General features: G+C 39.3%; 1 protein-coding gene across 8 annotated transcripts; it reads left to right on the top strand.

The window, feature by feature from the left end:
* The first annotated feature begins 52,811 nt into the window (after positions 1-52,811).
* LOC125325032 (activating transcription factor 7 interacting protein) lies at positions 52,812-141,380 on the top strand. 8 transcript variants are annotated; one of them, XM_048301707.1, is made up of 15 exons: positions 52,825-53,040; positions 95,774-96,825; positions 99,759-99,845; positions 101,878-102,023; positions 103,163-103,300; positions 104,423-104,488; positions 105,018-105,091; positions 105,613-105,701; positions 107,008-107,646; positions 109,126-109,193; positions 125,279-125,357; positions 130,979-131,155; positions 132,043-132,228; positions 134,522-134,631; positions 136,029-141,380. In XM_048301707.1, exons 2-15 carry the CDS (start codon positions 95,781-95,783, stop codon positions 136,443-136,445), a joined length of 3,321 nt encoding a protein of 1,106 aa, XP_048157664.1. In that variant the 5' UTR covers positions 52,825-53,040; positions 95,774-95,780; the 3' UTR covers positions 136,446-141,380. The 8 variants fall into 8 exon arrangements, with proteins under 8 accessions (XP_048157662.1, XP_048157657.1, XP_048157664.1 ...); XM_048301706.1 differs by having other exon boundaries at positions 130,976-131,155; XM_048301702.1 differs by lacking the exons at positions 52,825-53,040; positions 125,279-125,357; positions 130,979-131,155; ... (1 more) ...; positions 134,522-134,631; positions 136,029-141,380 and adding exons at positions 53,637-53,758; positions 54,529-54,633; positions 110,647-125,256.
* Positions 141,381-144,179: the final 2,799 nt, after the last annotated feature.

Below are 144,179 nucleotides of genomic sequence, written 5' to 3'. Positions count from 1 at the left end.
ATGAATCATTTGTTACATTTTCTTTCCTCTGTCCAGCTGCAGAAGGGAGGGAATGAGTGGCTTTCATGGGTGCCTGGCATTCAGCCAGCATCAACCCATGACAACGTGCCACTCCCTGCCACCTCAGCCAGGACCAGCACCGGCCATGCTCAGCTCAGCCACCAGCCATCCCACTATCCTTCCAGGCCCAAGCCCAACAGTCTCTCCCCTGCACGAATATCTGCCCCGCCTCCAGAACTGGTGAGTATTATCCTGGCAGCCCAAGACAGAAATTCTCCATGGGAAAATCACATGGAAGAAGGAGGGACATTCTCTTGGAGATTCAATTTTTTCTGGAGCTGGCAGTTGTCTTCTTTCCGGATGAAGTAGAAAGTCAAGGTTCTTCCTGCTAATAGTCATTAAATAACTTTCCTCTTTTTTTCCTAGTACCATTTCAGTATTTTGATCAAGTTCCAGCTTGGTTTAATTACATACTTTCTATCTGAATTCCTGCCCAAGCTTCATTTAGAGAAATTATTCATTTCCTATCTTCAACATTATTATTATTATTGTGCTTATTTGCACGATGTGCTTAGCATTCATACACATCTTCAGTGCTCTGATGGGCTCATCAGAGTGGTGCCGGTGGGATGGAACAGAAGAACACTCCTCATCCGCCACCCTGTAAAATCAGCCCTCCTCCCCATCACATACAGGCAATTTTGCATTCCTGAACATTAGGGAATGCTCACAGTCACATCTGAGGTATCACGAAAATATTACCAGTTCCTCCTGAGAACATGCCTGAATGCTGAACATTATTTAGAAACAAAATCCTTATCTGACTGCAAATAACAAGTCAAAGGGGAAAATGTTCATTTCAGACTATTAATTCTTCCAGGACACACATTCCCAACAGTGAAGACAAGGAAAAGTTGGGTAGGAATGGCAAAAACACATACCCTAGGAACATTTTTCCTCTTTCCTTGCAAGGATAAAAGATTTGAATAGTCTTCATCTCACCTGACAAACTTATGCAAACCTCATGCAGCACATGGTTTTCTATCACATAGTAATGGATGTGAACAGAGAACTTCAGTTTCTGAAACTTTATCATGTTGAAAGCCATGTTTTTCTTGCCACAGTAATTTATTTTCTACCCAGCTGTTTTCAACAGCCTTTAGATTTCACTCCTCAATATCTCTCCTATAGCTTCCCAAGTTTTACAACACAGGGTCAGAGATAAGCACTTTTTCCCTCTTTCCATCTCAGCCTGGGACCTGGTTTGAGAACTCCTGGAGACTGGCAGAGAGACCAACACAAAAGCCATTTTGCTGGTACATTGACAGAAGGGCAGGGACAGGACAGCCAGAATGGAGGAGTGTATAACCCCAAATATCCTCAGGAACAGCTGTGATCATTCCCCACACATGAGGTCAGGCAAGTATTAGTTAAAATTATAATGTATATAAAATGGATGATCCTTAGATCTGCATTATATACTTTTGTTGAGCAATAATATCCCCAGGACAAGAGCAAGCCTTGCATAAATGTCAGAAATGGAGCAAACACCCAGTCAGCCTATCTTAATAAATCAACTGCACTCCAGCTCCTGGCATTTGTTTGCTTTCTGATGTGGATTAGGATCTGATTCCAAACACAGGGCATTAAAATCAAAGCAATAGCAGCAGCCGGACAGGGATGAGACAGCTCCATGTGGATTTAATCACGGATAGATGCAGAGCAGTGATGGAGCAGAAGATGACATATCACTATCCAGTTGACAAAGCACTTCCTAATGCTGAAATAAAACCCAAAACTGTTTCAGTGGCTCAGCCTCAGTCTGGAGGGCAAACAAATTTCAGTGAGAGGACACCTGATCTTCTTGTCATGCACACTCCTTCCCGCACTACACTTTACTGCCATCTCTCTTGAGCAAGCAGAAAGCCCCTCAGAGGCAGGAAGTTTCAGTATCTGTAATATCATGCCATGTTACCAGCACCTTTCAAACCTTGCCTTGGGTTAGACACACGTTTATTCTAGAGAACTGGAAGTGATTTAAGACATTAGCATTCCTCAGATGCATGCCACCCTCAGTCTCCTCACTCCTATCAATAGGATCCTCACTCCCACTGCCAGGAGGACAAAAGGTGCAAGCATTCCTCACCTACTGTTCTTCAAAGCCCATTATCTGAGCTTAACGTGCTGGAGATGATGATCTGACAATGTACTGCAGTATCCTTCCAACTGCACCAGCTCATCTGGGGAGACTGAAATCTCCAGCACTGATGGAAACTGAGCAGTTAGGGGTGAGAACTTCTTAAATTACCTTACATAGACACAAAAAAGAAAGCCCGTGGACATCCTCAGACATCTCACACATTCTCTAAATCCACTTCTACTCAATACATCTCACCCTGGCATTCAAATTCAGGTTACTCACAGCACACAGGTGTGAATCTCCCCACTTACACCATTCTGAGTAGTGACACTCAGCACAACTCTTGTGGTAGTTGATGAGTATTAGCAAGTATTGCCAAGGCTGTAATCAACTAACTACCCTAGAATCTGAGATATAATACAACATGGCATACTTGCAAGCAGACAACAAATGTTCCAACACTGCACAGCAAATAAAAAGAATCAAAAATGTATTACTTTCAGTTGTTATTGGTAGTGGTTTAATCTTGTAATTTTAAAGGCAACCACATTTTGGAGGGGAGGCTTGGCACATGATTTCTGTATATTTAGGTTGGCAGCATTGTTTCCAATAAGCAAACATTCTGCCATACTAAATACGTACATGTTCAGGGACCAACTTATTATAGGTATGATTATGCAACATATTTCTGGTATCACAAGCTCATACTGGTCCATAATACACCATGTAGACAGACACAGTGATTCCCTGAGGAAAGAGGTCTTTGCTTCACTCTCTTTGCTTGCTACTGCAGGGCCTAGCCCAGCTGAGCACAGGCTGAGAACTAACTCGTTGGTAGCTTGTTCTGAACACACTTGGTATTAAAGGGTCAATCTTCCCTCAAGCCATTTGCTACTAGGGCCATCCCCTTCCTTTGTGTGAGGAAATCTTACTTAATGCTTGGAACACAAAGTTCTCTTCTTCATCAAGCAACTTCCATTGTAGAAGTTACCTTGATGATATCAGTTACATTTACAAAGAGAAAATTCAGCCTGAGGGCAGATAATTCAGCTTGAAGACATCACAACCATAACCTCAGAAAGAGAAAAAACTCCTATTTTATGGGAATCTGAACCTCAGTTTCTGGAGGGCTCCAAAAGTGATGGAAGAATTTATCCTAATTTCTGGGGTAAGGGCCCAGATCAAAAATCAGCAAAAGGCACATTCTGAACACTGGAGAGGAAATCACACTGTGTTCTTCAGATAGGACCAGATATTCTCCCAAGTGGAGGCACTAAGAAAAAAGAATGGAAGGATACTGAGATGTTTAAAAAGAAAAATGGGATTTGTGTGATACATGTGACTGCTAAAATGGCAGGGGAAAGAGAATGCAGATGAAGGGACAAGGTTTGGTGGTCAGCAAAGAAGGTGAGCTGGCCGATCTAGAACAGGGAAGGCAATTACAAGACACAGAGCTGAAATAAAGTTGCTTTGTACAAAGAGAATAGCTGATGGGAAGAGGAGACAGCTAAAGTGCTGCTACAAAGAGGTCACCATCAGTTCACATAGCTTGTTACAAACACATCATGCCTTCCTCAGAATAAAAACAGCTCAGAGATTGGAAGTCTAGAGTGCAACCAGGTAAGAAAGGCAAAACAGGTTTGGTTGCTAAATTCTGCAGCAGAGATACCGACAAAGATCAGCTGAGGAGCTGGATGGGAGCTTTCATAAATACCATACTAAACTAAAAGAAAATAAGGGAGAGCACCTAGGAGCTGCTGTTTGAAAGCAGCAGCAAGAAGAAAAGGAACAAAAAGCTACCAGGATTCCCTCTAGATCTCCCTAGAAAGCTTATCATTTTATTAAACCACAAGATTTCATGAAACCACCAGAGCCTTGACTCTACTTGCTGTATCTCACACACACACAAAGCCTTTTTTTACTCTCCTTGCTCTCTTTCAAACAAACCAGTCAAAGAAAAAGTGTTTCATTTCTAAAGAGTCCTCAATCAATGCCACCATTACCCTGTTCCCAGAGCATGGTGATGCAGAAGCCACACGGCCACTGGGACCCACTGAGTAAGGAGTTCTACCACACACAACACGGGCAGCAGCATAGAGCCAGGCATCTCTACAGGATCACAGAAGGACGCAGGATGCTCCTCTGCAGCAGACCTCAGGACAGCAGCATGCCCAGGGCTACAGCATGTGCATTCAGAGAATCAGGAGAGACATGGGTAACAACTTCAGCCTGCACAAATGCAAATGGTAGTGTTTTAAACATATAATATTGGCTTCTCGCAAAGTATTAAGGTAGATATTATATAATGTTAGAAATGCTTTTTGCTGTGTGGATGTAGTTTTCTCTCTTTTTAGCAAGAATGTTAGCAAGTGTGAGCAAGTAAGATAACCTCCAAGCGAACACAGGAGGAGGCCCAAGGAGCTGCTACACAACACTTTGTCCAGAGAACAAAAGGGCCCAAAGGCTGCTCCGCCCGGAGAACGGGCGGCCAGGAGAGTCCGAGAGCCCTTATCACCGCTCTGCCCGGGGGCAAAGAGGCCCAAAGCTGCAATCAGCCCTGACTGTCTGGAGAATTAAGAGATCCACCCTACCATCGACTCTCACCTAGCGAGCCCAACCCCAAGAATCAAAAGAAATAAAACCGCAAGGCAGAAGACTACGCATGCTCTAAAAAGGCAGAACCAAGGAGTGGCCATGCAGAACAGTTCCGGGAAAAGTTTGAATATTAATAGAGAACAGACAGTAAAAATGGTACAAAAAAGACTTACCTCGAGCATCAGGTGTGTTCTTGGCAGAGCGCCAAGGCATCCGGTCATTACCCCTTTGCTTTATTTTATGTGTCTCTTATTGTCTTTATATTAAACCCTTTAAATTCTCACAGGAGAGTGAACCTCGTTTTTCACAGTAGGCATGGCATCAGCACTATTACCCTAACACCCATCCCAGTCTCTGAAAATTCCACCTCTTCTCCAAATGGAAGTGGCCCAATTCTCATTTCCCCAGCAAGCTTCAGCTTCCAAAAAGCTTTGGTTTTTAGGTGTCTTTATAAACACACACCATCCCTCCTCCACTGCTTCTCCCAAGCCAAAAATAATGCATGTAGCAGCAGGGTTTCATTTGGGAAAGAAGAGAAAAGCAATTTCAAACCAAACTTGTCTTTAAAACACTTCTCAGCTCTGACCGTCATGCCTCTGGCAACCAGGACAGTTGTCCAGGGCTTGTTATTAGGCGGTAAATTACCTAGCCAAGAGCACCACAACCAGAAGGAGCCAAAGAAAAACACTAATAAAAAAACAAATGTGAAAATAAACCCAGTCATCTTCCTCCACCACTAAAATGCCCGAGTAGCAAAGTTACAGAATAACATTACAGTGAGGTTTCCTAAGGGGCTTGATAGGAAATTGTATTACAAATCCAAATATTTCTGAACCATCAGTTCTCTTCCAGTTCAGACCAGTATTCTATAACACATAACTTCTAAGCACTATTGGAAATCTCAGACCAGTTCTCAAAAAAAAAAAAAAAAAAAGTGTTCTCATTGGAAATGTACTACCTTATATTGTAAAAATGAGAGGAAAACCAGAAGAAATACAAATTGAAACCTGCATTTGCTTACCACTTATTTTGGTATTTTAAAAGGATTTATACAAGCATTTGTGGAAACAGCTAGACAGGCATAATTTTCTTTACCTACCAAATGCATTTGCCAAGACAGGGACTATAATCACACCAGCTGTCCAGGAGGGAGTATATTTAGAAATAAGTTCATTTTCATCTGGCAGCAGAGCTTGGATCTGTTGGGAAATGTTATCTTCCATTCATATTAATATCTAACCATATTAATTTTTATGACAGATCAAAACATAACTAAGCTATTTTTTAAAACTCAGAAATAATTTCAGAATAATTCTGTAGAAACCTTCTATCTCAACAATTTCAAAATTATACCTTCAGATTTCAGTGGGTTTCATATATACTAGTTTAAAGACAACCGTCATTTTAACCTGAAATCTTAAACTTGCATATTTTAAAACACTGATAAACTGGAGAGGGGAAAAAAAAAAAAAAACCACCAAAACCAGACTAACCTTTTTGTTAAGCTCTGGAAAAATACAAGATTATTGGAATCCACACTTTCCCGTTAATTTATTCAGGTATGGAAACTGGTATTTTTCAGGTCAAAGAAAAGTGAAAAAAAAAGAAGAAAAAAGAAACAAAACCACTAAAATCTCCACACAGAATTATCATTTGGAATCAGCATTTTGGATGGCTCACTGGAAACCAAGCTAAAAACACTAAAGCAACCATTGCTTAGTAAAAGAAAGTGGGGTTTCAACTTGTGTGAGCACAGAAAAAGACTTTGTAGTCTCTACTCCCACCATGGCTTCCAGTAATAAGAGACTAAGAGACCTTTTAGGAGTTCAGGAAGCATATAGTACTAATGGATAGACCTGTTGTTTTGATTTTTCTGTCGATTTTGATTTCTCTGTTTCTCAGTGTTCATTTTTAATGTGAATGACAGCAACTCAAAACAACTTCAAAGTTAGTGGAACCCAGTCAATGAAGTTTTTAAAAATATAAAAGACTGAAAGTAGCCTTGTTTGAGGTAAATGAAGCTATGTGCTTAAGGAGTTTATTTACATAAAAATTGAGAAGCTTTAGGGAAAAAAAATTATGATGATGTCATTTGTTAACGCCACGGTTTGGAGGGAGGGGTCTTGGATTTGCCTTTAAGAATCTGACCGTTTGTCCCATGAATTTTTAGGGTTGGCAATACCGAAGTAGGCCAAGAGATGGCAGCATTGGTAAAGCATCTCTCAGCTCAGCCTCTCCCTTCTCGGTGCTGAGCCAGACTCCTTCAATTCATTGTTTCATTGCTGCTAAATCCCCAATCTCAAAAATGTTCTGATTCAGCATTCCCTGAATCGCTGTCGATTTGCAGATCTTGTTTATGTGCGGTACAAATGTAGAGCGGTAAAAAAAAAGAAGTATTAGAAAAGAGAGAGTTACTACTCTTCCTACCAGAACACAGGCCAGCTTTCAAAGGCTCGAACTGCCAGTCACACTGCTGTTATATGTACAATAAAGACAGTAATTCCTTACGGTAGGCCCCCAATATTCCAATCAGAACTCTATCTAACTGTAGACTTGCTGCAAAAGCACAAATTAAAAGGAAGTCATTGCAAAAGAAATTTACAATGTAGATTAGGGGACACAAAATGAAAACTCACTAAATCACTGAAAATGAGAGCAGAAGGATTATAAAGATAATACAGAAAAAAATATTCTACATAGGATAGTCCACCCTCATATAAATTTTGTAAAATAACCCTGCACTTAACAAATTGCTGTGTTTGGAATTATAAATTAACTGGGGGAAAATTTTTTTAAATATCGCATGCAGTTATCCCTGCAAAGAGATCGCTGGGTTCCTGCACTGTTTCTTGAAATTCTGAAATCCTAACCACTCATGATGTGTGACTGTATTTCTCCATGTAAGACACAAACACTGTTACTAACAAAACAGCCAGTGCTGGGTTGATTTCTGACTGCTGTGACATCATTCTAATTCCAAGGCACTCTGCACATTTCATAATGGTATTCTCAACACTGAAAGTACTTCTAGCTGTAATTATAAAGAAATGTCCCAAGAGTGCATACTATACAGACTTGATTTTTCCTGATCAAAGTCATTAAAGCTGTTTTAACACAAAAACTTGATAACCCATAACCCACACCACACTGGATTAACTGCAGAACAACAAAGGCACCACTGACTGCCTCTTCTTCCATATTTCTGTTCTCCTGGAAGCACACCACAAATCTTTTAAATGATGAAAAGACTTTTGACAGTGTGGAGTGACCATATTGCCAAAATACCAAAGGGTGTTTTTTTTGAGAGAGAGTATTTTAATTGCCTGAACTATTTAGCGGAAAAGCCCAAATGTTTGTGAACATTGGTCAAGTGATTTTTTTTTTTTTTTTAAAGAGAGAACAGGTATCTCTCCACCTTTTTTGATAAAACAGTTTGAATAACCATCAGTTGCTCTAAAACTACCGAGATTTAATCACATAGCAATAAAAAGGTAATAACTTTAACACAAATATTCTCTTACACAGAAACTGTGGAAGTGCACTTTACCATAATGCTGGTGAAAACACCATTTGTTCCTTCTACAACATAGAAGTACATCTTGTGCACAGCATAACTGCTGAATAAAAAAAAAGTTTTAAAGATTAGCCACTTTACAAAGGCTCTTCACTGGTTTTATAAGACTGGTGTTTCCCAAAGAGAAATGAAAGAAAGCTAGTGTGGTGCATAAAGCTAAGTGGTCTTTCAAAAACTTAGTAAAATAAAATCTTAATTAAAAAGAAAAAGGTCTTCTCGTTACTCTCGGAAAGAGAATGACTTTTTATTTTACTTTTTACTAAAAAGATAAATATAATGCCCCCTAGGGTTAGTGTCCCACTGATATTTTAATAACACTTTAAAATAATTAGGTAATCCCACTTCAATGCTTTCACTATTTAAACATTAGAAAATGCCAGACCTTTGCTCACATGTTCATGTAACACTGTTCTTTAAAGTGACATTATTATTGCTATTCAAACTTAAAATATTTCTTAGCCACATACTCGTTAAAATATAATATGCTGTTTATGGTAATTTTTTTAAAAGCCCACTACATACTAGCTACTACGTAATTTCTTCAATTTAAATCACATTGTAACTTTTTATTTCTTAACTCTATTTTTAACTAAGATCATTTCTTTCTCTAGAAGTATACATTTTGCAGCTATGCAAGATAAGAATGTGTTTCACAGTAATTGAGATGTGTTTATGTGGTGAGATTTTTTTCTTAGTGAAGTGTCCTTTGGTCTCACAGAAAAGCAGTTACAGATATGCTGAAAGCTGGGAGTTGAACATAAATTAACATGAAGCAGTGCAAAATATAATCTAACAGGTAAATTATTCATAGAAACAATGTTTCTAGAGACTCATTGAAATCTTTAATTCAAGAATGAGTATTACTTCAGAATTTTAAACGGAAACTATTGAGCTTGATTTAAAAAAGCGTGGAGGGTAGTTCTACAGGCTGCTGAAACTGGAGATCAGAGATACTTTTCTTTGATCTCTATCCTTAAAACATATTATGATAAGCATAATTCTCAAGATGACAGATTTTATTTTCTTAATTTAGTCATTTCACCAGCATTTATGTGGGGAGCTTCACATCTTTCCTTTCATTGTTGTTCTACAGCTGTCTTTTAAGCAGAGAAATATAAAACACCATTACGCAATCTTGTCCAAAAGCTTATGCCTGCCTCAGAACATCCCAGTTCCACCAACACAGACACAAGAAAACATACCCCAAATTATCCAAATCTTGCATAGTATCCCTTCTTCATTTGTAATACAGGAAAGGAGGACATTATGAAGTGAATATAAATGCAGATGTAGATAGTCAAAATTCCCAGGAGCACACGGGCCCTCACCTTTTCACACAGATGAACAAGGTTTCAGCCTCCCAAGTCTCTGGCAATTATTTCTGCAATTATTCAAATAAGTAGTGTCTAAACTCAAGTATTTTCAAAAGGGCAGAATTAATCTCAGGTGATCTGAGCCAGCCAAAACTGCATTAATAAGAGAGGATAGAGCCTGAAAAACACACCTGTTGTGATGCTTCCAGAAAGGATGGTGAGGACATGGGCAACACTTGAAGTCTCAGCAATTTGTGCTATAAATAACAACCAGCTATCCCCCCAATCAAATTTACTTCCTTTGACCTGTTAGACTTGTTAGATACTACAGGTGCTGGCCATGAGAGAACTGTATTGTTAAATAAAGCTTTTTAAAACATAATATCTAGTCCAGTAGGTTGTTATGCTGCATCTCGCTGGGTTTTTTTCCTATTCCCACTTTTCTACTGCCTCTTAGTTGTTACTGCAATCAGTAGTTGTTAATCCAATCCTGGTCACAGGTCTTTCATGAAGAACTCACTACTTTTTCCATCTAAGTATTTTCATTTTCATAATGTCAAAACCAGGACACGAAAATTCTTGTATCACATCATTCCCCAGGAGAGCAACAGTGCTGTCTTCAAAATCATAGAATATTTTCAAACTCCCAACCTTTTCACTATAGTTTTTTATTTTTTTAACTTTAGGGAGGGACTGCACCCTTATAGCAAACCTTAAATTCACACATGAAAATACTGGCTTCCTACTGGCTGCTCCAGACAGAACCATGACTGTTCTGCTGTACTAAGGATTATGGAGCTTTGCATTCTATTTTTTTCAACTCCCACTTGCTTCTCTTTTCCATCTTGCTATCCTCCTGTTCTCTTCCACTTTAAATTACAGCTGAACCCAGGAGCTGGGAAACATTCCCAGGTCCCCTCAGTCAAGAAGAGCTAAAAAGATGTTGTGAGGGCAAGGAGCTATTCCAAGTATCCCATAGTAATCCCTAACCTCAACTTCTGCTCTCCTTTTTCTGAAGAAAGATCACAAGAATAAAACTCATTAAGAACATATAAGTGAATAAAAGCACTACCATAGAGTAGCCTAACAAGTAGCCCGCAGTGTGTGGGTCTCCCACTCATCTTCACAGAAGGTGGCATAAGGAGTCCCCACAAGCAGAGTCTTCTGCTTACAGAGAAGAAAAGCAGTTACCTGAATTCAAATGGCAAAAATTATTACATGATTCGTCCAATAAAATTACAGAGACTCACCACAGAGTCAGTGTGTCACCTTCATTGGTCACAAGTAACAAAGAAAATTATCAAGATTTCCTGTTTTGGTAGTTGAGGTCCAACACAGGCAAGAGGAACACCAAAACCATGTAACAGATGATGAGTGCTTCCCACATTAAGCAACATAAATCAGTCTGGTGGGCAAAGGGCAACCTTGCACATAAGAACATCAATAATGTGCGCTTAAGGTGCTCCCTTGATTCTCACACTGAAGATGTGAACAACTTGATGTTGCAAGCCTGGGTGCAGACTCTGTGGTATGTCTTCCCACCTCCCCCTGCACACCAAGACGCTTGGAAAGAAGCAGAGAGCACAGTCTGTCTTCTTGTGGTTACCAGAGCAGTAAATCAGGGGAGGGTCAGTAAAACACATAGCAGTTGAGACAGATGCTCCATCATCTAACAGACAAGCCTTACTGATACACAGGATACAACTATACAAAGCAATATCCATTAACATTGTTATCCATTATCCAGTAATGTTATCCATTATCCATTGTTAACAAGACCTCACTAATCCTAGCTATCAGATATCCCAGCAGCCTTGAGCAGCCAGAGATAGTAGAATGCAGAGATCCACGCAAATGCAGCTCCTTTATATTCAGTGTTCACAAGTCCTTTCTTTTTGTAATTCTTATATTTTTTCTTAGTTCTTTCCCCTCCTTCAGTACTTGTTTTTCCTGCCTCTTTTCTAAATCCTTACAAAGATACTCTCTTCAGCTTCTTTATCTCCTTCCATTCTGCTTACAGGTTTTGAAATCACACAAGAGCAGCTTTTCTCTCTGGTTTACTTTGCTGGGCCAATTCTGGGTTACTTAAGCCAACTGTCACCCATGCCAACTACAGGCTGCACTGGCTACATTAGGACTGGATGTGTAACAATTCTCTCTCTTGATTAACCTAGTATCAGACTTTGGGATAACACTATCTCCCTACATGTCATTCTAGAATGTCAATCTTTTCCCTGTAACCATGTCTGAAATTAACATGAAAGAAATGCCATGGAGCATGAAAAGTCAACACATAGCATGAATTCGTCTGACTAATGCAAAGCTCTTAAGCTAATTGCCTGTAAAACAAATGAAACATAAACTCTGATTTGAATAACTCAACATAAGCTCACAGGAACTTCACTGTGAATGTATAACAACATGCAAGCAAAAAAGTTATTTTATTTCCATCAAGCTGAAGAAAAGGGAGTGATAGGCAATATGTCAATTTAAGGATGGGAAAGCACAATTACTTTTCAAGAGCTTATTTTGTTTTTAATAGAAAATTCCTATTCGCTCCAGATTTAGAAATTGTTCTGCTCTTTTTCTGAGAGTCAAGCTATGCTGTAGGAAAGTATAGGATCAACATTACTACTCCTATGTAAGCAGCTGTACAGGAGCATGCCAGGAAGCTTTCTTGTACTGCCAGCAACCAGCAAGTGTATTCAGCTCTCAGCAAGCATCCTTTGTCAGATCCTGCAGGTTTCCTCACTTGCCAAGAGAAAATTTCAAACTCATTTTCTCCAATTCCCTACCTCCTGTTCATTCACCTTTTCATCTCTCCTGCATCTCAACTTCCATCCCCTTTCAATTCTCAGCTCTCTTGAAGATTATTTTGCACCACCTGATCAACGTGTTCTGCTTCCAAGCTTCCTGAATATAACTGAACACTTCCCCAAGAAAGCTTATCAGAAAAAACTCAGTAAATTAGACTTTCTCTTTTTCCAATACTCATTCCTACATTTTTAATCCACATTTCTGTGATGAAGTTAGATTCATGAATAAAATTTTATGTTTCTTTCACTTGAAATACAGTGCTGGAAAATGGTTTAGCAGCACTACATCCGCTTCTATGTATGTTTTTCAGCCAACATTTCACTGACCACCTTGAGGATTTTTCAAGACATTTCAGAATGACAGTATCACTAATCTAAAAAGAGATGATGCAGAATGATCCCATGCCAACTTCTCACTATCCTCTAAACCCAGGTTTCCAGGAGTATTATCAGACTTTCACATAGGGATTCAAACACCTGTCCTACTTTAAATCCTGTGCTAATTTCTGTAATCATGGCAGATGCTATGGAATTATCAAACCAAGACAAAATAAAGCATAGGGATAAAGAACAAAGGCAAATTCACACATCAGTATGAAACAAAATTTTTACATACATTTCCACATGTGAATTTTGAAGTTGCAGTCTTTCCTATTTGAGTACTGGTTTCAAATCTATTATTTTTAACATACTAGTACATTTCATAGTTTCTTACTCATTTAACTATACATCTATTATGCACACATTAACTAAAACTTTGGCAAATACACAGAACCAAAGTGGCAGAGGTGGCCTTGGTAGCAAGAATGTCCTGCAGTTTTGTATGAAACCACTCTGACCTAAAGCTGTGGCCAACTCTCTAAGTCACCTGCCAAAGATTAAGGTCCTATGGATCTCTAATACAGTCCAAGACACTTCTGAATCCTGCAGGCACAGCCTACCTGGATCTCCATTAGATCGTGTCCTCGTTCCAGCCAGGACAGGGTTTTTATTTTTACAATAACCAGGAGGGAGCGTGGCTAGGACACGGAGCTTATTCTGTATCACCTCATGTCACTGCCAGGGGTGAGGGAAGGGACTCCCTTGGGGAGAAGGGTTTCCTTCCAGTTGAGAAAATGTGGCGGGGGTAGCCATCCAGTGTTGTCTACTGTTAGAGGGTTTCTGTGTGGATTGTTTCTCTTCTTGTATCCTCTGTCATTAGCATCGATGCTGTTAACTGTTCGTTTTCTTATGTCATTGCTGTTTCCAGTAAACTGTTCTTATTTCAACCCATAATCTTTGCCTTTTGTGCCTCCAATTCTCCTCTCCATTGCGCCACAGGAAGGAGGGGGTGGGGAAAAGTGGGGGAGCAAGAGAGTGGTGCGTGGGTTTGGAAAGTCTTGATGGGGGCACTGAATTGGGGTTTCCATTCCTAAATCACAACAGATCCTTAGAGGCTTGCCAAGATTATATACCCAACATTTGTATCAATTTATTTGTTTATCCAAACTGAGATTGTGTGGTTCTCAGGCAAGTTTTCTTTTACTAAAAAACAAAAGGTATGTGAGTGCAAAAAGCAGATTAATTAGTTCAACTGAAAATCAAGTTTTCAATCAAGTTATCAGTACTTTGTAAAATTAGCAAAGAGTGACTTTTCTAATTCCTGTTGAGCTTCAACTGACCATTAAGCAAACACCAAAGAATAATCCTGTTCATCTCCCCACCTGCCTCTAGACACTATTTCCTGTTGCTGCCCTTGGGCTGGCATTACTGTTTGCACTCCTCACAGTGACGAAAACTAGGCTAGTAAAAGAAAAATTAGCTTTCTACCAGACTGATACCCTCAAGCAAGACATCACATAGCCACAGGCATACGAGTGGCACACGGGAAGCGGTGGGAAGTGGCAGAAGACAGCAGGAGAAGGAAAGCCAGCCTGCTGCTTTCAACAGCAACCCGTACTTCTGCCAGATTAAAATAGCAGCGCAATGACAGTCTAAACCATTTTGAACAAAGGAGGGAGGCTTCTTTCAGGAACATTTCTTTCCTTTTAGATTTCCATAGTAGAATATTTGTTGCTAAAGGGAAAGTATTCAGTTATGAAAAAGTATGGAAAAAAACCCCACATGTTAAAAAAATTCCATAGTTATGTCAGGGTAGGAAATCTGAGCGAGCTTAACAAGCTGAAAATGTTGAAGAGTTATCACAAGACAATCCAGGACAATTAAAAAACTATTTTATATCGAGCTTTTCTAAAGGATTCTTTCTGATTTACCAGTACATTGTATTTTCTGGGAATATATATTCTCCATTCAGAAAACACACGGGCATACTCTTCATTAGAAATACAGTTGCTGAATGCTTGCTTTGTTTTTTAAACAGAAATGCTGGGACAGAATTGTTTGAGATTTTATTGCATTTCTTCTTCATCCTATATTCTCTGAAGTGAATATGAATCTGATCTTTCATGTTAATTCGATTTTCCCTTTGCCTTCTAAATAAAAAAAAGTTCCAATTGGCTACTTTCTTGTAACTCAAAAGACTGACATTCCTTATTGTCCTAGTTTTACTTGCAGGTGTTGGGAAGGGGGCAGAGCCTAGCACTGTGTGGGCGTGGCTAGCTTGCTATTCTATATCCCAGAGTCATCACTGGGGGGCGTGGGTTTGGGGGAAAGAAACAGATGAACCTACACCACAAGTGCACCATTGTGTTCCATTCTTTCTTCAGGGAAGCTGGCAGCAAGCAGCACTGTGGACTCTGTCCCTCTTTCCATGCTGTCCATCCCTTCCCATCCCTCAGGAGAAATTCAGCTCCAACTGGTGAACACAGCCAAGCCTAGCCAAATACTACTGAATGCAGCCAAGCCCACCGTGCAGTGCAGTTCAGGAGCAGTCGGTCCGGGCAGGGCACTGTGGTTCAGGAGCAGCGTGGTCTAGCAGCATGGTCCAGCTTGGGCGATTTTTCCACAGTTGTTTTTTGTTCTCTTGAGCTCAGGGGAGGCAAACACCAGGCTGCAGGAACGGCTGCCATTTTCCCCTTTGTCTCAGAAGACTACATGGTGCTGTTGATGGTGCTGTCCACCATCTTGTCTTTGTCTCAGGAGGCCATGTGGAACTGAGCCATGGTGATGAGCACCTTTGTATGTGTAAATCACCCTCTCTTTTGTATACTTGTGTTAATTGTTGCTGTTACTGTTCATATTTTCATCCCACTGCTGTTTCTTTTCAGTAGATTGTTATCTCAATCCATGGGGTTGCATTCGTCCCTTTCTCACCAGAGAGGGGAAGGGAGAAGGGGAGTGGCTTATTTGAACTTTAATTCCCAGCTGGTTTTAAACCCCCACACTTACTCATTTTTATAGTTCTGTCCTTTACTTTCCTGAATGCATCAGTACTATTGCTAGCATGAAAAACAAAAACAAACAAACGAAACTAACAACAAAAACAAAACCTCAACAACAACCAAAATAAAAAATCTAAAATCATGCTTGCAGCTGTAGTCCTCCAGCTCAGGGTGGTCCCAGAGCCCATCTTCAGTGTAGAAGCTGAGGCAAAGAAATCATTAAACATCTCTGCCTAGTTTATGTCCCTGTTTGGGAAGTGACTGTCCTCATCAAGTAACTGACAAATGTTACTTCTGGTCTGCCTTTTGTGATTGTTTTTTTAAAAGCCCTTTTTATTGCCCCCCCCACAGTACTAGCCAGCTTCAACTCCAATTCAGCAAACAGCACCTCTGTAGTCCTCCCATGTTGCCTGATCTTGCTTCCAATGGCCATACATTTCCTTTTTTTGCCTTAGTGTCAGAAGAATATTGCTGCTCAGTAACACGCACTGTCAGAACTAGAGCAGGAAAATTACGTATTATCTGGGTACTCCTCAGACTGTTCCCAGGCTCTTCATCATACACAACAATAAATGAATTCTTTTTTTTTAATATACATTTCTTTCATATGACTGATTAAAGCAAAAGGGAAATATTGGCAGTCTGCAGAGTATTATGTCAATATTAAGCCTTTAAAAGCCAGAAAAAAAATCAATTAACTATACCCAAACTGTCAAATTCCCTTAAACTGACTGACTCCAGCTCTTTTCCCTGTCACCACCTCTTCAGAAATGCATCCACCTCTCAGCTCCACTACTCTTGGCATCATTCCAGCATCCTGAGCTTGACTGAAAATAAGCACTCCCCCTTTCCTCTGGCTCATTTTCATAGATATGGTGGTATTTATGTTTTCATTCCAAGACTGCAGAGATGAACTTTTAAATATGTAAATATCTAAGTATCTGTTTAGCCATTCAATATACTGGAACAAGTATGTACACATAAAATCTTTTGCTAAGCCACATACTCACTTTGAGTTCTTTGTGTATGGACAAAATCCAAATGACAAAATCCAAAAGACTTCCCTACCCAAAACCCCAGTAAAAAAATAACTGCCATTGGCCAGGAGAGGGAGACAGATGAGAACAGCCAAAATCAGGACTGTCGGTGCTGACCCAAAATGAGACATATTGCATTAGACAAAATTTTTTCAAGTCCTGTTTCAAAAAAGGCCGGCAGTACATGCCTGATACAAAATAGTCCATATTCTGTTGTAATGCAAAAGGGTTTCCTAATTCCTTAAATTCCTGAAGGTTTCTACTTTATTTGCTAGTCTTATTCTTGCAGTTACAGATAAAAACTCAAACCCCTTCCCTAGAGTCTTTCAGAGACACTCTGACCTGTCTTTTGTAAGGAAACTAGGGAGAAAGTGCAAGGTAACGGGGCAGAGAGGTAGAGGAGTGACTTTCCCTTTGTTGGAGTGGCCTTCCAGAGCGACAGCCAGGTCTGCCAACATTTGAAAATTATAAATAAGGTGTGAAAATGAGGGGATACTTTCAACTGTAAAAAAAAAAAGTGAAAATACAAGTATTTTCTTTTGGCATGAAGGCTGAAGGCAATGGATGAGGTGGGGAAAGGGGAAGCAGTACTTTCTACAAAGGGGCTAGTCCCTTTTAGCAGAGACAATTGTTTGCACACATCCTCCTGTGAGATAAGCCTTTTTTTCCCCTTTTTCTCTTAAATCATCTGTTTTACAGCTAGGCAGGAACCACGTGTTTTGAAAAGCAGCATTCTTCTACTCCTGGAGCAGGAAGTCCTTGAAATATGCAGCATAACTGCAAACCACCACAGTGTAATGAATTCCATTAATTCCACTTTTTTCAAATTTTTTCAAAATTACCATTAACTTGGTAATGTGTGTGTGTGCATGCACACAAATGCATGTACATGTGCAAGTTTGCACACATATAAACTTCTCATTGCTGTGAGTGGTGGCATTTCCTTCAGCAGGCAGTGAGGATAGTGTGTTGAACAGCCTTCTGTAAAACACCACAGCTGGTGAAGGGAATTCTCATGCTATGGCCAGAAAACTGGAATAGTACAGGTCAATGTGCTTGATGATTGGGCTGTCGCTCAGCAGTAGTCCTGACAAACTGGAAAAATAAGTCAACAGAAACTTCATAAAGTTCACCAAAAAACAGCTAAGTCCTCTACCTGGCACAGTAATGCAGAAACAGTTTGAACTGGTCCTGTGAAGAGGGACCACAAACAAACAAAGCCCTGGATTTTTACATACTCACCCTATGCATGATAGTCTGGGGTCTTCCAAATGAGACCTTGGCTCCTCATGTGTCTCTGAGTGTCTGGTCACCTGGCTGGGCCATAGGTTCCCTGTATCCTGTGTTGTGCAAACAGTTGGCACCAGTTCCCAGCCTCTTGCCTGGTGCTCCAGCTATTTCCACCCAGAGCTCAACCAGCAGCTGCACTGCAACTACACACTAAGCTACTGAATGTATTGCTCAACACTGTCCACTGTCCTGCTGTGGATGGGGAGTATGGGAGCAGTTGGATCGGAGTATGACAGGAAAAACTCTACTTCCTAGTCAAGAAATCTCTACATTTTGCAAACACCTGTCACAACATACCAAGAAGATGACTTTTGCCTGGGTTTTGTGCCATCCTTAAAACATATATTTACATCCAGACATGGTTGTGAAAGGCCTGTGGGAGAAATCTTTACATTTAGTCTTTATGCCTCTAAGGATGATGAATGTTCAACTTCCAGAGATTCAGCTGCAGGAACACATGGTTGCCTTTCCTCGTTAAGGAGGAATTGTTCAGGAACAGCCTGACAGTGAAACAAATTAACCTTGCTTGCCATTGCTTGCTGCCACAAACAGGGTTGTTTACTCCTTTGCTACACCCCACTTGTGTAGCAGGCTTACTCTACAGTTGGCTGCAGCATTTTGCTGGACTCTGGTGAGCCAGCTAAACTCACAGATCTGGCAGAGTATTTCCCCTGAAGGATGGAAATAGCATCTAGAATGTCATTGAACTAAACTGGCTTATGAGATGTCTGACAAATGCCAGAGCTAGCACAGGTGAAAGTGGGGAATATCTTCAGCAGCAGCTGCTTGCTACATCTATTCAACTGAAGATGAAACCAAAGCCAGGGAAGTGAGTGCCTTCATATATATCTACTCTTCCCTCTGAGGTGCATAGGCTTGCTGCCTCAGTGCCTTCAGAAGCATGGAAGTCTGAAAACAAAGTTTGCACTGAAACTGCCAAAAGTGCGGCAGAGCTGCCTAAAATTCAGGTACATATACCAATCCAGCACAGCATAAAATCATGCCTGACAAAACCACTCAGCCACAGAAAAGTTGTGCTAGCCACTGCCTCCAAACAGCTGAGACATGACACAGCACCTCCAGGGTGAGGCGTGCTGTCTCCCTTCTGCTCCAGATGCTGCTGGAGGAAATGCAAGTCACACCTCCAGACAAGCTTCTCCAAAATGGAGTAGGCTGGTTTCCTTTAATCTGTAAAAATGGAGGAAGTGTTGGTGGGGGGAGGAGGAAAAGGAGAAGCAGTGTTTTCTGATGGGCTGACATAGACAGAGTGTGCTTATCTTTCTGGTATCTGCATGAAGCAGAAGGGAGAGGGTAACACCCAGGTTTCTCTCCTTTACTTACAGGGGTGATGAAGGAAAATGGAAAGGCGCAGGGAGGCCTTTCTTTGCCATGGTGGCAGCTGGCAATGGAGCCACACTGCTTTTAGGGCTGTGACAAAAGGGAACAGAGCAGCTAGAGTCCTGTGCCAGGGAAGCAAAAAGCCGCATCCATGCACAGGACATGGAGGAAGGAAAGCTGCAGACAACTGTGGGGAACAAGGGACAGGGAGCACCCCAGGTGCAGCCATGTCCCTGCAGCCAGGCAGCTTTCACCAAAAACGGCAAAGCTTGTTCTGCTTATTTCTTCACTAAGTGGAAAAACCCCAAATGTTCAAAACAGACAGGACTTCCCTGACTGTAGAGGAAAAGGAAATGGAGTTAGGAAGCCAGGGCAGAAAGAGAACATACACGAATTCAGGAGCAGCAGCAGCCCCAAAGACACAGAGCAGTGGCGGGGGGCCGTGCCGGGCTGTGGGGAAGCCACAAGGGAGCACAAGTTTGCGGTGCCTCTGAGAGGGAGGCCAAGGAGGGGGGGGGAGAGACGGAGGAGGAGGCGGGAGAATGCTGGGGAAGACGGAAGCAGATCCGGCTTGCGCCGGTTTGAGCCGGTTGGGGCCGGTTGGGGCGCTGCAAGGACACAACAGCTGCTGAGGCCGCCCTTGCAGCCGGGCGGGCGCTACTCTCCGGGACGGATCGCCAGAGCCCTCGGAGCGGGGCACCGCCCCACCGCCGGCAGCCGCGGAATGGCCCGGCCAGGTCACGCCGCAGCCGGGAGCTGGAGCCGCCTCCAGGCGCAATCCGCTCCTGGCTTCTCGCCGCTCCCCGCGCGGCTCCAGACTGGCGGCGGGCAGGAGGCCCCGGTGTCGGGTTTCAGCCGGAGGAGCCGGTTGTGCGACCGGGGGAGGGGAGCGGTGGGGGAAGGGCGCCCCAGGGCCGGGCCTGAGGGGCCGCTGTCGCGGGCAGCCCGTAGGGCAGTGACCGCCCCTGACACGGCCCAGCCGTCCCTGGGGAGGTGCTCCCAGCCGCCGGTGCGGGTCCCACTGCGTACATCTCGCTCCTGCCCGGCGGGAGCAAGGGCAGTCCTGACCCGGGGTGTGCCCAGCGTGCTGCAGGGAAGACAAGGCTGTGGGGCAGCGCCGCTGAGACATCGTGGGGTGGGGTGGGGAGCCTTTGGATCGCTGGTCATGCATGGAGAAAAGAGCTTGGGTTTTCTCGGTCACCCTTAGGCGCCGCGTTTTGGTCTGAAATCCCCGTTTTCTAGGTTCCTTTTCCACTGTGTTTGCAAATACATTAAGTATTACATTTGATCTGCTGCTATACTTTTCAAAGTACAAAATGGCATCTGAACCCTTTTGTAGGGGAAGCAACAATGCCCTCTGAAATACATTTGCTGGTTTTCCTCCCGTGGCTGATACAATCTCATTAATAAAGTGTCTTGTCAGTGGAGCATTGAGCCACAGACTCCTGACTTTTGTTTGGGTAACAATTTCATGCTTTAATACTTAAGCTAGTAGAAGGTGCTTTTTTATTCTTTCTCAGCCTAAGTTACTGTTAATTGCATTGTATTTTCTAAATCCATCTCAATGGTGATCTACAGCATTGTAAGTTTATCAGCTTCTAACAAATAGTACACTTTTCACCTGTACCTATTACTTGAATGGCAACAAACTCTATTACTGGTCTTTATATTCTTTTGGTTTTTCTGTCACGCTGGGCTGGTAAGAGCCATACACACTGGCCCGTGGTGTATCAGCTTAATAGCTAACTCAAATCATTTAATCATCATACCGAGGAGCAAAAAACAGCCTTGTCCCCTTTTTGTATTTGCTCAGATCTCTTCATGTGTCTTTAATCTCCCCATGAACGTTTGATCTGCCTCTAGTTTCAGTCTTTCATCTCTGCCTCTCCTACTGGGTTATACTGTTCTCCAGATAATCTGATAAATGGGTGCTGCTCCCTATCCACCTGTCCATCATTAACAGTGGTTTTACTAATTGTTTGTGTTGGGGTGTTTTTTGTTCCTTGGTGTGTAACCATATGTCAGTTTTTCATTGCTGGCAGAGCTGTGGCAGAGGTTGGAATGGGGATGCAAACAACATGCTCTTTTGCTTAGTTATTTGACTCATCTAGAGTTTCTGTAAATCAATTTAGAGACGTCATTGATAAAAATTGTGACCACACAGCAGTATTGTCACAGATCTTGCCAGAAGTGGAGCTGCTCTGATAACTCTAAAGCAGTCACAGGACGTAATCTAGCTCAGGCAGAATCTAAGGGTGTAGGAAGCAATAGGAGGTGTAGTTTGTTCTTCAAAAGTGCAGAGGAATCAGCATATGTTGATTTGTACAAATTCAAATTTTACAGGCATTAACTGTGGACAAAGTCACTGGGGCAGAGGTGTTTGTGTTTCAGCTCAATGGGATTAGTAAAACAGATTTGCCAGTTATTTATATCCTTTTTTCTCTCCAAGAAGATACACAAGTAAATATAGTTTAGTAGCAGGTACTTTTGATCTTTATGATAGAAAAATGAACGAAACAAGAGAGGTTGTTACTATGTATATTGGTTACCACAGTGCACTCAATTGTGGTGGTTTGGGTAAGTTAGCTGTGCTGTCCTATTCTGAAACTCCATACTGTCAAAGGATAGGTGCCCTCATGTGCTGTGGAATTATTTTGAAATGCATAGGACAGTTTATTCTCCAAGCTCTGCTTCCACTTTGGAGTATTTTTTCTCTTTTAAAATGTGTACCTGTGGCCCATCAGAGGAAGAAAGAGACTAAATCCAACATTTCTGTTCTTTAGTTTCATGGATATTGTGTCTTGAAGCATTTCTGCACTTCAGAAAGTTAGACTTGATTATCTGTGACTCCAGTGCAGAACTGTAAACTCCTGTTGCAGACAGATTTTTTTACCGACGCTGATTTGAGGAGTGTGACTCAATGAGTAAGCTGTTTCCTGCCTGTGTCTCTTAAATATTGGTATGTGTTGTTTCAATCAGACTTGTTGTGTTAATTTTGTCATGTTTGAAGTATATTGAATTTTTATAAGAAAAAAATGTGTCTGAATTACAAAAGACCATTTTTGTCTCCTCTTTTATCCCACACATCTCCCCCAGAATGTTTATTATAGCATTGTGGTGTAACCATAAGAGTGAGTGTCAAATAAATGAGTCAACTATGAAGTAGATTCTTCATTATTTGCATATTTTAGATGTTGTGGTTAATGCATTGCATGGTGAGTTTATGTTTTGGAACTTCAAAGGAACAACATTGTGTCACCTTTGTCACAGATCTTTTTATAGGGTAGGCCTGAAAAAATTTTGTTCACTCAAGATGAAAATGAGTCAAGGACAGTTGCTGAAGGTCACTGCAAGTCATGTCATGCACTGGACATCCATCATCTGACACCTAACTGCTAGGCTATGCTACTCTTCTCAGATTACTGGGGTTTACATTTTTAAATAAATTGAATTGGCAGTCATTTTTCACCCATCTGCAAAGACAAGAATTGAAGATTCCTATCTGTAGGCACAATTAAGAATACCACAAGTGTCTAAAGCCATATAGGATGTTCAGGGAAATATTTTGCTTTCATTGCTTTTTATCCACTTTTGCCTAGGCAGCAACAAACTTTGAACATGGGTCCTGCAAGATAAGCGAAAGAGAAATACAGTCTTTTTAGTGTAAATTCTACATATTCAAGCATACTGTAAAGCATTGCTTAGTAAAATTGAATACTTATAAATGGAATTTATTTAGTTCTCAATTTGCATGATGTTTTTAATGGAGTATAAAACCACAGAACTAACAAAATATTCTTCCAGAAGATCTTAGAGCATCTTCTTTTTCGTCACTGTCTTGTTTTTGAACATAACATCTTGATCAAGCTTCAGTTTGTGTAATTACATTTGGTCAGCTCAAGATTTAAGCCACTGTGGTGTACAGCATGTGTTTGCAGAGTTACAGAGGTACTTTGTTCTCCCCCAAATCTGGCTGATTTTTAACTATGGGGACAGACCTCCTAGGGATAACCAGAAGTGGAGGATCTGGAGCCCAAGTCTTACGAGAAGCGGCTAAGGGAGATGGGATGTTTAGTCTATAGAACAGAAGGCTCAGGAGAGACCTTTTCACTCTACAACTACCTGAAAGGAGGCTGTAGCAAGTGGGGGTCAGTCTTTTCCCAAGTAGCAAGTAACAGGACAAGAGGAAATGCCCTTAAGTTGCACCAAGGGAGATTTAGACGGGATAATTAGGAAAAATTTGTTCATGAAAAGGATTTTCAAGCTTCGGAACAGGCTGCCCAGGAAAGTGGTGGAGTCACCATTCCTGGAGGTGTTTAAGAGACATGTACACGTAACACTTAGGCACATGATTGGACTTGGCAGTGGTGGACTTGGCAGTGCTGGGTTAATGGCTGGACTTGAAGATCACAGAGGTTTTTTCCAGTACGTCTTTCCCACACTTCTAATACATATTATTTTCTTTCACAAGATCTTGGCCATGTGCAATGTACAGAATTAATTGAAATTATACAATATAGGAAACAGCCACAAAAGCCTTGTGGTTTTTGATGGAGATTGCAGTTGTGTGGTAAGCCACCATTGTTAGTCTAGGCATTGCTCATGTTTTTTAATGGCTTACACCTCTGCGAAGTCTGTAGAGTTGTTGGGCCTTGGCTAATAGCTTCTGTTGGTTTTAATTGTAAAAAAGCCTGAATCATTCTGTTAGTGTTTGGTCAGTTTTTAATTTACTGCTAACACAAAGAAATGCGGGCTCTTTGATAGTTCTTATCTTTACAACACTAGAACAGTATGTTGTTTCCCCTTCTTTGGGGACATACTGATCCTGTCACTACTTTTTTGACATTTTCTTTGCTTTCTCTGTCTTCTTAAGAATTCAATGAGGTTTCTTCATTTTTGTTACGCATAACGAAATAAATTAAATTCTTTGTTGCTGTAGCATTTAGGAAATGCTTTGCACCTTGTTACTGTTGAGGATTAAAACACAGACAATAGGATATACTTCTAAAATGAGTAATTGTTTATCTGTGTTATTATGTTTGCTTCATTTTCTATAGCAGTTTATAGATAAAAACCTGTGTTAAAACTTCACATGTAGTTCTTTGATTATAATCTAGTTTTCTTTCACAGCTAGTATAAAAACTTTTTCATTTGCTTAGGGAATTCTAATTACCTCCCACTGGAAAAGGGAATGTTATGTCCTTTGGGATAATTGAGACCAGAAGTAGTCTGGTTGCAGGGCAAGTTTACTGTGGCTCCAAAATTCTCCAAATCTTTGAGAGCAAGAGAAATTGTTCTCCACTTTGGGTTCTTGATCACAGCAATGAGAACCTTGGCAAGTAATGTATTTAGGGAATAAAATGCTTTATTCTCTTGTGCTGGTAAGTCAAATGGAAAAACAACAAAACAACAATGAAAGCCAACACCAAAACAAACAAAATCCAGGTGAGTTAATCTTGCTGGAGCATTTAAAAATACTTTCCAGCTGAAATTAATAATGGAAATTCTCAAGACCTAATGTGGACAGCTAAAACACAAAAACACTTTTAAAAGCCCTATATATAAAAATTTGTTGTAATTAAAACTATTCTGAATACTCAGTAATGATGTATTAGCAAGTGTCTGTTAGAAGAAAAGTAATCACAGTTAATGAATAATGGGGATTCACAATAAATTTTAAAGGTAAGGATTTAGATTTTTTTTCTCCAGAGGTCACATGCTCTAAAACTTCTGTTAGTGTTTTCTGGCTTGTGGTTATTTGCAACAGAATGGTTACTGGAAAGGCTTGGGGGATCATTAGTCTTTTCTTTAATTGTCTGACCTACAGTTGGGATTGTCTGGCAGTCTCTCTTAAGTTACCTGAGAGGGGGAAGCCTGATCTGCTGCATACCACCTGGTTCATTCACATGATGGCCACATCCAGACCTGACTACCTTTGAAAAGTTGCTTGAAGAAGATCAGAGAGGAATTAATAACACCTCTTTCTCTTGTAGATGTCTTGATTAAGAATCTACATTAGCGAGGTATTACGTATTTTCCTAATTTTAAATGGCAGCATGGTCATGAATGCATTTTTTTTTTACAGTCTGAAGTATTTTGATTACTCAGAACTTGACAAAAAGAGGAAAGGAGGAAGAGAAGAACGCAAAACTACATCTGTCTCCTTTCTTGCAACTTGAAACATAAAATTAGAAGAGTTGAGGACAGGTCCTGTGAGACAGCACCAGAAGATAAGCAATTATGGTGAAGAGAATGGGAAGAGAGAACAGGTTGGAAAAATTACACAAGGCATAGGAGGAAAACCAAAAGGATTGTAGATTGAAAAAAGACAGTAAGTGATGGAGGTTGGCCGAGTGTTGTGGTTTAGGACTTGTACTCCCCAATTCAGCATCCCCACCGAGACTCTCCAAACCACACTTCCACTCCTCTCTCTCCCCCATTTCCCCCTCCCCCTCCCCACTGTGATAAGATAGAGAGGAGAATTGAAGGCACAAAAGGCATAGATCACAGGTTGAGATAAGAGCAATTTACTGGAAACAGCAATGAGATAAAGAAAACGAACAGGAACAGCAACAATACTAATGACAGAGGGTATAAGAAAATAAATTATTCTCACAGAAAATTAATGATAGTAGACAACACTGGACGGTTCCCTCTGCCCTGTTTTCTAAACCAGAAGGAAAACCCTATCCCTGGAAGATAGTCCCTTTCCTCTGCCCTAGCAATGATATGAGGTGGTATAGAATAACGTCTGGGTCCTAGTACTGCCCCCTCCAGAATACTTTAAAAAATTAATCCTGAGACAGAGGAAAGGAATAAACCAGGAAGAAGGTTAAATGAAGAATAAAACAAACAAACAGACAAAAAGCAGGAATTAACGAACAAGTAGATTTGCAGCATTACTTCCAGAAATCCTGCGGAGGTTAGAATATCTCCACAGACCTCAGTATGGGGTCTGCTTCTTTTCTCACAGATTTATCTTCTAAATGTTAAAAAATTCTGATTGGCATAGTCTAGCTTAGAGTTCATAGCACAAAACATGATGTATCTTGGTACAGCAGTACAGACTATGGTTTATAAACATCCAAGTTTACAGGTCTTTAAGGTGTGAAATGACCAAGTAATTGTGATTCATCTGGTCTTTAGTTATTGGGCTTTGCCTCAGAGCCAGGATAAGGTTAGTAATGTAATATTCCTGGAGATACCTTTTTAATGGCATTCATTGATTGGACAATAGCATTCATGTGAGTTACAGTTTTTATGATTGCATTTTTCTGATTTCCATAGTTTACTCATGGGTGGTGGTGGTGGGTGTTTAATGAACGTGCTTTGTAATACTTCTCTTCCTGAACTAGACTAAGGATCTTTCAGCATTAATTTTTCACTATGCTGGAAGAGTATCTCACTTTAATTAAACAACGACTAGCTTGTTTCAGCCAAGATTAGAAAAGTTTGTACTCTTTTATAATGCCAAAGAATGGTTTCTGTCACCAAATATGTGCATGTATTGGCAAATATCAGACCTGTATGGGAGAAATATATTTTGCCAGTGGTTTTCTAAGAAAGTGTCTTCTGTTATTAGATTCCTGCTGATTTCAGGCAATACCACTGTGTACAGTTTTTCTGAAGACATGGAATTGATCAAAGAGCCTCCAGCTTCCATTGTTGTTTTTAACCTCCTAGAAGTAATTCACAGTTCTCCAAGTTTGAGCAATAACTTGGGTAATTATATAAGATACTGTACCAGTTCTGGGTCACACATTGCCCCATACTTGTATTGTGTATCCCTTGGCTATAAGTAAGGAATGTATGTACTGAATGTCATGGATTTCACATGGATATTTTTAAACAGTGCCTCTTATCACAGCAATTCATTTGTTAAAACAAGTTATTTCTTGTTTTGCTGTCGTGGTTTGTGAGTTCTTTTTCTTTAATGCTGAGGTTAGACAAAGTGTTCAGTGTTTGATAGCATAGGGAATAACTTTCCAAATGCCAACAGAGGTATATAAAAAACTTTCCCAGAGTGAGAGAAAAATGCTGAAAACTGATGAGACACTGCAGCAGATTTTGAAATATGACTAATTTATGTCTTGCTAATGGGTGTATGTCATAGTTCCAAATTTTTCTTTATGTAATTTGAGCAGGACACATATTTTCAAGCGAACTGTACTTCCTTATCTAAAATGAAAAGGCAGAAGTACTTTGAAGTCTTACTGTGAAATGCTTAATGCAATTGGGACTATGAAACCAGGAAAAAATATCAAAAAGTGTTTATTTTCATTTACGCTTACATTAGGATTGCTTAAAAAAGGAGGAAGGAGGGAGAATTTTACTCATTGATCATTCAAATAACTCACAAGTGAACAATAGTGCTCTAGACCAAAAGCCTGTGTCTGGAATGGAAATCCTCTCCCACACCCTTCCAGACTGACCTTCCCTCCCCCCATCTACCATAGCTCGTATTTCAGAGCTGAGATGGTCGCCAGCAGACTGTGAGCTGCCAGGAGGAATTCATTATTTGCTCAAAAGAAAAACTGAGGCGCAACCGTTAACTGCCCACTCCTGCCCCACTCGCCACAGGAAAAGGCAGATTTCTATGTAAAAGGTGAACTTGCTGTTCCTCATTGGTACAGCAAATCTCATAAAAACCATCATGTGTGCCCACCTACACGAGGGCTTTATCATGATGAAGAGGCTGCATCTCCTCCCAAAAAGCTGAGTAGGTCACGGCAGCTAACTTGTCCATGTGTTCTCATGTAATCAAGTCCTAAAGCCAAATCCAGATTGTTGTTGTCATGTGATTTAGGCAATCTGCTTACATCTGGTAGAAAGAGAACACACGAATCAATAAAAGCGAGGTTTATAATAGGGCACCAAGATTACGCTGTTGTCCTTGGGCACAGGACATTTAACAGCAGGTCTTGCCTCTACTAAGAAATGTTTAGTAGTTACATTTTGTATCAGCAGACACTGCAAGTGGATATGTTATCAGCAGTTGACGGCCTTTTGCCCCTGCTTTGAAAAAAAATCGGCTGCAGTGCCTCTTGCATTATAGCTGCATCTCTTCTTTGAATTTTTGGCCCCGTGGCTCCATTAGTCATGGAGACTGGGATGGCTGAATTTTCCTCAGCTTTGTCAGTCAAACTCCAAGAAATCGAGAAGAACAGTTCCAAAATCTGAAATTAAAAATTCAATATTAGAAAAGTATTATAAAAGCCAAGGATGTTTTTGCTTTTCTTCTTCTGCGTCTTTTCTTTGGCAATGAATATTCACTCACTACTAATCATCAACCATAACTGCAGCATTTGTGTTAATGTGTGCACACTGTGCTTGGAATATATTTTGATTCCCAGGTAAGTTTTACGTTTAACTGCAAGAGGACCTTTCCATGGAATTAGGTGTGATGAGGCAAAGGAAATTACCTGGAAAAATGGCTGGACAGAGAGCAACATGATGGCAATATAATAAACTCAATATTAAACATCTATAAACAGATGAACAAACTAAGCCCAGTGGTATTGGCTACTATGGGAATTTTTATTCAAATAAGCATTCAGATATTTTTTTTCCTTGAAATACTCATTTTTGTCCAATAAACATTCGTTATATCGTGTCATCATGGCAAGTGTGGAATGAAGAGAGTTTTCCCTACCGAAGCTCAGCATTTTAGGGTGACACAGCAAAAAAAAACCAAAAAGGGTCAAGGGCTCTCTGTATAAATGAAAAACTGCAAAATAAGCTGGGGTGTAAATTTAAGAGCACAACAGCTATTCTCACCCCTTCTTAACTAACATGGAGAGCACTCATATTCTGTTTTTGATTATCAATGTTACATTAGCAGGTAAACAAACTCTCGCAATGTTTGTTTTAACCATACTTTGAGGTTAGGTTGAGTTGGGAGAGGCGATGAATTTAAAAGTACAATGGCTGCTCTTAAATAACTGTGCATGGATATTCCTTATTTAGAATAAAAATATCTACACATTGATCTAATCAGCAATAGCTTCATGTGTAAGCAAGTTTTAATAAAGTATTTACTTAGAGTCTAAGTGACGGAATTTGTCAGTCAAAGAGCAGATATTTATTCATTCCACTTAGAAAATACAAATCTGAATCGAAGCAATGCTTTTGGATAAGAAACTGAACCAGACCATGCCTGACCTCAGTTAGTGCATTACGCATGCAAGGTGTCAGAGATGAGGTCTGCAAGCCATCTTTCTTTTTCCCCCTGCCTCTGGGCCCATCTTAAAGCCAGACCCATCCATCTTGTGACCAAAAGAGGTCTGAGGATGCAGATAACCATGAAGAGATCTCCTAGGCACTACATAGCTAGAGATCCTTGAGCAGACATGTTGTTGAGCCCTGGGTCTAGAAGTATTGAGTCACAAATGTTTTTGACGTGATATATTTGAGAATATTCAGCATCAGTGCCATCTCCCAGCCTCAGCAGATCAAAACAGTTTCAGAGAGAACACAGGTCTAGACTTATGTGCACAGGTTTCCCATTGCCTTTATCTTTTTGGCTCTTTATTGTTAGAAGGAAGGATTCTCCCCAGCCCGTGGAGACAGACAATCCCATGCACAGATTGTTGTATAGGAAGGCATACAGAGGAGCCTTGTAATGCTTTTTTTTTTTTTTTTTTTCCCCAAGTAGGGAAGAAGATATTGACAGTTCACAGTTTCCAGGAGGTGATGGCTACTGTGCTGGAAATGCTGACAACTCCAAGAGTGTTGTGTAAGAGCCAGCTAAACCTGTTACACAAGTATATCAGCTCCAAGGCACTACCACACTCCAGAACTGTTCTGGAGGCCTCCTGTTTTTGCACTGCAGGAAGGCCTAGGTACAGTGCTGCTTGTGCCATGTCCTTCCAAAAGTGGATGAAAGAAGTAGTCAAATTTTTTTCCTGATTTCAGGCTTCAATGCCAAGGAATCTGGGGAAAGATTTTTGAGCAATAGAAATTCCTCTAACCACTGCCTGTGGCTTAAGCTCTTGCCATCTCATTTTAAATGAAACTATGTTACTATTGCAACTATCAGTGAAAGAATGGGTTGAATGCATACAGCAGCAGCCAGTGCAGCTGAACATGGACCTTGTGCTTACAAGCTTTTGAAAGAGGCCACACCCTCATCAAACCAGTCCTGTCTAGATTCCTTCTGCTGCCCTCCCCCACAAGAGGTGACTGGCACTGGAGCGTGAACCTTTGTACACCATCTTCTCCAGCCAGGATGACTAATACTATCTGCATGGCAGTGCCATGGAAACAGTTGTTAAGAAAACAGTAGAGTTGTTGGTGACCAGGCCCATGAGCAAGGATGGTGTCATGGGGAAGAGCTTTTCAGGACCTCAAAACCTCAGCTGACACACCTTCTCCCAGTGCTCCTACAAAGAGACAGCCCTTCAGCAGGTGACCCAAAACAGTTCTTCCAAATACTGTTTTCTCAGCATCAGATCCCGATCCTCAATGTGTTTATTCCTCCTCATACTTCTCCCTCACTAATGCAATTTATCCCTCCTCAGTGAATCAGATCAATGGTGTGTGAAGCTGCACTGTTAATTAGGTCACTGAAGAGGGGGATGAAAAAAAAAAACCAACCCAAAGTATATTCCCCTCTGTAAAATTACATTTCAAATGGACAATTTCTGTTATCTGGTGTAAAGTACATCTCCTTAAAGGGTTTATCAGCACAGGAAAAGGGGTGGCAGGCAACTAGGGGTAGGAGCAAGCAGCTGACCTTTGCATCCCTGTTAAGCTGACATCAGCCCCAAAGCCAGCCTGTGGTGCAATGGTGCAGCTAGTGCTGGCCTCCTCCTCCAGTTGAGTGTTATTAATAGTAGAATCAGGTACTTTTTCCTGCAGATGTTTTTGAAAGAGAGCCTTGGGTAGAACACTGACAGTGACAGTTTTTGTCTAATCTCAGAAGAGGTGAAGTGTGGGTAGGAGTATATGAACTTTCACACCTTCTCTACTTCTTCCTTCCCCTTGTGGTTCTTCTCTGAGAGGTCCAGAAGACCCCTATTAAAGCAAAAAGAAGTTTAGTTGCCATGGTTTTGCTGTAATAAGCCTTCCAGCAGAGGTTGCCAATACAAGAACTGTGTTGTAGAAGAAATACATGAAGTAGAGGGGATATGAACACGACTTCCTCAGAAAATGACTGTTGGCTCATTTTTTACAGGCTGCTGAGAACAACCAAGCAAATGAATCACTTTGTGATTTGTCATTTTTCAGTCACTCCTAGCCTGAGAACAGCTGGAAAAACCTGGGTGACAGATTCTGGTTTATTAATCTTTTTAGTTCAGTTTATTAACACCTGTGGAACCACCCTGCCTTCTCACAGTAAGAGCACAAGAAAGTCCCTTCACTGCTCCTTTTACCTCTTCCTGTTCATCTGCCATGTTCTATTTGTTTTTCTTAGCCAGCTGAGTCTGATTTTTTCTCTGCTGTTCTTCACCTTCTTTCTTCCCTTTCCCCATATCTTAATTATCATATAATTCCCTCTGGGGTTTTTTCTCTTGCTGTCAAAAATTATTATAAAAAATAAAACAAAAAAAATTTAAATTTTGACATCATTGGAAAAAAGTAGGTAATTTCATTTGCCAACCCATGGTCCCTAGAGAGAAAACTATCTTGCCTGTAAGACGGAAAAATGCTTTGACAGAAACAAAGCAGAAAGCATTAGGGAAAGTTGGGTTCTGGCGAGATGTTTCTTTGGGCATTCTACAGCAAGGAAAGCATTACTTTGGTAGAGTAGAATGGTTTAATCTAGTATTCTCTTTCCTACAGCAGTTGGTGTTAGTTGCTTCAGAGGAAGGTACAACTTGTGGACTAACTTGACTAACTAACCCAGAAAAAGTCTCTTTAATACTTCTCATTGTCCCAACAGAGCTTGTCTTCACCTGACTTTGCTTTTTTGGCCATTTAACTTGAGGGACCTGATATTTGTAAAGGTTAATTTGCACACTCATCACACAACTGATCCAGATTCTAAAAGTTTATTTTTTAAGATAATACTGTCTTCACTGATAAGATGGCATTGTGCATTCCTAAAATTTCTCTTTGGAATGCTAGAGAAGACAAACACCTGGACAATGACTACTTCACTGCAGTTAGACAAGGTCAGCATTATGCTCTAATACAGTCTAATGCAGTCTTTCCACTCATCAGGCTACATACAGTGTAAAAAAACCCACAAGGCTCTGACTTTCATTGGATTTCCTAGGATGGTTACTAAAACGGAAAAACCCTGTAATTTTGTCTGTAAAAAAAAGACAGGCTGCTACTTGCATTTCTCCAGAATCTGTTAGTTGTTTTTTCCCTTCCTTTCCCCCCCTATTTAACTATCATTCTTGTGTGATGACTCATGGCAGGAAACAGGGCTGCCTTGTGTCCTTGTGCAAGCCCCAGAAGGCATTGTAGGTCAACAGACCATGTACAGAATGTCCTGCAAACTTGAATGCAATGCATTCCACATTGTGAGTGCTCACATTTAGAATTCAAGAGTGCTAAAAGTACTTGTGGAACACTATGTCCTGGGGGAAAAAAAAAAGAGAAATCCAGCAGCAAGAAATTACATCTGCTAGGAAAAATCTGGAGCCATCCTTTTTGAGAAACTACTTTGTTACAGATTACTCTTTGCTAAGTTGTCTAGAGGGGCAGAAACTAGAGAACATCATGAAGTCTAGGTAATGTGCAAATTCTGATTAAAACGAAATAAATTAAAAAATTGTGTGGTGAACCAAATAGTTTTTTCCACTGTCCAGCTTTTTCTGTTGCTTCTATGCCTTTGATTCATGGAGTTACAACATGTATGTGTTGAGAAGTTCTGTCCAAACACTAGTCACACTTTCCAACAGTATCAGCCATGATTCATATGGAAAAGAGCATGAAGCCTAGCCATGAAGATAAAAAAAGTTGTATGATTTGTTCAGATCTGTAGAGCCCAAATAATATAATTTGGTTTGCCATTTCATTTCCAGAAAGTCCCAACATCCACCTCATGCTACAAGTCATGCCTGGGGAACTTAAATAGACTTCTGAGGACTTCGTAGATAGCTGACATGGGGCTGATGTAAAGCTGGTTACTACTTTAAAACAGAACAAAAAAACTGACATTGATGCAGCCAGTCTCAAAGTTACTTTTTCCAAGTACCACTCCAGTGTATGATTCTACTGTATCAGTTTTTGACAGTTAAATTATCCTAGTTTTCAGATTGTCTTTCCATCAATACACATACTGATTAGAAGCTGTGATTCTGACTGTGCATAAAATGGTAAGTTCACAGGTTCATAATGCATAAATTTCCCTGCCAGTAGCCTCTCTCAGTTGAGCTGGGAATAAATATAACACCAGTTAAATTATGGTGATCTTACACTTTATCCTCTCAGCTCCTTAAGATCTCCTGGGGTCATTTCAGAAGTATTCTACCTTTTTTATTATTTATTCAGGCCTGAAGTGCCAGCAAATTTATCTACCCTGGAACTGTGAATACTGGTTGTCAGAAGTAATTTCTAATCAGGGGGAAATACGTTTTAAAACGATCCTTAGACTGCAAGGAACCCAAATCTTATCTGCCTTTCCTGGTGCAAACAAAACTACCAAAATACTGCTGGATAAATTTCAGACCTTGAATCTTTCTCCAGTGTTACAAGATGGAAGTAAAGTTGGAAGCACAGGGAAGAGATGAAGTCTGACTTAGTTTCACTCTTTTATATGTCAATCACAGAGAAAGAAGGGCTCAAAAAAAAATTATGCAGATTCTTGTTTGACATACACAGTATATTTCCCTTGCAGGAGCATTGAAAATGTGTCTTTGTAAGAAAATGCCATTTATCAAAAGCACACAATGTCCCTGGGAAACATAAGCCATATACAAAGGTCAGGAGACCTCTTGTAATGTGGCAGATTTTACCTCTCTCATTTGAGGGGTTAGGACTCTTTGCTTCAGACTGGAGAGAAGTCACACAGAGAGGGATTTGAAGAGGGTCAAATGAGCTATGAAGAGGCTGAGATGAGCTCTGTTCTGCAAAGAAGGGGTTTCAGCTGGGGTCCTAGGAGAAAACTATCCATCTCAGCTCTTCCAGCTTCACCTAGTTAGGCTTCTTCTTCTTCAACAGTTATGTCAAGGAGAGGCATCAGATCAGTGAATTCCTTTCAGCCATGTCTTTCTCTTACCCAGCCTCATCCGCTGAGGGTTGTGCTTGTGCTCAGTGGGGAACAGATTTCATTGCACTGTGTCTTGGAAATGGCTTCCATCTGGTTTTTATACTCTGAATTCTGGATCCTATGTAATTACTTTAGCCCAGATTTTAAAATAGATCCATACAGCTTTTCAAGAGACTTCAACTGCTAAGCACCGTTTCTCCTATGCTGTTAGTGAGCCACTGAATTTCCATTAGCAGGGTATCTCAACCAAAGACATCTTGAAATTGTAGTGTGATGTTTACTTGTCATGCTCTGGTGCTGTGTGAACATTTTTCAGATTTAGCACTGCTAGCTGAGAACCTGAGCATGTCAGGAAATTTTGTAGACTTTGGTTTTGACAATTTCTTCATCATCCTGATAGATAATCGCCATTGGTTCATCTCCTGATTGTCTTCAATTAATAGTTCAGGAATAAATATGTACCTCAGATGCATTAACACAAATTGGTCCCCTTCAGGTTTCTGCTGACAGTACAGGAAAAAAAACTTGGGGGAAACAAAAGGCAGGAGGTTTGAACCCTGATGTTCAAGAATGGTTAAATTTTATCTTCTTTAAAATTCTCCATAGTCAAAGGAGACTTATCATAACACCATTTCCGTCAGAAAAAACGGAAAGAATAAAACAAATTCTTTGACCTGTAAGTCTGCCAGCAAGTATTTCAGATCCTGGGTTGTTGGGGTTTTTTACTTTGATATTTAAGATCACAAAACAGTCTGACACAGCAGGAGCTGGGAGCTTTAAGAACCCTGAGGTTGAACCAGTAAGGAAACCAGGTCTGACTGTGTGAGAGTGAGGTGTGTAGGGCATTCTGCTCACTGGAGTTGCTCACTGCAAAGGGGCCTCGGTCCCATTAGTTAAAGTCTCTCTGGTGGTGAGAGTGTAACTGCCAGAGTGCTCCTGAATGGTCAGACAGGAAAGTTTCCTTAACTGGAGGGCTGTGAAATACCTACCTTCTTCACTTGTCAGGTTTCTGGCCATTTTGCTGAGATGCAGATATGAGCTTAGCAAGTTTATCTTTCATCCCTCTCTCTTCCTTGGAGCTTTATCAGCTACTCAGCAGGTGACAGCCTCTATCTATAGAGGTATGCAGGTGGAAATAAAAAAAAAACTGAACAAATCTTTATTGCCCAAATAGTAGGCCAAGCACCAGCAAAGATGATGTTTTCTTTTCTTTATCACTTTTTGATGATTTTTTACTCCCAGTTTGAAGTGCACTTGAAAAGAACATATTTTTTTTACTTGCAGTTCACTTCTACACAACTATCGAGCTTATACAGAGTTGATATTCACTTGGAGAGCATCTGAGGAATCTGCAGCTGTGATTGTAATTGCACACTCAGACCTTGTGGTAAATGATCAGAATTGTGCAGTGTTGCTCTAAGTTGGTGAGGAATTGATGAGGCTGGCTGAAAAAAACATGAGCTGGACCCCTTGCTTATCTCGCAGCTGGCTTGAGTGAGGCCTAATGATTGAAGGATCCTTCATAAAAAGAACAGGGATCTGTCAGGGGGATCATGATGGGGCTATATTGAAGCACAAAAGGAGAGAAAAGTGTGGCCACTCTAAGGAGGTCTGTACCCTTTTCTGCATAGCCTCGTAAGCAAGTTGTAACTGCAAACACTTGTAATGCATGGTGCACTGGTGTTTAGACAGGAGGTTGACATCAGGTCAATATGATTTGAGAACAGGAGAAAGCTGTACACAAGTAAATGCCGAAGTTTATCCAGGTGCGGAGGAATACCAGATGGAGAGTGATAGGCAGCAGAACGGCTTATCTGGAACATACATGGATTCAGTGTGACCCTGTGTCGCGCAGGACTCTCACGTGTATAGCACCGAAACAGGTGAGATGACTCAGAGCCAGCTTCTTGGATATATTTGTCAGTGTTGCTGTGGGAAGCCAGAAACCAGCAGGAAGGTTACAAAGGTCTCTTCTTTGTTGGTCTTCGGATGTAATGAGGTCATTCCTTCTCCTCTTGATGTAATCTGGCAGTGGGTATAAAGCCATTTCCTGAAACTATGTGAGTCCTACTGACTCATTAGTTTTCCTTTGGTTTTCTTTAAAAAGAATAAGTGGGTTCTAAGGCAAAAGATGAAACACTTCTAAGGCAATGGTACGTTCAATTTGGCTCATTGGTCTGTTTTTAAATGTCTTCCAAGCCTTTCCTTTGTTAGTCATGTTAGTTTAAGAGGTGTACACTGATGTTAGAACCTGGGCATTATAATTACCACTGCCTTCCAGAACCAGGTTTGGGTTTTTGTTTTGGTTTTGTTTCTTTGTTTTTTTCCTCTCATATACATTCATTGATTTCTGTGTAATTGTTTTTCCCGGTGTCATGGTTTAACCACATTATTGTTATCATACTTAATTCAAAACACAGCACTTACTGACTACTAAGAAGAAAATTGACAGCTGAAAATTAACCCAGCTGAAACCAAGACACATGAAGGAAAACACCACATAATTCTAGAAAAGCACCTCTTTGGAAGGAGATAGGCAAATTACATTTGTAATATGGAAAGGAAGCTGGTGGTTTGCCCCTCAAAAAATATTTCTAGAAAAAGTGACTTGGATTCAGGTACACATACAAATAGCATCACTATATTTCTAAGTTCTCAAACAGATCTTGCCCTCCTATGGACTTACACTTTTTCTTGTCTACAATATGGCAGTCTCAGAATTAAAAATATCTTGTCATCTGTTTGTTTAAGATCAGAAGGCAAATGTTATATCTGCTGATCAACTGGTAGGATACCCCAGTATTAACATGGTGTTGCAGGAATGGCACTCCCCAATTCAGTGCTCCCACTGAAACTCCAAACCACACATTGCTAGTTCACTCCCCCCCTTTCCTCTCTGCCTCTGTGCTGCAGTGGATTGGAGAGAAGAATTGGAGGCACAATAGGCAAAGATCACAGGCTGAAATAAGAAAATAAACAGCAACAACAATAATATTAATAACAAAAGTGTATAAAAGAGAGTGCAGAGCTTGACCTGACCACAGCCACACCATGCCACTCCCTCAGCTCAGAACCAGCGTTACCCCACCGCTCTGGCCATCATGCTTGCTTGACTAGCAGGAACCCCTTCTCCCCTGGAAGCAAGAGAGTTTCTTCCCCCTCCCTGCCCCCAGCAACCCAGGAATGACTGAGGTGGTACAGAATAGCTGCCCGGTCCTGGCCGTGCCCCTTCCCCAGCTACTGCAAAAATTAACCCCGTCCTGGCTGGAACCAGGAGACAGGGTGCAATTGGTCTTTGCATTCCACATTGTCTCTTATCTGCCTCTTGATGTTGGATATTTATAAGAGTGAGCTGTTCATTTTTAAGGATCTTATGTTGGGTTTCAAGTTAATCAGTTCTCACCTGCTAGCATGCCTATACAGGAAACTGCCAAGGAAAACACATTTGCTTCAGTTAAAAGACTGGATTTTTTTTCTCCATGCTTTTAATTTTAAAAACTTTGATTAAAAGAGACCCTGAAGTTTTTTTTAAAAGGGAAAAATTACATGAATGTCCAGTACCATTCCACTTCATACATGCTTCCTTTACAGAATGAGAGTTTTTCTACATTAGAAGTTAAGTACTGTGATAATTGGTCTGTGGTGGAAATGATATGTTACATATTTGTGTAACATTCCTCAGCTGTCTGTGATGTTCATACCAATAGCATGACATATTTAAGCATGCCATGATAAAACAGAACCACCCATGCAATAATTATTACCTCTGTGAGACACCTGCTGAAGGTCCAATTAGGAACATACAAGTCTGTTCATGGATGAGTATATATATGGTGATGTAATGATCACAAATATTGCTAAGCCTTTGTTGGTTTGGATACTTCAAAGATACACGTTTTTATAGGTATATTAACCCAATTTTATTGCATGCAGGTAAGGTGAGCACAGTAGTACATAGGCTTAGAAGTTAATTGACTGACTAGGCTTGGTAGTTTACAAAGTAAGTCTCTTCAGAAGTCACTCATGAGAGACTTATTGTAAGTATTTAATACTACCTTGTAATACTACTGTGCAGGCATGCAGTTGTGAAAGGGATTTGAATATATGACCTTCCACTTACAGATGCAATAATGTAATGCAGGAGAGTATGCAGTGTACAAGACTGCATTAGCTTTCTTGCCTCTCAGGAGAGGAAGTCAGAGGAATGTGTTGTTAAAACTGAACTGTTGTAAACAGTGGGATTTCACAACAGAGGTGACATTGCAAAGGCATCCTGAATTGGTAAATGCGTATCTTGACTTACTTAACCACACATTTCTACTTTAATTACAAAATACGCAGAAGTAGAATTGTGGGGACATTGGCAAATAGGTCCTTCTTATCTGCATTCTATTCTCAGCTGTAGTTTAGCCTTGCTGTAGGAGAAAAATCATTATTTCACACCTCATCATTCAGTGATGAAGTTTCCATGCAGTCATTTTCTTAGCCACCACCACTTGGTGTTTATATGAGCTAAGGGGAAGGCTAAGCACTTTTCTGTACGGACTCCACCAGAGTTCGGGTTTGAGAGACACGGAAGTAATTTCAGTGGATGCCGCGATGATGTCATTGCACTTTATTCTTAACTCTCCTGAGCCTTTCTGATGGACTGCTTCCCTTACAGCTCTCGCTTCCTTCTTTCATTGACATTGCACTTCGTATCTCCAGTGGTCCTTCACAAACTCTCATTCTCTTTGTTTTTCCTGCAACCAAGCCCTTCCTTTTTTTCCCTGACATATAAAGCAGACAGACATTATATATAAAGGCACACCCTGAAACTGAAAAACCAAGACAGAAATAATGGAACCAAAAACATCACAGCTACTGTTTTGCTCTACTTTTGTCCTTTTTGTCCTTCACATCTATCTTACTCTTTAAATAAAGCATTCCTTACACTCCACAATGAGTGTTAGTGCACTGTAAAACCTTAAATATTTTCAACAATTCCAACAATAGAACATTTAACTGCAACCATTGCATAAAAGAGCTTGAAAATTATTTAACTTTATGAAAGTTTCTTCTTTGTCTCCCACACAAACACCTTTTCTGTACTTTTTTTTTAACGATTAAAAAGAAGAATCTGGGGGCAACTGAAAAATTCATGTACATGAAATCTGTCTGGCAGAAAAACATCATCAAAAATTAGCCGTTTTCTTCAATTGCAGAGTTGAGAATTAGTAAATCCCACCTGTATTTTTTCTGAAGGGACTTACAGTAAATCCAACATTTGTTGTAATACATCTTTGTAAGATACTGTAATAGGATGTTTTCCCCTTTGTATCTTACTTTTAATCTATATAATTCTAGTATTTATTATTTCCATCTCTCACTTGACTGTAGATGCATGCAAGTCACATTCCATCTTGAAACTGAAACAGAATAAAAAGATCTCTAATGTGGTGTTTGGCCACAAAACCTTGCATTTCCAAAACATACAATGAAATTATGAGTTAATATAAACAAGGATGACCGTTGCTTTTCACATGAATGAAAGGCAGTTACTTTCGTTATATGTCCCTAAGCAATGACCTATTTATTTTGCAGCCAAACAGTAAAACCAGCTTTTAATTCGTAAAGTAGAGCAACCCAGCCTAGGATGCTCAGAAACTAGAGCATCACTGCTAATTGTCTTAGTGCACAGTATGGCAGCTTTAGTTGAAACCCCCAGTAGCTGCCTGTTTTCCTCAAGCACTGGCATCTCAGCTTCTGAAGGCCAGCTGCAATAAACCCTCCAGTTCAAAGGAGAAGATCTACATTTTGTCCCATGCCAAGTTCCCCTCAGTAGGGAAGGGACAAGTTACATCCCAGGCTGCAGCCAGGGAATCTGCTTTTGGGAAGAACAGCACATTGAGAGACGTGTGTCATGGACATGGCCTGTCATTACTCCTAATGGAGTAATGGCTCTGTCCACTCCTGATTCACCACATGGCAGACAGGCATGAGTGATCTTGGGTGCCAGAGTGAGGGGAGGCAGCAGCACTGCATCAGCAGTATGTGAGCTGTGGGTGATGTAAAATGACAGAAGATTTTGAGTAAGCCTGAAGCTTCTTGAGTCAGGGATCCATAGCCTGTTTATTCCTAAAATGTTCTGTTGTTAGTGCAAATGTCAGATAACAGTGTAAAGATCTACAGTCCAGCTTTCTCACTACCCTGTTTATGGGTTTCAGGGTCTCACTATCCTGAAGTTTATGGCATCATTTACAAAATCAGAATTGTATATTAACAAATCAATATATCAATACACATGGTAAAGTGTGGAGCAGAGGAAACTCTCACCTTCATATGTAACTGTTTAGCACTGCTAAATAGCAAACAAGGGCACATGCAATAGTTGGATATATGAAATAAAATATGGTGCTTTAAATAGAACAGTTGACTATAAAAATGTTACTGTTCCATGTTTAATATTAAACATGTTTTCAATTTCAGCTCAAGGTGAGTGTAAAGTAAGGTCTCTTTACGGATGGAATTATTCTTTTCCATATATCTTATAAAGAATAGTATACATTTTTTCTAATGCAGAAGGCCATAATTTGACCAATGGGTGCTGGTGATAGTGATACAGAAGGAGACAGAAAGGCAGGGAAATTTATCACATCACCTAAAAACCAGGAATAAAATTCTGCACTTAAAAAATGCTATAAAATGTGCTCATGAATCGTAAAAAGAACTCGTAGTCACAGTGATTTGTACTTACAGTAGAATTCTGATGGCTGAAGAACTTGGGGTAGTTAGTGCTTTTTTGCAGCACAGGAACTGGGGAGTGAGGGAGCATTACATCTGGGCCTTCACAAATTTACTTTTAGACTATGGCAATGAATCTGCCTAGGTACTTGCTTCTAGCCTGGCTACCCATCAGTTGCTCCTTAATATACCCACTTCACAGATAGTAGGAAAGTTGATACAAAAATGGCAATTCTAAAATGCTAAACAGAAGTCCTGTAGAATAGGTCTAGTACCAGAAATTCAGCTTGTCATGTAGGGATTTTAACAAAACAATGAAAAAATTCCCGTTACACAGTTTGATAGTAAGGGAAAAACCTCAAAACTGGTTTCTCTTGTGGATGCAAGAGACACAAGTTTAATGCCTGGAGTAGAACAAAACTCAAGAAGATCCAAAGTGTATATGTTTTTGTTTATCTTTGAGAATATAATCATAGAATCACAGAATGGTTTTTGTTGGGAGGGACTTTTAAAGGCCATCTAGTTCAACCTGTTGCAATAACCAAGGACACTTTCAAATTAATCAGGCTGCTCAGGGCCCCATCCAACCTGACCTTGAATGCTTCCAAGGATGGGAACCTACCACCTCTCTGGGCAACCTGTTCTACCCTCACTGTAAAATACTGATTCCTTATATCTAATGTAAATCAACCTTCCTTCAGTTTGAAACCATTACGCCTTGTTCTATCACAACAGGCTCTGCTAAAAGTCTTTTCCCATCTTTCCTATAAGGCCCCCTTTAGGTACTGGAAGGCTGCAGTATGGTCTTCCTGTAGCCTTTTCTTGATGAACAACCCCAATTCTCTCAGCCTACTTACCTATAACTATAGCAAAACCGATGTTTTGTCTGTGACTCAACAGACAAGCAGCCACAATGCTGCAGAAATATAGTTGCTTTGCAGAGTTTTACTGTGATTAGCAATCAGCAGTGTTGTGGTAGTGATTAGAGGTATGACAACCTTGCATAAAACTGTGACTGGGGTGCCCCAGTTTGGCTGGGGACACATCACATGCATGCATAAATATTTACCCTTGTATTCTGTATTTTTTGTCTTAGCCACTCTACCCATTTGGCATGAGCCAGGCATGAATTTTCAGAACATCTAGGACAGAAAACCAAAGAAAGTTACCTATCGTTATGCAGACATCTTGCTTTCTCCATTAGCTTCCTCTGGACCTCTCTCACTTTGTGACCTCTTTTGTTGGGATGCAAAGCCTAGATCTCAGCAAGTCTCTGTAAACACATTCTGGTTGAGAGAACTGTACTTTACCTATTGGCCATTACTAATGCTACTGATAAAAGGAAAGTACAACCCTGGTGACCTGATTTTAGAGAGCAATTCCACTGCCTGAGAGTGATACGCTTAATCGGCTGCTTCTGATCTCTGTCTCCACCAGGAGAACCAGAATTGGGGCAGGGATGGTCTGTAATGCCCTTTCACATCACAGCAGTCTCTCAGCTTCCCCTGTCTGTGCGTTGGAGAGGAGGGCACAGAGCAGACTGGCAGGGCGAGCTGTGCCTGCCGGGAGCCATCCCCAGGGACGCCCGGAGCCAGATCCCGCGGCACCAGGGCACATCCAGCACCTTCCTACAGACACTGGCTGTGCCTCTTCCGCCTCAGCAGATCCTTGATCCTGCTGTTTGCCCTGTTTGCGGCCTCTTTTCTAGGCAGGTTCCCGCCGCCCCTCCACGCTCCCTGCCATGTTCCGAACTCTCCGGAGGCACCTCATGTCCCGAGCCCCAGTTGCCACGCAACGCCGAATCCCTCACGCCTTGCTGCGGAATGGGTCCCGCTGTAAGGCTGCCGTGGCCGTGGGGCGCTGGGGCTCCGTCCATAGGCCGGATCACCAAGCCCAGGCCGCATTCCCTGCATTGCCCTACACGGTTATGGGACCACTGGCCACTCCATGGCTCTGAAAAACACGATGAAAACATCTTGTTCATAATTTTGTTCACTCAAAGCAGAACCTGGGCATTCAGGTGGGCTGCGCAACCCAGTATCATGCACCTCACTGTGGTCACGGTTCAGCCAACAGGCAGACATATTCTGTTTTACTTCCATGAACGCCATATGTTGGTGGAATTAGTTTTCTCTAAAGGTACTTAGGAGAGTTGAAGGGTGTTTGTGCATGTGCTTGCACATGCCTGGGCACAGCCAGAAAGGAGCCATCATGAAGGGATCATCTTGAGTGGAAAATAAGTCCCTAAAAGCATTTGGTTTCCTTTTCCAGGAAAACTACTCTTACCACTCTACCAGTGAACTAGCAAGTAAGTAATAAGTAAAACAATGGTGCTAATCCTTGGCAAGAAGCAGAATGGTATAAGGGAAACCCAAAACCTTCTTGCAAATGGACATTACTTTTGAGTAATTTGAAGAAGCCACTTTAAAATTAGAGGGAGCAAGTCCACTAAAAAAAAAAAAAGGAAAAAAACCCTGCAAAGCACAAGAAAATTATTCATCCAAGCAAAATCTGAAACAGGACAAACCTATGACCCCTTTGCAACATGTAGGTGGCTTTCCTGCATAAGTAGCTTCACCTCCTTTTCAGTATTATTGTAGGGTAATTCCAGTTCTCACAGTCTTGATAGATATATATAAAACAATTTTGGTTTTCTGCCGTTGCTCCAATGCTGTAGCTTACAGGTTTGCCAATTGGTAGCTATGTAGTTCCTCACTGGTTTTGCTGTTGGGTCACCAAAACTGTGAATGAACCTGCGCTTTTCTCAGCCGAGAAGCCCTGAACAGTTTCACGTTTCTGGCAGAAGTGGAAAGCTACGGACACACTGGGAAAGGGTAAGGCAAAAAAGATACCAGACTCTGGAGTTGCTGGAACAGGTGAGACAGAAACATGCCTTGTGGACATGTCTCAGAAGTAAATGGGCTGGACATTAGCATGAGACTAGTACAAAATGCAGAACTACACAGAAGACTGGAGAGAAATGCACCTAAAAACCTCTGTAATCTGAAAGGAGATGACTATTTACGTGAGGGTTTCATGTCTTTTGTTAAGAGCTTTGTCCCCTGACAATGACTCGTGACCAGGTTTCAATACAATCTCATATTGTTGTAGGTCAAGATTTGGGGACAGGAGTGGAAGAGTGACTGTGAAGAGGAGGATGTAAAGAAAGAAAAGATAATTGAATAATTTTCATTCGTTAAGCAGGTTTTAATAGATAAATTCTTTCAAAATGTATCCAGTATTCGAGTGGTATTTCTGACAATTATTTTTGTAGTTGTCCAGGTCTGTTGCTAATCAAACACTGGGTGGATGGTATGTTAAGTGTTGTGAAATACTTACTTCTCTGTCATCTATCACACAGAAAGTTTTATTTTGGTATCTGACAGTGTTACTATCAGATACATTAAAAATTATGCATTCCTCTAATTTCAGGCAGCTCAGCACTAGCATCATAAGGGTGAGCTATTAAACTCTGGTTAGGGTGTGAAGTTCTAGACATCTCTGTATGTTTTTTCTTTAGAAACAAGAGACTGGGATAAACTGAGGTCACACAATGAGTGTTTATTGGTTAAAAAAGTCTGCATTTTTTAATAGTTTTCATTAAGTGGTATTAATATAATACAATTTAAAGTAAAACATTGTTTTCTTTCAAAATAAATTCTAAAGAGTAGCATTGGAATCTGAAAAATGGGTGAAAATACAAAATAAAGAGTGAATTTGCTCAAAGATGTTATAAGCATTTAGAACATGCTGTTGGATCACAGAATCCTAGAAGCGTTAAGGCTGGAAAAGACCTCTAAGATCAAGTCCAACCATCAACCCAGGACCACCACCATGTTCACCACTAAACCACTAAACGATGTCCTCAAGTGAATGACAGCATAACATCTTCCATATATCTATGGGGGTTTTGCATGAGCTATTTATCTTCCTCTGGCTCCAACAGGGATATTTTTTTCCCACAGAAAAGACTCCTTTATAAATATGGCCCTACCCTATCATAATGAAAAAATCATAATGAGTATGATGAGATAATGTTTTGTTTTGAATTTTTCTAAGTTGTTCGCCCCCTTTTGAGACAAATGAGCTACATTTGAAAAGATGGTTTTGTTAATAATTAATAGTTTGACTTATATAATGAGCTATGTCAAGAAGGCATTAAAATTCCAATTTGAAAGGCTATAGTGGAATAACAGAAAAAAAGCAAGAACCTGTACCAGCTTGTGTTAAAAGGAACTAACGTTTCAGCATTTTTATCAAAAGGCAAAGAATAAAGGGAAATATATATTACACAATAATAACCTTGGGCTCTTCTTAGTTTGAGATAGGGGAGGCAGAAAGATGGTGGTTTAATTTTTGTACTTCTCATTCCCCTAATCTATTCTAATGGGCAGTAAATTAATGTTCCTCAAGTCAGGTCTGTTTTCCCAGTAGTAGTAACTGGTAAGTGATTTTGCTGTCTATCTTGACTATCCTAAGCTTGTCCACCCTATTTTTTCCAACTGGTCCTGTTGAAGAGGGGGAGTGAGAGATCAGCTGGGTGGGGAATTTGACTGTTAAACAAGGCTAAGCCACCACAGTCTGTTTTGTTGTCCAACAGGTAGCTGAAGGAATTAGAGATAGTGACAGTAATTGGAAGAGGCAATGCAGAAAATTTGAACTGGACATTGCCAGGGAGTGGAGTAATTTGGGGGAGCTTCGATACTCGTGAAGGGAATTTTTACTGTGGTGAAGGGAAAAGTGGTGGAGATTTATTGTGTGTGTTTAGTGTTCACCTTTGCCAATGTCATGATGGTGTTACTTTGATATGGGGAATTTTTTTTCATGTTGTAAGTGAAGTTTGTGGAGAATGTGGGACTAATGTATATTTTAATGACAAAAGTGTCTGTGATTTCAGGTCCCTTTATCATAGGGAATGTCTCTGTGAGAGGGCTCTGCTCCAGTGGTAGAGGGATACGATTGTTTCTATATGTACATGTTAGCCTCTTAGCCAAATTCTAAGTAGGTTTTCTCATCAGTGGGTCCTTCCTTCCTTCCCTTCCCTTCCCTTCCCTTCCCTTCCCTTCCCTTCCCTTCCCTTCCCTTCCCTTCCCTTCCCTTCCCTGCCCTGCCCTGCCCTGCCCTGCCCTTCCCTTCCCTGCCTTCCCACCTGCCGTCCCTCCTTCCCTCTTTTCTCACTTCCCCAAGTACACCAACGTTCTGGACAAATCATCTAAAATTATTCTACTAAGTCATGGGAATTAAACATATGATAAGTAAGAGGGTGGTAACTGCCAATGGGCAGTGCTGACTTCTCCATTTGTTATGACTTTAATCAGTATCAGTGAGTATCATGTGTTTTGGTTAGTTACATGCCTCAGTATTGGAAGAACGGTTGGATATTTTCTAAGCTATATTTATACAAGAAATATTCATCTTTGTTTACCACATAATAAAACCCTACACAAGGAAGTATGAAAAAATACTTAGAATCTGGCCAAAAAATACCAGATGACAACTTCAATTAAGAAGAAGCTTTAAAGGAAGACAATGACTTTTAGCAAAAATAATTGCCAACTTGCTGGGTTGTTTGTTTTTTTTTTTTGAAATAGGATTGCTTTTTTAGGTTTGTACAAATACAGTAAGGTTTAAGTTACCCTTCATTTCTATTTTAAGACATCATGGAGAAAATACAACCCAAGCAGGAAATACAGAAGTAACAAAACTGATAATTGTAAGTAAATACATCCAAACAAGCTCTTTTTTACATTCCACCTGTCTTCTGTCAGCTGATTTTTTATTTACAAAGTCTCCAGCAAGTCTGTAGAAAGTTGATCATACTGGGATTGAAGAAAAAAGAAAAGAGACCTTTTAAAATACAATCAAGATAATGAGATACTGTAAGTCCCAGTTCTTATGTAATTAACATCATCTTGAAAAGTCCACTGTGCTAAGCCCAAGTATTTTACCTTTTTAAGTTGTTACTAAATCATTTTGCATCTGATTCTTCACTGGAAATTTCCTCCAGATACACATTATTTATTGAAACTTTTGGTACATCTATTACCACTTCAATTAATTAACCCATGAGTCTTCCACTTTCTAGAAAGATCTAAAGCAGGTGTGACATTGAAAAAAGCCTAAGGCTAGAGCTGAGAATAAGAAAACTGAGAGAAGAATGATTTGACCTGAGGGTAAGCCTTTTTACCAGTATACAACATTTTCTTTCAAAGAAAATATTTCCATTGCTCAACATTCAAGGTCAGTATTTTTCATTTATTTTTCATTTATTTAGAGTAAGTTAGGATAGACAAAAGTCAGCGCACACATTTCAGATGATTTGCAGATGACATGATCAGTTTATTTACTGAAAACATCCGATATGCATTACATTCCAGACATGTTCAGACAGATTCCTTCCAACAGGTCAAAACATATTTCCAAGCAGGAATCATATAAAATATTCTTTTCATTTCTTTAGCAGATTCTAAAAATACTTAAAATATATTGGATAAAACTTTATGAGACACATGTTCAAAAAACTGTGTCATCTGAAGATAAAGCATCCTGCATCTAAGAAGTATTATGGGAGTTAAAACTGAGTACTAATTCCTCAAACTGTGCTGCAATAACAATGCTACTTTACCTCACTACTTTGTATTACTTTGCATTTTTAGAAGGAGAAAGACATCTTCCAAACCAGGCTACTTCTAGAGCAATTTTCCTGAAGTAATGGAAAGAGAACTGTGTTCAGGAACTAAGTTTCAGTCAACACACTTGATGGCAACCAGCTTATTTCATGGCCACCACATGAATGATTATAGTGATTATATCCTGTATATTAGGTACTGTTTTTACAACTAGGTTTCACAATTTTCTCATATCAAATGAGACAACAGGAGACAAGCTATTTTTTCCAAAAAATGTTCCTGATTGGTGCTCAGAATTGACTTTATTTTTAGATCCTTTTGGAAAGTATCTTCATTTAATAGATTCCAGTTGTCAATCAGGTCACATGTTGTTAAAATTACTTTTTCTTTCAAAGTCTGATAGACTCTTTACTAGATGTTAAGCATAAGAATTGACAGATACTTGCCTGTATCTCAAAATACTGATAGTTTGGTAGAACAAATTTAACAAGCTGTAAAAACATGTTTCTGGCACTAACTGAACTCTGCACTTACCAGTGAACTATACAAATATTGCTGCTACAAAGTAAGATTTTCTGATCAAAACCAGAAATTAAGTTAGATCTAATTTGTTATGGCAGAGGTGAAAAGTAGCGAAGTAAGAGAGGACAACTCAGTGGGGAAAATGGTAGGTATTTAAACTAAATATGTTTGCTCAGCAAATAAATTAGTTAGTTACTACACCGAAGTCACAACCAAGTAAATTTGATCACAAAATAGCTGAGCAGGAGAATATTTACTTCATAATTAGCAAAACTTATTTTTTAAAACTAACATAAAGTCATAGAGGAATAGAGAAGATTTAGGAATTTTCCCCAAATCATCTTATTAGCCTTAAAGATAATAGATAATAATAGCATATTTTACAAAATTCACATTGCAGGAAGGTACTTAATCTGTGAAAAGTAACCTAAGTGCAAATGCCTTAACTAGCTTTGATTCATTACAGTAACATTTCCTCAAGTATTTTGGTTATATTCACCATGTTTTCTGCTCTTTGTTCTTATACTGTGAAGTTAATATATTTAAACGATTTCTGAAATGCCTTAACATAATTTCATAGATGTACTTAAGGTTTCTGTATTAAAAAAATAATAATAAAAAAGCCCTTGTATGAAAAAGGAATTTTAAAAGCCTTCTGTTCTTCTTCACCAGAAAGTTATCATGCAATTTCTTTATCAGTGATATATTAAGCCTTCTTAGTGAAATTCTTGAAGACTGAAATCATAGAAGTGTTAAGGCTGGAAAAGACCTTTATGATCACTGAGTCCAGCCATTAACCTAACACTGCCAAATCACAGATCAGGTTGTCAGATAAGGATTTCTTTTTTATTTCCCAGAAATATTTCTGTTAGTGAAATTACTTTCTAGTATTATGGTGTTTCTTTTGACCTGTGTAGGAATTGTTTATAATCAGATACATTGTAGTCATTCCCTCCTATTAGGCAATTAATATGCAAGAAATACTTACTAATCTAGTGATTTACCAAAAAACAATTAATGTAAATCTTACTGGCTCAAAAGTGTCATCCATTTAGCAAGGTGAGCTCTTTAAATACACATTTTTCAGTTATTATTTTAAAATAAAATGTATCAATAAAACTACTTTTTCCCTCTTGCTAAATATTTATGATCCTGTTTTGTTTTTATTAAAAGTCAACAGCTGTCTTTATATAAAATATACATTTTCATATTGAGAACTGCACCATTTTTTGTGCCTCACTTTCCTTTCTTCCTTTTATCATTCCCACTGTGACCCTACAGTGTCTCCATTAACAATTATTAAATTATATGGGGAGAGTTAATATTTTGAAAATATTCATGGTGTTAATATCATACTCCTCACACAATTTTACATACAGAGAGAAGGATCATGTAATCAGCTTTCTAGTGGTATGTCATTCATAGGTTGAAGCTGTCCAATAACACTACCTAGAAATAAGAAAATTAAATATTGTATGCAGACTTCAAGCCTTAAGTTCATCGGAGAATTGAAAATCAAGAAGAAATTCTCTGTTGCACATAAAACATTCCTTTTTTAACATTGTTTTTGTAAAGTGCATAGGAATACATTTTTTTCCTCTGTGTTTATCATTAAAATACTTGAACACATTAAGAGTCCTCAGACAGGAAACTAGATGGATATCTACTTTTTCATGGCGTTAAAATTTTATATCTTTTTAATTTAACTCCAGTGTACTGTTTGCTTGCACATTCCTTTTAGAGCAAACCCCCCACATTTTGCAAATAGAGACAAGATGATGAAGTTGTGGTTTTTAAAATTTTTTATTTTAACGTTCTCCTTGTAAAGATTCTGAGCAATATAAACTGATGCTATTGCTTTTTCAAATTCATGACTAGTCATAGGAAGAGTAGTTGACAAAAATCTGGATTTTCACTTCCTCAAATTACCAATCTTGTCATTCAAATATTATGTGCACTTCAGATTTAAGGGTACAATCCTGCTACCTCTACTGGTATCTGAAATGTCATAGCAGGGCACTTACTTGCTAGAACAGCTACATTAATACAACTCCCCTGACTCCGCTTCGTGCTGTTCCCTCGGGTCCTGTCACTGGTTGCCAGAGAGAAGAGGCTGGTGCCAGCTCTCTTTCTTAACTCTCCCTTTACTACATTAATTGCATTGCACTGAACAAAACTGCGTTGCTGTAATGGCTTCCATACTAAATTAAGTTTGGAGTAACACCAACTGTTATTCAAAGAGATGGCTGTACTCATACAGTCTTCTTGAAACACATCTTTTAGCCACAAAGCATTCACTCATGATTGACTCCCAAAGGATTTATATGCAAGGACCCTGCATATAAATACATGCTCACCAGAAGTGAATTTACAAGTTTAACAATAGGAACTGTCCATTTCTGGATAGTTCTGGACTTTCCTTCTGAAATGGCTTGTCTTCTGACGGTACACAAAAGCTCAGAAGACTCAACTTCAAATTCAAGTATCCCTTTTCAAGACAAAACACTCCGGTATTGCACTGTAGCTCGACAATGGAAGTTTAAGACATTATGGTTACAGGTTTCTGCTACACTTCCTCTTAGAAATTGTCATGCCTGTCGCAAATACAGCTGAGGAAGATGTATGTTCCCATTTCAGCAGTTCAAGTTCCAGGCGAGTACCCCTTCTTAAAGCCCTGTTGCAGATGCACTTGCACAAATTATGGGCACTTGTATACATTTCTTTCTTCCATCTTGGCTGTGCAATGGAAACATGCAGCAGAGAGATCAGGCAAACCACAGGGAATGGCAGAACCCTAAAATACTGCCCCTCAATCTTTTGAGGAATACTTTCAGTGCAGGTAGCTCAGTGTATACCTGCAGTGCAGCTGCAGACTGAGCTCTGGGTGGCAGGAGCCCCAGGCAAGAGGCTGTGAACTGGTGGCAACCCTTTGCAAAACAAAGGAACCTGTGGCATTGGGCAGGTGATTGGGACACTCTGAGACATGGCAGGAGCCAACAACTCAGCTGGAAGACCTCAGACTATAGTGCACATAGTGAGGGTATAAAAGCCCAGGGCTTCCTTTGTTAAGGGTGCCTCCTCCAATGCACCAGCTTGAGCTCTTATTCTGTTGTTGCACCGTGATTTAATTATTTTGAGGATTCAGATATCGGAGACTCTGCTATGGGAAACTTGGGGTCAAACCAGTAAGGAAACCTGGTCTGACTGTGAGCGTTCTGAGGGTAGGGAGTCAAGTGGGGCACCCATTGGTTGCTGGAGCCGCTCACTGTGAAAGGACTTCAGTCTCAGCTTTGGTGGTGCCAGTGTGACTGCCAGAGCAGTTCCTGGATAGTCAGACAGGAAAGTTCCCGTAACCAATCCACCAACCACATCTGACAGGACTCTTACAATGGCTGTGTGATAGGTACTGTTTTGTTACACACATGCACAGAGAAACCTGTTGGTCTGTCTGGTTCATATATGACAGACAGAAATTTTATTAATATTTAGCTTATTTTTCAAGAAAACAAATCAATATGCCGTTTTTCACACCTTTAATAGGAAGAATGTGAACTTTATTTGCCTTAACAAGGAACAAATAGGACTCTCCACTACCAGGTTAGTAGGTAGACACACGTCCTTCTATGCTACTGTGCCTTTTTGTATACCTGAGGAGACAGCCATGGGTCTCTCTGCTAGACCTAACCCATGCCTCATGGGACAGACCAGCTGCTGGTCAGGGCTGCCTTTGGCTGTGGCACAAAGAGCACCAAGTTCTAGCTCATGTCAAAGCACGCCGTGTGGTTTTTTCCCCCCACACCTGAGGTAGAAATGGAGGGTGGATGAGGAATGGCCGCTTGCAGTTTTGACCTGAAGCTCACCCAGGATAACCTGTGTGCCTCAGATTCACCTAAAAGCACAGCCAACAGGCACCCTTTGGTTTCCTGGCACTCTTGAACCTCAAAGCTGGTTATTAAACGACCCCAAACCTCTGTGCTTTGGTGAGGCACAGCCATAGCCCAAAAGCAGGACACGAGGAGTGATAAGGGACAAGCAGCGAACAATGCAAGTCACTGATAATGCAGCCTGGCGGATTTCAGGCGGGCTTTCGAAGGTGTCAGAGAGGCTGCACAGCCACGCAGCCCGGAGCTGCTGTGGCGGGAAGCTGCAGGAGGGAAGGGAGGAAGGAAGGTCCGGCCGGCTACTGCCGGCGCCGCCCCTCGGTGCGCCACAGCTCCCCCTAGCGGCAGCTGCCGCAGCGCGCCCCGGCGCCTTGCTGCGCCGAACCTTGCACGGCTGTGCGCCAAGGGGCGGGGCCACTGCCTTATTTAAATATCACGGAGCCTTATTTGCATGCCACCAAGATGGCCGGCCCAGCGATTGGCCGGTTCCGGAGCAGCCCCCCACTGCCGGCCCCTGTGCCCACGGAGGGGGCGGGGCCAACCGAGAGAGGGGAGGAGACACGGCGTTCATTTGCATAGCGGCCCGGCGCGTGCGACGCGGGGAGGCGGCGTTGGCGCCCGGAGCGGGCTCCGAGTTTGAATCCACGGCGGCGGCGGCGGCCGCTGGGGCGGGAGCTGCCGCGGGACGCGAGCGCGCAGGTACCGCGGGGCGCGCTCGGGGCGCGGGGGCCGGGCGGGCAGGGCACGGCAGCGGCAGTGCTCGCTGCTCCGCGCGGCGGCGGCGGCGGCGGCGGCTGCAACAGTGCGCATGCGCGGGGGAGCTGCAGCGCTGTACGCGCGCATGCATGGGAGCACGTGACCCAGCTCCAGTGCAGCGGCGGTGGCGCGCGTGCGCGTCCCCGTTGCTCTCGCGCGGCGGCGGCGGCGGCGCGGGCACAGGTGGGTCCGGCGGGGGCGCGCACGGGGTAGTACCGGGCGCCCGCCTGGGCGCGACGCGCAAGGGCGAGGCGAGGTGGCGGCGCGTGTTTGGGTGGGACGCGGGCGCGCCCGGCGCCTCGAGAGCGTTTCCTCGCTCCCTGCCGGAAATGCGGTGGCGTGGCCTGGGTGGTGCTGTGCGCTGCCGGGAAGGGCCGCATCCGCAGGGCGGGCGTGGAGCGTCGCAGCGCATGGGCTGTGGAAGCAACGAGGGGAAACTGTTGGTCGTGTTCCTACGCTGGTGGGCAGCAGGGCATTATTTCTCTACTGTATGGACACACCCGTTCGCTGGAAACCAAATCGTTTCTGTGTGGGAACAGAGAAGGTCGAGTTGTGCTTACTCACGTGATGCCACCAGTAAACAAGGCCCAAGCGGCTACTCGAGGTGTCATGGCCGCCCACATCAACATGGCAAAGCAGTTCAAGCCATGTGCTAAAGAAGGTATATTCGAATTTCTGTTCTTCCTTAAATATTTAAAATACTGGAATTTTCCCACAGATAAGAATTTTACACTTTAATTTTGAGGCCTATTACAGGTATCGTTTTGCCTTTGCGTAGCTTGTTTTTCTAGCAGATCCATCCTTCTCTTCCTGGATTTCCCAGTTGTTGGCGGATATTCAGTGGAAATGCTGATAGTAGGATATTTTGTTGCTTAACAGTAACCTTGGAATAATTTTACGTAACATGACTGTGATCATTATCATAGACAGACTTACTGGAAAAATTGGATGGCATTGTTGGTGGAAAAGTATTTGCTTAAAATCAAGCAGTGAACAGCTCTGCTGTTCTAGGCAGCAGTCAGTGTGCTTAAAAATGCAGCCTTCAGTGACAGAAAAATGTCATGTATCTAGACATATATCATACTGACCAGCGGAAGTAACACCATGTTAATAGAGATGTTTGTTTGACATTCCAAATTATACAAAGAAAAGAGGTGTTATTATGGATAGGTTTAATGGAACTTGATTGTGCAAGATGAGAATATTTTACAAGTGTGCTGTTTGTCTCTCTTTTGGAAGTTAAAATATATGCTTGACCTTGTTACAGTTTATAATACTTACACTCATGTTTTCAAAAACAGAAGTGTGAAAAATGTGTCTAATCTCTGCTTAAATCTGGAATCAGTAAGTCAAATATTAAGTCTGTACGCAACCATCAGCTATCAATCTAAAAAAATAAGTGGTTTTCTAATTTGATACTGGTTTTTGCAGTCCTGTAGGAAGGTATGAAGGAGAGTGTTGCTGTAGATACTAATAATTCCTTAGAGGAGAAGAAATCAAACACAGAAACCGCTGCTGTTTGATACGTGATCTTGGGTAGGTAATTTCTCAGTTTCAGATCTATGAAATGGGGCTAATGGTTGCTGTCACGCCTATCATAAAATGAATTCGCTAATGACTGCATTTATGCAATTCATGAATTGTGATAATTGCATCCACTATTTATTCCTGAAGTATGGCAGTTTTTTTATTGGTCTATATGTCTTAAAACTAGTAAGTGAAGTTTATATGTACGTACAACCTACGAAGCATTGTGCTAATACTTCTGTTTTTATTGTTCTTAGTTTAGAAGACTTAGTACATTGTTTGAGTAAAAGGTATTTTTATCAGCTGCAACTTTTTCACCAATTATAGCACTGCTGAGCTGATGCTTTTTCTCTGATAATGTGGAACAGCATTGTGTTTTGCTGTATGAAATAATTGAGCAAGACTGTTTTGGATGTTGCATAAACTTGAAACCGATCATAGCAAAATTTAGTTGAAAAAGGATACAATAATTACTGTATGCATCAATTTAAGTAGTTATTTTGATGCTTTTATTGAGAGACCTGTTGTCTTCTATCCTCTATGAAGTCTGTTTTCAAGAAGATGCTGACTGCAATAGATACGGATGCCTTACTTACCATGTTTTCTACACTTTTACAAGCTGTAGTTTGTATTGTTGTACTCATTTCACAAACTTAAAAAATCAAAATTAACTGTAGTATGTTAGTTTTCCTATAAAGGTTCGTTCAGTAATGCTTCCATTTGGGACATAAAACACATAGGCATATGCTTCCCCACTAGCATGGAAGGTGATTTTGCCAGCTAAGAAAGAGCCTGAACAACTTAGGAATAAAAACAGCTTGACTTTAAATACTGGTTTTACAAAATCCAGTGCAAATAGGAATGTTTTACATGTTCAGTAAGTTCTAAAATACTGATGCCTAATTAGTAACTCAGTCTTCATTTTCTTTTTCTGTGCGTGTTTTCTGTTACAACTAAAAATATTTCCACAGTGGAAAAGACTGGACTAAACCAAGTACTGTATTTTATTTCCAAAATAAGGAAAAAAGTATCTTATTTCTTACCAACTAGATTACTTTAATAGTGTAATCATTTATTGAGTTTATCTGGAGTTACAGTCAGAAACAACACTTACGGCAAAAATGCCAAGTTTATTAAAAGAAGATAAACAGTAAGGCCAAAAGGTTCTTTAAACCAGTATGTTGTTCTTACTAAATAGCATGCATGTTAATGCTTTTATTTCCCTTTTTGTTCTGCACTTGGTGTTTCTTCTATATTGTAGGTTAGTTACATGTTTGTATTATGCTTTTATGTTGAAAGTTACGGCAATGACACATACACATCACAGTTTTCATAAGAGATAGTGCAAGAAAAAAATGAAGTTGCAAGTTAGAAAACTGTTATTACAGTATGTGAATATGGGGAGTTGGGTTTTTTTTCCCCCCGATGTATGTTTGTATAATAGTATTTTTAAATTCAATGAACTCTAACATTATTAATATTTCTGGGAGTCATCTGTTGTTGGTCTTTGGTTTTCTTTAGTACGTGGTGTCATTCTGAGATACTCACCTATTCACACAAAATAAATGGGAACTCTTAAAACTGGTCAATACAAATGCTACTTTCATTATATAAGTTTGTAATTCTGGTGTTTCAGTTCTATTCATTGCACTGTATGCTGTACTGCATGAAAAAACCTGTTCTAATTCCACTGTACTGTAAGAAGCTGTTTATCAAGCAGCAGTGACTTATCCAAATACAGGATGGACAGTAAGATAAGGCTGTTCTGTGGGGCAACTTTTTTTTTTGACAGTTCATTGAATATAGTTGTTCTCTAAAGTGATCGCTTTTCTTGTCAAGTCAGGCAGCTGTAGAATGTCTTAATCTTTGAGTACAGTTTAGACATGAATTGTGTAATACTTAATTTTTAAAATTTCTTTACCTTGGCTGTGGTTTGGAGATTAAGACCTGCTGCCTGATGCCACAGAAGGTAACTAAAATACTTTAGTATTTGCTTAGGAGGATCTGGAACATAGATTATGTCAAGTTTTGAGTTCTGGTTAATTTTTTTAGAGCAAAATTTTGCATGATATTGTGGGAATCTTAGTTTTTATTTGTCTGAAAAGATTTTGTGTATTGTTTTATATGTTTCACATTTTTTGCTCATGTTCTGGTTTTTGTAATTTTTCCTTCTCTATTTAGTAATCAGAGTTAAGAAATTCTTGGGTTTATACGTACAATGCTTAGGTCTCTGAAAGCATCTAACTGAAATACAGTATTAGCCTACAGATAAGACTATAAAAGTGAGTGTCATCAGTTATAGATACGAAGTACTGGCATTAATTATTTAGAAACTGGATCTTCTGAATACATCAGTATTTTTTTACAGAGGTGAGCAATTGAAGTGTGATGCAGAAAGAGAAGTCTGGTTTTGTTAGTTTGGAGGAATTTTTTTATTTTAAGATGCATATCCTGGTTTTAAGTTATGTTCTTAGTTCTTATCTCTGTTTTTCTTTGACTGTGTGAAGATACTTACAGGCCAAAAAGCATCCCAAAGTTGAAAGCAGATTTTCAGTTGCACATGACTTTTATGCAGCTTTGTGTTTTATGCTTTCATCTGGTTTTGTATTGGTGCCAAGCCAGAATACTTTCAGTGAAAAATCATAGAATTGTTTGGGTTAGAAGAGACCTTTAAAATCATCTACTCCCAGCTGCCCTGCCACATGCAGGGAGACCTTCCACTAGACCTGGTTGCTCAGAGCCCCATCCAACCTGGCCTTGAAAAGTTCCAGGGGTGAGGCATTCACAATTTCACCACTTGACAGTACAGTGCCTCATCATCCTGACACTAAACTTTTTTTCCTGATATTTAATATAAACCTGCTGGTTTTCAGTTTGAAGCCATTGTTGTTCATTCTATAACTACATAATCTTGTAGAAAATATGTTTTCAGCTCTTCTGTAGATTTCTTTCATAAATACTGGAAGGTTCTCTAAGGTATCTACAGAGCCTCCTCTTTTCCAGGCTGAATAATTTCTGTTCTCTCAGCATTTCCTCTTGGGAAGGGTGCTCCATCTCTCTAATGATTTTGGTTGTCCACCTTTGGACTCACTCCAGTGGATCCATGTCCTTTTTGTGCTGAGAACCCCAAATCACAGCAGGTGGGGGTCTCACCAGAACAGAGCAGAGAGGCAGAATCCCTTTTCTCACTCCTGCCCACGCAGCTTTGGATGCAGCCCAGGATACAGTTGGCTTTCTGAGCTGCAAGTGTACATTACCAGCTCACATCCAGTCTCTCATTCACCTGCACCCCCAAGACCTCCTCAGCAGTACTGCTCACAATCTATTCATCCCCCAGCCTGTACCAATAGCAGGGGCTGTGCTTACATGCAGCTTAAGTGTTGCATACCAGCAAAAAGTTTTATGCTTACATTAAAAAATGCATGAATAAATTTATTAAAGTGATGTTTCTAAATTTTTTGCTCAGAAGACATATCTGTTTAACAAGTTTAATTTTTTTGGTTAAGCAGAAAATTGCAATGCCAGATAACATGGCAAAGATTTCAAATTGTGTCATAGCCCTAAAAATTGTAAGAGAAGTCTGCTCATTTCTAGTGCAGTTGTCTAGTTTTATGTGAACATTGATTGCTAATTGTTCTGTTCTTAGTAGTTCGGGAAAGATTTGTTGGTTTTCAGTAAACATAAAGCATAGTTAAGTATCAGAGATAATTAATACCTGTGAAGTTTGTGGAAACAAACAGCTGGGGTGAGGAGAGGCTACCAGTGTTGGCAGCAAGAAAACTTGGAAATTATGTGTTGTTTTGGGGGCATAATTTGCTGTCAGTACACAGGCAGTGTCCATCAGAGCAGTATGGAGGCTGTCACATCAGCATGTGGCTTCAGACTAGCTGTGTACCTGCACTCACCTGGTGTAATAAGGCACCAGTGATAACCTGAGTAAAAAGTAGAAAACCAATGTTTATAAATCAGTAAGAAATATGGAGTTGCTAGTTCCATTGCTCCTTCCTTGTTCTGTGTAGTACAGGTGGTGTATCCTTTTTAAAATTGCCAGTATATTTAACAGCAAATCTGCCCTCCTCATTCCTCCCCTATTTTTTGGGGTTGGTTTTTTTCTGAAAGTGAAGAGTCCCTGGTGGTGTACCTGAGCGTACGGTACTAAGTATATGGTATTAAATAACGGCCTGATTTTCACTTGTATGTCACTTTCCATCACATCACAGTGAAGGAATTAACAACGTTGTGTAAGTGTATGTATGTGGTATAAATACCCTTTGTGTTCCTTTGGTAGTTAGGGAAAAAAGAGCAAACCATGCTTTTTGTTGCATTTTGATCTGTGCTTGTTATAAATGATGAAAAACTGTACTTAAGAGTTACAAGGTCTTATTTCTTTCATGAACAAACATCAAATCATTTGAGATCTTAGGAAATTAGATGGCTGGGTGCAAAGTGGGTTTTTCTGTAAAAATATATTTTAAAAAGTATAAAGGTCAACTAACAGACCTACTTGGCTGTGGGTAATGTGGATTTTTGTAGTACAGGAAAAGTGCTTTTCTAAACGCAGTTTCTGAAAATGTTTTCAAGTAAACTTATATATTCAATCCACAGTTTTTATTAATTATATGACTGTGGATATGACATGTAACTGTTAAAATTATTTCTATGTATTTTCTGTCATTTTGTACTGTCTCAAGTATTATCTTTCATTTCACAGTAGTGTAAAGAAATGTTACGGTAAAAAAACCCCAAAACAATTCCCGAAACAAACCAAAAATACATTCATCCTGTTGTCCCCGCACCCCCAAAAGAAAAACCCCAGCCAAACAACCCAAAATCTGCCATGTTACTTTTAACTTCATCTCCAACATGTTGCAGTTTCTGTAAGGTCGTTTTTAAAAAACGTTGGATTTGAATTTTTGTTCTTTCAAAAATGTTTAAGCACCTCAACATAAATGCTTGCTGACTAAAGTCAATGCACTGAAAATTTCCCTCATTGATCTGACCATCAAGCTGCTTGGAATGATGAAGAGTCCTTAAATGTTGTGCAGACTTTTGTCTCTCGCAACTTCAGTATTCCTTATCTCATGATTATGGACTCTTTTCTTTCTGACAACAGTTTTAAGTAGTTTTTACTTGCGGAGTCTTAAATGAGAGATGTTCCTTGAAGTCAGTCTACTAGTCTGTGTAAAAATAGGAGTAAAGGAGGGTTTCAGTGAACAGTATTTTGAGACTTCAGTTGAGATACGTACAAATAGTAGTAGTTCCTCCTAGTTGTCAGTGTAAAGAACTGTTGTGTCCACTTAATGTTAAGTAACATATAAAACCCTATACAACAGCAAAAAAGATTAATAAAGGAAAAGGGCAAGTGAGAATAGTGGATAGGATGTGGTTTGGAAACAAGCACTTCTGTGGTTCTATGTAAGGATATTTAAGTGGTGTGTGCGAAGGTGATGCTACTTACACAGGGCAATAATTAGAGAAACAACAGGTTGCCATTCTCTTGTGTTTCTTGGTTGATGTTCATGAGAAATTTGGAAAATGGAAGCCCTGTTTTAATTTATGACTACAGCAACTGAGCTTAGTGAGATGATATTAAAGTGTTTTGGCGTGTTATCGAAAGAGAGAAGAGTTCTTATCATAACATGTTAAGTTTAAATTCCATTCTGTAGTCCTACTAAAACATTTTATTCTGGGGGGGTTTTAACTAGAGAACCCATATAAATGTCATGCTAAGTAGCAATGAAAAAATTGTAATCTCATGCTAGTATAGGAATTACAGATTAATGTAGCTTCACTTTTAATAATTTCTTGGGTCAAAGCATTTTCAGAGGACTTACTCCACTCATAAATTTGCATTTACTTAAACATCGGGTTTTATTTTAAAATTAGTTTGATTAATAACTTCTAACACACTTTAGAAACACACTTTGGTGTGTTAATGGAGGTATATTGAAGGGGACATTTAAGTTAATGCACATGGTTTCTTACTATTTAATAACATTCTTTGCATCCATGTGTCTATGTTAATGTATCAGTGCATCTGCATGTTCATGAAGCTTTCTGACAAGGCAAGACATTTGTAGCAACAGGACTGTGACACGGATTCTGTTTTCTCTAGCTCAGGGAAAACGTTCTCTGAAGTTTTTTTGCCAACTTGTTGTTTTGCCTGTTCAAACCTATTTAAGTCGTTGTCATCCATACGTCAAGTTCCAAGACTTAGTGTTACATAAAACGTGGTGTTGTACAAGTGCAGCTCTTGGTTTCTGGGTTAGAACATCCCGATGTTTTTGGCGATATTCTTGAAATTATAGGACTTGAAGTCAGAATTCACATTTTGATGTACAAATTTCGTAGATACGCTAAACACAGAATTCTGTTTAAAATATTGCTACTGGAAAAATCAAAGTATATTTGTTATACAAATTGAATACTTATGTTTGAATTTTGAAATCTTCAAATTATTGTAAATTCCCACAGGCTGATGGTGTGGTATATATGATATTCAAAGTAAGTAACAGTGGGTATATAACTGTATAATAGAAAACTTTTCTTTCAAGTTGGTTGTAAACTTGATTTTTAGCTTAGTAATAGGTGTTGGTGAAGAAAAGCTTCATTGTAATGGTTAGCTTTAAATTACCTGTAATGAACTTGTTCTTCAATGTTCACAGATCTGCTTTTTGAGAAATATGTGTTTCAGGCATTTGAATTTCAAATACATTTTTATTTCGTTTTCTAAATCTGTACAGTAGTATCAGAGACAGTCAGTGGAGCTGTCTCATATGTGGTATGTGCCCTTTCTTGTACTGCAAATCATGGTAATACAAGGACAACAGGAAAAGCCAGATGGTATATTTCACCATTTTTAAAGTTAGAAATACTGACTGTGGTGCTGATGAGTGCATGAGACAACTGCTGCTGGCATGATTAGTCAATGAAATAACCAGCTACAGCTGGCAATAGACATGCACAGTTACATAAGTTTAGACCTTTTCATAATTGTGAAGTGGTTGTAGGGCATGTTCTTCTACTTTTTGGGGGGGGAGTGACTTACTGTGCTGGGCTAATTTTGGATCACAAAGATTATTTTTTGTTAGAAGGCTAGTAATTTCCTTTAGAATTGCTGCATGGGCTCTTGCAGGTATTTTAAAACAGACAAAGCTGGATATTATAGAAGGAAAGTGAGGCAGGTATAGAGGAACTCCCTCCAGAACTGATGGATCCAGTGTTGCCTCTGTGAGAGCGCATGATTGGTGGTAATAAACAGATACTAGAGCAAAACCTGTATTGGGTTTCATTTTGTGTTAAACTTGTGTCTTTGTTTGACAACCCCTTTGTCCCCCACCATAGGTTCTCAAACCAGTTCTTCAGGAGCTGCTCTGTTACAAGATTCCATCAAAATTCCTTAAGTGATTCTAAATACAGCTCTTCTTTGAAAAACTTAACAAGCTGCATTGCAGTCATAAAGAATTAGATACTTGGTTCCTGCAGACATTGGAGTTCTGGAATGTTCTTGGGGTATTTGCCAGCTTTCTTATAAGGTGAACTTCATTTATTCCTTCCAAATAAAACTTTCATTGGGCAACTAATGTAATAGAATATTTCAAAGTAGGTGGAGCAGTACAAAGATATAGATTAATTTCTTAAGTGGTTTTGGGGTTGGTTTTTTTTTTCTTGTTTTGTTTTGGGTTTTTTTTAAGCACTGAAGTGAGCCTGCTCTTAGAAAGTATTCCCTAATGTTTGTCAGTTCTGTGCGTGATCTGGGTCTGTATTGTGACTCTTAATATGTGACGTGGATTCTGAACTGCCTTGGAGTTGAGATTTGAAGTATGTGATACAAACCCTGGATCACAGGCCTAGCAGGGCTGCCTCTCTGGTTTTTGGTTTATTTCAATTTTCCCTTTACTGGTGGTGCTAGGTAGCTGCAGTGTTGCAGCTGTGCATTAACCACTCCCTGCCTGTCAAAGAAACCACTCCTCTGCTCACACCCATCCACCCATCCCTTCTGTGCAGTTTGTTGCAGCATGGTAAAGAGGGAGGTGCTTTGCTGTGTAAGTGTTTTACCTCCTGCTGAGTTGTCACTGATTGGCTTGTCTTGAGAGAGCACTGCAGCCATCTTAGTCGTATTTTCAGTACAGCTAAGACAGAGCCATTTCAGAATGGCTGAAAAAGTGCTCCATGCAGCAGTTCAGCTTGACTGTGCGAGTAGAGCTGTTGGCATCACATGCTCCTGACCTTAGAGGTGAGCACCAGCTCTGCTTTGCTGAGAAGCAATTTCAAACCTTGGTTAGGCACGGTTAACTAATTCTAAGCTGTATAAAATATGTTTAAATGCTGTTGTCTTTTTTTTTTTTTTTTTTTTTGTCACTTTCACTGGGTTGAGGTATTTTTCATTTGTTTTGTGGTATTTTTGTTTTTTCTCCCCTTTCTTACTGAATTAATTCACAGATCTCTATCTTGTCTCAGTTACAGGATAGATTAGGTGGGACAAGCCAGGTCAAATATCATATTTGTTCTGCTAATCAAATTACTTTATTTCGGCTTACCTTCTTACCAGGCCACAAGAGCTTTCATTCTGTGCTGTCCCTTTCTCAAATGCTTGCCTCATACTTTAACTGAAACATGAAACTAACTGTTTACATACTTAAATTTTTGCAACCGAGTAATTAGATTTGATTATCATTTTTTCAATGTGTAACTTTTCTGGTGATCAATAATTACAATGCCTATATAACTACATTAGAAAATCAATGATTATATAAATCGTTAACTGTTTTGCAAGTAGCACTTACTTGCTACTCAGGAATAATGCTACAAATTCTATGGAATTACTACAAATGAGAAGATGGAGGTTTAGAGATCCATCACTGTTTCTTTTGTATAACTTAATTGAAAGCTGAGTTTCAAAGTGCTAGTGGTTTTACATGGCCTCGTGTTTTTCGCTGTATGGTATTGGTTGGGGACCTCGCTGTTATCCTTAAAACACATTAAAAGGTGCTGTCTGTGTCAAGGGAGATGAGGGTAGGAGAAAAGTAACGCGCAACTTTTTTCCACTGGGGCGTTGAACAACAGAAAAGAAGAAAGAAGGCATTTTTTTTTATGAGTGTATATTTAATTTTCTTGTTCTGTCTTACACTTAGTTCAGGTCTTCATGGGTTCTTAAGTTGCACCTAAGTTAAACCAAGAGTAATGAAACAGGGAATTTCTTGAAGTTCTCCAGGAACATATCGGGAGCAGCAGTCAAGCTGGGTAACTCATCAGTGTGTATGCTGCTCATAGTATTTTTCTGGCTGAAGTTGAACTTAGTGCTAGGGATGAGAAAGCTAGTCTAATGCCAAAAGGTTCAGTTCTTCCTCAGAATGTTTGCACATTCATTTGGTGCTTTCGGTATAATCTGTTAACAAAGCACTTGGTTAAGTTAGTTTTAAATATCCGCATATACTGTCTTGTACAGTTAATGGCAACACACTGTTTGTAAAGACATAAAATATTCTGTGCAGACAGTGCACGTCAGATTCTCAGAACACGTAATTTCTCCATGTTTATTTTGTTCATTTGATAAAAAGAAATAAACTCAGTATACAGAATTTTTAAGGTGAGATGGATTGGTGACTTCAATGAGCAGTAAATTTTTAAGTAATTGGTTATAAAATTTTTCTGCTTTAGGGTAAGAGATAAGAGTAATGCAAATGTGTGGTTAGAGGTGGTGATGAAAAGCAGGTAGTTTTATTATTTTTATTGATAGTGGAACTTTGTTTAGTGAATTTGATTCAGAGCAAATTTTAGTTCATAGAGGATTTTTTTGATTGGGTAAGATAGTTAAGGTCCTGGGAACATTTGGGTACTTTCAAATGTCTGAAAATTCAAACCGCAAATACTAATTAAATACATTTGTCTTGATAAAATGTGATATTTTTGCCATACCTTTATCTCATCTAATGAATGTAGATTAATAATGTAGTGAAACAATAATCTTTCTGGTTTATTGCAAGACAGTCTGTCATCCTGACCCCAATCTTACAAATGATTACTGAGGTTTGTGTTTGTGCGTTTTTTTAGTCAGTTATTGTTGATTAGTTCCAGATGTTAATAATTCATATTGTCTACAGGAAGTAGAAACATTTCGTTCTTTGAAATCACCAAACTCCTACACTATAATTTCTGGAGAGGATGAAATTTTATGTTTAAAACATACTTTACCATACACATCCTGTGGCGGTTTGTTGGTTTTTTGGGGGTTGGGTTTTTTGGTTGGTGGCTTTTTTAAAGAAAACAGGCATATAAAAGTTATCCTGTGCAATTTGTTTCGTTGATTTAAGATTTCTCTGTTGAACTTCTCTTTAAATGGGAGCATGAAAAGCAGAATATTTTCGGCAATCACTGTAGGGAATGGTTTTTTAGATGTATTACATTGGAGTAAAATACTGTATTTTCAGACCACGTCTTTGATATAGTGCTTTTAGTGACTTTTTGTTGCCCGTTGTCTTTTTTTTTTTTTTTCCTGTGAGCTGAGTAAGCTTACTCCCGTTTTACAGAAAAGTTGCAAGAGCTCAGAGAAAAGCCCTTGTCTCTGTATTTCCCCTTCCCTTTGGTTTTGGTTTCCTTTGCTTTTTAACAGGCCATTTTGAACACCCATTTTCAGAAGCACTGTACAAAATGACTGGCCCAGCAGGGAGCAGTAGTGTTTGGTTGGATGAACTGCATGGGTAGTGTGGTTTGGGGGTTTTTTTGGTTTTTTTTTTCTCTCCTGAAGTACCTGTTGGAATGCCAAAAGTATGGTAGGTTTTGAAACCTGTTTTGCAAATGGGATACATTCCCATTTTCAGAAATCCAAGTATATTATAATGTTTTTTTTATGGTAGCACTAGTAGCTGAAAGCATAGCCTCTTCTCTCTTCACTCCCATGGTGCTAGTAGTTTGGGTGTTAATAATCAAAAAAGAAAATGAAAACCACCAATTTATGTGCACAGGAACAAGGTATTTGAGTGGATGCTGAACCACTTCCTTCTCCCCATCACTTTTATTAAATACATAAATTAGCTGTTCATGAGTTGAATTAGATGTGTGTAATGAAGTAATAACTTAAGCTGAATTGATTGCTATACAGTTTTAATGCAGGATGTGTTGTCAGACTGTGCTCAGTGTTCCCGTGTCTGTGTGTTCTAGAAAAATGAGGGTTGTACTGCTGATAGGTAAACTTGAAGGACAGACTCTCAAGAGTTAAATAAATTTCTAATAGGGTAGTAGTCTCAAATCTACATGATTTTCCAAGAGAAATACAAATTCCAAAAGAAAACCGATCGTTTACTTTGAAAACGTGTATAGATTCCCTTCCTCCACCCTTGCAAATGTTGTACTATAAAAGGAGAATTTTTGTATAATTTTATTTTCATTCGTGCACCAACTATATGGATAGTTTTTCATGACTAAATCATAGTTGCTTGGAAGCATTCTAACATGGCTTGATTATTTTTTATGTTCCTCCTAAAATTGTCTAATAATTTGCACAGCTTCATCTTACAGTTTGGTAGAAATTTTGGGTGCAAACGATTTCAGGCAGGACTTGAAATGGACTGGAATGGACTGTGGAATGAATGCAGTACTGTTTAATGTATGGAAATCACTTTAAAATAGCTGACTTGTTTGATTCTTCAGGTGGAAATAAACAGTTACCAAATTCTTAGAACTGTTTGGAATCTTAACAGTCGTAACATGATTAAGTATTTATTACACAGTTGAATTGGACCTTTATTTTTTAGATACAAAATACAGCAGATTTTTTTCAAGCACGTATTGTCTTTGAAGGAATTATAAGTAAACCAATTTTTTTACTTTCTTCCATCATCTTGATTTTCAGATTGAAATCAGTCAGCTGTTTAATAAATAACAAAATTCTTCATGTAAATTTCAGTGAGCAAAATGTGGGGGTTTTGAAGTTGATAAGGATACTCATACTGAGGATTTTCCATTTCTAGAAGAAAGGGAGTGCAATGTATTAGACTGTTACAGCCTGGAATTTACCCGGTTTAGACACTTTTTCACCTCTCCTTTACAATAGAAAAGCGGATACAAATATTGTCAGTCCTTCCTCCCCCCCTTTCCTGCCTTTCCTGTTCTTTCTGCTGATTCAGGTTTCTGTTGTAAAATATCTTCAAATAAACCATAGCAGCTAAGATAATGGATTGATAGACAGTTCTCCATTTCAGAAATGTACATAATTTTCTGTGTCTTTCAAACACTAATGTGAGAAAATTTTGGGAACTACTTAAGTTTTAGCTCATTCTTAAGTGAATTGTAATTTGATCTGGTTTGTGTTTTGGAGAAGAAAAGGCAGGGAAAGGGATGTTTTGGACTTGTGTGTGTTGCTTACAGAAGGCTCAGGGCCTTTCATTTTCATTTGCTCTGTCGTGGGTGTTTTTTCTTGTTTGGGGTTTGTTTTTCTCTTTTGTTGGTTTGTTTTGGTTTTTTTGGATCAAGGTACTAGTGACAGATTTCATCATGGTTGGGTTTTTGGTTTTTTTTTTTTCCTTTTGTTTCACACAAACTCTGTCAATTAAATGCTTTAATATTTAAAACTGTGAATTGGGGAATCATTTTGTGTGACTTTTTTCTCTACCTATTTTGAGAGAACTGAACCGACATTTTAAGATAATTGTCTTTGATTAATACTTATTGAATCCATATAGTTAACGGTACTTATTTTGAACACAGCAGGTCTTACTACTTTTGACTGCAACATCTGTGCTTTAGGGTCACTTCTCGTGAGAGATAAGGAAGTCGTTCACATGTTGGAGGTAGAGAACTGGTTCTGAGAAGGCAAAGTCACAATAATAGATTTTAGGTGTTTCCACCGACGTGGGTAAAACATGGGAAAGGCAGGCAGACCTTTTGGCTTTTTCTGTAGTGGCAGTCACTGGAGAATTATGATTAACTATGGTTTGTTCTCTCAGGTTAGAATCTCATATTAAAAACAAAACAAACCACTCTCCCCCACCCCGCCCCGTCCAAGAAAAAAAAAAAAAAAAAAAGCCGAAACTGGAAACAAAAAAATCCCGCCCCAATCCCCTACTTTGGAGGCTGCTGAAGGGTCCCTGTGCTTTACTTGGGGTTGGCCGCCAGCCCTGTGTGGCAGACAGAGACTGCCGCTGGTCTGGGGCTCAGCCCGGCCCAAGGCCGCCCCCTCTGCCTTGTGTAACCGAGTTGGTGCGTTTCTAACTGCTAAGCCAATTGCTCCTCCTCTCTGTGAAAACGTTTTGTGTCTGAAACTGAGCTTTGTCATAGCCAGGGGTGTGACAGGGAGGAAGGCGCAGGCAGGAAAGCACAGCGAGGGGGTGCGGGTGACTGCCGGAACGTTCTGGAAGCGGGGTGGTGCTTCCCGCAGACTGCAGATGCAGAGCTCGCCCGCGGGGCTGCCGGCAAGTTCTGGCATGGAGCTCCCATAGCGGACTGGAGCCCGGAACAGAAAATGCTGCAAGGCTCTTACTTTACAGTATGTGTTTTTCTGTGTTGAGAACCATGCTATTATTCAGGTGTTCATGCATAAGGCTATAGAGCTCGGGCAAGGGTAGGGATATGGCTCTATTTGGGAAATCCAAGGGGTTTTCAAATTTTTTTTTTAAGTAGCACTGGCGCCTTTTCCTTTTAAAAATCTCAGAAGCTATTAATCCGATGATTCATTCTGCAGATGACAACAGCATCACTGAAAGATGTATTCTGTATGTGCTTCGATGTGCTAGCATACATAAATCAGTCTGAAAGTAAGGCAAGTCAAAAAATACAGCTAATGTAAAAGGGTTGTTAATGATTGTCATTTTAATGTGACAATCATTCTGGAAAAATAATTAGCTTTCCCTTACAAATCACTCTAGGATTTTGGATGCAAAAGGTGAGGATAAATTATAACAAGAAATGAGGAGTAATTTGCATTGCTAAATACTTTCAGACACAAAAATAGTATTTTTTTGACGTTACAGGTGAGCATATTGTGTTATGCTCAAATGACCTAGAACCAGCCATACATAAGTAAATAATGGTTGCAGCAGAAAATGGGACATATAATTCGACTGTATAAGCCTTGCCACTGTTGGCATTGTAAAGAGGAACAATGCAGGGAGCTGGAAGAGGCCGGGGTGTAAAGCAGGCTCTTCTGGTCCTGAGATGCTCTGCCTTTGCCATGTTCAAATCAACAAGCATCCCTGTCTTCATCACTTTGCTTTTTCAATAAATGGTGCCAGGCTGTAACTATAGCTGAATATTGCTAGATGTGTAGCGAGCCAAACTTGATTTTATTATAAGGTTTCACGAATTTGTGTTTATACCTAGTATAATAAATAGTGTACTTATTTGCATTTTTTTCATGCTCTAAGAGTTGTTGTAAGGCAGCACATGAGGGGGGAAAAGGTATTGGTGAATTATTCATCCTTTACACACACATACACACACACGCACTTAAAGCCTGGTTTCTTTTTTCTTTCCCCAAAAAAACTACAGTGACTTTTAGAATAAGTATTTGTAAAATGTAACTTAAGCATTTATTTAATTGGAGTTTGACTGGAAGGAAAAAGGTAGGAATTTTTAAATTAGCTGGTAGAAGTCAAAGTGAGGCTGAAATCCAAGCTTCTTCCACTGCCTGTCACTGTACCTTAGAGGTACTTGAAAAGATAGTTCTGGTTGAGAGATCCTCTTTGTTTTTTTCTCGTACATCTAACTAATTACGAAAAATTAAATGTGAAATAGAGACAACAAATTAAGTGGTCAGACATGTTACTTGTCAGTATTAGGTTAAAAATGAATTTGTTTTACTTGGAATTAATATTTATTTGTTGTTAGAAATTTGCAAAATACTGGAAATACTAGGTTAAGAATACCTGGCTGCTGAGCATTGTGCAGTTTTTCTGGTGTTTTACTTCTGTTTTACTTCTATTACTAGAGAATGACCATGAACAGTGTGTGTAGCATTCTACTTGAAACAGGCTGCAAGGTGAAATTTATTTTGCAGATGCTATTGTCAGTTTTCATTTATATGGACAATGAGAGCAGCACTTGACTTTTGACACGGATCTGGATTATTAGTAAACAAATACCTAGAAAAGTGTATTCTAGAACCCATGGGGAAGGGGGAAGGCTTTGCTCAGCAATATCCTGCTGCAATTTAGTCTTGAAATGAGGCCCCTTTATGTAAATTTTTACTGGCGCCAGCTAGCTGTAACTGCAGTCTGGCTCCGTGTCGGCAGCAGCTAACATGTGTCATGGACTTCTCCTTCACACGGGTTGCAGGAGCACTCTGGTTTCTGGACAGAAAAAGCAACATTGATGAATGTGAAAAGATGTACAAAGGAATCTAGGTGTAATTAGACTGCTAGTAAGTGAAAATACTGAGGAAATTTCAGCTTGATTTTTTTTTTTCTTTTTCAGTGTGCTATCTTGCGCTGCGCTGTAATAAATCTATGCTTGTTGGTACTACTGTGTGGTATGTGGGAGGTACTTCACTGCACATAGTTGCTGCAGCACTAATAGTTGGCAGCGCAGAAGGCAGTACAAAGAGTACAACTGGAGGCACTTGCAGTTGCAACAGTTTCCTTAGAGGCTGTGGCATGCTCAGTGAGCTGCAGGGGCACTCTGACACATACAGCTATTTATGTGGAGAAGTAGGAATTCCAGCAGGCTTTAACGAACAGATGTAGGCTACTAGCTGGGAGCTATAACAGCATAGCTCAGGCTGGCTAAAAACCAGTACTCATGCTGTTATGTAAACAAAACAAGATCTTAGTATCAAGATGGCCGACCTGGAAGTCTACTTGTAGCTCATAATACTTATGCAAATGAGCTGCATGTCAGTGGCTTACTCAGAGGAGGAAGCTCATTTTGCACGTGCCATCTTCTTGTCAGGTAAGAAAATCAACTCATTTTCTGCATTCATGTTTTAGAGGTCTTTGAAGTTAATTTTTCACTCAGGTGCCCATACCCCCCACTTTGGCACAATGCCAGGAATTAAATTTGAATGTAAGTGGCTTTCTCTGGGAAGCCCAGAAGTCATTTGTTCTGGCTATAATTATTTTGGGCTTACTGTTTTTAGGGAGAGTGTTACCTAGAAATTATTGTAAAATGTTTAATTTACTAAAACTAAGTAGTTAAAAAACATTGGAAATTTGAGTATGTCATTTTTGTTGGTGATGTTACTGCTTTTGTTTGATTCAAACCTCTAGTGTTTTCCTATTGTGTTATTTTTGTCTCTGTAGTGACACCAGGTGATGAACATGGAGGCTTAGCAATAGTGAGAGTTTACCCTGGAAAGGGTGTGGAGTTGACAAAGCTGAATCTACCAATTGTGTTTCAGCTTCATGGTGTTAGGAAGGATCTTCGTGATCCTGGTTGTAGTTTGAATTCTCTTCCTGTTGAGATTACAAAGCTGTTAAAATAATTGGATACTGAATTGTTGTCTGTGTATATTTTAGTATAAATACCTTCTTAAAAGCCTATATGCGCATTTTAAATAGTTGTTTTTGTAAGTAGGCAAATAGATCAGAATATGGTATTTTTATGATCCTCCCCCCCAAAAAACAATAACCTTGACTTAGAGCTGCAAATTTAAACAATTTAAGTATTGCTAATTACATAATATGGTCTATTGTGGTTATGCATGTAATGCATGAAATGGTTGTATGGGGCAGATGTGCTAGTTCTGCGCCAATATATTTGTGTTGTTTCTATTTTATAAGTTGAAGTAGTGACAGGGTGGAAGACTGGAAAAGAGAGATGGTAAAAGAAAATTACTGGATAAGGAAGGCCACTGACCCAGAGAAAAGAGGTAACTGGAGATGCATGAACGAGCCAACAAAACATGGCCACTTAAAGGCAGACATCAGCTCGAGATAGGGTGTGGAACTGAAAGTAGACAGGCCTGCTTTGGTTGAAGGAAAAAAAAGATTAATTGAAGAGAATGAAACTAAAGAGGTAAAAGAACAAAGTAGGCAGATGGATTATTAGAGCTTAAAATGGCAGTGATAGATACTGAAAATACTGGAGGCATTCTGAAATGGCCTGGGAATTAAGGCTTATAGAGTAAATATGCTAGGAAAGAGAACTGTAACTGATTGACATTGCAGAGGGGGGAATTTAACAGTAACAGAGAAAGGTAAACCTTCTGCATTCATACGGCAGAGAAAAATGCTGCATACCTACAATATGGGCCAAATGAGTTGCAGTTTGTAGTTAGCTCATACACTTTGAAACCTTCAATAACTTTGCAGCGCTAACATAAGATTTGATATGGACAGAATTTTGCTTGTCATTTAGAAGTCTGGTTATATGCATGTCCAGACTACAAAAAGCACAAAAATGGGCATGTGTGTGAGAGAGTTCAAACGCAGGTATATGGTAGATTTCCCCAAGTAAATTACACTAGAAATCACCGTTAACAATTATAAAGTTTTCCGTAAATGCCAAATTCCGTTAGAATCGGTCTTGCTTTCACTGCTATATGAAGGAAGCAGTTTAGGGCCCCTCCCTCCTTTCTATGAAGTGTGAGTGTGAGGATGGTAGAGGAGAAGTGGCATTGAGTGGGGCATGAAGAATGTAGAAAACTGATTAAAATAAAATGTTCCTGAGAGGAAAACCTTGACCGGTAAAGCAAAGGATAACGAATGTGAGATTTGTTAAAAATTGAGAATTCTAACTGTAATATAGGTGATAATGATAACAGAATCATAGTGAAAGAAAAAAAGGCAGGTTACAGTAAATATTTTGGGGTTATTTTGATAAAAGTGAGATTATAGTATAAGGTCATGTAAGTAACTCACGTTTTTTTCAACTTCAAGAAACCTTGAAGTTACAAGGAAGATACTAAACACTCCATGATAGGTATTTCTTAGCAAAGGCTATAAGCAGGTCTTTGTAATCTGCATCCAGGAGTTTTAAAAGAATTGGCTGAGAATACTTTTCTGAGATTTTCCCCCCAGTAACTCAATATGAAATAGGAATTGTGGAAGACCCTGAAGACTTTTTAGAAAGGTCTGGAGAAAAATAGTGGAGGGTAACAGTGTGCAAGTGAACGTGAAAGAATATTATTTCAATTAACGTGGAGGTGGTTTAATTGCTGAAACACTATTATAAAAAGGATATGCTAGTATAATTTGTTTTAGAACAAAGTTCCTTAGTGTAAATACCCAATATCTATAATGTGGTTACTCCTTGATACAGTCTTTTCCTTAAATAACAACTTCCCCATCCCAAGCCCTGTATCAACAAAACACTAAATTGATTTTTAAAGCTTTTGAAGGAGAGAGGGTAGCAATCATGCTCCAAGTAAAGTTTGTGATTGGTATTGTAAAATAGTTACTTTCTGTTAACTTATAGAGGATGGAAAGATTAACTCTGACAGAGTCATCAGGATCATTTGCTTAGTGACACCCAAACACCGTTTATTAGATTTATTACAATAGATGTATTAGCCTTGCACACCAAAATCTGATTTGTACATCTGTAGACCATTCAGCACAAAACACACCTGCTTGACAGGACACTTTGCCCTGGAAGTAGGTGGGGATCACACAGACACAATAGTTAGCTAAAGCCCAAAATAGACAGGTAATGCAGAGAGACTGAAATTCTGTTGCATACAGAGAAAAAAAGGAAGTCATACTCTTTATAAAGAGATGTTCATGGGTGATACTAAATGTTGATGATGTGAATTTTGTATCAGTAGGGGTTGCAGTCCTGCTGTCTGTATTGGTTTTTTACAATGTTGAAAAATTAGGAGTCCTAGCAAAAAGCACAAGAATCACTCTGGCTCAACAATAAAATTGTAAAGTAATTTTAAAGTTAAGCTGATAATTTAGGTTGGAAGGGACCTCTGCAGGTCTTCTGGTCTGACACCTTGTTCAGAGGAGGTTAACTTCAAAATTAGACCAGGTTGCTGCAGGGTTTGTCAAGGGTGAATCATAGAATTTTTGAGTTGAAGGGACCCACAAAGATCATCAAGTCCAGCTCGTCACACTGCACAGGACCCAGGAATCACACCACATGTCTGACTCGGTTATCCAAATGCATTTTGTATTCTCGGTGCCATGACTGGTTCCCTGAGGAGCCTTCCACAACCACTGTGGACAGGCTGTTTCAGTGTTTGCCCACCCTTGTAGTGAAGAACTGTTCTCTGTATCTGCTGTGGAATTTCTCTTGCTGCAAGCCGAATCTGTTTCCTCTTGTCAGTGTGCTGTGCATCTCTGAAAACTGTCTGTCTTCTTCTTCTCTATGAATGCCAGTTAGGTTATTGGGGTTTTGGGGGTTTTTTAAATAATTTTACTGTTAGTGAGTAAATGAAGAGGAGAAATTTTATTGTCTCCTTCCAGAAAGACATCTCACTTTGATTTGAAGACAGGCTTAAAAGAATGGCCAACCTATGAAATTTAATGAGACGTGGATTTGGAACAACTGATGTATGGCTTGCCTACTATGGCAGCTCTACAGCTGGTTACATGGGATAATGTGCTCATGAAATCTTCCATGTAATCCAAATTTCTGATATTGTATACAGTTACATAGCAGGGTTTGGTACAACCTTTATTGCTAGTTTGACTTGGTGGTGATAACTCACAAAAGTTGTCTAGCTCTCTTCCCCAAGAATAATTTCTGGACTGTCTCATCTTGTGGCTTGTAGCCAGATGAATCTAAGTTAACCAACAAGCCAAGTGCCTTTTTGGTTTCAGCAAATGGATGGCTAAGGACATTTAGTGGTCTGATGAGCCTAGAAACTATTCTTTTTGTTGTCATGTTTTATGGTGTCTTCCTTAATTCTAGCAGTTTGTTATTTTTCACCAGAGGTGCTGCAATGATTTTGGATACTTAAGTTGTTTTCCTCCATCTCCTCCCTTCTGAAAGGACAGTGGGCAAAGCTTAATCTCCATGCAGCAAAACTTTTAACTGTTGAATGAAAACCTTTATGGTTGAGAAAAGTAAAACACACGGTAATATTCAATTATCCTAATGCCAGGCAGTCAGTGACCTTATCTTGTTCTTATTTACAGTTGTGTCTCTTTTGTTGTGGTTTTTTCTTTTCTTAATTAGTGGTCAGACCTGCCCTAAAATTGCACCTTATGTGATGTGTTCCTTTTGTACTTAAATCTGCTTTGTGGGTTTGCTGTGGTGGTGTTTTTATTTCTTTTGTTGTTGTTGTGGGTTTTGGTGGTGGAGGGGAGGGGGTATAATCAAAGAGCAGCATTTAAAACTGTGAGCAGTACAAACGTAGCTATCAGCTGCAGTATAGGCCTGTGCTCCATCAGTTCTGGGATGGGAGGGGAAGAGGTCCCTTGTGTTCTCCATCAGCAACCCCACAGAGAGAAGGGTGAAGCATACTTTAGCTATTCTGAGAAGATCTAAACAAGAGTTTTTCTTTGGAAAGATCAGCTGATGTGTGATGCGGAATTTTGTGCTGTCCTAATGGCAGCTATTACGTTTGACAGCAGTTCTTTTTGATGTCCTTTCAAGGATCAGTAGGTTCTTGTGCAGAGAGTTCTCACTGGAATTGTACATGATTTTAAAGAAGCTAGTACCAGCTTCCAGAGAAAATGGATTAGAAGGATTCTCAGGAAGTGAGCCAGTTCTATAGCTTCTGTTGCCCTTTCCTCAGTGTTCGATTATGTAGAAAAATTCTTCCCCAAGCCCCATGGTGACACATGATTATGACCTGGTCATATTCACCTTGGGGGTATGTGAATAAAATAGTTTTATGATCACAAATGCAAACTTGGGAGAGGTGGTCATGCATGTAAATTCATCAGGAGAGTCTGTAGTTAGTCTGAAAAATTATCAGGAAACAGTTCAGCGATGTTATGCGCCAGCACATGAAAAAAGGATGTATAGTGATGTCCTCACTCATTCAAAGAGAAATCTAGCCTTTGATTTTTTGGATGAGGTGAAATTGCAGCCTGTCCTCTCCAGGAAGCAAGCAAGCATTGTGGCTTGCTAGCTCACCAGGCAAAAGACAGACTGTGGAAGTGTGTTCCATTTGATGATAAAGGTTTCTGGGTGGAACCTTTCTGCAGGTTGACTTATTACAGCAAACCTTAAATAGTCAAAATTTAAGATGCTTTCCTTTGAGGCTTTTATACATTTTATCAATGGAGGCATTTTTAAGTATAATTCTTACAGTGTGCTTCTGGCATCTAACTCTGGGTCGCATTTGGGAAACTTCCTAGGCAAATGAAACAGAGTTTCTTGTAAATGGTCGCCCTGAGTGACTGTGCAGATGCATTTTTCTCCATACGATTTTTAATGAAATTTGGGAAGGCAAGCAGTTTAAAATAGCTGTATAAATTATTAATGTATTTCTGTGTTTGTGAAATGGTATTACTGGATTGTTGCTTCATCAGCTGCTTTCTGCCTCACAAAATAGTAAAATTAAGGATGTTTTTTGTAGAAATGCTTGGAGTTCTTCACAGAAGAAGTCTTTTACAGACCAAGTACTATCAACTCATGAATGTGCTGGCAGTATCGCTACAGACTGGCCACTGTTTTTTAGAACCAGGCTCAAAAACTTTTTTATGGACTGTTCTGGCAAAATCATTGCCAAATAATGTATCAGTAGAGGTAAACTTGCAGCTCCTTTTTTTGGTTTTGTATAATACTGTGAATGCTAGTTTGATGTTCTGTGCAGACTCTCAATGCTTCACGAATTTGTAGTACTGTCTTCTTTATTTTTGAAAACTTGCATTAGCAAGCAAAACAATGTCCTCATTACTAGAAGAAATGTGTTTTGCTTTTGTTCACTTCCATCCTTTCCCCTTAGGAATGCGACACTGGCATTGGAGGTGTCTCTAGACCTGTTTTTTCTGGCATCCTAAACACTGGTTCACTAGGCTAGTGTGTATGATCTCAATAGTCAGCATGAACAAAACGCTGCTGGCTGACTTCCATCCACACATTCGCTGCCAGCAACCATGCAGAGGAACTGCAAACTGGGGCTTATGGTGGCTTTGAAAAAAATTAATCAGGAAAAAAAATTAAAACCTGTCACCCTAGATGTGAAGTTTAAAGGCAGGAAAGCTTTCCAGAATTACTTGTGCATCATACATAATGGCAAGCCTCATTGGGGTCATTAGTAAATAGACACAAGAAACATTTTGGGAAGTGTAAGTTGATCTCATTTGAAGCCTGTAGCATCTTAAAGACAGAGGTCTTTATTGATTATATGGAACATCTCTTCAATCTTCCTTTTTATTTTGCTTTTGTATCATCTAAGAAACCTAGTGTGAGAACTTGCTGACTGATGTGGTAAAGAGGACATTTTGCATATAACTTTCCTGCTTTCTTCTTCAAGGATCTTATACTAAGAAACTGAGGAAACACAAAGATGGATTCTTCAATGGTGATGGAAAAGAAATGCCTTCAGACTACAGATTTTCATTTCAGTTTCTTATGTTTAGAAGTTCATATTCCTCTGTAATAATAACAAGAAGCTGTAATGCACAGAAAATACTTCATATTCCTAGTACTGGGGTTTTGCTACAGATATGGCTGTTGGCATTTGGTCATCCCACAACACAAAAGATAAATGATAGTACTTGGCAGCTAAAGTGATACAGCACTTGCTAATTGACTCCCTTTTATTAAGATTCATATTGCAAGATGAGAAGGTCCAATAGCTGAATTGCTTTTAGATAATTGGTTTTTTACTCTACATCTTTGAGATATCTGTGTAACATTAGGTTTGTCATCTCCTATTTCCAATGGTTAATTAAGCACTTGCTTTTTTCCTTGGTCATTTTAAGGTAATGACATGAAGAGCTGTTGCCTGAAGTGCATGCATGATTCCACTTATTTAGTATTTCATAAAAACATAGCTATTTACAGTTCTCATCACTAGAGCCTACACCTAATTATTAGTATTTCATCCTCTCTTCTTTCTTCCTCAATCCTTGCTTAATCCAAAGGGAGATGTCATGGTATATAGTTAATGTAACAGAACCCTTTAAGAAGACATTGAGGAGTATTTCTTAATGCTTAAGTGCTACTTAATAAGGACAGGAGAGCGTTTATGAGACTGGGACTCTGTGTATGGATATTGATTAAACTGTTTAAGATGCTACTGAATAGCAGTGGTGGTGCTTATTCTGCTAGAGTTCTGAAAAGCTTGTTGCCCCTTTTGAACATTATTACTGTATGCAAAATGTGCAGAGTAGCTGTCCAGGGCATAGGATGCCATCTTGTTACATAGGAAACCCCTCTGGATTAGATGACAGTCAGTGTGGGCAGTCTCTCAAGGAGCAGTAACCTCATAGCAATATTATCCACAGAAATATGTTGACTGCATGGATTTTTGCAATCTTTTTTCTTTTCCTTCCACTATGAAATCTGCTGCTTGATGCCAGTGTATTGGTAGAGTCACTGAAGGTCGTTTATACTGGTCCTTTTTTTTGTAAGATGGAAGAAGGTGTATGGGCTCATGTGTCACATTCTTTGACTGAGGGGGTTCAATCTCATTATCAGAGTAGCATTTTACTCCATTGTAGAATAAATCTAGATAATATGCTAATTGCTCTTGGTGTGGATTTTTTTATGTTCCTGTTAGTATGAAATTCTCTACTTCCTGTCCTTGCTTATAACCTAAGTGGAGAAACCAGAAATCAGAAAAGGCAAGATAATTGCTGAAACTCACTGGGGTTTCTATAGCACTATGGTGACTGTTTCTTGTCACATGCAAATATTCTAAGATATTTTATCTACACATGGGTACTTTAAAAAGTATAAGAAAAAGGAAGCTTCCCCACCCTCCCCCCCTTTTCCCCCTGAGAAATCTATTTGATTGCATTTCATAAAACAGTTGTGAAAGGAATGGAATGAGATGAGGTTTTTTAAAGAATAAGTATGGTTCCAATGAATATGCCAAAATGGTAAATATCAAAATTGAGATCAAACTAAGATGTTGCTTAGCAACTGTGGTGGTCTCTGGTAGCCACAGATGAATACATGGAATGTTTACAGCAGCACTGCTGCTATAAAGTGAGTCTGTCTGAAGCAGTATTTCTAAAAAAATTACTTTTCTTTATGAAATTTTATACCTATTTATTCCACATTTTGGTGAACCTTTAAACTACCTTCATCAGGGATGGGAAACAAAAACCTGGCAATAAAACTTATTTTGCAAATTGGTATTTTTCTAGTGAGATACAAGACTTTCTACCAAATACTTATTTTGTTCTTATATTTTATAATAGCAATAAACTCCTGTTTTCCTGTTCCTTGACTTGTCTTCACAGTTTGATGTGGGATTATACTGGATTAGTTGTGCATGGGCTGCAGTTGCAGAACAGGGAGAAAAAAGTATTTCATTATATCTGAATAATATAAATTGGTTTCAGTATTTTTCCTTCTTGCACCATATTTTGACATCTGACTTCTAAGTTGTTGTGAACTGTTTTGAACATTCTTCAAAATGAAATTTTGCAGGTGGAAGATGGGTTGTGACTGTTAAAACCTACGTATGAAAACACAGTTTAAATTTGTGGGAATTTTAAGAGTGCTCATTTTAATCAAGTTTTGCAGGTATGAGGAGCTTATACAAAAAATGTGTTGTATTGCATTGCATTTCAAGTTTATCCTAATTTTTTTCACTTGAATTCTTTGAATTAAAAAACCCACCCAAAAAAGTGTTATGTTTTTGATAGGCACTTAAGACTTTGTCCATTGCTTGGTGTCCCCTAGTTTGGACTTCTGAAAATAACCTTCCCCTTCTAAAATGGGATTCTTGGGCCTTGCAGTGTACCTTGCCCTTAAAACAAAGACATTCATGGCAGTTTTTATTTGACATCTTGTTTGTCTATGCTGTTATTATGGATATTCATAAATAAAAGTTGAATATAACTTTGTAAGAGCCTGTGACACTTGATACTCTTTGCAATGTCTTTATTTCTCTATATTTTTAGCAGCAGTATTTACCGAATAGTTTATATCGCCATGTCAGAAGAGCAAACAATCAAAAAAATGAATTAAAGAAAAAGATGCAAAATGAAGCATTAATTCTACTGGTTGACCAAAGAATGGGAAGTGAGGTGCTCAGAATTCATATCTCAGGTGTGACAGAAGTCTGTCTTATATGAATGAGAAATTAAGTTTCAGAAACAGTCTTACTTAGTCGTATGAAATTTTTTTTGCCTATCTGACCAGAGATAGCAAACAAGATGAATTTGTTTTTCTGGGAGAAAATTGCCTCAAAGATAAGTTCACTTATGCTTATTTCAGCCTGATGGTCTACTGTTTCCATGTGTTTTTTAGCTTCCATATACAAAAATTACATTTAAAATCCTCTGCAAATAAACCTAGATCCTTGAGTTCACAACCTAATTACCATTTTAGACTTTTCTTACTGTAAGCCAGATGATCATGTCTTCCCCAACCATATGTATCTATATAAATACAAAATACATGAAGTATATAAAATGTGTCTATGTATATAATATATTCAAGAGAAGGGTTTTTTGTGTTTTTTAATGACAGCTTATTAGTAGAAGATTGCTTCTCTTGAAAGGTACCTTCTTAGCTGTGCAATTACTGCTCTTGCTGAAGATGTAACAGTTTTTCAGAAGACTGGGGGAGTAGTCATCTGACCACCTTTAAAAGTCCCATTTTAGAGGGGTTTTAATATCTGACAGCTAATACTGATCTTCTGGTAATTAAGTCAGTTGTACAGCTAAGTTAATAGAATATCTTCAGTTGGAAAGGACCTTGAAATATCACATGATATGGCTGGCCTTTCTTGGGAAAGAAAGCCTAGATGAGATTATCTGGCATCCTGTCCACTTGCATCTTGAAAACCTCTAGTGATGGGGATTTTGCCACATCCTTTGGGTAGGTTGTTTCAGTGAATCATTGTCTTGCTGTAAAAAAAAAAAAAAAAAGTGTCTGTCCTATATTGACACAGAAGTTCTTCGTTTTCCTGATTCTTTACCTACCAACTGATTTCAGCCAAACTTTAGCTTCTCCCTGGTAAAAAAGGGATTTTCCCATCAACTGAGTAATTACTTTCAGGACATGACTCTCATCCTCCTTTGCTTTTATTCAGATATCTTTGTTTTTCAGAGTATGTGGGTTGACAAGAATTATTAGCATTAGGTGTAAGTCAGCACCTCAGAAATTAACATACTGTGCTTTGTTGCTTCAGGTGCTGCTGATGCAGATCAATACAACTATGCCACTTAAAACTAGTGTGACATCATTTCAAAATTTATTTCTACTGGTACTGAATTTAGAAGTGTGGCAAGAAGATAGTGATGAGAAAAGAGTATCTCTTATATGGTAACAATTAAATCTAGGATATTGCATTTGGTCTCCTAAGAAGTCAGGTAAATGGCATACAGTGAGATTGTAAGTCTGCTGGCTGTGCAGCAAGTATGGTGAGTAGGTGGGTGTGTCAAAGGTTCTAGAAAGGAAGACTACAGTAAGAACTGGTGCCCTTTCAGGCTACTTTTTGTCATCAAAGCCCCTTTCAAAGCTAGTTCTATTTTTATTATCATTTATTTCTATGATTGGAACTATATAAAGAAATCGTTGTAGGTTTCTTTACTTTCTGCTTCCTGTTCCTTGAACAGCTTAGCAAAGAATTAAATCTGGCAATCTGTGTCTGCAGAGCTTGTTCTAGACATGCTGAAGTTGAAGAATCATCTGTGCAATGGTTGCTTACATAGTCAATTGTGAAACGTTTGAAGGACAATTTGGGTGACACTTTGGGTAATTTTTGTTACACGCCTTTACAAGTGTGAGATGTGACAAATCTTTGCCTAAGAGCAAATACAGAAAAATCATTGTCCACCCACTGACCCAAGAGAATTTAATCTGCCATTATATACTTTTACTAGAGTAAGTAAGTCTTACTCTGGTTTCATGTTTTGTACAGTAAGAAATTGACTACCATAAAACTTTATTAGAAAGTGTCTGTTTATAATTGTAAAAACATGAATTACCTGCGTTATCTAGGATCCTTAGCATATTAATACAGTGTGCTACCAGTACTGAAAATGTGCCTTTTTTTTTTTTTTTTTTTTTTCCCCTCTGTATCTAGTAATGAATAGAATATTAGGTTGGCATTTTCTAGTTCCCATCATTCCACAACATCAGTTTCCTTTGGAAAACATTTAGCCTCTGATAAATGAAAAAATGTATTGTGGTAGGGGACACAATTTCTAGTAAAATGCATTAGGGGTAGCTAATTAACATCTATGCAGTAAGTTACTTTTCGTTAAAAGAATACTTGTGACAAATAGTCCTAACACTAGGTACAGGTAATAAAGTTAGGGTAAACTCTAGCTTTTACAAAAACTTCGTGTGTTTTGGTTTGTTTGGTGGTGGTGATGGTGGAGTTTTCCCCCTAATTTTCTTTTTAGCTTTTTTATATGCAAATTTCTGTCTTACTTCACTTACTTCCTATTGGGATTTCTGGTTAATTTTTGTGATTCTGTTTTGTTGAGTCATTCAAAAGATACCAACTGTCTTCAGTGGTCAGTGTGACTAACCACCTGCTTTGGTCACTTTTCTCCTTCTCTCCTTTAATTGTGATAGTATTACAGAAAATACCTTTTTTCATACCAGCAGTGCTTATGTATGTTCTACGTGTCAGATGGCACGTTTCAAGCTGCCTAAGAGCTGGGTTAGATAGCTGTACATGTCCTGCATGCACCGGGCGCTTCATTCATCTTACGATGTTGGCTTTCACCTGCCTTTAACCATGAAACAGAAACCTGAGGACAGACGTGTTGAATAGAAAGATGTGGAAATGTCTTTACTTGCTTCTGCTGCAGTCAGAAGCTGGCAGTTCAGTACTGCTGAAAATGAAACTTCTGTTTTGTAGGATAAAGTTGTAAAATGATGGACACCCAGATTATTGCTGGAAGTTACTATCATAGAACATGTATGTACATAATATCTTTAAAATTTTGCACTTTACTAACTTCATTTTGTATTTAAATTTCATTCTCAAGATGCTTTCTCTATTTACAGATTTTTTTTCTTGGTTTATCCTGCTTGCCCTTCGAAATCCCACACAGTCTTTAGTTTCGAGTGGAGGAATTGTACAGGTGTGTTTCTGGTGAGGTGTGATTAACAAGGGGTAACTCAGGAGTCAAGAAGAACTTCGTGTAAGAGTCCACATCTAGTAAGGATTAGGTGACATTTGTTACGGGTGTTGTGGATTATTGCATTGCCATCTCACCAAACTGACATGGGGTGTTAAGAGTAAGAAAGGTGGTTTCTGTTCCAGTTTGCTTAGGAACGGGAGTTGAAAAGAAGATAGTGTGCATATTATAATAGTTTGTTTTGATTTGGAAAGAGAATTACATCAGAATTTATTTTTGTCATTTCAAAAGCCCTACCGAAACTCTGAGGGAGTTCAGCGTGCCGTGCCCGCACGCAATGCCACAGTAGGATGGCAGCGCGTGCCTTGGCCCCTCACGTTGGCCGAGCCGCACTCCCTCCCCGCCGTGGTGCCGCTCCCAGCAGCAGCGCTGGCTATTTTTAGCCTGTTGCCAGGCGGATTTGGTTTGTGCAAAGCAGCTCTGTGGCAACCAATCCCGAGCGGGAATGCAACTCTCTGGCAGTCCCCGCCATCGGGTAGGGAGCTGATGAGAGGACAAGATGGCTGCCGAAGTGCTGCATTGGCCTGCCTCAGACACTCACTGAAAGAAAACTCATCCTTTCATGTGGGAAACGGGAAATAGCCTCCCTGCCTCGCACATCTCCCCACCAGGCTTCAGCTGAATGAGTATTTATGGAAGAACTGGTTTCCTCGCTCCCTGGAGACGTGCCCCTTGCATCCGTGTGCTGCGCCTGTGCGGGGCAGGTCTGGTGCGGGCAAGGCAGCAGGTGCGTTGCCCCTGCTGAGAAATGGTGTCTTCCCCAGGGGAAATATTGATAACCATTCCAACAGCCACCTTACCGACTGCTGGTTTAGTTCCATTGTAAACTTGCTTTTTTGTTACTGAGAAAATGCAATCTTTGCAAAAAGAAAAAAAACCTCATAGAAGGCACTTACATGTGTGCCAAACAGTAATATTTCAATGCAGCATCGCCTTTTTTGCTGCAAATTTTCTTTTTGCCTCTGCTTCTTCTGGCGTTTGAGAAGCGACTCTTGGGAGCTTTGTCAGCATCAGGCAGCTCACCTCTGAATTCTGATGTCACTGAGCTGCCAGATGGAAAGCCGAGGTTACATCGCTACAGCTAGTTGCATATGTGATATGGGAACTAGTCTAGATAATATACCATTCAGGGTAAATATGTTTCTTCATTACAATGGTGTTATTCTGTATTTTATCTAACAGAAGACAGAGGATGCAAATGTGCATAAGTTAGTGATACCTTCTCAAAGTTGTAGCCTGTTGAATTACTGGAAATGAGACATTTAAGTTTATAAATATTATTTCCTTGTAAAAGGAAAAAATAACTATATTTCATGATGTCCAGAAAAGCCTCAGCATGATCAGAATATCTTGACTTTTTTCTAAGATTTTTCTTTTTCCATATTGTCTCATATTTTTTGATGTGCATGTGCATGAACAATTAATTCAGGTTGTTCAGGTTTTAAGTTTGGAATGTCAGAAGTTGGGTAAGTTTTTAGTTGTATGTGTGTTTTGGCAGTTAGTGACCACATTTATAGAATTGTTAGGTCCCACTCATATTCAAGGATAATGATAAGGCAATTCAAGCTATTTATCCTATGCCAGAGATGGAACTGTAATATATATTGAGACTGTGTATAATAATATTCATCAAATGTATCTTAAAATGCACAATTTCAACTTCATATTCAGTAAATCTTTTTTTAAAATGAAAAAAACCCGATAGTGTTTTAGCTTATGCTAAAAAATCTTCCTGTAAGAAAGCTGAATTTTGCTGTTACTGCCGTTTAAAACAGCAGGATTTGTTTAGTGTTTGGAGATCTCACAGCTGAATTGAAAGCTAGTGTTTTGAGTTGTTGATAAAAACTGAAATCTCTTAACACTTGCAGGAAGTAAGAAAACATTATCACAGCCTTGTTGCTCTGGCTGAGTTCCAGTCATACAGTTTGACTAGTTTAATAATGTAAGTAGCTGTTAAAATTCAGTATAGAGAAAAAGATAAAACTCTCCTTGGAGAATCAGCTTAAGCTACATGTGCTAAATAGTGGCTGTTTCTAAGGGACTTGAGTTGCTTGTAAAAAGTCTTTTAGGAAAGACTCACCACTTGTTTTACATTCTTCCATGTTCCAAAAAATGCAGTTATCTAGGCATAAAGTGATGAACATGTAAGGACAATTCTGCAAAGCCACCAGCAGATGAAATATCTTAGCTATGTAAATACACGCCAGTCATTTTTGTCCCATGAGGAATCCATTTTTCCCAAAAGGCATCATAGCCTCATGGGAAAAAACCTTGAAAATTCGGTATGAAAAACAGGTTCATGAACCAATGTCAGAGGAGGTATTACACTCCTGAGGTAGAGAAGACACAAGATAACTACTTAATTTACTGTGACACAAAACTAACAAGAGCATAGTTCAAGTTTGTACATGGCACTGTCCATCATGTATACAATAAACAAGACCAATCTCTTTGAAACTGTACAGTGAGTTTACTCTGGTTTAAGAAGACTTTAACCATATGGTTGGGTGTTTTTCTTAGGCATAGATACATACATGGGCTTAATGTTTTGCTGAATTTCAGAAGGCAGTCTGCAAGGGTGGGGGAGACTGGCCTCTGCGTTCAAGGCAGAAGTCGTACTGCAGTCATGACGAAACACCAGTTTTCTGTTGGAATAGTAAAAAAGCAGAGGCATTGCATAGAATCCGAAAAAAGGAGAGTTTTCCAGCTGCCATACTTGAACTCAGGTAGGATCTCAGCGGTTTTTTGGATTCAACATTTAACATCGCAGGAATTCAGTGATCGCCTAAAAATGCTCCTGCGCATTAAACACCTGTTCATTCTCGCGGCTGTGCACCCGCACTCGTGGGCCAGCGCTGTTATGCAGCTCCAGGTCTCAGACGGAAAGCCCTTGGCTTTCTATTGCGCCGTTTGGAAAATCCCGTTCGTTTCATGCGCGCCCCCGCGCTCGTGCCCGCGCCCGACGCCTGTCGCGTGGGGCTTGTTGCTGGGTAGGATTTAAGGAACTCCCGTCTGATTGGCTGCCGCGCGCCTGCCTGTCCGTCCCGCCGCGACGCGGGCTGCGGCCGGCAGGGCCCCGCGGGCGCCCCCTGGGGAGCGCTCGCAACACTGCCGGGCTCTGCCGCGGGGGAACGTGCCTCTCGCTCCCCAAACCGGGAACCGCAGTTCGGCATGCGGCGGGGACAAATAAGCTGAAGGGGTTTTTTTTACAGCTCACCTTGTTCTGCTGTGTGTTCACTAGGTGAAATAGGGCAGGATGGTGACGTAATTTTTTCTTAGAAAATGGCTTGTTTTTCTACTTACTCTCAGCTAACACTAACATAACTTTAACTTACAAGGGAGAAAAACTCAAATCGTCAGTGGTGGGCTAGAACAACTATTATTTGCACATATGATAATGATGTGACCTCTGTTTTGTTTATTACGTTTAAAAACAAAGGCACAGTTGTATGTGGAGCTCACTAGGCTGGTGGTGTGTATTCCATTCAGCCAGATCAGCAGATTTGTTTTAGTGGTAGAAAACCAAATTACTGGCGTATTATTTTAGCACGTCTTCTATAAGAACTGATCAAAAACAGTACTTTGTTTTTTCTTTGAAAATAGTTTTTAAATTTCTGACAACTTATATCAAAATTGCTATGAAGGATTTCAACTGAAAACTGCTTTTTATGAACCACTACTTAAAAGGTAGGTTTTATTCACCACTTTCATTCTCTGGAACTCTCCATCTAGAACACATTACTCATGACAATTTGCTGCTTCACTTTCTTTGATTTGCCTTCGCTTCATTTTAAGTAGGCTTGCACATTTGACTACTGATGTTCATGATCAGTGAACTTCACTTCCTCCATCTAGCTCTTGTGCTTTGGCAGATGTTTCATGGTTGCGGCACTTTTGGCTAGTGCTGCGTGCCCGCCAGGAGCCCTTTGCTGGTGCTGTTCTAGACCCATGATGTTATGCAAACCCCATTGTGCACTATTGTTTAGATTGCAGCTTTTCCCTCTCCCCCCCCCCCCCCCCCCCCGTTTTCCCATGACCTTCCCTTTGTCTGCTGCCTGTCACTAGGCAGGATTCAGGCAGCTCCTTGCTGATTGGCTTATCATTTCAAGCAGCTCATGGGCTGCTTACCTGAGCACATGACCATAGGCTGATCCATACCAGCTAATACAGTCCTTTCTTGCTTTAGAGCTGCGGTCTCTTTAGAGAGTAAGAATAATAAAAAAATAAGTAGAGGGAAAACTTTTTAATTGGCTCAGAAAAGAGACCTTCCCATATTCCTAGCTGCGCTGACACATTTTGTGCCATTTAGCACACATTTCTTCAAGAGAAAAATTTAAGATTTTGGAGGGAGGTGTCTAATGATGTATTCATGTCTCACATGACTAAATAGGTATTCTTTTCAAGCTTAAAATGAAAAAGGAAGTTTCTGTATCTAAAGAAATGAACATAATGTGTCTGTTGGTCTGTCAAAATTATTGACTTAAATAAAATCAAAACAAAAAAATCAGCCCAAAGCCAACATGCAGGAGTTATTTTGTGCTGATGCACACAAAAGCCTTTCTTTGAAATAAAAGGTGCTCTTCCGTTGGCTTGGTGCCTGGGCCATTGGTTTTCTCCTTGTGACTTGGTCACATGATGAGTAAAAAAAGAAAACACCCAAGCATCAGATGAGGGAAGTGTTTAACAAATGAAACTTCAACTTTGTGTTAACTGTTAAGTATAAAAAGGGACTACCAAAATACATTCATTTAGAGTACTAGTAGCTTGATAATGTTTTATTTTGTGCAAGACTGAATTCATATAACTTGCTCTGTTGCTCTCTGAAGGGCTGCACCTTGCCCCTTTGAAAGACTGGAAACCAGTATTTATCAGATGGTGGCTGATTGGCTTACAGTGGTGTGACCAAGCCCGTCTGGACTGGTTACCAATTGATTTGATTCTCTTTCACTCAGCTCTCTCATGAGATCTGTTCTTTGGCTGCACTGTGCTCCCTTGTGGGTATGGCTGGAAACGCTCTTGAGACCGGTCTGTCCTGGTACAAGATATTTCGTTGTTAAAAGATGAACCAAAAACACTGGTTCATCTCATCTATGCTTACTATTTTGTCACAGTAGTTTTTATTGACTATTTTTTGGTAGCTTGGATCAAATATTCTTTGGTTGCAGATGACTGTGGGATTGAGTGGGAAAATATGCATGAGTTACTCACATAACCATTTAACAACAGAATTTTGAGAAGCCTGTATTTCCTACAGGTTCTCTCTTGAACTGTGTTATTGCTTTGTTTTTAACTAGATTTCAGATAATATCCTAAGATAAAAAGTAAACATAATTTTAAAATATACTAGCAATTTGAGTTTGTTCATCTAATTTTGGTTTTTTTAATAAAAAACTATAGATGCATCAATATAAAGGGATTCTAATGTTTGAATTTTTTGAGGGTACTTTTCCTGGCAAATGTAAAAAGAAGTGTCTTTTATTTTCTTTGTCTTACTCTATTGTTAAAAATATTACTGATAAACTGCTTAGATGACTAAGAAAATTAGGACAGAAAATATTAATTTATTTTAAGTTATATGGTTATTCAAGTGATGCACTTACAAATTTGATTTTAAGACATCTGTGAATGTTGCATTAATCTGTTGGTGTATTTTCTGGTCATAGGAAAAGTAAGATTGAGAATTTTGTAATATATTTTGTAAATTCTGGGTAATGCCTATAAAAGAAAACACTCCAGTCTGGGAGATCGAACTACTTGCCTATTGTAATTTTGATGCAGAGGCCCTATTCTCTGTGCTATCTCAGGACTCTCACTAGCGGGTCACCTCTTAGGAGTTCTTGGAATTTTTCGAGGTTAGCCAAGCCTGGATTTTTTTTTCCAAATTGACTTTACAAGATAAAAATCTGTAACAGCATGTGTGGTTATAGGGGTTTATATGCATGGAATGTGAGTATGATGATCAGCATTCTATTACATGACAGTCTGATACGTGCTTTTATAATGATGTGAAAAAGTGTGCCTTCCATTCTAAGTTCTTGGGAAGAAGGAAGGGATGTGCTTTCAAAAACTGCACTTGCACTTCTGAAACAGTAGAGATGTTTACATGCTTCTTGTACCTTCAGGTCTAAAATTCTTGCATTGAATGGTATTCTCTTCTGAAGGAATATGAAGAAAATGTATTTGGCATGTAGACAGCTCTGGTAAGGCATTAACAGCTCACCTGGAGTTCATAATTCATCTGACTGAAAATGGTAATGTGATGAGAACCTTTTTTCAAATCAAGTAAAGTGATGTTTCAGATCAGTGTTTCTATAGGTGCTCTATTTTGCTCCCACTAGTGGCAATGTAGTAGTAGATAATCCAGTTCAGAAAATCTGAATAGTTCAGAATGGCAAAAAAATTGTCATAATGGTATTGAGAGTCCATAAATAGACCTGATACAACTTTCTGTCAAGATTTGTTCATCTGCTCCTGAGATCAAGTAGTGAGTGAGTCAAAGTATTAAGTACTATCAGTAACTCAAAGCTGAGGATTCTAGATTGTGTGCAGAAAAGAACTGGGGAAAAGTGTAAGGGAAGCTCAGTGTTAAGTTAAAAGAAAATGCAAAAAATTGCTTTGTGCTTTGTCCCTGTTCTTGTCAGGTCATGTTAACTAAGTGTAAAAGAAGCCTTATAATTGTAATGTGTGGTACATCATGATTGTGGGGTTTGCAGTTTAATTCATATTGTACTTTAGAATATATATTCTTACCTTACAATGTAGAATGTTGTAGTTAGGATAAATGTTCAATAATTTACTTCACAAAACAATTGTTCCAAATAAACTAGGAAAGATCCAGCAGGCCAAAATGATAGGAGCTAGAGCATGTGACCTGTGATGAGATGCTCAGGGAGCCTGACAGCTTCAGTCTGCTGAAGAGAAGGCTAAAGGGCAGTCTTAGGACTGCCTAAATGAAACTTGTAGGTGAGATTGGCTACAAAATGGAGTGGAGTCAAATTGTTATTTAGAGGCTGTGGCACCTGTGTTCTGAATTTTGTGGCTTGGTTCATAGAACTGTAGAATCATTGAATATCCTGAGTTGTAAGGGACCCACAAGGATTGAGTCCAACTCCTCGCCTGGCACAGGACAACCCCAAGAATAACTCCACCTGCCCAAGAGGGTTGTCCAAATGCTCTTGAACTTGTGGTTACACGAAACTGTCATTGACCTGAGCTAGTGTTGGCAGTAATCTTGCTTTCTTTTACCAAAAAATTGTAAAATAGTTTATATGCCACCTGAAAAGAAAAAGTGCAGTTTATTAATTAATTTCTAATTTCTGTAAATGAAAATGGATTGGGGGTTGCTGCAAAATGAATCGTACTAAGTATTTAAAGTGCATCTTTTGTCTAATAGTTCTGCTGTGTCAGTGTTACAAACATTTGCTCATCTGATGCTTGTGGGGCAAAAAGTCATATAGAGGTAACTGCCTGATTATTTTCTCTTTTAATTCCTGTTAATATAATTTTTGCATGATTTGAGAAATTTAATAAAAGCTGTATGCTTGACAGGAGTAACTTATGATGGTTTGTAGCTTCAGAAGACCTAAATTTGTTAGCACCAGCGGATTCAAGATCTTAGTTGTTGAGTTACATTTAGGATATAAGAACTTCCTTAGCTGCTTTCTGTTTCTGAACATTATTATATATAATCCTTTAAACCTAGGCCATTAAGCAAGACCACTTGCAAGCCCACTGGGGAAGAATATATTTTAAAAAATCCCTATGGATTTGTTTTGTTTAATGGAAACAGATGAAATCAGATTTTGTTGTATTTCGGCAAAATCATTATAGCTTTCTAGGTAATGCTGGATTTAACTCCATGTATTACTTGATGAAATAAATTTTCTAACATCTTTCTTACATTTTTTATAAACGTTTTTATTTTTCTTAAAACTTGTGTGGGTGGATGGAATGAATATAACTGTGTTGAAGGCAAACTCACCAATTTTCCTTGAAAGAAGTTTTTCTACAAGGTGCTGCAATACTTTTAGTTTTTACAGCCACAAATAGTCTTAGTAAAATGTTATTGCAAACTGAATGAAAATGGTCTAAAAATCCAAGTTCATTTAACTATTGTATAGATATGGAGGATGAAAGTTTATTTTATTTATGCAGAAGAAAGTATCCTAATGATACATTGAGAAATTCTTTGAATCTAATGAAGTTTCCTTAAAAGTGACTTGATATAAAAATCTTGTCATTTACCCCAGTTCTTAATTCTGTTTGAAACTCATGAAATTAAATATTTTTAGAAAGATGGAAGAATTCTTGATCCATCAATTTACATTCATTTTTACCTGTGAGAGATGAGGCGATATTTTGCTGAAGCCAAAAGGTTATTAAGTTAATGAATGAAAGTTGTTGGTTATATGTGTTGTTGTTTGTGGTTTGGATTTGTTCTGGTTGATTTGTTGGGTGTTGCTGTGAGCTGGGAGAGGGGTGGGGTTGAAGACCTGACTGAAAAGGAGGTAGGATGAGAGGGGAGGAGACAGAAAAGTAGGCAGTCAGGAGAGAATGTAAATTCCTGAGTACCCAGCCAATGGGAAAGGGGACAGGGACCACACCGGGTGGGGAAAGGGTATAAAATGTAGCCATTTTGTTGGAGAGTGTGTGCATCCAGCTCTGGGAGGAGAGAGACAAATACTTGGCTCAGCTGAATCATTACTAATAAGCAGTTTTCTTTTGCTTTGATGACTTTGTCCCCATTTAATTGTATCTAAAAGTTAGTTGATTTTTTTAACAATCTGGGGACTCATCCGGGATCCTTGGCCTCTGATCCTTCGAAGTAGGACAACGGGAGGAGGGGAAGGTGCACCCTGCTGATTTCAGCAGCCCCAACCCATTGTCATGCCCTGTGAGGGCTGCAGGTGAGACCCGGACAGGGGACTCTCGAAGCAAAAAAGGGGAGAGGAAAGGTAGAGAGAGGGAAAAGTCAGAGAAAGAGCAGAGTTCACGTGCAGCAGCTGGTAACACCTGTGCACAGGGCCCAGGTAGGAAATTGGCTGTCGAGTATTACCTGGGCATCTGGGAGAAGCAGGACTGAGTGGGTGTGCTTGGTACGCAGAATTGCCTGTGAAGCAAGTGTGGAGTCCTTCTAACTGCGGTGCCGTTATCCTGCGAGGGGTGTGGCCAGTGAAGGGACAAAACGAGTGGCTTTGAGAGAAGGAAGTTCTGCAGGGAGTACTAGGAAATGGGCACCAGCTGCAGCAGGAAGGTCAGGAGGAGTGGAGAGGGATGTAAGTGCTCCACTCTGAGCATACATCTGGACAGTCCCTTAGGGGGAGGATGCTCAGGAACTGGGGACAAGAGGAACTGGCTTGTACCCAGGGGAAGGATCATGGAAAAATTATCTGGTGTTGTATGTTTGAATAGACGAAGGAACCTATTGGACCAGACCTATTGTACTGCCTGAGATATGGGTCATTGGACGAATGGGTATGTCAGGCACTAAATTTTTATGTAAACACAAAAGAACCTCAGAAGATAGAAGAAAGGAGGGACTGTGCTGCTTGCTGGAGAAAATATTCGTCCATATTTGTGACCAAGAGCTTAATGGAGCTTAAAGGGGAGAGAAGGAGGGAAAAATGGGACCCCTTAGACCACCTGCCCCCTCCCTATGTGCCTGACAGGGGGACCGAATGGTCTAAATTTAGAGGAAGAAGCAGCAGAGCAGCAAAGGGGCGATAATGGCAGGGGCTGATCCCCATAAAATGGCAGATGCACATGGTAGGGCTGGTCCCCCTAAAATAGCGGATCTGCGTGGTGGTGCTGGTCCCTACAAAATGGCGGGCCCATGTAGTGGGGCTGGTTTTACTGAAGCAATAAAATCTCAAAATAGGACAGACCAGCTGTCACAGAGGACAAGGACTACAGAGGTAGCACAATTAAAGATAGATGTCCAAAATTTCCCTTCCCATTTTCAAGTATCACCTCGGATGCTAACACAAATATGTCCATGTTTCCCCTGAGAGAGGTATCTGTGTGTGGAACACAAGAAGGGGTGGAGTTTGTTAATGTACTTTTAAACAGTGTTGAAGAAAGAGAATTTAAAAGGGAAATGAGTACTATATTAGAGGACCCCTTGGGGCTAGGAGAACAACTGGATCAATTCTTAGGCTCAACTATTGACATCTGGGAGGAAATGCAATTTGTTTTAGGAGCCCTGTTTACCCCAGAAGGAAGACAAATTATAAGAATTGCAGGAATAAAAATATGGGAGAGAAAAAATCCACTCGATGTTCAAGGGGAATACCTGGTGAACAGAAATTCCCCTAGTAAGACCTAATTGGGATCAGAATACAATTGAAGGAACAATATGTCCAATTATAGAAGATTGGCAATAAGGAGAATTAAAGAGGCAGCACGAAAAGGACAGAATTGTGAAAAGGCATTTGAAAATAAAGAACAGCAAGATGAACTGCCCATTGCCTGGTTACAAAGGCTCAGAAGAATATGCAGCAGTATTCTGTAATAGATCTTAAAAGTGTTGCAGGCAGAGAACTATTGAAAGTAAGTTTTGTTACTGTGGTGATGCGATACCTTTATTGTATTTTTATATAAGTTTTCTGTACCCCAATGGTTCATCCCTACCTTCCCTAGTCCTTATTCCCAGTTGGTTTGCCCCAGACCCAAGCCGCTCCCCCGGTGCTCCCTACATGGTTGTTCTCCTCCCCTTGTTCTAGCTCTTTCCCTATCAATCACCCAAACCCCTCCTGTTGTTCCCAATGGTTCAGTGTCCATCACCTGAAACCTCCCAGTTTACCCTTATATGGTCCTCGTCAATCCCCCGAGACCCTACCCCTCTAGATACCTCCCCCTTTGGAAATCCCCTAAACCTTGACGCCCCATTGGGGCATGTGATCCCTTTCCCTCCTCCCCTTGAGGCTATTGGCCCAAGGAAATGTCTATCCTCGTCCATATCCCTCCCTTAGATATTTCTATTGGTCCCCAGTTAAGCCATCCCCATTGTAACACCTCGCTTTATAAGAGGTTCCCTGGAGCTGCTCGAGGCTTGTCTCCTGTGAGTTGCCTCCAGTGGATTTGGATTATCCTGTGTGGCAGGCCTCCTTGCTACTTTTTATCCTCTCCCTCGTCCGGACTGCTGACAGCCACTGTGCCTGGAGCTTCAGCTCCCCTGGGCAGAGCTGAACTCCTGAGGAGCAGCTTTAAAGCCGAGAGCCTCCAGCTGCTCCCCACTCCTGTCGCATACCGCTGGAGCTAGCCTGGGCAGTGGTCAGTGGCAGTCATTGCAACATGTTACCAAAGCATGGCCAGACATAAAGAAAAAATTGGGAAAAATAGAGGATTGGAGTGATAAAGAATTAAGTGAATTGTTGAGGGAAGCTCAGAAAGTTTATGTTAGAAGGGATGATGAAAAACAGAAAAATAAGGCCAAGTTCATGGTGGCTACTGTAGACCAAGTACTGAAATGACGAACTGGGAATGAGGCTGGAAGAGGCAGAGGAGTGGCCAAGGGAAGCCTTCAGTATGATGTTAGGAGACCCCAGGGAGGAGGATGGGGGATGACCACCTCGCAGACAGGTCCCAAGAAATGTTTCTAGTGTGGAAAAGTGGGACGTTTTAAAAGAGAGTGCCCAGAACTACACAGAGAGGTTAAAACTTCCCAAATGATGGAATCAGGAGCTTATACACAAGATTGGGGGTGTCAGGGTCCTCTTTTTGGGGTCCAAATACCATGAAGAGCCCTTGAAAAATTTAAAAGTAGGACCCCAAGAAGAGGAATATGTGTTTATGGTTGATTCAGGAACTGAGAGATCAAGTTTAATTCAAATCCCCTGTGGGTGTGTGAAAGGGAGTGACCAAACTAGAATAATTGGAGTGAACAGGGAGGGATTTCATGCCCCCATAGAAGAACAAGTGAAAGTTTTAGGAAATGGTAAAGAAATAATACCTAGTTTTGTAATAATACCAGAGGTTGGCACCAGCTTATTAGGGAGAGATCTACAAGTGCAATTGGGGATTGGGGTGATTCCAAAGGAGGATAGAAGGGTGGTAAAACTATTTAAATTGACTATAGAAGATTAGAGGGAAATAAATCCAGTGGTATGGGTGGCTAAAGATAAGAGAGGTGGGCTGAATATCTCTCCCCTGGAAATAAAATTGAAGGAAGGGAGCCAACCCGTCCATGTGAAACGGTATCCTTTATCTCTGGAAGGAAGAAGGGGATTACAAAATATAATTGAAGAACTTTTAAAGGATGGATTGTTAGAACCCTGCATGTCCCCTTATAATACCCCTATTTTACTTATCAGGAAACCAGATGGGACATACAGACTTGTTCAAGATTTGAGGGAATTAAATAAACTTGTTCAAGTACACCACCCCGGTAGTCCCTAATCCATGTACTTTACTAAGCAAGATACCCCATAATTACGTGTGGTTCATTGTAATTGACTTGAAAGATGCATTTTGGACATGTCCACTAGCAAAAAACAGCAGAGATATATTTGCCTTTGAATGGGAAGACCCCACTACTGGGAGAAAGCAACAGTTATGATGGACCTCTTTACCACGGGAATTTACAGAATCTCCAGATTTGTTTCAGCAAATTCTAGAACAGGTGGTTGAAGAGTCCCTATGTAATGGTATCTGAAAATAAGTTCATTTCTAACATACCTTTCTATGAGAAGAGAGGCTGCTGGCTCTTACCTTAGTGTAATATCTATTTTTAATAGAATACTACGAGACAAGTGGTCTAAAATGTGTAGTCGGAATATTACTGCATGATATTTTAGTGTGATCTCTGTGAGCTTTGCAGAAATGTGTTTGTGCAGCATATAGAGAAACTTGGATTCACTTTTTGGGAGGTCAAATAAAATTTAAGTGTTGACAGGTGGGGTTTTTTTTTGTTTTGTCGGTAACATTTCAACTGGTTTACTTTAAAATGTACTAAACATTAGTCTTTCTTAGTAGCAGTGTAATATGACAGTGATAAATTTTTACCTTCACAGTTCTTTCTGAATTTTTTTTTTTTTAAGGGCTAAGATGGATAGCACAGAGGAACCTCAGAAAAAAGTCTTTAAAGCACGAAAAACAATGAGAGTAAGTGATCGGCAACAACTTGAAGCTGTCTATAAGGTTAAAGAGGAGCTGTTGAAGACAACTGAAGTGAAACTGTTAAATGGAAAACATGAGAATGGCGATTCTGATGTAAATTCCCTTTTAAGCAATACAGACTGTATGGAAGACAAGAAAGAAATTAATGGCATGGTTGAGTTGTGTGTTAACTCTGAGGAAAGAAGAACAGCTTCTGATGAAATTAGTGAGGCCAAAAGCCCTGAGAGTAGGGCAGGAAACATAGTCAATGACATAGAATCCAAACCTCTTATGCTGTCTTCAGAAAATGTTACTCCTGAGCAAGCTAAAGATACTGACACTGCAGTAAATCGCGAGGCTGAAAATGGAGTGATTGGTAGCAATAAAGATAACTTCCATGAAGAAAATAGTAGAAAAGATCATTTGGACCAAAGAAAGAATGATATACCATTGGAAGGTGAAAGTAAATCAGTCTGTAATATTAGTGAGTCTTCTGAAGCAAAGGGGGAAGTGAATGATTTAACTGTTAATTCCAGTTCATCTGGTGAGGAAAAGAGGACTGAAGAGGTAACTGTTGAAGAGGCTGTTGGAGAAGCAGCCATCTCTAGCAGTATGGAAGCTGACCAGGAAAAACAAGAAGGCAGTGCAGGACTTTCAGAAACCACTGTTCCGAAGACAATAGATGAGCCAGGTGAAACTATCTTGGACAATACTGACTGTATGGAAACAGATGAAATTATTCCAATTTTGGAAAAACTAGCCCCTGCTGAAGATGATCTGAGCTGTTTTTCTAAAAGTTCTCTGCTTCCAGTGGATGACACAGTCCCAGATTTAGAAGAGAAAATAGACAACTGTTTGGGTTCACCATCCAAACAGGAAAGCAATGAAAGTCTGCCAAAAGAGGCTTTCTTAGTGCTGTCTGATGAAGAGGATCCCTGTGATGAGAAGGAGGAACATGTTGAAGGAATACTACCAAACAAGCCAAGTCTTCCAGGTAAGAATTTTCTAAATTGCTAGTTTCCATTGAAATTTGGGATTTTGTTCATTTCTTAGTGACACGCTTGTGGCATGTTTCTAAATCAAAAAGACAGTCTTACCCACCAGTAATGTTATGTAGCCTTAGTTTTCAAGGCTGGTATTTGAGGCCCAGGAAAAAAAAGATATTAGCACCAAAAAATGGTCATCTTTGAGATTTGAGTTGTTTTGATTTCTTTGTTTAGGGTTTTGGTTTTGTGGGGTTTTTTGTTGTTTTCTTGTTGGTTTGATTTGGGGATTTTTTTCATACTCTGCAAATTTGGGTGCAAACTTGGGTGAGGTAGTGGGTGGAAAAAGAGGAAAGATGAGTAATTGTCAGAGAGGGAACAGAAAGATTTGTGAGAAGAGAAATGCATTCATTTACTGCTCTCAAGAGGAAGAAAGGATTTCAGCTTTCTTCAACATGCAAATAAATGATAAGGAAAATATGCGTGTAATCCAGATGTGCCACAACTCCTCTTTTACCTTTTTTCCCCCCCTGAAAGACAGTATTGGAAAAGTTTAATGAAAAATGCATGTCACTTATTGTTTTCATATCATGTAGCTTTCATTCATTTAACTCAGTGGTTTTTATCTAAGTTTTCTTCGATGACTATATCAACTGATTGATGCTTTTAAATGTTAAGTGTGGGATCTCTTCATGTAGTTAGCAGAACATTTTTCTAAATTAAACTGAATGAATGTCCTCTATAGTTTACTATTTCATACAGCTTTGTAAGTTTTTTTTCTTTTTGACAATGGGCAGTCATTGTTATACTATTGCACTTCTGAAAATAAAACAGATTAATAATTCACAGAAAAGTTGACACTGTTCTTTTATCTGTAATTAAGAAAGATGATGTTTCAAATTATCTTGGGGTTGGAGTTTTTTTGTTGGTTTTTCTTCCTCTCCCTCTTCTCCCTCCATCCCCTCCATTGTTTAGCTTTTATTAAATGATTACCATAATAACCCAAGTGTGTTTAAATATGATTGACTGGGTAGAAATTTCATAGCTTAAACAAGATTCAGATTTTTTTAGTCTCTGGGAAGTTAGTAACCACAGTTTCTTGAATCTTATTTTACTGATGGTGAGACTGGCATTCTGAGTCTTCAGTTTCTGAAACAGCTAGAGAAACAGAGATAAGACCCAGCTTTGCAGCCCTGTTTTAGACTCCTTCTTTCCTAATATTTACCTTTAAATTTAAGCTAGTTAAACAGAGATAAGGTAAGTTCCATTACCTGTTGTCAATGAGATTGAAAAAGTGATACCATTATTGTGCACTGTTGATACCATTGTGTGTTCCATTGTTCTGGAAGACTTAAAGTCTTCCAGAAACTATTGGAGGTGGGGAAAGCAGGGGGAAAGAAGGTTGTGTGTCAAAAATGTAGTGTGTTAGGAGTCTCTTTTATGAAACGAACATTACAAATAAATTGATTGTCTTTGTTCTCACTGCATTTTAAGCGTTCTCTCATAGAAGACATTAGGTTTACTTTTTTCATCCTTACACAATGAGAAAACACTCTGGGGTCACAGAGGAGTTTGCTATGGAGCAAAAAGACTGAAGTGAATATTAAATACTGGACTACAGTTTGCAGAAGTTTAAAATTAATATATCCAGCAATACTTTTTCAGATTTTTCACTTTGGTGACAAGACAAATTATTTTGACTAGTTGTTTTATTTATTGGCTAATAACAGTTTATGACTTTTACAGTTGTGTGGCAGTAACTGAGACCGTTCATGAAACGAAAATTGGTCATTGTGATGTTCTGTCCTTAACCAGCAACAAAGATAATAGCAGAGAGGTTGCATAGGGAGGAAACAGTTGTATGAGAAAACAGGTAGAGTTACCTTATAAAACTGTGGAGACCATACAGAGATCATTTCAAGATGCTGTGTTGGAGAAACAAGTGCAAACTGCTCAGTTAAGAAGTACGATTTCAAAAAGTTCAGATGAAAACCAGCATGGCTAAACAACAGTGAAAGAATGGTATCAGAAGACTTTATTCAAATGGACAGATTAATAGAATGTCTTTTCCAAATGGAATATGAAATATGATAGCTATGTGGTCATAGATTTTTGTAATGAAAGGTCATACATCAGAAAACCCTGGAGCTTTTTGTGTAAGCAAACAAGCACATGACAAGGAAGCACAGAAACACATAATGGAAGCTTGTTTCATACACATATGTATGAAACACGTAATGGAAGTTCGTGGAATATACAATAAAATTTTTCAGGAAGTGCTACCATTTTTATCTGTGTGTTTGGGGCTTCAGGTTTTTGTCTATTTAAGCATTTCCTAAACAGTATAATTTTAAATGACTAGTCCTAAATTGTGATACTTTGTATTACCAAGAAACTTCAAATTAAAATTCATATTTGCTAACCTAAGAAGAATCTAGGCCTTTTCTACCATTAAGATTATGGTTGAATTTGCCAATTGTAAATAGAGAAACATACTAGTATTTTGTTACTGAAATTTTTATATTTTTATATAAAATTTATATTTTATATATTAATTCTTATAGGGAGAATTTATACTCTCTCCCTAAGTGGAAAAATAAGCTAAAATAATTTGTTGAGAACTTTAGCTACATTAAAAATACATCATTTTGTTTCAGAGGTAACTGAAACATGTTACCCTCGTAATTACAGTTCAATTATTCTGATTTAAATGCTAAGCAAATTCAGAAGTGAGTCTTAATGTGTTGCATGATAGTTCAAATTTTCGTTTTCAGGGTATCCCCTTATTTCTTTCATATCTGCATTCCCTTTTGTCATACTTATGTCTCTTGCCCTCCCTGACATGTTTTTTCATAAGTTTTCTAAATTCATTAGTCAAAATAGGACTGTTACGAGACTTTTGTAGGTCTGAGTGTCACATGGATTTTTTTTCTTCTGTTTATAGAAGAGGTGGAGGGGGAGAGAAGAAAGGAGTGTGAAGATAAAGAAGGAGAAGAGGCCCACAAAGAAGAGGAGAAACAAATAGAGAAAAGTATGTAATGTTAAAACCATTATGTTTCACTGGGTGGTATGTTAGAAGCACAGAATCATTAGGTTTGGAAGGGACCTTTGATGATTATGTAGTCCAATGCCACTGTTAAAAACCAGGTCAACTAGAGACCAGTTTGCTCAGAACCATGTCTTGACAAGTTTTGAGTATTTCCACAGATGAAGATTCCACAAATTTCCAGTTTTGTGATTGCAGTGTTTGACCACCCTCACAGTAAAAAAGTTTTTATATGTTTGAGTGGAAATGCCTGTATTTCAATTTACATCCATTTCTCTTGTCCTGTCAGTGCTACTCACTAAGAGTCTTGCTCTATCTGTTCGTTCTCTACCTGTCTGGGTAATTTACACACATGATAAAATCTCCCCTAATGGCCTTCTCCAGTTGAACAATTCCAGCTCTTGATGAATCATGCAGTCTCTAAAACATCTTGGTGACTCTACTCTGTACTCTCTCCAGTATGCTCACATATTTTTTGTATTTAGAAACCCAGAACTGGTCAAAAGACTCAAGGTTCAGGCTCACATTCCCTGGTTAGAGGGGAGTAAGTACCTCCCTCAGCTTGCTGTCAGTACTCATTCTCAGGCAACCAAAAATGTTGTTGGCCTTCTTTGCCAACAGGGCACATTGATGGCCCATGTTCAACTTCATGTACATGAAGGCCACCAGGGCTTTTTCTGCAAAGCTGTTTTCCAGCCAGTGAGTTCCCAGCCTGTACTAGTACATGGTTTTATTGCTACCCAAGTGTAGTACTTGGGCATTTCCTTTTTTTGTACTTCATGAGGTTCTTGTTTGCCCATTTCTCCAATTTGTCAGTGTGACCCCAAATGGCAGCATAACCGCTTAGGAGTGTACAGGTCGCTCCTTCCAGTTTTGTATCACCTGCAAGTTGCTGCCTGTATCATCTTACCCCATTATCTAGGTCATGAATGAAGATGTAGTGTTGGTACCATTAGCATCTGCTGGTGTACATTACTGAGCTCCAGCTGGACAATGTGTCAATAGTCACAGCTCCTGGAGCCCAACAGTTGAGCCTGTCCAATTATCTAGGCCATACATCAGGACTTAGGGATGTTTTGGGTGTCAGAAGCTTTACTAAAGATGCTCTTCTCTCATCCACCAAGACAGTGGTCTCACTGTAGAAGGCTATCAGGCTGATGATGCATGATTTCCCCTTGATAAATCCATTCTACTCCCCATCACCACCTTCTTAATAGGCTTGGAGTGGATTTCTATCCAGACTTACTTGCTCCATCACGTTCCCAGGGATTGAGGTAAGGCTGATAATCCTGTAGTTCCCTGGGTCCTTGTTAAATAATCTGAGGATTATTTAAAAGCAGATGTCCCTTTTGTCCTCAAGACCCTGCTGGACACATTGCCAGAAGCTGGAGGAGTGAATGAGGTCTCTGGTTTTTTTGTGCTTCATGACTGTGATGAAAATCACTTTTATAATCTAGTTCTGTTTTGAGCCTGTTCTTTTGTTAGATTTTTACTTTCCTTCTTACCCAAGAAGTAAGAAAAAAGTTTGAATGTTTTTTCAGTCAGGTGTTGGAGGTACAAGTTAAAACTTCATTGCAGGTAAATACAGTTAATTGTTGGCACAGTTAAATGAGATGTAGTTTTATTTGGCTGGAATTCTAAGAAGCGGATTTGTTTTTCAGAAGAAGGTTTTGGTTTGCTTCTCAGAAGCCATGTTTCATTATAGGATGGTGCTGATAGGAGCAGGAAGAACTGGAGGGAAGTTCCAGAGAGGGCAATGGCGGTAGTAGAACCATTTTGCATTTGGGGAAATCATAGGGTGAATCACAAAGCAGAACTCACTGATAGGGCAGTAATGTACAGATACAAAAGGACAGGTTTTGTCCTGTGATGTCATCAAGCATGTTTTTCCAAAGGCATTCTTACTGGTTTAGAATGAAAAAGCTTAAACTGAGAACAACTTCATAGTAATCATGGCATTCTGAAGATACCTGTTTTTTAAGGAGCTCCTCATGAGCAGTTGTATCTATTGTTCCAGGTGAAGCATCAAAGAGAAAGCGTTCCAAATCTGACGACATGGACAATGTTCATTCTAAACATCGTCGGTACATGGGAGAAGATTATGAAGCAGAACTCCAAGTAAAAATTACAGCCAGAAAGGATGTTGACCAAAAATTACAAAAGGTAGAAGAGAGGTGCAGAGCAAAGAACATAGACACACACCTGTCACTTGGGGGTTACCATCTTTGAATTATCTGTCCTTCCCCACACACTCTGTGTCCCCAGACACTTTCTCTTTTTTGTAGTTGAATATTGGATGTAATTCAAATAACAAAGGTGCTTAATTCATATAAAGTACTGCGCAGCCCTCCTTTAAGAAGAGACCAAATACCATTTGAAAACGATGCTGCAGGAGTTATATTTTAAATGTATAAAATACCTGAAGTCTCATGTGACTCTAGACTGAAAATGAGTTATTTCACCATGGTGAAGTTTATACGTGATGCACTTCATTGTGTGCCTAGATTAAAAGAAAGGCTGTTTCCAAACAAGAGTATAATCAACATGGCATTTTGCAGATTTTTGTAGAGCTGTTAATAGCCTGACTGCACGATTGCTGTATACGGAACCTATGGTCTGGAAGAAAAGAAAATCGTGCTGTTCTTCCATTAGTTAATTAGCATATGTTGTAACTTCATTAATTTAGGATGGGAAAAACTAAACCACATTTGTAGCTTATTTATTTTTGTTTCTTAAGAAAACATTTTGCACTGCAATAGGTATAGAAGGGAGCAAAACATGAAATAATAACTTTATCAAGTAAACTTTGTGAAAACCAGTCTTCTTTTATTTTTAGCTTCTGCAAGAAAGGCAACAGTGCATTTTTGCTAGGGGAAAATACATCTCAGAAAAAAGTTTTTGTTGAATGTCCTTAGTTTCTATTCTTTGAATGCCAATGTCCCTCTCAGAAATAGAAAAGAAGAGCAATTAATTTGTGTAAACACTGCAGTTTAAGAAAATATCTTCTGTTGTTAAGGTTCTTTTTATATATAGCAAGGTTTTATACACTTATCATACTGCAGGGAAATGAATTTGTTGAATTAATGGCAAACCATTTGTATTTTCCAAAATTATGTCACACTTAGCTGTGCATCCACATGCTTATTGCTGACTGTAGATTTATTTGATTGACAGGGCACAAGAGTTGTCATTGTTCTATTTATAGCAGGATATTTAAGAGTTGGTAATATTTTTATAGATGGTCTCCCAAATTTTGGGATTGCATTGTTGGGGTTTTTTTTTTTAATATAACAATTTTGCAGATTATCCAGAGACTTTTAGAAGAAAAGCTTACCGCTTTGCAGTGTGCAGTATTTGACAAGACTCTGGCAGACTTGAAAACTCGAATGGAGAAAGTAGAATGCAACAAGAGGCATAAAACAGTGCTTACTGAAATGCAGGTGAGTGTTTGTGTGTTCAGCTGCATACTAGGGTCGAATTCAAAAATAACTTCCTCAATATTTAGTAGTAAGGTTCCTATAGTTGCCAGTAGGGAAACCATTTTGACTCCGCAAGGGGAGGAGGCGCTCGGGGGAGCAGCAAACACTAATGTTCTTTTTGAATTGTAAAACTGTGTTTTCCTACTCAGAAGGAGGGAAGCAACCAATTAATCATACAGAAACCCCAAAGTGGATCTTCCTTTTGGCGAACTGATTCATTAGCTGTTAGTGGACTGTTTTTCCACTCTTCTGTTCCACTTAGACATTTTTCCAAAAAATGCTAAATATGAAAATATCTATGGTCTTTATGAAGCTGGAAATTTGCTTAAAAATGGGAACATGTAGAAAGGAGAGGACAGTAGCACTGGACTTTGAATATTCTGCATCACATGTTGTTTCCCCAGAAAATAAATAGTTGATGTGTTCTAGCAAGGAAGCAAATAGCTAGTGTTGAATGCAGCATGCTTTCCTGCATTCTTTATAGAACATTTGTACATAGTGGTAACATGAGGAACATCACAAAATTCAAAGAATTTTGTACTGACAAAACAATTAAAAGCTTATGTCATAACAAATTCAAACAATAAGGCCATTTTACTTTTTGCATTAAAAGAAATACACAGTTTGCCAGATGTGTTGCCAAGATACAACTCTTTCCTCTTGTTGCCAAGACATTTTATGTAGACTTTTTAAGTGCTTTCTAAGATGCTTTCAATATACTTGTTTACCAGTATCTTTAGCCATCAACTAGAGTGTCAAATTAATAACATCATATAAGGCTTTCATTGATGTAGTTTTGTGTGAACATGCAAGATGGATTCAGTTTGTGCAGTTGTGAATAGGAAGGAAAATAATTTAACTTGTCTCTAACATACCTCGATTGTGATGCATACATTTGTCCTTCTGCTATAATATAGTTGAAAATAATATATGGTTGTACTGTATTTCAAGGAAGAATAATTTCCCTGATATGAAAACAGCATTTGATGTCTTAGTTATATGTCTTTCAGTTTGTAAAATTTCTGTGATGGTTCTTAGGGGAATATTTATGGTTTTGTTTGTTTTCATCTTCTTCCTGTTTAGGCTAAAATTGCGAGATTGACAAAGCGGGTTGGAGCAGCCAAGGAGGACTTGAAGAAGAGACAGGAAGTAAGAACTAGATCTGTTGGGGTTTGGGTTTTTTTCCTGAGTTAGCCTAAGCCTTGTATTGGAAAATAAAGAAAATTTATATGCAGAAAGATGTGACTTGTTTATTCAATGGCATTAACAAACCAGGCTTGTCTGGTTTGGTTAAAGAAGTCTTAACATCTGTTATGTAATTCTGATTTGTAGAGAAGCTTCTTTAGCCATTATTAGTGTGAAAACACCTTAAACTGTATGTAACTGAGTCTAATTTACTTCAGTAGGAAGAGTACAGTGTAAATAAAACTGAATTCCACTACCTTGATTCTGAGGGGGGAGAGGAGGAAGAGGAGAGAGAGGCTGTAGGAGAGTCGGAGGCAGTAGGACCAAGGAGATTTTGGATAGTTGTAAAATATGTCAAATTCTTCTGCAATGTTGGCTTCAGAAAATGAATCTCTCACACAGCAGTGAATGGATATGAAATAGAATGAAAGCATAAGTTTGCAAGCTGACTTAGAGTTGTTTTGTTATGGCCTCTCTCTCTCATTCTGTGTAGAACGTGGCAAATGCCCCTGCATCTCCAGGGAAAGCAGCAGCCGACACTGCAAACGTAAACAACGCCACGTATCGGTAAGCAAAGCACACCACTGTGACCGTGTTAAAATTTGCAATAGGACACTTCAGATACCTAATGTCATTGATAATTTCTGCAGTTCCTTTTTTTTAAATTAAAGTGTTCTTCCTTTTCCTTCATTGCTCTTCACTCATAAAATTTCATTTGCTTTCACAGAAGTCATAAATTGACAGAATCGAATCCATGCTTGGGTAAATTTAGAGGTTGTTTAGCATCAGTTTCAGTGTTTAAAAAATTATGGATAAAAGTGGAAGTTTAATTTCAAGACCATGAAAATTCTCATGGTCCAAGGCAAACTTGGTGTAAGCACTTGAAAATTCATAAATAATTCCATGCTTTTCTTTAGTGGGGGAATACCCAAAGTTAATTTCCTGAGAAGCAAAAAATGGGTTTAGAAAAGAAAATCTCAAAGAAAAGAACAGCTGTAAAATTAGGGATTTTTTCACCATTGTACTGTTCATAAATTGACCTTTTGTGGCTTAGCGAGAGAAATGCCAACTGAAACTTCATTCCTTAGAAATGCTGGCACAGTGAGGCAAATGCTGGAGTCAAAGAGGAATGTAGGAGAGAGCACACCAGCAACTTTTCAAGCCCCTGTGAATCCAGGTAAGAAACTCCCTATGGACTATGAACACATTTCTTAAGAGTTTTATTACTTTCCAGTGAAGAAGTAACTAACTAAACAGAGCAAAACCGATTTTATTCCTCTTTTCTGACATGAAAAATCATTATTTTTAGCTCTCTGGCACATTCCCAGTTTGTATTTGTGTAGTGTGCTTACCAGGTATGGGAAAAAATGTGTTGATTTGGCCAAGCAGAACTTGTGGTAAATTAGATGCTTCAGGAGACTGCATACTGAGTATGGCAGGAAAACTGGCTGCCAAGAACTGAAACACATGGCTCGGGCCCCCTATTGTACTTGATCATAATAGAATGCTGATGATATCCTTCCTTCTACCTAATGACTGCAGAAATTGAGTGGGAAACTAAAGAGCAATTATAAACCCTGTTTCTTAAAGGAGTCATGTTGAAAAATGGAATTTCTAGATTAAAATTTTATAAGGAATATAGATTCAAACTCCCCATTAATTATATTCATTATAGTCTCACTGTCCTTGGTTGTAAAAATAGTTTGTTTAATATTGAATGCTGGATCTTTCCCACAGGATTATCTCATAATTTGCATGTAGTGGCTTTCAGTAGTGTATTTTGCTCCTGATCTCTAGAATTAATCCTGAAATTTTGTTGCATAAAAGTAAATATGTTCTCTGACACATTAATATTTGGTTTTGGTAGAACCCTCTGGATACAAGGTCCTACCTAAACAAGGCAAGTTAGTCATAACTGGCATAGTTCTTCTTTTCTTGTGTTTTGTGAAGCACCAGTTGCTCTGCCATTTGTGTAATGGGTGTTTAAAATGCTATATTTTGTGTTTTCAGCAGTTAAATCCTGGGGCTTTCTTCAAGCCTGTGTCATAATTCTTTATATATCTTTTTTTCTGGTATTTCTTATAAACAGAAATGCAGTATTGACTGTATCTTTAACCAGGCCATTGAATATCAGTGTTCAACAGAAAAATTCTATCTATAGCATTTATTTGCAAAAAAAAAAAAGTAATTATACACCACCTTTTTCGTGGAATCATAGAATGATTTGGGTTGGAAGGGACCTCTAAAGATCATCTATTCCAACCCTACTGCCATGGGCCAGGATCTCTTTCACAAGATTATGTTGCTCAAAGCCCTGTCCATCCTGACTTTGACACTTAAAATGATGGGGCATTCACAGCCTCTCTGGACAACCAGTTCTAGTGACTCACTGCCCTCATCATAAATTGCTTCCAGTTGTGTTGCAGTGAAACTTCCCACTTGATTCAAGTGCTTAATTTTTTTATTTATTTTTTTGTGTGTAGTGCCTGCTTCCAGTCTTGCTGCTTCTCCAGCAGTTGTCAGTGGACATCCTAAGCTTCAGACTCCAGTGTCCTCCACCAGCTCTTTGACAACAACAGTGCTTCCCACAGCTAACACGGCTACGGTTGTAGGCACTAACCAAGTGCCCACTGGCAGCACTCAGTCAGTGGCTGTCTCATTGCAGTCTTTGCCCGTAATCCTGCATGTACCTGTTGCGGTGTCATCCCAGACTCAGCTCCTGCAAGGCCACACAGGGACTTTGGTCTCTAACCAGCAGTCAGGCAACGTTGAATTTATATCTGTACAAAACTCATCTACAGTTGGTAGCCTTACCAAAACTACAGTGTCTTTGGCATCAACTAACACAACTAAACCAAATAACATCCCACATGTGCCCAGTCCTGGTATTCAGAGGAACTCTACAGTCAGTGCTGGGTCAATAGGCACAACGTTGGCAGTACAGGCTGTTCCTACTACACATCCTGTTGCCCAGACCACAAGGACTTCTTTGCCCACAGTGGGTACTCCAGGACTTTATAATGCGACCGCCAGTCGAGCGCCCCTACAGATGAAGCTTCCCCTCTCTGCATTTAGTAGTACAGCTCCTACTGAACCACCCACTGTTGCAGCACCCAAGATTGGTAAGTTATGCTTGAATGTTGACACTGGGAAAGGAAGATAGTGGTCAGAGGGAAACACAAAACGGCACTCTGTGGAAAATTGTTTGTTAATGTGTTTTACAGAAATGGTTCTTCTAGGTTACATTTCTGCTGAAATTTTCAAGATCAAAATCATCTCTATGACAGATCTGTTTCAGATGTTGTAAGCTTTGTTGTATTTGGAATTTGATTTATATAATTCCTAGCATGAAGTCAGAAACGCCTATTCTACCATTAAGAACTTGGTATTTATTTTTAATACAGCCTCTCAGAATAATATGAACTGCCTTTCTAAGCAAAGGCATACTGAAAGTATAATAGTAACTTAATTTTCACAACACTTAAAAATAAACAGAACAGGAGAAAAAAACAACTGAACACTAGTTCCAAAGGACTACACTTAGAGTATTTAAATAAAGTCTCTAAATACAATAAATGTTCGAATAACAATATTTAGATTAATTATTTTAAAATACTTCTTTTCAATGGCCATGCCCTGATGGTTCTCTGCACTTTTGATTTTACATACCTTGAATTTTTTTTTCTAAGAGGTCTTCAAGATTTGTAAGTGAGTTGGAGTTACAGCAAGTTCCTCATTGGCACAGTATAATGTTAGAAGGAACTCAAGCAGAGCTTGACATCAGAAGTAGTTTCATTTCATTTTCCTGTATCTACATTACCTGTGCTGAAATATGTGCTCCCTAGAGTTAGACATTTATGTTTTGTATTGATTCTTAGCTCTAAAGTAAATGGAAGTGATTTAAGACATCATAAAAAGGGTTGTGACTGATGAGAGACAGTGACAAATGGGAGGACCTATGTGTCCAAAGAATGTCTCATTTTATGCAGTTCCCATAGACTAACTTTATACCCCAGTAGTTTTCCCACCAGAATTAAAACACTGATTTGGGCCAACACTGTTGCGAATAAGCTCTGGTTAAAATGAAAAGGAATGAGAACAGAATTTGGATTTATATATTTACATCAAATATTAAAGCAACTTCTTCTTAAATTGCTAGTTTAATGTTTGGCTGAGCTAATAAAGGTAGTCAGTCTCCCTGTCTCAGTTATGTATTTTGCAGTCTGTTTAACCATCCATTTTTCAGTCAGGTTTTTTTTGTACAAAAATATTTACTAATTTTATTAATTTTCAGTTTAACAGCTTATATTTTTGCATACAGAGGGAGGAGAGGTTGGAGTTATACTTTGTCCTCAGGCAAGGAAATTGTTCATAAAACACTTTTAATACACTGCCAAACTTAGAAGGAAGGGAGCACATTAATCAGACCTGAATACTTGTAATTGAAAATTGGGGCTAAATGTAAAATATGTTATTATTTTGCATACATACTGAATGTTTAGTATCAAATAATTTTGAATATTGCCTTCAAATTTGTCTAGTGGGTAGCAATAATTAGTACTGATCAGATACTGCAAATGAACAATTTCTTGACCCCTCAGAAAACCAGACAAGCAGGCCACCAACAGATACTTCGGCAAACAAGCGACCTGCTGAGGGAACAACACAGGTAGGCTGTTGATTGTTTCTATATAAAATTCTAAAGTTACAATCCACAGGAGAAAAGTTCTTTACCTTTATTGCTTATAATGAAACAATTTTAGTTTCTTTTGTGTCATCCTTTCTAGTTTCTCTCAGTTTATATTTTTCTTCTTCTGATTCACTCTTATTTGGAGCATGAGCTTCTGATAATTTTTTCAGAAGTTTTCTGATGGGGTTTTTGTAGGTAGACGAGTTGGTAAATCAGGAGCAGACTAAAACTTGTCTGATACAACAGAGCAAGCATACAAAGAAAAGACTCCCCAATCTTTGTCTGAATGGCTTGAACTTAAAGTTACAAATATTTTATAAATTATTGCAGTGCTCTCATTTCCATACTAATTCAGAACTTAAAATTGGAATTCTAATGTTTGGTTGTCATATATCATGGGAGGGGAAAAAAAAAAAAGGAAAAGAAACCTTCTTCAGGAATAGCTACTTCATAATAAAGGATAACTTGCAGTACTTCTGGATTCCTTGTCTAAAATTTGTTGAACTTGCTTTGAAATTTCAAGTCTGAAATTAAGCTATTTAAAATTCTTCATAAATAATTTTCTTTCTGTTTACAGATGTTTCACAAAGCACCTCATACTTAACTATTGCTCTTAACCAGAAGTCATTTTATTAAGGGGAATAAAATTAATTTCTTCCAGCCAACATTTCCAAATTCATTAGTGTCTCAAGGTACAGTTAATCTAAACTGTATTTCAAAGCAAGAAGAAATATACTGGACAATATTCTGGTTTTCACCTGTTGAAAGTAGTCTGGCAAAGGTAGCCAGTATTTTAGAGTATAAACTGTGCCTCACTCTTACCTTTCTATTAAGGCATTTCAAAAAGAAAAGTTGTTTGGAACCTCATTTTTCAAAGATACCTGTGGATTATAGCTATTAAAACTCTTGTCAGTACTTAATATGTAGGAAATCCAGTGCCATAATGGATGACAGTAGTACAGTTTTAAGATTTAATTTTCAGTATAAGATGCATATTCTGGAATTTTTCTTCAGTTAGAGCCTGAAACCTGGAAAAAATTTGGAAAGACAGATTGTGTATGATAGTGGTATTTAGCAGTGGAAGGTGAACTAGGAGGAGGGAAATAAAAGGCATAGGTTGTTTTCTGGTTTTCAGTCTTCTGTTGTGTAGTGTATGTTCCAGGTTTGCTTTCCGTGAAATCAGTTAAAGCATGTGTAATGTCATGGTTAGAAAAGAAGGACCTGATGCATTTTAATTGGCTAGTGAGGTATGGAATTGACTTGCCATTCATTTGAAAAATCCAGTTAATGCCACCTGCTTTTTCTTACGTAAAATCCAAAATATTGTATATTACTCCACACTTCGCAGCTCTCAGATCAAAAAGTAGTTCGCTGTGTGCCGTATACCTGTGGCATGTTTGATGGTACAACTTTGATCAATTGTTTCAAAAAGCAGTTGAAACAGGAAGAGACTTCATCAGAAAATAAAGAAGCAGTAGAAGCAGCACAGACGAATTTTAACTTCCCTGAGGATGTCCTCTTTGGATTGGAGGAAGAGGAAGAGGATGCTAAGAGCATCAAAAACACCCACAAGCAGACTGGCTGGGCAGCTAACCTGTTAAAACAGTGGCTGGCCAAAAATGGCAAGGATCCTAGCTTTGAATTGGTTCCAGTAAGTGAACTCAATGATATCTTAAGAGAGTTTTATTACACTATAAGAAATCACGATGGAAATACCTACAGCGTGGCAAGCTACAAGTCAATGCGTGCTGGCTTAAACCGGCATCTCAAAATGCCACCTTATAATCGTCAGATTTGCTTAATGAAGGACAAAGAGTTTGCGAGTGCAAACATGGTGTTTGTGAGCGTGCTGAAGATGCTGCGCATGCAGGGGAAGGATGAGACTCACCACCATCCTCCTATAGCTGCCGAGGACTTGCGTAAGATTAAGCAATCTGGTGTGCTGGGTTTGCACAGTCCACTGGCACTCGTCAACAAGGTGTGGTTTGATTTGCAGTTGCATTTTGCCAAGCGAGGGAGGGAGATTCTAAGAGATCTGGCTCCAGATGCATTTGTTGTTGAGAAGGACAAGAATGGGCGTCGATATGCTATGTTTAGGTATCCTGGCAAAGGAAAAAATGGCGAAGATCCTCATAAAATGGGTAAAATGTATGATATGCCTGGGGACCCAAACTGTCCTGTTTTTTCCTTGGAACTTTATTTGTCCAAGTTGCCTCCAGAGCCCCCTGCCTTTTACCTGCACCCTCTAAAGCTAACGTCAGAGCAAATGCAAGAACAGCCTGTCTGGTACAAAAGAGAACCGATGGGTGTGAACTACCTGGGCACCATGATGCCCAGGATAAGTGTGGCAGCCAGGCTCTCTCAGCGGTACACCAATCATTCTCTCCGAACTACCACCATCCAGCTACTGTGTGAAGCAGGACTGGGGCCTAGAGAAATAATGACAGTGACAGGCCATCGCTCTGAGTCTGCTATTAGACACTACTGGGGATCTGCAGAGGTTCACTACAGGGCCTGGTCAGATATAATGGGAAATAATGCCCCCAGTTATCGATATAGCAAGATCCCAAATGAAGTGATAAAAGAATCAGTATCTGGCGCATCCACCTCTTCTGTGAAACATGTTGTTCTAGAACAAAACAAAATTTTATTCCCTGCAAAATCTGTGGTGCCACCTGGCACTAACTCTGTGGCTTTAGTCCCTGAGGGACACCCAGCTCTGAATTGCAGAAGCCCCATCCTGTTGAACCACAGTTCTTCCAAGGTGTTTCTCCCCAAGAGCATGACTGGTGGGAATCTAACTGCCGGTCCCCTTCAAGGCTGTTGTAACAAACCTGTCTTTATAAAGCGTGTGATAAAGCAAGAACCAATGACTTGATGCTTCTGTAATAGAATCGATTTCAGATGAATTGCTAAAATGGAAAAATTATCAGATTTGGTTTTTTACTTGGTCTACTAAGGAAATTTCTTATGGTCTAGTTCAGCAAGAAGTATCCTGTTTGCACTCAAGATGTGAGCTATGGAGCAGAAACTTAAACAGAGCAGGGCTTGGAGTTTGTATGACTTTTTGTGGCAGCTGGGACTCTTTCAAGTGGCTGAGCAGAGCTATTTAAAAAACATTAAAGGGAGATACTGATTTCCACTTAGCTGAAGATATGCTTTCTTCACTAAGAGTGTGGCTTTTCTATTTTGTGAAGAGTGTTATTTATCATACCATTTTGTGCCTGCTGGCACTAATGTAGCATCTTAAAAATCAAATACTTGATTACTGAAGAGCACCAAGAAAGTAGAAGTTGAATGAAAATAGACACAGATGCACTACAAATATATACATACGTGTGAAAACACCTGGATTTGCTTAACCACTGTCACTCTCTGTTCAAATTATCAGACCTACCAGAGGACTGTGCCTTTATTTTATTTTTTTTAAAACATTCTTCTAAATTGATTTTCTCTGTGAGCTGCAGATTTGCAATGCAGGTCTTTTCTTACTTAATATTTTTGGCTTAGGATTCCAGTCATTCTGTTCTCCAAAGGCATTATTAATATGTGTGGTATTAAAATTGGGATCTCTCTGGTTGTGCATGAAATGGGGAAAACATTCTCAAAAGAGCTGAAAACAATTTCTTGCTTAAATGCCAGGTAATTAGAGTTTGAGTGTTGTCTCTGTGCCTAACTTGTGAGAGGCTTTTTTGTATTTCCTCTCACCAATCCCTTCACTGCATTTCACATCATCTTTGCGCTCTAGTCTTTGTCCGTGTAATATAAGTACATCCTCTTCTGCCCCACTGAATGCTGTCCAAATAATATTTTTGATTTTATCTTCTTCAGATTAGTAAACTGATCCTGTCATTATCTTTTCCATAGATTTTTACATGTTAGGAATTCTCAGGATAGTGGATGTGAATAATAATTTTCATCATAGATTCTGACAAGAGATCGTCCTGTAAATAAAAATAGAATACTGGTTATAGAATCACAAATTATGGTAGGCCCACTTTGGAAGAAGAAACAGTGTAGCATTTACAACTGTTTTCCATTATATTAACTGAGTGAAACAGACATTGCTTTGTCTTTTTCAAACGTGTGCACACATGCACTACATATTCATGGCTTATCACACAAAGGACTTCACTTGAAGTGTTGGTTTTGCTCAACAATGGACAAAATAGAGAAAAATCCCAGCAGAAATGACAAATTGACCATGATAAACTCTTAATTCTGTGGAGAACTTCCTTGCAGGGATAGGCTTTCAAATACTGAATGAGATTTATCACTCTGTTATAGTGTATACTCTATGTAGACACTGCTATAGTCTGTACAGAGGACTTGATGCCTGAAATGTTGGAGTTTTCATCTTTGCTTATAAGATTTACCTTTGCGGCTTTGTGTAGGTTATTCATACTTACTGCATCAATTTTCCAAAGTGTAAGACCAACACAGTGCTCCATTTTTTAATGGAACACGTTTGAAAGGTTTTAAAAGTTCTGTAGTGATCTTAAATTTACCTATGATTGAGATAGTTGATCTGATGTAATTGTTAATATAAAAATTACTTCTGCACAGTCCTACTTCCTTAGTAGGAGCATTAATTTATGATATCAATGACTAGAGGAAAGAAAGCATGGATCATTTTGTCAAGCCTAAAGTAAATCAATTAGAGATGGTAGAGAAAGTGATCCTTTCTAACAGCTAGAAGAAAAAGTAGAAAAACAAAGGGCAAACAGTTCTCAAATTATAGAAGAACTGTGCACTAACTTATTCTAGGATATTTTAGGGTAACACAGATTTCCAAATTTTTGGGATTCATAGAATTCGTAAGTCAGCAAAACTAAATTTAATCCAAACTTTCACCAGGATGGGTATGTATTACTATTGCCCCCCAAAAAATGTTTCCATCTTTGTCTTAGGTAGTTGCTTCTTCCAGCATACTGGCATTGAACATTTATCCTCCAGAAACAAGAAAAGTAGGTTGCCAGGAGATGATTCTGTGTTCCCTCTTGCTGCATACCGTGATCATACTGACCACACGCCCTGCTCTGGTTCTAACTGCATCTGGGTGACTTAGTGCAACAGCAAATTGCTGGTGGCTTCCTTCTTCAACATAAATCTAGTTGGTGATTAAAACAGGAAGAGGGACTCTCTTGGCCAGTTTTGGCATGTCTCTAATTCTTTTTGATTATCATTTGGCTTCTAACTTGACTTCCGTTCTGTTGGCTTATAATTGGGTATTTCTGGATTCTCATTTGTTAAATTCTAATTCTGTTGGCACCAACTGTACGGCATCCTCTTACTACCTTCACTTTGAACCTGATTCTTCAGAACTACTGCCTGCAGTATAACTACTATACTGTAGTATAGTAGGTTTTGTATGGGAGAAGTTTTTTTAAATTAGAAAGTATTCCTCGTTTGGGCTGGAAGTATTGTTGCTTCACAAGACCCGGGATCATTGTTTACTAAGCTTTCTGGTAAAATTTGGATTAATTCTAGTTAGTAGAACATCTTTCTAACCTTCCAGAACTGAAAAATCTTTCTCCTGTTTCCCCTCCCACCTAAAGTGTTAAATGAATCTTTCCTACATGTATTTTATGTCTAGAAAAAACTGAAGTAAACCAAATGCATATTTTGCAGCTTTTGTATACTCAGTTTTGGCTGTGAGTACAGTAATGTGGGGAGCAAGGGGTGAAGTTTCTAGTCAGTGCTGTTCATGGCAGTACAAGTTATGCTGTGTGAACATAATGAATTCTATCAAAATGGACATGAATTGTACTCCTCAGTTGCAGTATCAGCAGAGAACCTCAAACAGCAGAATAACAGAGTTTCTTGGGTTTTTTCCCATTATTTTTCTGCTATAAGCGAACCTGGATGGTGAACCAACAGGTTAAGAATAGTTTGTTTAAACTTAGATTTAGACTTTGGCTGCAAATTTAATGCAAAATTGTCAATCATCATTTAAAATTCACTTTAAGAATCTGAATTTAACATATATTCTTTGATAGAAGTTTATCATCTGTGACTCTTGAATTTTCTAATTAGATCTTGTCCTAAAATAAGACTGTTTCATTTCAGTTGCAAAAAAATCCGTAAAAAGCAAAACCAACCAACCAGCCAATAATCCCTCACCAGAAAAAACCCAAACCAAAACAAAAAACCCAACACAAACAAAAAACAGCACTTAGTCTATGTCAACTAAATTAATACTGGCTGCTATGTTATTGATTAAATTCCATTTCTTTTGATGGAGGTGACCCTGAAAACAGTAGAGAATGACTGGTTCCTTACATAATACTTCCATAAATTTAGTTTTACATCTCATTTTCATAATTCAGCTTTTGTACTAGTGTTATGAATCTAGAACTTGTTTTCTCGGTGTTTTCCTGTTAAGTTTGGAAATCTCAGCTGTTACTTAAGGGCAACTCTTAACTACTTTTTGTTTTTATGAACTTAGCATGGTATCTTAAAGTATGTTAAATTTTCTTTGCTATATGCACCTTCTCTGTACCATGTGAAGAGCTCCACTGTACATAGTGTCAAATACCTGAAGGCATTGGAAGGATGCTTTGAAATTGAATTTGTTCTTGGGTTTGTTGTGGTTTTAGTCTAATACCTCTGGTTATCCTGAACTGTACAGCTTCTCAGTAGTTGCTGTTTAGGTCAGCATAGTCAAAGTTTTCAGTATGCAGTTTGGACATGCGATTTTGCTGTATGACTGTTTCTTGTTTTTTCAGCCTCTCTCTTGCTTCTTGCTCCAAAAGGAGTGGCTGCAGGGATGTGGGAGGGGGCATCTTACTACTTCTGTTAGTCTTTCATCTTCAGCTTTTTTCTGCATACACAGAAATTTAAGGGTTGTTATTTGGTCCCAGTCATTTTACCAATGGCCGTTCCAGTGCCTCGGGTCCTTGAGTTGCATTTGAAGACATGACAAGCACTTTTAATGTATTGGGGTAAATATTATTGTTACAGAGGCAAAGGCATTTTTAATTATATAGCAAATCTTTACAATGGTTTTAAAGTATTTTAGTATGTATCCCAGTTATAGATACAGGAGTTATATATAATATATATAATATATAAATATAGCTATGGTATACTGAGAGAATCTATGAAAGCAGTTTTATTATATTGTAACATAAAGTAACAGGGAACAAATCTGAACAGGGTTTGATGTGTTCAAAATGTCTGGCATAAGTCAATGGTCAAGAATGTTTGCATTATATTTATCAAAACACCAGGTCAGGTGAATAGTCTTTTGTTTCTTGTTCCCTGCTTCATGTGCATCTTATCCTCTTAAGGAGTAAATATCTTTTTCTGTCTAAATTTCATCTGTGCATTTCACTTTACAGCTACTATTAGTTTATTAAATAAAAGTCCACCAGCGTCCTATCCATTTCCCATTGCTTCTGACATACCTTGATTTGTTTGGTTGAACTACAGTTTAATTTATTTTGCTGACTATTGGAAATTCATCTGGTACAACATTAATAAAGTACATTTATAACTCCTATCTCTTTACTCTGCAATGTGTAACAAACTTTGTGAGTGTCTCTTGGGAAATAATGTGAGCAAAATGGATATGTCAGCTTACAATTTATAAGCAGCTATTAATTCTATGTTGTTGAAGCATTATTGATGAATATGTTTCCTTGAATTTCATGGTTTTGTCACTGAAAATAAACATATATAGTTATATATGTAAAATGGGCTGCTTGGCTTTTGTCTATGACCTTGAGGTTATGTTCACGCTGTTTAAAATGCCACTAGCTCTCGTCTGTTAGATAGAACCTTTGCCCAACACTAATTAGAAATCTGAATTACAAAGTTGTTAGCAGGGCATCAGGTAGCTGAATTGGATGGCTGTTCTAAGAAACACAGTTAAAGTGAATCCCTTATTGTGTGGCTTTTAAAGTGATTTGTCTTTCCCTGTGACTTACCTGCGTTACTTAAACCACCCCCAGCTACTGAGAGCAGCTTTAAATGGGTAAATATACTTGTGTATTGTAGGCCCAAATTTGTCATTTGGGGCCAAGAATTTTGGAGGAGATATTAAAACAATCTAATTGATTATGCCATTACTCCAGGCATGGAGCTTTAAAAAGCTGTGGTAAACTAATCTGAAAAGTATTATAAATATATTTACTTTTCAATAAGATGGTCTTCCACCATCCAAGACAGCCATCCCACGTGATACTGTTGGGAAACTGTCAGTGAGTTTTGGGGAAATAAGGTACATGTTTCGCCTTCAAAGAGTAAGAACCAGTAAAGAGATGTGTGTGTGTGTGCACGTATGTTTGTGTTTATTATATACCCTTTTAACTGGCTGATAAAGGAAAAAGAGAATCACAGATGCAGAAAAATACTTCTAGCATTGTGTGAAGTGTTTCTTTGTAACTTCTAATTGGGACTAGGATTACTAGCATCTAAAACCAGCTATGCTGGCAACCAATCTCTTATTTGTGTTCTTGTTAATAGGGGTAGCCAGACCATCATCTGCTCTTTGCACCAAAGAAGTGAGAGGGTATATAACACTTAGGGGTTACTATAACTGGTTATTCACTTTTTCCGTGCTTACATTGTTCTTGTTCTGTAGGAAGTGTTGCACAGTACCAGTTAAGGGTAAGGAGAATGTAGCAATCTTGTGAATGCAACACATAAAATGTCTGTTAAAAGAGTTTTTTAGTATTATGCAAATATGCAACCACACACTATCAAAACATGTATTGCAGCACTGTGAAATTTTGTGTAAACTTTGATCATGGTAAACTGCTTCCTTTATTGTGTTATCGTTTTCCTTTTTACCTTGATAAGAGACGACAAATATATTTGGTACGTGGTTGAGTAGATTTTCATGACATCTTTGCAAGGCTGGAATAATTATTTCAGTTTTGTGGGAGTTACTGCATTGGAAAAAACAACGGTTGAGGAGTGATAAATCTGACCCTGAAGTAGTCTGTGACTGTAATATGCTCAGAAATGTATAAAAAAAATAATTTTCACAATTGCTTAAACTGTGCTTGCAATCTGTAGTTTTGTATATGGATGACTAAAAATGAAATATTGACTTTATAATTACGCATACAAACACAGTTTTACCACCCTCTCTATGCACATCCCATTCCCGAGACATATTTTTAACATCACTCCCCATAATTTAAGATTGATTTTGCTATTATATAACGCCTTGGTGCATCATGTGTTATTGTGGTGGTATGATGCTTCATGAATTGTCTGGTTTACAACTTCCAGATTTTTTTCTAGTTTGGTCTTTTTTTCTAGTAGAAACTTAATAAAATTGTCTCCACTGTGTCAGTGTGCCACACATAGTCTTCAGAAATTTTATTTACTACCCTGAAATACGTTTTTTATTTTGCAATTTATTTTTTCATTGTTGCATTTTTTCCCCTTAATTTTTCACTTTTACATACTGAAATGTTCCTTTATGAAAAGCAGGTGGCATTACAATCAATAACCTTGTTATCTCTTTGTGATGAACTGAACTGTGGCGTTATATAATACCAAAACTTTTAAAATCGTATCTATCATATGTGAATAGAGAAGTGAATATTCAGAACTTTCTTCAAAAATACCAACTTGCAGCTTTTGGTTTTTCATGTGGTACAATACATGTGCATGTTGTTGAGCTGTTCAGTTTGAGCTTTAGAGGTTTCTTTCCCAGTTTTTTACAGTAGTTTGCCATTGGTGTATATGTGCTGTGGTGTTTTAACTTTTTCTCTGTTAAATTTCACAGTTGCAGTTACGGTGGGAGATAACTTCTTTTCTCAATATCATGTCTACCATATGTGCTTTCGCCCTTAAATTGTCTCCTTCCTTACATTTGTTTTCCTTGTGGTATTGGAGTAGAAAAAATTGTGGAGATAAGTGTCTGTAAAAAAGCTTTTTCTTTCTTTTCAAAATTGCAAATGACAAATCAACCTAATTTGTAGCAGTAATGATCTGAAAAAGTTGCTGGCTAGCAAAGCTAAGGTGATATTCTTTCTCCCACTCCAGTATTTTACAACAGTGCGAAGCAGTCTCTGCGAGTGGAAAAACAGTGTAGTGGTAGTAGCCTGTCTGAGTGTCCACACTTTCGTAGAGGCAGATGAGGAAACTGCTTCAGAATCACTTGAACACCAGAACCAGCCCTTCATTTTATTGCGAGGCTGATGCCCTTCTGATTCCCCCTCATTAATATACTGTTTGCTAGTGTGTAGATTAATTATTTGATACTACAAGTCAATGGCATAGGGGATATTATGACAGTCTTCCAAAAGAAGGAAAAAAGTTCTTAATTATAAAACATTTACATTGGTTTTATTGCAAATCTTAATTGTGACTTCAGGTTCAGGTGACCCTGTATTTATCCATTTTTGACACGTTCCATGATTTTTATTACCTCTAAGAACCCCTTTTCTATTATACTTACTGTTTAAATTTCTGTAATATCCATATGACACCGGTTTTAGAAAGTCAATGTGCAATTATTTTCTTTATCAAGGAAAACTGTATTATTGCTGCTTTTTCCTAGCAATTATCCCCATAAGTATATCTTATATGTCAGTCCATCTATTTCTCAGTACTTTCTTCAATGCTTAAAAAGACTTTAGTGGCTGGGATTGGAAGAAAGCAGATATTATGTATGCAGTGGAAAATGCATGAAATTGTGAGCATAGGTAATTTTTACTGATTCTTTGTAGAAAACCCTGAAGTGTAGTAACTGAAATATGAATAGCAATTTTATATAATTAGTTAATACAAAGTCTTGTTTCTAGTAGTTTTCCTGGTCAAGAAATCTGAAAATGTTAGTTTTAAGCAAAAGTTTTGCAGTTAGTAGACACTTAGAAATACCAATTTCTAATGTGAAGCGGTAAAAAATGCACAAACTTGAATAGTTGCATTCATTTTATGCATACTTTCAATTGTTTTAACTTCCATATGCACTATAAAGCAGTTTCCATGTAACTGATGAAGAGGAATTTAGAAGAGGTTATGACGTTTATTTCAGGACTTGGCAGGTTACACTCAGATACTTGAAAGAGATAAGTGTTTATGCTTTCAGTTTTGCCCTCTCTTCTAGGGTCTTTCAGTTGCTGCTTTCACAAGTTCTGTGCTTGCCATTAAAATACTTTTCCTTCACACTTGCCAAGTGAGCTGCTTGCCTGGGGCATCTTACACACAAACAGATCATTTCATGTTGGTAATTGCAGTAGGTGTGGACATGACTTTGCAGACTAAAGCAGCTGGGGCAGAGGGGCTGCAATTTGACAAGATTTTCTTAAAAGAGCACACTTTTCAAAACAGATTGTAAGTGTGAAGGGCCTTCTCCTTGGTGGGCTGTTTCAGGAAAAATGCACAACACTGAGAATAGCGAAGTAACTTTGCAGTACACTTAACTCATCCTTCCATACTTGTGGTGGTGCATGCTCAGATGCTGCATGGCTTGTTATTTTCTTTTCCCTTGCTATGTTTTTTCCTCCTCCTGCTTCTTTTTTTCATCTTTGTTTCTGCTCTTAGTTATACCTTGTGTCCTCACCCCCCACTTAGCCTTGTGTTTTGCCTTTTTCCTGCAAGTTGTGCGCCTTGTGTTGGGCTGGTCTGTGTTAGACTTCAGTATGAAGTATTCAGTTACAGGACATACTGCTTTTATGCAAAACATCTTAATTGCAAATTGAAGTTCACCTACCAGCTGAAGACTAAAGATGTGGTTATATTAAAACTGGGAAGTCAAGAAAAGATGAAGTCTTGTATTTTTCTCACTTTTTTGGTAAAGATTTTTTCACATATATATTTAAAACTGGCATTTTAAAGTGGGATTTGTTAGGCTGAATTTTTAATTCAATTTTTAATTCACTTTTCTCATTCCATTGTTTTATGTTAAGATTTTTACACTGCCATGTAAAAAGAGAGAGATATTTAAACTAAGGCAACTCAGACACAATTGTGGTTAACTGGATGGTTCAGCCCATGATGTTGCTACTTCCAGGCTATACAAACTTTACTCACCTGCTATGGATAAAACAGATCCAAAATGGCAATATGAATGACAGTATTTTGGAGGATTTCTACTTACTTGGAATTTAAAGGCACATACATTAAGATACATGAGCTGTAAAGGGATGGAAAAGGGGGTTTGGTAGCTTACATTTCTTTTAAATCTCAATGTAAACCTTTTTCTGCTAGATTACTTGAAATTGCCCAGATGCTGTTGTAAACAATCAGTTTTAAGTGCAGCTTCTGTTTGGTATGGAGACAGGTGCTCTGGTTATGACAAATGATGACAGGTTGGCTTAGGGGGTTGTGATTTTGTGTGCTTTTGTTGGGTTTGGTTTTGTGTTTGTTATTTGTAAGTGTGACATTTTAAATATATACAGATCACTTTATATTGCTGTGATTGTTTTGTTTCTGTTTCAGCTTATTTGTATTCTAAGGTGTGTGAATCCTTTGTTACTAAGACTTGCTAGGCAATATGTGAACTAAAACATCTAACTAAACATATGTTTAGGGGTCTTGTTAATAGTTTTAAATATTTTACTGATGTGGCTGTACTGATAGAAAGGTGTTAAGATGGCATCATCTTGTTCTTCTGCAGAGATCAGCTGAAGCAGTTTCATGTTGTTGGCTTCCTGTGTTTGGAGATAGCTAAAAAGTGATAGCAGACCAGAATGCTTTGACTACACTTTTCTGCTTTACCAGTGTCTACCCAAATGCTTGCTGAAATCTAATCCGGAGCTGAAAGACCTTGTTCTCTTGTTTCTGTTTTTGACACAAATGGAAGTGTTGTTCGTACATGACCGAAAGTCCAATGCCAGGCTCCCCCTTTACTTCATCAGGGCTACAAGTGTTCTGAAACTGGGTTCTAATTTTGCTCAGAGCAGCACATCTGAATCTCCATTTCTAATGTGTAACATGGCAGTCTTCTCCAAAGAATCCGATTCCCTCCTTTTTAAGGAAGAAAAGAGCAGTTGTTTCTCTGTAGTCTTTCCTCAAACGTAGTGCTGTTGTAAACTAGAGTTTTCACAAGTCCTTGTACTACAAAAATTTCCCTGAGAGAATTTCTGGGTAAAATAGTCATGATACTAAAAAGGGGTGGTTTTGTTTTCTTGTTTGGTTCAGCACAGGGTTTTCTGAAAACACTTTATTACTTGCATTTCAGAGAGATGATGCCGTGTGGTTAAATTTGTAGGTCTTAACCATTCTTGTGGTATCAGTACTGCAAAAACATCTGGGATAAGGTGATAAAGTTTGCTCTCTTAGATCATGGAGATGCTTAATTTTACCATGGGAAAGTAGTGTGGACCAATCTTCTAACACCTGATTGCCAGTTCTTTCTGAATTTCCTTTTCATTCCTGAATTCGAGATATCTACAAGTATCTGAAAACTGTGTGTGCCAACACTACAAAATACAGAAATGGATACTTCTCCTCCTTTTGAGTGTAGGTGGATGCTGCAAATAGTCAAAATCCTGACTGTTATGACAGGCATAATGAGCAGTCTTGTTTTGTGTGGGGATACCCTGCCTATACCATGCTCCCCTAGGTAGGAAACACAATGTTCAGCTTTTTTGTTTTTTCAAATTTCCTTAAGATTTTCCTGTACCCCTGAATTTCATTTGAGGGAAATGCACAGTTGGTGAAGTAGGGGAATCTATCTAGTTTGGGAGGCTAGGGATACAGGACTTCATGGTGTGCTGCGTATTGAGTACAGCATCTGCTTGGAGTAGCTGGAATGTGTGTCCCAGAACCAGGACTGGGGGTGTACCACAGAGCTCTGCTTTAAAGGCTTCCCTGCAGATCTGTAGCTCCTAGGATGGGCTGCAGGAAGAGCCTAACTACTTCTGGATAGCTCCTGTTGAGGAGGTTGCTATCCAGGCTAATTTAGTAAAAAGCCTTGAATAGTGTGGTCGGCTAAGAGGTCTTTCTTCCTGAGGATTGCATGTATGAGACCTTGTTGGCTGAGCTGATTTAATAGTTGCCTGTTTAACTAACTCAAGATTTGGCCTTCCAGACACACCAAAATAAAGAAATGCGTGCCATGACACTTGCTGACATGGAAATTCAGAGAACTTTCTCAAGTGGCACAGTCAAGTAGGGCTTCAAAACAGTTAGCTGTCATACAGAGTATTTTTCTAAGGATTTTGATTCCCTTGCAGAGGAAGAATTGAAAGGAAATTACTTCTGACTAATCTCTTTTTTAGTGATAAGAAATCAGTAGCTTGGTGTTAGTTTTTTTTTTTCTTTCTCCAGTTCCTTATAGATCTCCCTCTCCATTTTTCAGTCTGCTTTCTCCTGGCAGAGAGAGCCGTGGTTCAAAATACACATTGTTGGCTGGGAAGATCATCAAGTTGGAATGAAATGCCTCTTGACTTTATGCTAATCAGTTTATCATTGATTATTTTAATGTGCCTTTTTCTTAAGCTTCTAAGTGGTTAAATCAGCTCATCATACTAAGAAACCTGTAGCTAGAAAGTATTTTAAATAGCAATCACTCAACAGAAGAATTCCATGGTTAGTAATTCTGAAATACGTTTCTCTGTGTATAGGAAAGATGAGTCCCTGTAGAGCTCTGTTCTATCACCTGTGAACATAAGTAGTTAGATATTTCTTACTCAAATCTTGTATTGTATTTTATTAGCAGCATTTCATCAGTGGCAGCATCAGAACTTAAGGCAAAAAGAAGCCAGGTTGTAATAATGCATAGTAAAGAGAACTGTCATGCCAGGCACTCCAGATTCAGTGAGTGATAATTCAGGCAGCTTCTGCTTGCATTTACTAATCGTACAATACCTCTTTTTGCTTCTCCTCAGAGCCTTGCCTGTGTAAGAATTGCCTTTCAGACTTCCTTAAAGGCTTCGTTTTGCCCAAATGAAAGGTCACAGAACAGATAATCTCAGTGCTTAGGCTTTGTGCATCTGTCACCATCTGACTGCACAGAAAAATCTCTAATATTCTTAGGGACCATGTCAGCATTAGTACAGACTATGTGGGTCTGATAACTTACACTTTTTTCCATGTTAATTGCTCAGAGATTTTTGATAATTACAGTGTTTTTGTAACTCTTTGTGTTAAGGAAACTTGTTGACTCTAATTCATAAATCAGTAGCAGTTCAGTCCAACAATAAGTGATAATCTCTTCCACAAAACAACAACAAGAAGAAGATACCACAACTAAATTTTGTAGCAAGTTTAAGGAAGTAGAAACTGATATAATCACGATTTTTTTCTAGAAAGTATATTTAAAACCACAGAAATATGTAAGACCTCTCCCATATTATTTTCATCACCTAAGGGAAAATGTTGATAATCCCCCAGTCTGACCAGCCAAGGGACAGCAGTTGATCTAGAAGATAAATGTTGTTTGGTGGTCTCCTAGGGCTTTTTGTTAAAACATTTAACCTCTGCAATAGCTTAGAAGATCCCTTTATGCTCTCTAAAGGGATGGTTAAAAATAGATTTGTATGTAGAATAATAGAATGCTAAAATTTGTCATAATGGGTGAGAATACAGTAATGAAATTACTGGATACAATTGGAGTTTTCTGATGGCTTTTGATATGTTTTGTAAGCATAGAAGTTCCAGCTTGTATGCTTACAAAAGCTTTCCCTTTTTCTTAATGTGAAGTCAGTGTCTTTTTAAGTACACAGGCCAAGCTGTCTCAAAATAAGTAAATATATTGTCCTCATGACTGCTCTGTCAGAAAGTTACACCACTACAGAGGAGAGCGCAGATTACAACTGGATTAAAACGTTAGGAGTCATAGTTGAAATATACTTTATAACAGCAAATTGTTATGCATTGAGCTGTAAAACAGCAATATGCTACTATTCATCAGGGTTTTTACTCCTTCCAAAGCTGAAAATAGTTTAATACTTGTTACTGCAATACAGTCGTTTGGTTATCGCCCATTTTTCAAGTCCTGGGATATTCGTCTGAAATTACCTTCTCTTGCTCTCATTTCATCAGTTCCTTTCTAATAAGTATCTGAGACCTCTCCTGAATGTTTAATATGTGTCCCTTTTCCACCTGTGCTCCCTGGATTTGCTTTTGCAAAACAAAGGAGTTTTGTCTTTCAGAGCGGGAAGTTCACAGGAAGTGAATCAGGAGGTGTCATTGACCTTACACTGGATGAAGAGGATGACAGCGCTTCTCAAGGTACGTGAAAAATACTTTGCTAGCTGCAGGGATAATTGAGCTGCAAGTGTTATGTCATCCCGTGAATGACAGAAAGGAATAAACTTCTCTTTCTGCTTAGTGTATTTTTTTCCTTGGTGTTTCAGTTAAATAGGACTCTTGTTTAAAAATTCTCTTAGATGTTAAATAAAAGGACTTTTGCTTACAGTCTTTTAAGATTTTTACTGTTCCTTTAATTTAAGTATTATCGGTATCTATGTTAAAATACCTCAGACTTGGGGAGTAGTTTGAGATGTTTGAGTTCTTGATATTTTAGAAAGCTCTTCTAGATGTATTTATTTTTTCTGTTTACTGATTATAATTAAAGCCCTTTTAATTCTACAGCTGATACTTAGGCATTAGAGTATTACAGCTTCTAATCTTTTGTTTAACTAACACTTTGTGTGCAAGAGTTTACAGACCAAATGCAAACTGTTGTTTGCTTTAGGACTGTATGCCAAGAGCAGAGTAAATATAGTCGTGCTCTTATATACTTTGGCAGTTTGGATGCACTTCATCTTGTAAAAAAACACATTTCTTTTTATATAAGTCTTGTGTAAATGTAGGCCAATCTAATTATAGTTAGCATTGGATTAATGAAGAATGAAGTACTTCAGAGAAGTAATGAGGCTCTACTTAAGACCATGTATTGTGCTGCCATTTTCGTTGGAAAGAAACATATTTCTACTACTGGAGATAAACTTTTCTGTCTGTCTGGTCTCTAAATGCATGTCCCTGTGCTGCATTCTAAAATCCACCCACCAAGAAGTTTGATTCCTCTGGACAACCGTGATAGTTATTTCTCTAGCTAGTGCATTCAAGTTCTACACAAACATTCTTAATAGCTTGACTTGCTTTGTATTTGTATTACACAAATGTAGAAAATCATATTGGCATGTGGTAGCATTTCTTCCAGTGAGGAAGAAATTGTAGAGTTATAGAATGGTTTGGGTTGGAAAGGATCTTTAAGATGATCTCCTTCCAACCCCCCCCTGCCGTGGGCAGGGACACCTCCCACTAGACCATGTTGCTCAAAGCCCCATCCAGCCTGGCCTTGAATAGTTCCATGTGATGTTATCACCAAAAGGGGAGTGTGAGGTATACAAGTATTAGGAAAGCATGATGCAATTCAGATAGCTGTCTGGTTCTCTTATCAGTAGAGGATACGTGGTGCACAGTGAATTGAGTATGAGCCAACAGTGTGTTCTCATTTCAATTTAAGTATTCCCCCAGGCTGGCACTGGTGGAACCGCAGCTGAAATACGGTGTCTAGTTTTGGCTCCATCTTCTTCAAACTCAGAAGAATTGTGGTAGCACTGGAGAGGGCCTCACTCATGGTGTCAGGATGGTGAGGGCCTGGAGTGCACAACCTGTGAGAAGAGATAACAGACCAGGGCATGTTTGGCTAAGAGCAAAGCAAGAGATGAGGTACTAAGCAGCCTTACAGCTACTTGGAGGGTACTTACAAAAATGACAGAGCACAGCTCTTCTCTGCAGTGCCAGATGATACATTAAGGGGCAGTGGCCATGAACTACAAGTTCAGGAAGTTCAAGTTCAGCTTCAGGAGGAAAGAAGTCACCATAGTGCTGCACAGAGGGATGGTAGAAACTCCCCTCTTGAATGTTTCTGAGATTCAGCAGGGCAAAACCACAAATCATTTGAATAAGTTGTTATTGACAGTCCAACTTCAACAAGAAATCGGACTACACAGCCAGTAGAGGTCCTTTTCAGCCAGGATTTTGAATTGATGAGCTGAGTGGCAGAATAGCTGACACAATCAAGTCTTTATCACTGTCATCTCTTCTGAGGGTTAGTTCTCAAAAAGATAAAAGAGGTGGTTGCTTTGGGACTGTGTAAGGCTGTCAGGTAAGGTTAAGCTCCCCAGTCCTGTTTAATACTCTGTAAAAGACACCCAGCAGATAGATCAAAATGGATTTGTGGTATGTTTTAAAGTAGCATGTCACAGTATTGTGATGTACTTCAGCTAATCATTTTCTATTTAAAGGTTTCTCAAAGTAACATTTTCCACAGTTTTTTTCCTTCCTAATTGCATTAAGTAGATGTTCACCTCACAATTGCCATAGAAGATAAACACCACAGTTGCACATACAACTGTAAGACTGCTTCTCTAGGTAGAAGTGCTACAGAGTTGTAGCCTCATTACAGCTTAATTCTTCCCCAATTTCTTTGTTGGGGCTTGAGCCAGTGTCTTAAAAATTTCTCTAGTGGGATATTGTGAGATTCTTTCCCCTTAGTTGTCAGGTGTTAGAAAATTGTCTTTCCGTTAGGAGGAAGGTTAGTGGGGTACTTTCATACTAGGTTAGCTCCTGTGTGTCTCTTCACTGCAAAGCAGAAGCTGATAGCCTGAAGCCAATGCAGATGAGTTCATCTTTAGAATTTGTGTGAGAAGTCAGTGGTTTTTTTACATAAGCTGTAGAAACATAGGAACCAAAACCCTTATAAAAGCTTGAATTTCACCATGCAGTGAGAACACAGCATTAGGATTTTTGAGCAAGTTTCTCAGGAATACGTTCTGATAAGAACTTCAAGGTTAAACAGAGGAAGAGTACACTTGTAACAGCTTTTGCATAATCATAAGCATCTATATACCTGTGGCCAAATATTTTTTCCACTGCACTCTGTTTACAGCAAATGTGGAGCAAGTTTTATTTTATTCTAGATTTACACAACCTCAGGATAGAAAATACCTTCAGCATTACGGTGTTTCCTGCAAGAATATTAGTTCAACACTAATTCAAATAGAAGAGCAACACTTACATAGTGTTCTTGGGAACACTTAGATCCTGATTATTTTCTTTAAAGCATTGTCACCCACATAAAAAGTAAACCTAATTCTGCTTATTTAAATCCTAATATCTACTAATATATAACAACATCTTCTGATGTGTGCAAGAATTAATGAAAATTGTGTAATTTTTGAGAAACCATGTTAAGAGTAATCTAGATACTTTCTGTCTGCAAATATCTTGCAATACTTGCACTTTGGACCTTGCTGTCTTTTTTATAAAATACTTGTGTCGCACACTGCATTAAGTTATTTTGTATGAATATTAAAACAATTAATAGATTCAGTCTAAAGTGGGTCTGTAGTCTAAGATACATACATAAATGTACTCTTAACAACAGCTGTGTTCTGCTTTTTAATTATTTTGTAGGAAAAATTATGAAATACATAATCAGTTTTCTATTTTATAAGGTGTTTTATCTGGTTAACAAATCTGTAGTTCACTGGATAATTTTTTTCTTATTCTTGAACATGCCTGTGGCATGTTTGCTGTTCTATAATCCAGCTATACCAGTTATGAACTAGTACACTATTCAGAACTCCTTTGTGCTATAACTGCAGTGTTATAGGCTGTTTCTGGCGTGGAAATTAGCCCCTCTTCTTTTCCATTTTTGTTTTAGATTAGGAGTTCTGCTTACACCTCCAGTAGTAAAAATTTCCATTTTATGCTCATGTCCATAAATCATATTTTTCTGTCTCCTCTAGGTCCACATTTGTTGTGAATATGATGCTGTGTTCATTTAATATTGCAACTGTTGCATGATTACTTCTAACCTTAGCCCTGTGCTTACTATGTACCCAGTCTTCCTTGCTGGTTTTTTTACTTAAATAGCCTTTGCCATTTGTGTCCATTTATTTAATGAAGTCTAGTTGGTTATCTGTCATCATTTCCAGTGGCTGGTGCAATGCTGACCTAGTTTCCAGTCACTGGAATGTCAGCAGGGCTCTTCTTGATTTGTCAAGGGTAAATGAAATTGCTCTGTGTGAAATTCAAAACAAAAGCAAAACTGGAAAAGCCCTCACATTTGTCGAGATTGTCCTCTTTCCTTGAAGCACATTTACAGCAGTATTCTTTAAAGGTTTTTGCTTGTTGGATTGTAAGTGCATCTTCCAAGTCATGACTAAGAGTGTACTCACATCACTGGAATTATTCAGCGGTAGTTGAGCTGTGCATCAGTCTGTAAATATTTGAAGTAAACAGATGTATGCATCTCTGTAGGAATCCCTTCAGAGTCAAGTAGTTTACTGAACACTGGGAAAGTTCTCATACTTGGGGAAAACAAAAGAAGCTTGAACCAATCACAGGGCCTGTTAGTTGATAGAAGCACAGGAAGCATCTCACCTTTTGTTTTCAAAATGAGCATCCCTTCACGGCTCCTTTTAGAGACTTCAAATGAAGAAAAGAACATTATATTTTCATCAAATGGCTTCAGTGAAGTAGCTTGGCTGTTGAGTCTACAGAAAGACAATATGGGCTGCAATTCATACTGTGTTTTATTTTTGAGGTCTTGAATTTTGGGGATATGGTCTGGGCATGGTTATGCTGGTGCTGGGTTGATGGTTGGACTAGATGATCTTGAAGGTCTCTTCCAGCCTTGATGATTCTGTGATTCTGTAATTGTGTCTCATAGAATCATGCAGCAGTTTGTGAAGGGTACTGCTACTTCAAGCTGTAGTAGTTAGTGTTAAACACAGCTCAGTGAGACTATCAAAATAATCTCAAACTGCTAATATTTTGAGCTATGGTGGCATTAGCCCTGTTCTTAATGCTTTGAAATCTAGTTGGTATACCTAATTGAACATTTTTTATGTGATCCTCACTATATTGTTATATTTTCTCAAGAGTAAAATGAGTATTTATATATTTTCTTCTTTATATTCTATGCTCTTTTAATAAATTAGTGGCTAATGCATGTACAGTTTTATTAGGGAAGAATCCTTCTGAGTGACTGCCCTTAAAATCTACTCTTCTATCTTGTGTGTTTTAGCTCTTCAGTGGTGCCTCCTCTGCCCATTACTAATTTAATGTAGCTGAACTACCCAGATGAAAGCTTCTCAATTCTTCTTTATTCAACTTGGGCCAAGTCTTAATTAGATACAGACTTGCACTCTAATGAATATTTTATCTAGTCACAAACAAACTAAAGCAGGAAGAAGTATTGCTGTGGTAAACTACAGACACAGGCAGTATTTGTCAGTATCACAAGTCAGTAAGTCATGACGAGGAGGGTGTCAGTGTGATAAAACAGATTTTCTTTTTAAAGTTTTCTATAAATAATAAAGTGATTTCACCTTTTTTAAGTAAATATCATGAAAATTCAAAATAGCAGCAACAGGACTGACAGATTGAACAAAGGGAAACATCAAAAGTAGGCAAGACTTCTTTAGGGAACTAAATTTAATTGAGTACTGCAGTGTTTAGGCCTTTTAAAGGTTTTAGGATTTTTTTTTTTTAATAGAAACTTTAAAGACTTTGGCATAGTGTTCCATTGAATTCAGGTTTCCAAATTGCACTGAAATATGCAGACTTCATGATGATAGAATAAAACATTGTGGAGTGTGTCTGGGCAGGGGAGAGAGTGCGGTGGTGAAGACGAGGAGAATTGAATGAGTTTTCTTCAGATATGTTTGCATAAACAAAAAGGTTAGAGAAATGTCATGCTTTGAATATCCTCACCAGTCTGTAAATGGGAGAGGGACAAAAGGGTTTTAAAACTCTGTGATGTTTCAAACAGTGATTCAGAAATGAAAATTTCTGTTTGCTATTGTCTATAAGTTCCATTTATTTTAAAGCAGATGGCAAGAAGCAGAAGCAGAACCAGAGCCAGGTACCTGTGACAGGACTGAGCATACCCACCCAGCCCTTGACTCGACCCCTGCAGCCATTGCCACCTTTGCAGCCGAGCCCTGTACAGCAGCCAGGTGTGCCAACAAGTGGCCCTTCACAGACCACCATACATGTATTACCCACAGGTAATTTCATTTGACATCACTGTGTGAGTGCAGTGGCTGCTTTTCTTCTTGAATTAGACTGCTGTGTGTTCTACATTGTGCTAATCTTTTTAAGTGAATATTCAGAATGTTGGAGTCACTTCATAATCTTTCATTCTAGTCAGTTTCCCATAACATTTTTTTCTTTTAAACTGATAAAGGGGAAAGATAGTACTATTGATTTGGAAAGAATTCAGGATCAATTTAATTCCATGGAGAGGAAGAAATCATGCTAAGGATGGTCATGGAAATTATTAAATATACTGTTGTTGGTAAAACTGAGGGAGAATAAACCTGTACCTTCTTTAAGTAATGGTGGAAAAAACATTATCAGCATCACTCCTACATCTGTTCCTATGCACTTGGCAGTTAATTCTTCTGGCAGAGGGAATGGCAAGGCTGACATTGAAGTTCTATCCCTACTTAAATATTACTTTGTAGTGTGATTATGTTTTCCCCTTTCTAAAGAAACATAGATCTTCTTTTTTTCTTTCTTTTATTCTTTTTCTGTATATGATTGTTGAAGATTAGTTGGCACTGGAATTATCTTATGACTGCTGTGTTCTGCAGACTCTTTGGTGGATTTTATATTCTCCCACTGTGCTTATATGCAGGACCTTTGCAGGGAGTGGGGAGATACTATCTTTATCTTTCCAGCTAGGAAGCTGTATATATATAGACTTTATTATTTCAGGTGAAAATACTGTTTAGGCTGTTTTCACTTTTCTTGCATTACCCAAAGCAGACAGAGACAGTTTTTATTTTACATGGCTCAGATGAGTCAGTTTTCCAGAGGAGATGTGTACTCTGGAACAGGCATATGGCTTCGACATGGAATTCAGGTTTATGGTGTGCTCTGTCTTTTTCAGCTTCTACAACAGTGAATGTAACTCATCAGCCCATGGCTCCAGCTGTTCCCAAGCTTCCTATCCCAAGAACCCCTTCTAAGCATCAGGTGGTCTATACCACTATTCCTGCACCACCAGCTCAGAATCCTGTAAGAGGAGCGGTCATGACCAGCCCAGGCTTAAGGCCAGTCACGCCACAGACTGGAGGTAGGGGATGATTCCTTCCATGTGCTTCTTACTGTGACACAGCTGGTATGATCCACCTGATGGATGTGGCATTTAGTTTTTTGATTTGGGTTTGTTGTTTGGTCTTTTTACAATACTGGTCCTAGTTAGAGAGGTTAGGGGTTTTTTTCCCCAGCTTATAGACTTGAGAAAATTCTTAGGCTACTAAGAAATTCTACCTGCAGCTATGTGAATGAGGAAAAATTGGATTTAAGTCATCCCAGGCACTAGCTCTGCCAGTTAAGCATCTGTGATTGACATGTCCCATACTTTACAAGGTAGTGGAAGGTAATGAGACATGTGCCACTGTTCTGAGAAAGATAAAGAACATTTTTTTATTATGGTGGAAATTTAAAATATACTTACGTAGAAAATCTTGTTTGATTTCCTGTCTAAAAGTTACATTTCTATCAGGCATCCTAATGTAATTCCTTAACAATCTCTGATGTCCTGTGCTCAGCAAATTTCCTTCCTGTCTCAAGGCCTGAAGAGATTAAATTTCTCACTGGATATATCAGAAATTAATACATGCTTGAGTTTCCTTGAGGAGAGATGTTGGCAAATTCCCCTTTACTTGCAAATGCATAACTGATACCTTCTTCTAGCAGTAAACTCATTTTCTGAAATGAGTAATAGATGCCAAAAATAAAGAACTTAAATGATATTTTGTTACAAAGTGGTGGATTTTAACTGCCCTACTTTTGCTCCCCACAATTTCTACACTATGGTTGTTTTAAGACCTTTGTGTTCAACGTAAATTTCCCTATTTTAGTGCACTGAGTATGAGCCTACTTTAGTGATATCCTGGTAGTGATGCTGCTACTGATGTGTATTGGTTTATATTATCATTGCAACAGCCTTTAGTGCCAGTAGCAGATGCTTCTGGTTTAAGATCGCTGCACTTTGTCTTTGAAAGATTGGCTGTGAGAACCCATCCAAAGTGTTTTGGAAATTGCAGTTTTGTACTTCTGCCTCAAGTGAGTAGTATACCTATCCAGAAATGATGCTATGTTTGTATCTTATATCTTATTAAGGCATTTCTGACCATGTTCAGATGGTTGTAATTTCCTGAGACAGAACTACAGTCATACTAAACGAGCATATCTTACTGGATTCTCATAGATGAGAAGTAGCCAGCTCAGGTGACTGTTTATCCCACAGGGTTTGCACAGCTTCATCAGCTTCTTAGATTCCAATAGGAAGAAGATGTAAGGCACCTACCTGGTGTTTAGCACTTTATAATAAAAACATTAAGATTTAGCACTCTGAGCTCCCTGCCTTGGACTTGCAGATCACACAGACTTCTGACACTCATCCCCTACGGACTGTAGCTTGATGAGTGTTTATAGAGAGAAGAAATTGCCATGTAATAGCTGTGGTTTCCCGATAATGCGTTGCTCTGTGAGCTTGTCTTCCGGAGTATTAGTATGCTTCAGTCACACACAAGTGTGGAACTAGGGTGTGGTAGAGATTGCCCCAAATCTTGTATTTCTAGACAGAAATGGAAGGACACCCTGGGCAACCCATAACAATGAGCAAAAGCTTTGAGTTCACAGAACATACATGTCCAACAGTGAGTAGATAAAATGTTACTTAAGAGAATTAGCTGTGATATAAAATGAAAACCTGGTAACTTGCAGGAGTTTTGGATGTTAGTTACAGGGCTATAAAACTGTCTCATTTATTCGTGCCAGGCAGGTCAGTTTGCTGAGAACAACTGAAATGGTGATGCCTGTGAGTAGTGTCCATCATGGAATCTGACGAGAGATGTTCTGTGAGGGAGGACAAGCTTCTTGGACAGTGACTTAGCTTTTTTTGCTTTCAGTGCCATCCACAGCACAGCCTTCTGAGTGGATAACATTGTGCTGCAGCAGCATTTCTCTTTTCCTTTCTGAATCCCAAAATGATGTAATTTTTCTTTTCATACTTAAGCTCCCTGTATCTCCCACACTTCTCCTCACTATAATATTCTCACAGGTAAATTCTGACTAGTTTCAGATCTGATTCTGTGAGATTGTCAATCCAGCTGTCAATCTCCTCAAACATTATGTCCCTTCTGCAAACACAAGCGCTCACTCTCTCTCACTTTTACAGCTTCAGGGGCTGGGAGGTGATTTTGTTGTTGTGCAGTGCTTCATCAGTCCGCTGGCAGCCGGAGGAGTCTGTCTGAAATTTGGCTTCATTCAGCTGCTGAACCAAGGGGCTGGTCTTCCAATGTTCTGTTTAGCTGCCCCTAAGTACTGAATACTCACAGTGTTTGTTGTTCTCCTTGCAGGTATGACAGTGCGAATGCCTCAGACAACCTACGTGGTGAACAACGGGCTGGCTCTGGGCTCTGGAGCTCCTCAGCTCACGGTGCACCATCGACCGCCGCAAGCGCACACTGTGAGTGGGGTGTTCAAATCACCTGAGGCAATGTACAGCCTTGTCTCTGCACTGGGACTCTCAGGCTGCTCTTAGTGTGAGCTGCAGAACAGCGAAATGCCTTGTTGACACTTCTCAGCCAGTTCTCATGCAGGGCACCACCTAGCCAGCTACAGCAACTCCTGCCCAGAATAGTACAAGCTGTGCAATCTGTTAGCTCACCCTGGCCTTCTCCAAATTACCAGGAGAACATACTGAGAAATAGTGCTTGAGTTGTCTGCAGGTGACTCATGGAGTCAAGGGTACAGAAGAACTGGCAGTAAAACGTTTAGTCATGCTTTGGCTATGAATTGGATGACCAGTTTTTCAGTACAGCGGTTTGCAAAACTGAGGTTGGAGAACAAGGTACAGACAAAATCCCCAAGGTTGCCAACTCCCAAATTTCAGAGTTTTTAGTCAATGTTGAGGGTGATTACTCCTGCATCACCTAAAACCCCCTTTGATAAGAATTTGAGAATTTTCTCTGACTCATTTAATTTAATTGCAAATACATTGCCTGTACACTCACTGTTGGGCAGTTACATTACTTATGGTACCCTGAAATGGTAAATATATTGCCAAGAAGGTGGCTTACCATCCTTTCAGTCTAGACACCGTCAACTTAATGCACTCCCCGGTGATAAATAATGAGAATAAATGAAGCAAATATTACACAGAACACTTAAGATGCCAAAAACTACCCCAGATTCCAACCTGAAAGACCCCAGGCTTGAAGCATGGTAACGACATTCCTGAATTCATCTTAACTAATATGAGAGACGTAGGACTGTTTTTGCAGTATAAAAAAGAAATATCACTGAAAAACCACATTTGTGCCCTTATTTCAAAATTTTCTGGAAGGTGAGGCCGAGGTTTTGTGATCAATTTAAGGTGATAGGGTAATGGTGCCACATTCTTTCTTCCTTCTGTGGCTGAATACCTACCTGTGGAAAAGATGATGAGTTGTCAGCTTAATGCCCTGCCTGGGGTGTGTTGGGTAATGTGGGAACAGCAGCTCAAATGTAGATTGGCTCAAAGTCATTGTGAACCTGCCTGCTCAGTCCTGGTAAAGTGCACAGCGTTCAGTCCATCTCCTCCTGGCTGGGAAGCAAAGAGGGTATAGGGAAATTACTGTGGCAGTGATCATTTGCACAACTAGGGATTTATATGAGAATAACTTAAGAATTTATGGTATCCTTGGTCCCACCCCTTCTCATCATTTGCTGCTGCTGCCTTGCCTCCGCACACAGGACTGAGAGTTGGGATGGCTGGGTGATTGCAGGCTCATCTGCTTCCAGTTATCTGGGAAATTCTGAATTAAAGCCTCCTTCCATTGCTGTAGACTCTGACCTTTCCCTTATTGCTCTTATGCTGCTTAGGAGCCACCACGCCCCGTACATCCCGCCCCACTTCCAGAGGCACCACAGCCACCACGTCTGCCCCCCGAAGCTGCCAACACTTCTCCGCCTCAAAAACCACAGCTGAAGCTGGCCCGGGTACAGAGCCAGAACGGGATTGTGCTGTCGTGGAGCGTGATGGAGGTGGACCGGAGCTGTGCCACTGTGGACAGTTACCACCTGTACGCCTACCACGAGGACCCCAGTGCCACTATGCCCTCGCAGTGGAAGAAGATCGGAGAGGTGAAGGCCCTGCCGCTGCCCATGGCATGCACTCTGACACAGTTCGTGTCTGGCAGCAAATACTACTTTGCAGTCCGGGCTAAGGATGTCTATGGACGCTTTGGACCCTTCTGTGACCCCCAGTCCACAGATGTGATCTCTTCCCAGAGCAGTTAAACTAGAGATCTTTGGACCCGTTAAACCTGTCCTGCTACCAAGAATTACCCCAGTTTTGGGAGGGGTTGATCTCATGCATGTAATTCACCTTTAAATCCACTCTGCAGGATTATTTTAGACAGTTGTGTGATACACTACATCAGTTCAGAACCAAAAGAAAAATAAAGTTTACCCTGCAGCAAGAGCCTGTTTTTTCTGAATAGTTCGTGTCATGGGCCATTTGAAAATTTTGGTTTTCCTTCCATGACAGGTGTTCTACCTAGATACCTACTATCCTTTATCCAAGGGCATCCCAAATGCCTGGGATTCTGCTTCAGAGTGGAAACAAAATAGTAAATTGCAATTTGTCTTAAGCAAAACGTACACATCTGTAATGTCTATTGAGACACCAACACAAGGGCAAGAACGATCTGCCTCTTGCCCCCCACCATTCTGTGAACAGGCTGTGACATGAAGGGTGATTCAAGGTCTCACTTTTTGTACTGGAGGCTCGAGCGGTCTGGTCTTACCTTACAAACTGTAATAAGCTCTCTGAGGGGAGGGAAGGGAACTTGAGTCTGGCCCAGTATGTGTGTAAATTTGGAGGTGGTGGAAAAAAATAATAAATCACCCCACAACCTCCTACCTCTCTAAGTAAGAATGCTCCTCTGTTTTCACCATCCTCCCGCACTCGCCCTGGGAGCATTACCAGATCAGATCTGAAACTGGATTGGAAAGACTGCATTCAGACCTCACTAGTTCAGACAATTTCTCTGCCCCTCCCCTCATACATCCAGCCCTATTTTTTAGATTTATTTTGTGCCTTAAAGAATAATTTCAGAAATAAAATGTAGCTGGATACCTTGTGTTGTTCTTTTATTTGCTTGAAGTTCTTTTTCCCTTTACCTTTCCAGTCGTTATCAGTGCTTCTCATTTTCCAGGCCTGCAGTAGTTATTATTTCTGTAAAGACAAGAAAGTGTAACATCTGCTGATGGTGAATTTGTTCTTATCTGCAGTGTCATTCAACCCTTTCCTCACTGTAATTCTTCAGTAGTTGTTTTTGTCCTGTCAAGAATATTGAGTATACAGACATTCTTTTCCACCAGAGCCTTTCCTGGTTCTTTTGGGAAAGCTGTATGCTGCAGTTCAGCCAAAGAAGAAACCCCTGTGGCACAGCACCATGAAAGCTTCTACCTGTTTGCACTCATGTGGATGCTAAGTACAAAAGGAGGAGTTGGCTTCCCAGTCTGCTTCTGTCTCCCATCACCTGCCTGCCTCTGCGGAAAGCAAACACAGCCAAGGGAGTTTAGAAACTATTTTAGACCACCTGCAAATGTTAATAGATGCTTTCATGATGCTTTTGAGATAATAAATTGGTGCATCTCCCCCACTATCACTGACATGTTAAACTTGCTGTTTGCAGAACAAAACTGTAATACACCTGGATAAGAAAATACATGGAGGGTTTTGATTTTGGCAATTTTCAGTGGCACTGCTGCCCAACAGAACCAAACAATTTAGTTTGGAGGGGACAGTTTCTTTTTTTTTAATCCACTTCATCATATAGCAAAGCTGCATTTTTCCATTTCAATGCTCTCTTTCTCAAAACCAACATGTTGGAAGTGTGAAGCAAGATTGGAAAAGTGTCAGAGAAATTAAATCCCCAAACAGGGCTCATGAAATATGCTATGAGATTATGGGTTCTGTAGTTGTTCCTTTTTTTAGAAATTTTACAGTGATAGAAATGGCACTGTAGACCTCTGTGTGGTTTACTGCACTACTTCATGTAGCTGGGAGTGTCACTTCTGTCAGGTGAGTAATGGATATTCTCTGTATGGAAAACTGCATTTAAAAATATAACAGTTCTGTCCATTTGGGCAAGCAAAAATTCTGGCTAAATCCAAGTGTCATCAGAGAAGGTTCACACTGTATGAAAAATACGTAACCTTTCCTTTGATCTGCAGTTGTCCCAGTATTTCTGGTGCCAATAATCAAAAATACCTTCAATTTTTCTATGTTCAAGTAAATGTTCTGTTTGCTTATTTCAAGGAATAATTATTTAATAATGTATTTAGTCTGTCTATGGAAATAGACTAAATGTGGGTTCTTACAAAGACAGTTCTGTAGTAGAGATTAGAACAATTCTTTCCAGTTAATGGCTATCAAGTCCCTTGCCAATTTTTTGTTAATGTGTCTTTGAGGTGGTACCAAAGAGCCATTGGCTGTATCAGTACTATGAATTTTTATGGTTTGAAAGTTAAAATAAACATGAGGATACAACCTTGAACTTATGCCATTTATTTAGTTGTGATTCCAGCCCAAACTATACATGAGCTTTGCTGTAGCTTAAGTTTGCATTTAGATCTCCCTTGTTCTTAGGTTTGTCTTGTTTGGGATAGGCAAGGGGTGCAAGTCCTGCATTAGAATTGTTTTCTTTCCTCCAATGAAGGTATTATTAGGGATGGTCTGTCATTCCATTTGGAGGTTTTGTGGGCTGCATCATCATTAGAGAAAGAAAACTCATATTTATTTAGTAAAGATTTAGTTCTTCACTGAACTGATTGTAAAAACTGGCTTCTGTCTTAATAGATCCATTTTGGTCTGTGTGGCAGCAGTTCCGTTATTTTGGCAGGATTTTGCAAGGCACCATTGTTGACCAAAGACATTGCAGCTCCAGGGTGAAAGATCACTTCCCTGTTTTTTCATCCCAGCAGGGCTGTTAAAGGTCTGATTTCAGTATCTTGAGCAAGTACTGGTGGTGAAGTACGTGATAAAGCATGGCTTGACTTTGAGATGCCCAGTTTGGTGTGGAGACCTTCAAGGGAGCTGGTCCCTAAATCACTGATGCTCAAAGAGAGAACGATGCCATTTTTGTGAAGTCACTGTCACCATGGAGCAGATCTCTGCAGTGAGTTTGAGAACAGGAGTAGTGCTTAATTCCCTACCTCATGGCACTTTTCCCCATGTAGTTGAGTGGCTGGTGGTTTCATTATCCTTTACCTCCCAGAAAGAATAAAGATACTGAGAAACTAAATTTCTGCAAGCAACAATGAATCAGAAACAATTTGTTTCATTTGGAAAACTTTATTTGAAAGTATTACCAAAATATTTGGCAACATTCAGTACAGGTGTGTTAATAATGTGCTTCTAGACTGGTCTCTTCATTAATGAAAAGAGTCAATCGCTGAAGCCGTCCAATAATCCACTTTTAAATATGCTAAAAATTTCTATATGGCTTTTAAGTGGAAGTGTTGGGTTTGGTTTCTTCTCTGCACTTCATGCAAGTTTTTCCATCTTTCAATAGCTTGGTATAAAGTTGTTCCTGACTGTGTTTTGCTGCTGCCTCCGGGTACATGATATTCCAGCAGTACCACCTTGGACCGACTTGCCCATGTTTTAGCAAACACAGCACTGGCTACAGCTGTGTTTTCCATCCTCATTTACTTTCTGGTGTGTTTTAGGTTTGGGTTGTTTTCTCTGTGTGATACAAGGGCATCTGGATGTCCAGGTTTAAAGTAATTTGAGTTAGTTCATCTACTTGGGAGAGGAGCCCTGCTGTGGAGTGCTGATGGCAAAATGCTGTTCTGCATTTCTCCTAGTTACAGTTTCACTGGCCTCCTTTATATTGCTGTATGTCTAAAAAAGTTTATTGGATACAAAACCATAAATCCTAGGAAGGGACAGACTGCAGGTACAGCATCTGTACTGTGTCTGCAGTGGCAGCTTCAGAAAACACAAGGATGCAGATCTTTCAGCCTGCAATTATTTCCATGCTCCCAGCAGCTTCCCTGTGAGTAGCAGTTGGTCTCAGACTTTACTCCTTGCAATTGTTTGTGCTGCCCTTGGCCTCGTTAGATCACTGAGCACAAGCACTGAGACACCCATTCCCAAGGCTTTTAGCACGAAACATCCATGACATTCTCCCTGTAAAATTAAGGGGTCTTACCCTGCTTCCTTTGAAAACAAAGGCAAAACCCTGAGTCTTCACTGGGACCACGACTGAGCTCAGTAGTAGGATCTGAACATCATTTTGTAGTGTAACAAACAGTCACTTCGGCTCTTCCTTGATGCTGTTTGTCTCAAATGTACAGTAAATTAAAATTTGTATTAGATGTAGGGATGGGTCATGTCTGTTCCTGCTCCCTAAACAGCCATTCCCCAGGATGAGTATTGCATACACTGTACAAAATCAAGCTGTGATTCTGCCTTCTTATAAACTCTTTGAGTATTCTCCTTTTGTCAAAAATATCTATGCAGATATTTTAAATAGAAGCTTGATATATTAAATATATATTTTTTTAATTTGTTGATTTGGGTAGGGGTGGGCGTTGTATGAAAACATCAGAGGGAGATCAAGTGACACTAAGCCAGCCCTGCCATACAATCTATTCCCTTCCAAACACCTTCTGAGAGGAGAAGGAAAAAAATAAGGATAGGTAGGAGAAAGCAAATCAATTAATTTTCCTTTTCATCCCTTTTAAGTTAAAAATGCATCTTTCTTTCTCATTGTCATTAAGCAGGCTGAGCATTCTTTTCTTCTCTTTTATACACAATACACATATATATATGTATGTATATATATATACACACACATATATATATTTAAAATGCTGTCTTAAATAAATAGGGTATAGCTGTAAATAAGATAGCTGAGTAGTAGCTGTTCAGGCATTCCTGTTCAGCTTTAGTAATTTATTGGCTATCAGGAGTCAAATGTGCAAAATCCTTTGTTGGGAAACTCCAAAACTGATTTCTTGTTTTGTTTTGCAGCTGGACTTGTAAATACAAAAGAAAAACTGTAGGACTGATTTAATGTCCAATTTAAACTGGGCAGTTGCCAGCTTTCCCCATTTTTGTATGTACTGTAGATTAGTGTGTGTCTGTGTTAACTGTAGTGGGGTTTTGTCTGACAAGCCTGGAATTTATACTTTGAAATAAAACTACTGGGTTTTTAACATTTTGAGTCATCTGTGCTTAATTTCTGTCACCTCAGGAGGCAACTCTCTCAAAAAAGAGCCCAAAGCTTGCTCCTTTTCTTCAGAGGTATTGCCACCTTGCTCAAGTAACATTGAGCAGCAAGGGTTTGGCTCTTGGTCAGTCCCAGCAAGCCAACAGCATGGTGTTCCCCTCACAGAAGGAAAAAACCAAAGCAATGCTCTAACTTCAGGAAAGTCACCATCCGTGCATTTCTGCAATGCTTGGACAGACAGAATCAAGTGGCTTGCACCCCAAAGTTGCCCCAGACGGATACAGGAATGGAAATCCTGTTGCTGGTGCTACTCTCCTTGCCCTCCAGGAGGCCGGGTTTGACTTGTGAAACAATGGTCATTCTTTCAGCAACAGGCTTTGGACAAAGTGCCGGAGTTTTTCAGAGCACCCTTCAAGCATGAGGGCTGACTCACCCGGCCAGGGAGCAGCTGCTGTGCACAGCACTAAGTGCATCACTCGGGGATAATGAAATCAGGATTAATAAAAGCATGTTTCAGTGCAGGCATCATGAAGGGCTCTCCCCACCCAGCTCTTTCTCAAGGGCAGAAGCCAGGAACAGCACCATGACAGATGTTGTGCAACTCATTTGGGACCAATAAACAGCTGGACTAGAAGGCAGTCTGGGAAAATCTGCCTCTTGGACCCAACTCTGCTGCCAAATGGTAGAGAACTCAAAGTACTTAGAACATGGAGTTACTGACATGCCTACCCTGAATTAGTGCTGAGCCTGTACTTCAAGGGCATATAATTAATTTGTGATGGTAATAATTAGTTTCCTTGCACTTACTAAAATTTGCTTCAAGTCACTGACCAGAAGATGATGGACTCTTGTGAAGTGATGCCTCAGCACAAGCCCACTTGAAAGTCCTGAGTTTCTCAAGCTACCTATTTAGACTGAGTATATGTACCGCACATAGCATAGAACCTGTGTTTTATCATCAAATACAGCAAAACTACTCTGCTCAAGCACTGCTGTAATTGCAGTTCCTGCAGAAGTAAAGCAAAGTGAGAATGTGAACCTGCAAGAACACTTGCTGTTTGCTGCACGGTGGCTCTGGCACACACTCCATGGTAGGTCTGCAAAGAAGTGCTACAGCCCCAGAGCAGAATGTACAAACAGAAAAATCCATTTCTGCACACCACTGATGCCTCTACTAAGGAAACTGAAAAATACCCCAGCAGCTGCCTGAGAAGCAAATCTGAGCCAGCAGCACAGCACCAGGACACTGCCAAAGGAGTGCTGTTGGTTTCTCCCTGGAAGTACTGTGCAGTCTGGCCTGGGCAGGCACTGGTAAGACCTTACCCAGGTGTCTCCTGCTACAGAGCAGAGGGGGCTGTGCCAGACTGTGGTCCCTGTAAGAGCTGAGGCCGTGCAGGGTATGACCAGTAGAACCAGGAGGGGTGAGTTTGCTACTGATTTCAGAAAAGGAGGATGGTAAAACATGTGAAAGTTTGCATTAGATGTGACAATTTTGATGGTCCTGCTAAGAGGAGTAATTTCCTCTAGGCATTGACTGAACAGGATTTTTCATTATGGCAAGAGAGATTTATCCCAACCACCTCCCACCTCCATCTCTGCACCAAGTAAGTCCCTCTTCAGCCAAACCTGGAAACCTGATGTTAAAGAGTCAGAAGCCACAGGACTTGGAAAAACCTGGAAGCAGGGTATGAAAAAGGGGGCAGCTTCTGCCACAAATCCTCTGCTTAGAGCATGCCTTCCTTTTTTTTTTTTTTTTCCCCCCAAGTGGGATCTGCAGAAGGAAGTAAGATACTCAAAGAGACCTTTAAACTTCACACAGCCATCTGAGACTGAAGCTGTCAGTTCTTTTGCACCTGCCTACAGGGCCATGCAGCCCTATCAAAGCCTTCTCTTCTGGTCACTGATGCAGCTGTACAGGGAAGAGGAACTGGCTGCTGTGGTCAGGACTGGCAGATCAACCCTGGCTGGCCTGCCAACAAAGGAAGCACATAGGACAGCACAGCAAGAGGAAGGGCAAAAAAAATAGTCACAGGCACATGGATTGGAGGCCTAAGGCTCACAAGGTCCCACTGATGTAAATACTTATAGAAAGGGACTCTCAAAAGTAGAGCTCTGTTCTCCCACAACTCTGGCTTGGAGCACAAAGCAGGACACGCCTCAGGGTAGGTGGCTCAAGGTGAGAGAAGGCAGAGCTGCCATTTCCAGGCATATTTGCCATGTCATGGGCACTTCACATGTACCACATAGCTCCTCTCCCTGCACGTGGAAGCATCTAGCTGGGTGAAGAACACTGTTCACTGCAGTAATCCACTGGCAATTTCCTGGTTCCTGGGGACCAACTTTTAAACAGTATATAAACTTGTCTGAAAAAGCAGTAAATACATCCCGCAGTGTTGCTGCATTGTCTAGGAGTGACAGTGAAGTCAAGCCATCCTCCAGCCCCTCTGTGCTTCCAGTTTCAAGCAAGCAGCTGATTCTTGGGCCTCTGTTGCTGGCAGCTCAGATCCTTGCTCTGCTCTTTGTGACCCAGCTCCATTCCTTATGTGTTATCCTTAATGCTTGTTGCAGCCTGTTCGATCCAGGTCAATTCAATCCAATCTGTGGCAGTGGCTCCACCACCATATGGAGAAGGTCTCTGCACACAGCATCTCACACCTACCTCCTTCTACCTCAGCAAACAAATCACTTCAGTACCTTCATGGATTTTTCATCATCAACAGCTTTGCTGTAACTTCTGGTCTCCCTCTTCCCTTGGCAAAAATCAGCCTACAGTCACAGCCAAATA

This window comes from Corvus hawaiiensis, chromosome 4, assembly GCF_020740725.1.
Source record: "Corvus hawaiiensis isolate bCorHaw1 chromosome 4, bCorHaw1.pri.cur, whole genome shotgun sequence".
NCBI classification, from domain to species: Eukaryota; Metazoa; Chordata; class Aves; order Passeriformes; family Corvidae; genus Corvus; species Corvus hawaiiensis.
Note: the sequence above shows the minus strand (reverse complement) of the source record. Positions and strands in the feature narration are given on the sequence as shown.

What these genes read in the sequence shown, in the direction of transcription:
- LOC125325032 (XM_048301700.1), top strand. Translation starts at nt 95,781, where the DNA reads ATGGATAGCACAGAGGAACCTCAGAAAAAAGTCTTTAAAGCACGAAAA. An exon ending in AAACAAGCCAAGTCTTCCAG is followed by an intron (nt 96,826 to 99,758) that starts GTAAGAATTTTC and finishes TTCTGTTTATAG; the next exon opens with AAGAGGTGGAGGGGGAGAGA. An exon ending in ACTTGAAGAAGAGACAGGAA is followed by an intron (nt 104,489 to 105,017) that starts GTAAGAACTAGA and finishes CATTCTGTGTAG; the next exon opens with AACGTGGCAAATGCCCCTGC.